This window comes from Notamacropus eugenii, chromosome 1 (assembly GCF_028372415.1).
Source record: "Notamacropus eugenii isolate mMacEug1 chromosome 1, mMacEug1.pri_v2, whole genome shotgun sequence".
Classification (NCBI taxonomy): Eukaryota; Metazoa; Chordata; class Mammalia; order Diprotodontia; family Macropodidae; genus Notamacropus; species Notamacropus eugenii.
The window spans coordinates 406,641,243-406,785,421 of record NC_092872.1 but is presented as its reverse complement, the minus strand read 5'-3'; the positions used below and the strand labels follow the sequence as shown (position 1 = coordinate 406,785,421).

Sequence of the window (144,179 nt, the reverse complement as noted above, 5' to 3'; positions counted from 1 at the left end):
TCAACTACCAATGACCAGATCCTTAATAATAACGTTGTGAGACGTTATATTTGATTCTCTTTAGTAGTTACAGAAACTTTGGGTCACCATGAAATCTCAAGTATTTTTATTTCAAAAACCATTGATTTTAACCTGAGATAAGTTTAAGTATTCTTAAATTTAATGAAAATCCTGTTTTTAAATGCATACTATATTATATAGACACAATCTTCCTCTTCATATTGATAATATACAGTTACATGTAATAGTGCAAGACCTACTAATGCATATTTAGCAATGACTGATCAAATTAAAGGAGTATTTAGTTAAGGATGACAAAGGGTCAAATGGGAAGGCAGAAATAGCTGTGGGACATGTGGGACACTTCCACGCCAAGTATTTAAAGCTCTTTACCAAAGCTCTGGCCCTAACATGTTTCCAGCACATCACTCCCCTTCACACACCATACTGTCCACTTATTCTGGTCTCCTTTCTGTTACCGACACAAAATTCTTCATTTCCCTTGTCTCCATTCCTGTCCCTTGTTAAAGTGAACTCTACTGTTGAGGGATCAGGAGCTAAAGTGTTAGTAGTTACACTCAACCAAAAGGGAGCCAGAGCCAGCTTAAACATCTCTGGGAACTGTGTTAAATTTTCAGCATGAGTATTTTACATGTCAGAAATTGACATAAGCTCCAAATTGGGATTTGATTTGTTTTGTTGATTTTCTAGACATAAGAAAGTAATGGAGAAAATGTTGACAGATTAAAATGAAAAGTGGGTGGTGTATATGTGTGAACAGATTTTTTTTCAGAGAGCCAGTTGTTAAATATTTACCAGCACACCTCTGTACAAAGCTTAGCTCTAGAATCATGAAAATAGTAGTCCTAGCAGCCCACTTGCCAGAGTGAAGGCACATTAAGGGTCAATGTACTTGGGGTGCAAGGAGACCAGATCCATATTCTATATATATGTACTATAATGGAGAGAATAAGAGGGAAGAAGTCTATTAGATTACTACAATCATAAGTACAATGGAAACTCATGGAGAGTAGGAATCATTTCACTTTTGTCCCTGAATTCTCAAGGCACAGTACCTGGCACCCAGTATAGATATTTAATCAATGCTTGTTAAAATGAAATGTAAAAGATAATGAGGGCTTCTATAAGGGTGGTGTCATTGGGAACAGAGAGAATGAAGGCAGATGAAAAAGATAATACAAAGTAAGAATTTATGGTACTTAGCAACTGATTGGTTATGGCATTCTGAACCTGGGTTACTGTTTATTACAGCCTTAGTCATTATGGTATTTCTATCACATCACTTTATGATGGGGCATATGGTTGTGTTAGTAAATGCCATAAAATAAAATCAAACCTCTTGACTGTGAAATCCTTGCCTTGCAAGGGAATGGGAATTACATTGCATCACTTACTACATAACTTGGTCACAGGCAAGAAAACAATCAGGAGAGTGATGAGGATTGTGAAGAATCAGAATACTGCCATTCAGATTATAGGAACCATTCACAAAAGCTAGAAAGGAATGGCAGGAGAAATCTTGCACTTGTCAATTCCTTCTCTGTGTTCTACCAGCCATCAAGGCAATTCATCCTAATTATTCAAATCTGAGCAGTGGGTTTTGAACAATTGAAACTTAATGTGAGGAATAATGGACATAAATGAATTCTGAAATATAGAGAGTCTTCAGGATTAAACATGCTGGCAGCATCAGCTAGCAACTGTCTTTATGAGTTACCAAGATATCATAATTTCTTCGATTAAAGCAGTGGAGTAACCTGGGTTTAGATTCTGTTTCTTCTACTTACTACTAGGGCAAATTATATCACTTTCCCGAGTTTCAGTGTTCGTATCTGTAAAATGAGCATATTGAGTCCTAGAACCTCAAGAATCCCTTCCAACCCTGATTTTCTATTATCATTGTTCTTTGATTCCTTCAGGAGGCAGCTAGGTGACTCAATGAATAGAGTGTTCTGCCTGAAGTCAGAAAGACCTGAGTCCAAATTTAGCCTCAGACATTTACTGGCTGTGTTGCCCTAGGAAAGGCACTTAACCTCGGAGAAGGAAATGGCAAAGCGTTCCAGTATATTTGCCATGACAGCTCTTTGGTCAATATTGTTGTGCTATGGTCCATGGGATCATGAAGAGCCATATATGACTGAACAACAATAAATGGTCCTTTCAAGCTTTCATGTTCTAAGGGGTCCCTTCTCTCTCTAAATTCTCTAAGTCACTTCCCCAAGGGAGCAAGCATCTGCTTAAGCAATCCACGGTGACTATGGAAGGAGAGGCACTATTCAGTCCCTCACATGACTTTGAGAGAGTGGGACCAGGGACAGGAAGGTGCCCAGGAACAAACAATCTGGCTCTTCAGTGCCCAGGGAACTATATTATTCAATCAATGGATATTGTTTTCCTTTTTTAAGCAACAGTACAGTGTTGTAAGGATTTTAAAGGTAGAAGGAACCTTGGAGATCATCCAGTACAATGCCAGGGAGTTGTGGGATTTGGAGCTAAAAAGGACTTCAAAGAAAAAGTTAACTCGTAGCATCTATCTTATGGAAAAGAAAACTTAAGTCAGAGAAATGAAATGAATTACCCAGGATCACAAGGATAGGACTTGAGAGAGATGAGGTTTGAACTCAGGGTCTCTAACTGCAGATATGGTATGTATGTAATTAATAATAATAATAAAAGATGTTACAATAAAATATATAATTACTGTCACTATCCTTTATCACTATACCTCTTTAAGGCTTACAAAGTTCTGCATGTTATTTCATTTGATCCTTACAACTTTGGGAGATAAATTCTATTATTATCCCTATTTTGACTTGAGAAAACATTCCATTGAGTATCCCATTCCAGTATGTTTTCCATTGCAACACAGTGCTTGTAGGACTATCATTCATCACTGTGGGAGTTGAGACAACAAGAAAAACACAGATTTTTTTTTTTTCTCAACAAAATATTTTGTTCATTTTCAGGCTTATTCTACATCACTCCTCCCAGTACTCTACCTTCTCATAAAACTGGCCTATTTGCTGTTCCCTGAACTCAGTGATCCATTATTTCCTCTGTACCTTTGTCCAGACCTTCTCACCTTCATGTCCAAGAACACCAAATCTTAGCACATTTTGTACCACATAGTAAGGTCATAGTAAATGCTTACTGGATTGAATTGAATGTCTGTCTTCTAACTGCCTTCATGGTAATGTTATTGAGGATTTGAGGACACACATCTATAAATGTAGAACTCCTCAGAGAGAGGAACAATACGGATTCATTGGGTTCACATCTGGAAGGAAATTTTAAAATCATCCAGCTTGTCCTTTTCATTTTACAGAAAAAAAAACTGAAAATCGAAGGATAGGTGACTTGCACAAAATCACAGGATTTAGTACAAATGCAAAAACAAAGCCTCTCAGAACTAGAAGGGATCTTAGAGACTATCCAGTTGAAATAACTAAGCTTAAAGAGAGAGTAAACGGGCCCAGCTGGTATAAGTGATGTACCCAACATCATCCCAGCATTGTGTGGTACCAAAGAGAGTCAGTGTCTAAACCAGATGTTCTGCCTCTAAATGCAACATTCTTCTCACTACAGCATGCTGGGATTCCTCAAGTTGATCATTATTTCCATAGTATGGCAGTATGCCTAACACAGGATCATAACAGAGAGAAAGCTGAATGTTCAGTCCTAGGGATTTGCAAATATGAACCACCACAAGCTATTTGGATGTGCATGAGGTCATGCCCCTCATTGGACAGATGCAAGGTTCGCAATATTCCCTGTCTAAACCTGTTCCCTGCTAACAATGTACAAATAGGCAGTCACGAGCTATTCCCTGATCTCCTATAGGGAGCCCCAAGCTGACTAGTTATGAGGGTGAAATGAAAAGACAGGGCTCTTTCATCTGGGAAAATGAAGTCTGAACAAAAATGATTAGTTGATAAATAATATCGCTCAGGGCATGGAGAGGTTGAATTTGAACTCGCTCACTAAATCCTGGTGCATAAGAGGTAGGAGATTCTTCTTTGAAACTCAAAAGAGGTCAATTTATGATGAATAAATGTGGAAAGAATAAGAGAGGGCTTGGATTCAAATGCCAGCTTTGTTATTTATTTGTTCCCTCTATGATCATTGGCAAATCACTCCCCCCCCTCCTCAAAAATGAGAGGATAATATTAAATGATCCCAAAGGTCCCTGACTGCTCTGAATTCTATGTTCTTATGAAGAGGAAGCCTTCCACTATATAGTAGGTGGAAGGTTTGTGGCATTCCTATTCCTCTGGGCTGCCACAGGCTTAAATAATTCCCCCTCACCTCTTCTATAATGTAGCCAAGTTAACCTGCTTGAAGTTCCCCAGTCAGGGTTCACTGCCATGCCTTTGTATAGGCCAGAATGTTCTTTATTTCTACCTAAGAAATTCTGGATCCCTTCAAAGATCCCTCCTATAAGAAGCCAGTCCTGATTCACTTCATTTTTAATGTCTCCCACCTCCCCAAACTGCTTTGAATTATATATGAAGTATATGTATATTTTTATATCCACATATATATATTGTATTTACATATGTCTATTTGTAAATTACCTCAGACATTAATTGTGTGATTCTGAACAATTCATTTAACTTCTCTCAGTCTCAATTTCACCATTTGTAAAATGGAGATTTTAATGGCACCCACCTCACTGAGTTATGGAGAGGAACAAATTACGTATGTAAAATACTTTGTGAATCTTAAAACATTACACAAATAATATTGTTGTAGTAACACAGTGCCTAGCACAGAGTCAATGCTTAATAAATTTGCATTGATTGTATGATTGATTGGTTGAATGTTCTCCTTACTCTCTTCCCTTAAAAAGTAAGCTCCTTGAGGGCACTGACTATTTCACTTCTCTTCATTTCCCCGGCATATAACATTCTGTTTAATAAATGCTTTTTAAAATTGAATTAGAGAATCATGGAGCTGCTGTTGATCATCTATATCAATTCCCTCATTTGAACAGGTCCAAGAAATATCTTAATAAATTCTTAAGTGACATTGGTGCAGCCTGTCGGTGCACTTGGTGAGTAGTTCATGAGATACTTCAGATGCTAGAGTCACAGCAGCAACCTAAAATATTCTCCTGTCTATTTTCCTTAATCCTGCAGAAAGATAGAATGCTATTTTAAAATTAATTAACCCTAAGAGAAGGGTGTTATATATAATTCCTTCTAGGACCACCACTCTGCGTCTTGACAATATCCTCTGACAGTTTCATCCTTTATATTTATATGTCACAGGCAATTAACTCTCTATAACTGTACAGAATTTTAAATATAGGAAATCTGGCAAATATAAAAATAGCAAATATTGCAAAATGAAAAAGAAATTGGTAAGTGCTCCTTCCATGGTCGTGGCTTTCACCAACCATCTTCCGAAACCTCCTACCAGTGTTTCCTCTCTGAGTACCAGACATATAATTTCAAAGCACTTAAATTCCCTACCCATCTCTACCTCCATAGGAAAGATCAAAGGAATAGATTACATGTCTGGGATCCACCTAGGGCTGACTATACAAGCAAAGAACAAACAAGGGAGGGGAAAGGAGAGTCATCCTTTTTCCCTTTTTGTCCCTTCCAAGTGCTACTTGCCCCAGTCTCATTAGTACTGACATCTTTAGCCTCAGGGTCAAACCAATGCTTGTCTCAAGTAATTTCTATTCTCCAACATACAACCTCTTGTGGGCCATGGCTACAGTAGAGTAAATGACCACTCTCCTCATGGCTTCTGTGTTATTCTCAGGCCTAAGGACAAAATAGAAAAAAGCCAGCAGCATACATTCTGTCTATCGCTGTGGTAGGCCATGCTTAACTCAGGTCAGTCTGAAAGTTTAGGCTGCACATCAGGATAAAATGAGAAATGTGGAGTTATTGAAAGAAGGGGAGCTTACTTAGCCATTAAAAAAGACTATTCTTAATAGAGAAAGGATAATTATCAAAGATATAACTTTGATTCATTCACATGTAGCTTAGTCAACCTGGAGCTGACTGTGGCTCAGATCACAAGCTTCCTATGCAAAATTCAGAGTTAAATGAAGAAAGTAGAGAAAATCATCAGACCACATAGATATGACCTAAATGACATAACTTGTGAACATAAAGTGGAGATGATGAATAGATTTAAGGGATTAGATGTGGCATATAGAATGCTTGAAAAACCATGGACAGAGGTTCACAACATTGTACAGAAGGCAGCAGCAACAACAGCAAAAATTCCAAAGAAAAAGAAGAACAAGAAAACAAAATGAGTGTCTGATGAGTCTTTACAAATAACTGGAGAATAAAGAAAAGGGAAAGAGGAAGGGAAAGACATACTCAGTTTAACATAGAATTCCAGAGAATAGCAAGGAGAGAAAAGAAGGTTTTCTTACACAACTATTGCAAAGAAATAGAAGAAAATGAAATGAGAAAGACGAGATCTCTTCAAGAAAATTAGGTATATCAAAGGAACATTTCATGCAAAAACAGGCATGATAAAAGACAAAAGTGGTAGGGACTAAATAGAAGCAAAAGAGATTAAGAAGAGGTGGCAAAAATACATAAAAAATCTGTACTAGAAAGATTTTAACATCATCAATAACCATGATGGTTTAGAGTCTGTAGAATTAAGTCAAGCAGGATTTAGGAAGCACTGCTAACAATAAGGCTAGTGGAGATGATGGGAGCTATTTAAAATCCCAAAAATGATGTTGGTAAAGTGCTACCTACATTCAATATGCCAACAAATTCAGAAAACTCAACAATGGCTACTCGATTAGAAAAGATTAATTTACATCCCAATCCTAAAGAAGGGCAATGCCAAGGAATGTTTAAATTACCGAACAATTGCACTCATTTCACATGCTAGCAAGGTTATGTTTAAGAGTCCGTAAGATAGTGTAATGGCAATTTAAATGAGAAGATCTTTCCCATTTATTAATAGGCCCATGTGACCTGCTTAAATCACATGGAAGCCTAGGTCACATATTGTGGGAGGAATTTGCTGAACAGACAGAACAGGATGGGTGGAGCAGAACTGGGAAGAAGTTAGTGAGAGCAGTTATGGTGGAGGAAGGAGAGGACACAGGCACACACAACTTGGCTCTGAATGCCTGTGGGAAGGGGTGTGGTGGAGGCTTGGGAATGGATTTGCCCCCTGCAGTGATAATATGTATTGACTTCTTGGTTACTATTATGGATTTGGCTTTCTGGTGTTGGGATTTGGCTTTCTGGTATCTGAATAAGTGTTTTTCTTCTGCCTTCTGTATGGAGAGTCTGTTATATTTCATGATTCAGAACTATGCCAGCATATTCATAGTCTCGCTTGGTGTTGTGAATATTGCCTTGGCAATACAGATAGGCTTCAGCAATATGTGAACTGAGAAGTGCCAGAAGAGCATACTGGTTTTCAAAGAGGCAAAGGAACTAGAGACCAAATTGCCAATATTCTCTGGATTATGGGTAAAGCAAGGGAGTTCCAGAAAAATATCTGCTTTATTGACTACACTAAAGCCTTTGGCTCTATGAATCACAACAAAATGTGGCAAATTCTCAAAGAAGTAGGAGAACTAGATTATTTTACTTGTTTCCTGAGGAACCTGAATATGGGCCAAGAAGCAATAGTTAGAACCAAACATGTAATTATTGAATTTTTTATTACTGGAAAAGAAATATGATAAGGCTGTATAGTGTCACCTTATTTAACTTACATGCAGAGTACATCATGAGAAATGCCAGGCTGGATGAATTAAAAGTCAGAATTAAGGTTACTGTAAGTCATATCAACAATGTTAGATATGCAGACTCTGAGGGCAGAAAGTGAAAGAGAATTAAGAAGTCTTTTGATGAGGGTGAAAGAGGAGATTATGAAAGCTGGCTTGAAGCTTAAAATCAAAAAATAAATGAATAAACTAAGATCATAGGAACTGGTCCCATCACTTTCTGGCAAATAAAGAAAGAGGAAATGGAAATACCATCAGATTCCATGTTCTTGAGCTCAAAGATCACTGTACACAGCAACTGTAGCCATGAAATTAAAAGATGCTTGTTTCTTGGAAGGGAAGCTATAGCAAATCTGGACAACATACTAAAAAGTAGAGATATCATCTTGCCAACAAAGGTCCATATAATCAAAATTATGGTTTTTCCAGTAGCCATGTATGGCTGTGAAAATTGAATGATAAGGAAAGCTGAGCACCACAGAATCCACACCTTCAAGATGTGGTGCTAAAGAAGACTTTTGAAGGTTCATTGGACAGCAAAGAGATCAAATCAGTCAATATTTAAAGAAATTAATTCAGGCTGTTCACGGGAAGGTCAAATACTGAAGCTAAAGCTTTAATACTTCACCCACATAATGAAAAGATGGGATCACTGGGAAAGACCCTGATGTTAGGAAAGATTGAAGGCAAAAGGAAAAGGGGATGGCAGAGGATTAACTGGATAGGCAGTGTCATGGAAACAATGAAAATAAGCTTGGACAGACTTCAAGAGATAGTGAGAATAACCCGGAATGTTATGATTTGTGGAGGCACTAAGAGTCAGACTCGATTGAACATCAATAACAGCAAAGATTCCTCCACTCTGTCTTATCCATGAAAGTCTGAGAGAAAAATGGCATTTGTCTCCTGGGGGACCTGTCTTTGTACTTAGCCCGCCAGGTAGCTATATCAACATCCAAAGCTTTAGTTCCCTCAGCCAATTGTCTTGAGGACAATTTCAACAGCTTTTAAGAAAAAATGAGCCAAGTCTGTGTAAGTGGACTTTATAAGTATGCTATTGCTACTACAATTCCCAAGGGCAAAAAAGGGAAACAAAATAAAAATAAAAAAACAGAGTCCTAGATACCAAATTTAGATCTTATTTCTATTCCCTTCTACTAGCAAGCTTTGCCCAAGGGTGAGTACTCACTCTGCCTTTCTTTATGAAGAAAAGGGGAAATCACAGTAATTATTGTCAGGGCTCTCTGACAAGTCACATTCTCTCTACCTCAAGTTTTCATTACTCAAGCCCCAAGGTAAAATATTAATTCAGAATAGATGAGGAAAGTAAAGCATGGGTACTGGTTACACACAGATGCTAAATCTAAAATTTGTTATTAGGTAGTTAGGAGGTTAGGTTTAGGTCAGGATCTAAGTATGTGAATAACTCTAAACTCTGATATTATTAGCCTCAATTCTAATTGGTAAATTCACAAAGCAACCAATGCATTTTATAGCTGGTCTACAGGAAGATTCGTTGAATCCAGTATTGAGAACTAAAAGGGATATTTGAAAGCATTTAGTCCAACTCCTTCTTTTCACCAGTGAAGGAAAAGTGAAGTACAAATAGGGCAAGTAACTTATCCAAGATCACATCAGATAGTAAGTAAGAAAATCAAGATTAGGGAGGGCAAACAAGAACTGGTTGTTAAATTTTCAGTGTGAACATTTTAAACTCAGAAATCAGCAAATACTACAAAACAGGGCTTGATTTATTGTTTTGTTTATTTTCTCTACTTAAGAGAGTGATGAAGAAAACCTTAGTAATGCAGATTACACTTAAAAGTGTGCTGCAGTTACATTATTTCCCAGAGAAATGGTTGTTAAACATTTGCCAACACATTTTTGACAAAAACTAGATTTTTCTCACTACAAACCAGCAGTCTACTCTCTTGTACTATCCAAATCAGGCATTTCCCCAGGACAGAGGGTGAGATTGGGATCTTTGTTGCTTAGTATAAATTAGTGGCAAAGTGAAGGTGCATTTATTCCAACAGAAATGTTTAGATTAGGACAAGGCTTGGATGTCCCTGGAAGAGACTGATCTCTGACTTCCATTTTGAATTCCTGCTCTGTGACCATGTTTTTCTGAATACTTCTGCTCAGCCTGGACAAGCAATGGCTCATGTTGTTTAGGAGATGGTTAGCAGTATTCTAGAAAGATCAAGAAAATAGCAAAGCTATAGAGCAGGATGTAAGGGGGCTGAGTACAGAGGAAAAGGACTTTAAAAGAAATTGGCAATCATGCTATCCTGGGCAATCAGCCATTCTAATGAAAATGTGTTGTGTTGGGTCTCATGTTTTGTTGCTTCTCCTTCAGTTGCTAGGTGTTATTTTTTTTAAATTAAGCAGTTAATTTCCTAGGATGCCTATAGCATTAGATGTCTTACTAAAGTGTACTTCTAAGAAGAAATTGAGGGAGGTAGGCATCACATAATCGTACTATAAAATTGAACCAGGCTAAGGAAGGTCATCTCTCTATGTATATGTCTACACATACACACATATACACACATGTATATACACATATATGTATATGTGCTTAAAATAAATATTTCCCCTTTAAATAAAGATTTATTTTAAACAGATATATGTATATGTGTATATATGTGTGTGCATAGAAATCAGTAGAATTTAAGCCCTTTAAGGGGGAAGACTGTTGTCTTGATTTTTCTACCTCCACATTCAGTATATGTAGTAAGCCCTTAATAAATACTTGTTGAGAAGAATTAAATTGGATCCCTTTAATGAACATATGAATCACTACTTGAAAAAAGTCAGAGATGTATGATTGATCTGAGTTTAAAAACTCTTACTATTCTGCAGAAATCTTGGGTGCCTAGGAAAGACTAGGGAGAGACATTGATTGCCAGGCTATCCCCCAGATAGAATTGCCCCAACTGTGGATTATGGGATCATAGATTATGGGATCAGAGATAAAATAGATCTTAGGGATCATCAAGTCTAACCACCCCCTAATCTTGTTAGAATTGGGTAGGTCTTAGTCTATACTCTGTCAGTTCAGTTTCAATACTGGGACGAAATGAAAAACTCAAAAGTCATTGGAGACTTAAAAAGAGATCTACTCTGACCTACCATAGCAAAGGTATGCAACAGTGGCTCTTAGCTTCTCTGGGAATAGTCCCTCTTGTCTCCACTCGGCATTTGGTCATCGGGGAAGGATACGATGAAGGTTACAGTAACTCTTGTGGTAATCAGGAATCCAAAATCAGAGAGACAACAATTGTACATAGTGGGGATTTTTTGTTACCACAAGAAAGCAGGGGCCAATCATGTCCCAAGACAGCTTGACTACATTATAGGGAAAGCTAATTCTGTTGCAGGAAATAGGAAATCTTGATTCAACAACAGCCCTCATTTTATAGATGAAAAAATGGAGGGTCCAAAAGGTTAAGTGATTTATCCACAGATGTATTCCTGAAGACATCAACTTTCAGATAGTCATCTTTCATAAAGTGAATCCTATTTTAAAGGCACAAGAAGTTGCTACTTGAATGAATGCTCTGGGACTTAGGGCTTAGAAGGGACCATTAGAGATCATTTAGTCTGCTCTCTCCTTTTGCACATGAGGAAGCTAAGGTTTGGAGAGATGGAAATTATCTGTCCTAGAGTCCAAGGCTAGTAAATCATAATCAAGATTCAAAACAAGGTCCTCCTCTTTCCCCAAAGTTCAAAATCAAGCACTTTCCCCATCATACCATTAGAGATCTTTGTAAGGAAAAATAAATATGACTTCCTGTACCTCAGGGTACTTAACTTAGTGGGGTCCCAGACCAGTCTGTGGATAAATTTCAGCAAGTCTATGAAGCTGAATGGGAAAAGAAATTACATCTTTATTTTCACTAACTTCTAACTGAAATTTAGCATTTGCTTCAATAACTTAAAAACATGATTCCAAGAAGAGGTCCACTTGCTTCACAAGACTGCCAGAGGGATTCATGGCACACAAAAAAGATTAAGAACTCTTGCTTTAGTTTGCTATTATTATTGGGTAAGAATAAAAATTGTCACCTATATTTTTTTTCTTTTGTAAACATAGATTCACATATATTGGCTTCATTTTAAGTAGAACATAACAGCCATATAACTGACCCCTACTATAGCTGCCTCTCTGACACTTTGCTGAGGAAGACTGTCCACAGCTGGTCACTTTGTGGCTGCTGGAGAAAAATACTGCTACTCCTAGCCTGGTTTTCACCTCATTTCCCTACTTTTGCCTTCTTATTTTCCTCTAGACTTTACTTACTCATAGAAGTACCCACAATGGGCCAGGCACTGTGCTAAATGTTGAGGATACCAAAAAAATAAAATTGAAGGCAAAGGACAGCCCCTGCTCTCAAGGAGCACACAGTCTAAGGAAAGAGACAACAAAAAAACAATCGTGTACAAACAAGATATGTAGAGAATAAATTGGAGATGACCAGTAGAGGGAAGGTACTAGCATTAAGGGGATTGGGAAAGGATTCTGATGAAAGGTGGCATTTTAGCTCAGACTTGAAAGAAACTAGGGAGGCCAGGAGACAGAGTTTAGCAGGGAGAGCCTTTGAGACTTAGGGGATGGATAATGAAAATGCCCAGAGTCTGAAGATGAATTATCTTGTACAACAAACAATAAGTGTCACTGGATTGTAGAGTATGCAGTGGAGTGTCAGTTACAAGGAGACTAGAAAGACAGAGATATCTAGGTTATGAAAGATTTTGAACACCAGAGAATTGTTTATTTGATCCTGGCAGTGATAAGGAGCTACTGGAGTTTATTGAAAAGCAGAGTTACATGTTCAGCCTTGTGCTTTAGGAAAATCACCTTGAGAGCTGATTGGAGGATTGAATAGACTGGAGAAAGGGGGTGGGAATAGGGTTGGGGCTTCAGGCAGCAAAGCTAATCAGCAGGTCACTACAACAATCCAGATGAGAGTCTGCACCTGGATTGGGAAAGTGTCAGCAGAGAGAAATATTAAAGCTGCTACATATGGTAGAATTGATAGAACTTAGCAATAGATTGGTATGGGGAGGGGGTTGTGAGAGTAAGAAGTCTAAGATGGCACCTAGATTTCAAGCCTGTGTAACTGGGAAGATAGTGGTGCCCTCAACAGAAATAGAAAGGGAAAAGCTTGAAGGGGAGATGGGGGTGGAGGATAATGATTTTGAGCTAAAAGCAACCTTAGAGGTCATCTATTAGCCTTCCTCCTTTTTTTCCCACACTCAATTAACATAAATTAAACACTCCAAGTCTAATCCTGTGTTAGATGCTGAGAGGGTGGGTCGAGTAGGCAAAGAATATATAAAATAGTGTTTGCCTGTACAGAGCTTGCAAGTTGGGAAGAGTAACACACATGAAAGATTTTCCAGCTGTCAGAGCTGGGAGAAACCTTAGTAGCCATTTCCAATTTCTTCATTTTACAGAGGAAAATCCTAAAGCCCAGAAGGCTTCACAAAAGTGAATTGTTTAAGTGATTACACAAGTAATAGGTAGCAGAGCTGGAGTCAATCCTAGGTTCATTGGCTTATTCCAAAGTTCTTTCCTTCACGTTGCTGTATGAAGACTGAAATAATCTTCATGAAATAGAGACTAGCAAATAAATCATAGGAGCATAGAATTCGATATGAAGGGCATCTGGTATTGTGACCTCCGTTTACATACGCAGAAACAGAGGCCCAGGAGGTCCTGTGCTTTCCCAAGGTCACACAGGTAGTTAGTGTCAGAAGGAGGTCATTGGTCTCTAGGGTCAGGGCTCTTTCCCCACACCATACAAAGATGATTGCAGAAAAAACTCAAATCCCCCAATGGGATCAAGTAGCCATGGGAAATCTTCTATTTGTTCTGATTGGGGAACCATGAAACATTTCAGGCTTCTAATAATTTTAAATCTAGGCACTACCACCATGAAACTTTCTAAAACCTGAGTCTAAACTCTGTTTCCCAGTTGAAGGAAAATCACAGAAGTTGTCAAAGACAAGTTGCATCCACAATTATGTGCCTTCCCTCAGAAAAAAAGCACTTCCTGATTCTGGCCTGCTCTCTCAAATGTAAAATAACAGCAAATATTTATAGAGCACCTGCTATGTGCCAGGAGCTATGCTTAGCACTGGGAATGTAACAAAAGAAAAGAAAAGGAAGTCCCTGCCCTGAAAGAGCTTACAATCTAATGGGAGAACACAAGACACAAGAGGCAGCTGGTAGGAGACAGGAACTCTCAGAGGTATCTTATTCCATAGAACTGAGACTAAATAGAGCTACCCATGGAAAGTAGACTCCAGATCCACTCCACTCAGTGTCTGCTGCTCTATCTTCAGCTCCATGGAACAAATTGCCCTGTCTAAACTCACCACCAAGCTGCTAATTCAAGTCTTGATTGACATCCCTCTCTCACCTCCTTTCCCCTCGAACTGGAGGGCAGACTGGCAAACTGTTCCCAGTGTCTTCCTTTATAAAGAGTAAAACCTGGACTTTTTGCCTCACTCCATTTTGCATCTGTTGCCCTACCTAGTCTCAACTCCACAGAACAAGATACCCCTACACTAGGTAACCTCTCATCTCCCCCAAACACACTTTCCTGCCTCCTATCGTGTGCGATGTCTTCCTTTAGATTGCACTTTATGCTCCCTGAGGGCATGGTCTGTTGTCTTTTTACTAATTGCATCCCCAGATCTTAACACAGTGTCTGGCACATAGTAGACATTTAATACATTTTTTTACTGGATTGGATTGAATTGGTCCCCTAAAAAAGAAAGCTTTGGGTGGAGTTTAGTGCTCCACTCTCCAATCCTCCAATCAGAGGAGAGAAGAAGCTAAGGGAGTTGGGAAAGAATTGAGTATGAATTAAACAGCATGACAGGGAGATTTCCAATAAGCAGCTCAATCTGGGAGTTTTTTGTTCTATGGAGTTGAGACCAAGTGGACTCAAGTGACAGATGCAAAGTCATTCGTAGGTTTTTTTTTAATTTTTAACTAATTTTATTTATTTTCAGTGTTCTGCAATCACTACCATATAACTTAGATTTTTTCCCTTCCCTCCCTCCTACATCCCCCTACCCTTTCTGAGGCAGCATACAATTTTATATAGGTTCTATACATACATTCCTATTAAATACATTTTCACTATAGTCATGTTGTGTAGAAGAATTAAAATGAAAGGGAGAAATCATACAACAAACCAAAATGTAATACACACACACAAAAAAATGATCTGCTACACGCTGCAATTGAATTCCACAGTTTTTTCTCTGGATGTGGAAGGCATTTTGCCTTAAAAGACCATTGGGAATTTTTTTAAGTCCTTGCATTGCAATGAAGTTCAAGTCTATCAGAAAAAACTCTCACACACTGTGGTCATTGCTTTGCACAAAGTTCTCCTGGTTCTGCTCCTTTCACTCAGCATCAAATCATATAAGTCATTCCAGACCTCTCTGAAATCTTCCTGTTCATCATTTCTTATAGCACAATAGTATTCCATTACATTCATATATCATAATTTATTCAGCCATTCCCCAATTGATGGGCATCTCCTTGATTTCCAGTTTTTGGCCACCACAAAGAGTGCTTCTATAAATATTTTTGTACATATGAGACTCTTTCCCATTTTCATGATCTCTTGAGTATACAGTCCTAGAAGCAATATTGTTGGGTCAAAGGGTATGCATAATTTTGCAGTGCTTTGGCCATAGTTCCAAATTGCTCTTCAGAATGTTTGTATCAGCTCACAGTTCCACCAACAATGAATTAGTGTTCCAACTCTCCCACATCCTCTCCAACATTTATCATCTTCCTGTTCTGTCATGTTTGCTAAACTGATAGGTGTGATATGGTACCTCAGAGTTGTTTTGATTTCCATCTCTCTAATCAATAGTGATTTAGAGCATTTTTTCATATGATTATAGATATCTTAAATTTCTTCCTCTGAAAACTGCCTGTTCATATCCTTTGACCATTTATCAATTGGGGAATAACTTGTATTTTTGTACATTTGACTCAGTTCTCTATATATTCTAGAAATGAGGCCTTTATCACAGACACTATCCGCAAAAATTCTTTCCCAGTTTGCTGTATCCCTATGAATCTTGGTTGCATTGGGTTTGGTTGTGCAAAATCTTTTCAGTTTAATGTAATCAAAATTATCCATCTTGCTCTTCATAATGCTCTCTATCTCTTCTTTAGTCAAAAATTCTTCCCTTCTCCATAAATCTGATAAATACACTATTTTTGTTCCACTAATTTGTCCATAGTATCAATCTTTATACCTAGATTGTGTATCCATTTGGACTTTATACTTGTGTACAGTGCCAGGCATTGGTCTATGTCTAGTTTCTGCCACACTGTTATCCAGTTTTCCCAGCAATTTTTATCAAACAGTGAGTTCTTATCCCAGAAGTTTGGGTCCTTGGGTTTATCAAACAGTAGATTGCTATATTCATTTCCTACTGTGTCTTGAGTACCTAGCCTATTCCACTTGGCCACCTTTCTGTTTCTTAGCCAGTATCAAGTGGTTTTGATAATTACTGATTTAAACACAATTTGAAATCTGGTAGCACTAGGCCACCTTTTCTAGCATTTCTTGTCATTAGTCCCCTTCATATTCTGGACCTTTTGTCCTTCCAGATGAATTTTGATATTATTTTATCCAGCTCTAAAAAATAGTTATCTAATAGTTTAACTGGTATGGCACTAAACAAGTAAGTTAATTTAGATAAAATTGTCATTTTTATTATATTGACTCAGTCTACCCACGAGCAACTGATGTTTTTCCACTTATTTAGATCTGACTTTATTTGTGTGAAAAGTGTCATGTAATTGTGTTCATATAGTACCTGGGTTTGTTTTGGCAGGTAAACTTCCAAATATTTTGTAGTGTCTATTCTGGTTTTAAATGGGATTTCTCTTTCTATCTCTTGCTGTTGGGCTTTGTTACTAATATATAGAAATGTAGAAGATTTGTGCAGGTTTATTTTGTAACCTGCAACTTTGCCAAAGTTTTTATTATTTCAAGCAGTTTTTTACTTGAATCTCTGGGATTCTCTAAATATGTATCATCATATCATCTGCAAAGAGTGATAACTTAGTTTCTTCTTTTCCTATTCTAATTCCTTCAATTTCTTTATCTTGTCTAATTGCTACAGCTAACACTTCTAGTATGATATTGAATAATAGTGGTGATAATTGACATCTTTGTTTCACCTCTGATATTATTGCAAATGCATCTAGCTTATCTCCATTGTATATAATGCTGATTGAAGGTTTTAAATAGATACTGCTTATTGTTTTATGAAAAGTTCTCTTTATTTCTATGCTCTCCAGTGTTTTTAATAGGGATAGGTATTGTATTTTGTCAAAAGCTTTTTCTACATCTATTGAAATAATCATGTCTCTTCCTGGTTTAGGTATCAAAACCATATTTGTATCATAAATGAATTTGGGAGGACTTCTTCTTCCCCGACTTTCCCAAATAGTCTATGTAGTATTGAAATTAACTTTTTTTTAAATGTTTGATAGAATTCACTTGTAAATCCATCCAGCCCTGGAGATTTTTTTCTAGGGAGTTCATTGATGACTTGTTCAATTTCTTTTTCTGATATGGGATTATTTAAGTATTCAGCTTCTTCTTCTGTTAATCTGGGCAATTTATATTTTTTTAAAATACTCATCCATCTCATTTAGATTGTGGAGTTTATGGGCATAATGTTGGGCAAAGTAATTTCTAATTGTTTTAATTTCTTCCTCATTGGAGGTGAGTTCACTCTTTTCATTTTTGATATTGGTAATTTGGTTTTCTTTTTTCTTTTTTTAATCAAATAGACCAAAGGTTTATCAATTTTATTAGTTTTTTTCATAAAACCAACTATTAGTTTTATTTATTAGTTTAACAGTTTTCTTAATTTCAATTTTATTAATCTCTCCTTTTATTTTCAGTATTTCTAATTGGATATTTACTTAGGGATTTTCAATTTGTTCTTTTTCTAGCTTTTTCAACTGCATGCCCAAGTCATTGATCTCTTCTTTCTCTATTTTATTCAAGTAGGCATTCAAAGATATAAAACTTCCCCTAAGAACTGCTTTTGCGGTATCCCATAAGATTTGGTAGGTTGTCTCATTATTGTCATTCTCTTGAATGAAGTTGTTGATCGTTTCTATGATCTGTTGTTTAAACCACTCCTTCTTTAGGATTAGTTTTCAATTAATTTTTGGTTTATCTTTCTCTGGTCTTTTATTACATATAACTTTTATTGCATTATGATCTGAGAAGAATGCATTGATTATCTCTGCCTTTCTGCACTGTATTGTGAGGATTTTATGCCCTAGAACATGGACAATTTTTGTATATGTGTGATGTACTGTGGAGAAAAAGGTATATTCCTTTCTATTTCAATTCAATTTTCTCCAGAGATCTATCATGTTTACCTTATCCAGAGTTTTATTTATCTCAATTTCTTTCTTGTTTATTTTGTGGTTAGATTTATCAAGTTCAGAGAGGGGGAGGTTGAGGTCTCCCATAGTTTTGCTGTCTATTTCTTCCTGCAACTCCCCTAACCTCTCCTCTACCATGTTTAGTAATGATATTGCTTCATTGTCTATGGTGTCTTTTAGCAGGATGTAGTTTTCTTCCTTATCTCTTTTGATTAGATCTATTTCTTCTTTTGCTTTGTCTGAGACTAGGATTGCTACCCCTGCTTTTCTTACATCAACTGAAGCACAGTATATTCTGCTTCGACCTTTTAACTTCACCCTGTATGTATCCCCCCATTTCAAATATGTTTCTTGTAAACAACATATTGTTGGATTATGGCTTTTAATCCATTGTGCTGTCTGTCTCCATTTTATGGGAGAGTTCATTCCATTCACATTCACAGTTAGGATTACAATCTGTGTGTTTCCTTCCATCCTCTTTCTCACTATTTGTGCTTTAAGTTCTCCTGTCTCCCTTCTCCTCCTCAAAAGAGTTTTCACTTTTGACCACCACCTCCCACAGTCTTCCCTTCCTTCTTTCAGCCCCTTTCCCTTTTACTCCCCTTCACCCTTACTACTTCTTCCCTCCCTTTTAACTTCCCTTTCCCTTTGTTCCCCCCCTTCCCCTCCTACTGCCTGTAGAGCTAGTTAGATTTATATACTTAATTAAGTTTGTTGTTCCTTCCTTGAACCAAATCAGATGAGAGTACCTCTCAAACAATGCTCATCTTCCTCCTCTCTTTTCCTCTACTATAATTTTGCACTTCTTCCTATGATGTAATTTACCATTTTCTGCTTCCTCCTTTTCACATCTCCTGTTACAATCCCTTTGCATCCTTACATCACATTTTTATCATCATATCATTTACTTTATACCAGTTCCCTCTACCTATGTATATCCCTTTTATATTTCATAATAGATGTACAATTCTCAAGATTAACAAGTATCATCTTCCCTTATAGAGAGGTAAGCCATTTGCCCAAATTGAGTAACAAGCTTTTCTTTTCCCACCTTTACATTTTTATGCTTCTCTTGAGACCTACATCAGAAGATCAAATTTTCTATTGAGTTCTGGCCTTTTTGTCAGGAAGTTCTGGAAATCCCTTATTTCATTGAATGTCCATCTCCTTGCCTGAAATGTTATGCTGAACTTTGCTGATCCTTGGTTATAGTCCCAACTCCTTTGCCTCACAGAATATCATATTCCTGCTCCTCCAATCTTTTAATGTAGAAGCTTCAAGGTCCTGTGTGATACTGATTGTAGCTCCTCTATATTTGAATGGCTTCTTTCTGACTGCCTGTAGTATTTTCTCCTTCATTTGATAGTTCAGGAATTTGGTAACTATATTTCTTGGTGTTTTTAGTTTGGGATCCCTTTCAGGAAGTGAACAGTGGATTCTTTCAATGACTATTTTGCCCTCTGGATCTAGCACTTCTGGGCAGTTTTCCTTGATGATTTCCTAGAAGATATTGTCAAGACTCTTTTTTTCATCATGGCTTTCTAGCAGGCCAATAATACTTAAATTTTTTTCCTGGATCTATTTTCCAGGTCAGTTGTTTTTCCAATTAGATATTTTACATTTTCTTCTATCTTTACATTCTTTAGATTTTATTTGACTGATTCTTGATGTCTCATGGAGTCATTAGTTTCTACTTGCCCAATTCGAATTTTTATCAAATTGTTTTCTTCAGTTATCTTTTGCATCTCCTTTTCCACCTGTCCAATTATTCCTTCTAAGGAATTATTTTCTCCGGTTAGTTTTTGTACTTCCTTTTCCATTTGTCTAATTTTCCCAGTTAGGTTTTATGCTTCCTTTTCCATCTGTCCAATTTTCCCCATTAGGTTTTGTGCTTCATGTTCCATTTGTTCAATTTTCCTTTTTAAAGAGATATTCTCATCAGTGAATTCTTTTTTCAAACTTTTAAAATCATTGGCCAGTTTCTCTTCTATTTCCTTCTTCAGCTGTTCCAGGAGAGTTGTTTGTGCACGTGAGCAGTTCATAGTCCCTTCTGAAGCTTCAGATGGGAGTACAATAGCAATACTGACTGCTTTGGTATTCCTGTTTTGGTCCTTGTTCCCATAGAAAGATTCTATGATCTTTTCCTAATTGCTTTTCTTCTTCTTGCTCATGATGATGAGGCTTTGCATGTTGTGGCCTCTGGTTCTTTCAGTTAGAAGCTGGAGAACCTGGTGTTGAGATGACTGGTGTGAAAAAGCTAAGGGCAGGTGCCTTTTTTTCTTTTTGTTTTGTGTTTCTCCAGATCAGCCCTGGGGCTAGCTTGTTAAGTGTGGGGGAGGGATGGTCTGGTCACAAGAGATCTCCTCAGCTGAGCTAGAGCAAAGGCAATCTCAGTGCTTGGTGATTCTGGCTGCTCTATTGTTTTTCCATTTCCCCTGGATCCCTGAGGCAAGCCTGGGTCCTAGTGTGAGTTTCCACTCCCCAGGGCTCCTCTCCTTCCTGTTCACCTCTGCCACAGTAAGAGGAATCCCCCTTAGCTATTTTCCTAGCCTCAGGTGCTATGAGACTATTTGCCCCTTCTACTGATCCCACTGATCCAGGATTTTTCTGTGAAAATATTTTATGGCTCTTTCAAAGTCAACAAGGGGAGGTGGAGAGAACATTTACCTATCACTCCACCATTTTGGCTCCCAGAAGTTCAAGCAGGTAACTTACAGACATTTAATCTGAGGGCTGATAGTGTCAGGAGCTGCCATGACTGATACCTGGTGCTCAGCGACTGTCACTCACTCAGCTCCACTGGTCTCCAGCCCTGGGCTGCCATTCTACTGGTCCACCATGCTGCCTCAGGTCACCCTGGGTGTTTCCTGCTTGGCCATGCTAGATGCACTGCGTGATGTGCTATGGGCTCACCCCCATGGAACAGATCCTTCCCATCCATCTTCCTCTCTGTCCTGGTCTGTGAATCTGCCACAGTCTGTCTCCTATTGGATTCTGCAGCTCCAAAATTTGGTCAGATTCTCTTTTTAGAGATATCTGAAGGAGTTTGTCTAAGAGCTTAGGTGAGTAGTTGCTCTCACTCCAGCATCTTGGCTCCCTGTAAGTTTCTATAAAATAGATACTGACACTCAATTCATTTCTGACATTCAGTGAGACTAGGCTGTATAATGTCAAAGTTGAATCAGTTTGATGGTTGTTCAGACTGATCATTTCTTTCTGAGGCATCATTATTCACCCAGGCTCCCAATTGTAGCATTGAGGTTATCTTTGGCTGTTCCCTTTGCCTCACCTGCTTAATTCAAATTCCTCCTTATTAGCTGTGTGATTCTGGGCAAGTGGCTTTACTATACTTCTATCAACCTCAGTTCCCTTGTTTGTAAAATCAGGATAATAATATCAACTATCTCACAGGATTGTGTGAAAAGCAAGTGAGATAACATATAGAGAGAGTGCTTTAATTCAATTCATTGAGTATGTTTAAAGTGCATAGCATTTATAAAGAACTGTATTGACAGTGAGGATACAAAGACATAGACCTTTACAAGAAAGAGATGGAAAAGAATACTTAGAAATCATCTGGTCTATTTTTTGTTGTTGTTCAGTCATGTCCAACTCTCTATGACCCCATTTGGGGTTCTCTTGGCAAAGATTCTTGAGTGCTTTGCCAATTCTTTTTCCAGTTCATTTTACAGATGGGGAACTGAGGTAAACAGGGGCAAGTGACTTGCCAAGACTCACACGGATAGTAAGTGTCTGAGGTCAGATTTGAACTCAGGAAGATGAGTCTTTCTTACTTCAGGCCCAGAGCTCTATCCACTGAGCCACCCTAGCTGCCTTCATCTAGTCCAATATTTAACATGGCTCCATAAAGGCTTCTTCATAGAGAAAATAATACTTGTGTTTTCTACCAAAATGGGAAATAATCCAGTTGTTATAACAATATAATTATAGCTATAGATAGATGGATAGATAGATTGATTGATTGATTGATTGATTGATAAAGAATTAGAATCAAATAACATTCTAGATTCACATCTATGGTCCTAGGAACATATGGAGGAACAATATGGAATGAGTGTAATAAAATAAAGGAATTTTATGTGTGTAGTAAATGAGACCCAGAGAGATTAAGTGATTTGGCCATAGTCACAGAGAGCAGAAGTAATAAAGCCAGGATTCAAATCCAGCTGCTTTAAAAGGAAAAACAGTGTTCTTTCTATTCCACTATGAGAAGCTTACATCCAAATAGGAAGAATTAGGTAGATAATTCCTCATGATATAAAGTGGAGTAAAACAAATACAGAGAAGACCTAGCAGAGGACATTGAGAAGGTAAAGGTGGAAGAGATCGTTTTATGTAAGAGGAGTACATGGAAAGTTGGGAGAAGATGATATGGTGAAAGGTCTGATCTTGGCCATGAAGAAAGGAAAGGATATCAACAAGCAGAAATGGATGGGGAAGGCACTACTGAAGCCATTTCAGAAAGTAAAAACAAAGATGTAGATGTAAAAGTGGGTAGGCTGAGGGGCCAAAAGGAAGAGGAATCTAATTGAAGAGAATATAGAGAGGAGTATAAGGTTTTAAAACCCAAACTGGCTCCAACCATCCTTCCCCAGTTGTTTCCATCAATGTTTCCAGGTGCTTGCTCCTGCCCACCTTCAAGGAAAGTTTTTTTGCTTGCTTGTTTTTACTTATTTTTATTTTGCTACCCATAAGTTAGCTTCTCCCTCCACCATATATAGCACTTTCCTAGGTCCCAAATGGGACTACTGTTGGATGAGATATTCATAAGTTCTTGATCAAACAAGGGAATAGTTGAGAGAACCTTGGATTTTGAGTTAAAATATGAGTTTGAATCTAAATTCTGCTACTAACTTCTTGAATTACCTTAAATAAATAACATTCCTTCTCTAGGCTTTATGTTCTTCAGCTATAAAATGATGAGGTTGAGCAGAATGAAAGACATCCCTGCCTTCAAGGAGCTTATAGTCTAATACAGGGAGATAACACATGAACAGTGGCAGGGAACACATGAAACATTCGGAGGGGAGAAGGAAGATGCCAAGCCAGAGCATGGTGTCAAAGCCTGGAGAGTTAGAAGCACAGATGGGAAAGGCAAGAAACATAACCAACCAAGGCCCATTCCCAAAATAGAGGACACTGAAAGAAATTCACCAGTGGGAGAAAGATGGAGGAGCTGAGGTAAGTTCCAAGGTGAGAAGAGAGCTAAGTCATAGCTTGAAGTCTGGAGACTTTGGAATCTAGGAAGAGAATGAAACATGTTCCGCCTGAACCTAAATAGAGGGAAATTTGATAAGACAATTAATATTGAGAGATCAAGAGAGAGGAAGTCTGGGTGAGGTCAGGGGTGGGGAGCCTGTGGCCTCAAGGCCACATGTGTCCCTGTTGGTCCTCAAGTGTTGCCCTTTGACTGAATCCAAACTTCACAGAGCTGCACATAAGGACCTAGAGGACCACATGTGACCTCAAGACTGAACCCCTAGGCTCAATGATCTCTAAGGATCACAAGATCATGGATTTATTATAGAACTAGAAGGGGCTTCAATGACCATGTAGTCTGACCCCCTAATATTGAGTAAACTGAGGACCAAAGAGGTTAAGTGAATTTCTGAAAGTCACTCACAGTAAGCCTCAGCTCAAGGATTGAAACTCAAGTCCTGTGATTGCCAGCAGAGTAAGATTCCCTCTAAATCTCTGACTCTAAATCTGTGCTCCGAGGATGAGTGAGGGCTTGTATTTACAATAGTACTTGATCTGGAAAGAATATACCCCTGAGAGAAAAGAAATATCCCCACCGTACACAGTGGGAGAGAGATATATATGATTGTGGGACCAACTGGCAAGGCCATAATGTGGAGCTGTTTCTTATCTTTCCTGTGTTGCCAGCAGATATACCAGGGGCTGCTGTCATGTCCCCATGGGGGTGATTTCCTGAGTCAAGGTGGGCAGATAAAATATATTGAATGAGCTAGTCTCCATGACAGGCAGATGGTGGTGATTGTTTTTATCCTTCAAGCCCCATTACTGATATCTACGCTGCAGCTGTGCAAGGCGGAAGCGGGGGGGGGGGGGGGGGGGGGGGGAGGATGCATCTGCACAGAAGAAATTCTATTATCCAGAAAGAAAGGGGGGCAAGGAACAACAATAGTCTCCATTAGCAAAGATTAATTGATTTCTTTTCTAAAGTTCTCTTTGAGACCCCAATTAGAAATAATAGGACCAAGACGGGGAAAAAAAAAGAACTTCAGGCTATTTGATTTCACTCTGAAGTAGGGAAGAGGAATAATTTTTTTTCTTCTTAATTCATGACTAAATGGTAGTGTTTAAAGCAGGGAATCTGTGGCCAGAGATATTCCAGTATTAATTAGACAGAAGAATCTAAGGAATTTGTCACCCAAGAGAAGCCTTCCAGTTTGGAATGTCCTTGTTATGTCTGGGCCTGACCCTCAATACACCTTTCCCTTGAGTGGACTGCCAAGCAGGCAGCCGACACCCCTTAGAGATGACAGGGTCACCAATAAATTAACAATTGATCACTATGCTGATTAAAAATAAAATTTAATTGATGCTAAAATAGTTTGATTATATTATATAGATATGCAATAGAAAGCACACTGGATTTGTTGTCAGGATACCTGGGTTCTCTTCCTGACTGTTCCTGTGTTACATAGTTCTGTGAGCCTCAGTTTCCTCATCTGAAAACTGGGAATTATATTTGTACCCTCATTTGTGAATTCACATATAGGATATTTTTATTTCTATAAAGGCAGTTTGGTGGATAGAAGATAGTGGATGGAGTACCAGGTTAAGAGTCAGGAAAGCCTGAATTCAAATCCAGGCTCGCTTATTATCTGTGTGACCCTGGGCAAATCACTTAACCTGTTTGCCTCAATTTCTTCATCTGTAAAATGGAGATGTTAACAGCAACAACTGCACAGAGTTGTTGTGAGGATCAAATGAGATAAAATTTGTAAGGCACTTAGCACAATTCTTGGTGTGTAGTAGGTGCCATATAAAAGGCTTATTCCCTTCCTTTGTACCTAGATTCTTCTTCATGTGAAAAAACAACTTGAATTACCTGCTGATCTGGTTTACTGTGAGGGAAGTACTTTATAAAACATAAAGTGCTACAGAAATGTATGTTATTAATAACAAATGTTATTATTTCCAGAGTACTTTAAAGCATGCAAAACACTTTACATACATTATCTCATTTGATCCTCACAACAAGCATTTTATTGGGCCTATTATGTGCCAAACACTGTGATAAACACTAAGGATGCAAAGAAGAGAAGGCAGTCCCTGCTCTCAGGGAGATCACATTTCATGAGGGAAACCAAGAAACTGAGGCTGGGAGGGGGAGCTAAATGACTTGGCCAGAGTGACTCAAAGAGTAGGAGATTGAGGCAAAATTCAAACTCAGGTCTTCCAGACTCTGAGTCCGATATTCTATGCAATGAACTATGTACTTACTTATTAGATGATCTCTCGGAATCCTTTCAACTTGAATGTGTGATTTTATCATGAAGATGGTTGGGAAAGAGTACATGAAGGAAAAGAAAGACAAGATTTCATTAGTGGTTGGGGAAAGTGGGCTGATCCTAGAGAAAATACAGGGGATGTACAGGTCCAATACTGCACTGGATTCATCATTAATCAAGGTGAAAGGCTTCATTATGATGGACCAGTCCTCACTGGATTATTTTTAGGAAGAGAAGGACAAGAATGGAACAGACTAAGAGGAGTTACAATCTGTAGCAGTGGAGAGAGTGTCCTCCTCAATGAGATGCAAATGCATTGAAATATTGAAATTCATTGGGAGTCCATGGACTTGGGTTATAATCCCAGCATGGCCAAACTCTCTTGCTGTATGACCTTGGCCAAACTATTTCCCCTCTGTGTGGACTTTGATTCCCTTCTTTTTTTTTTTTTGAAGTTTTATTGATAGTTTTAGGGTTTTTTAATGATATTATGGTTTCTCAAATTATTTCTCCACCATCTTCTCCTTAGAAACCATCTCATATAACAAACGGTATTTTTAAAGACAGAAAACGAAGAAAAATCAGCAGTGATCAAGAAATCAGAAAAAAGTCTGAAAATATGTGTAGCATGGTACGCTTAAGGTCCTCCCACCTCTGCAAAGAGATGGAGTCAGAATGTCTTCTCATATCTTGTCTTTCAAGATAAACTTGTCCTTCATAATTTGCAACATTCCTGTTGGGATTTTTTACGACTATCATTTCCATTTATATCCTTGTAGTCATTGTATATGTTGTTTTCTTGACTCAGTTCCTTCTATGTGTGAAATTGGGAGGTTAAACTGCATCATTCACATCCCTTCCACATCTAAAATCCTGTGATTTTTGTAATCTCAGGTTTGGTCACAGAAGGTATTGCTACCATCTGAGCATAAAGTCATTACAGTGAGACTAGGGTAATGAACCATAGAGTAAAGTGCAAAACACAGAAATGCTTTGAAGGAAGAAAAGTTAGGACTTGGAAACAGATTGAATATGTCAAACAAATGGAGAGTTGAAATCAACACCAAGGTCTTTGACACCAGTGCTTGTTCAGTCAGAACATTGACCAAACAGGAGTTGCACCAGTCACAAAAATACAATAGTTGGCAGGAAGGTAAGGTGGTTCAACTTTATCAGCTTCACTGATTTTGAGGCAAATGGGCTGTTCCAGCTTGTGATTTAGTCATTACAATAATCAGGAGGAGGAGGGGAAATCACATATAGGTTCTTAGGAGATACAGCTGAAAAAGTCTTTTACCTTCCCCATTTTCCTTTTCTCTGAGCCCTTGTCACAAACAAAATTGGCATAACCAATGTATAAACAAGAATGAATTGTGTGCATGTGGATACAGGTATTTTTATTTGTTCTGTTTCTGTTTCTTTTATGGACCAGAACCACCCATACTCCTAACAGGTCCCACAGTCTTGCTACAGGAATTTTCATAATCATAGATTTAGGGCTGGAAGAAATCTGAGGAGTCACTGTGCTCTCTTCCTTTTACAGATGAGAAAACTGAGACCCAGAGAGGTTAACTAAGTTAATCAATTTAAACTGATTTTCATAAACTTATTAAAATAATTTACTATTCAAATTAAAAATTAAAGTCACAAACATAGTAAGTAAATATACTTAAATTAAAATCACAAACATTGTAAGTGTCTGGGATGGCATTCAAACTCAGGTCTTCCTGACTTTAGGTCAAGCATTCAGTCTACTGCACTATGCTGCCTGCACAGAAGATATTCAATTTTTTCTAGATTCCTCTTTTTGAAAAGCGTGGAAGTCCAAGTACATGGGATGAAGACTGGAAAACCTGTTCTAAATTAAAAACTGTGCTTTCTTGAACAAGGGTCCATAAAATGTCAAAACACTTTGGAAATGTATCTTCCTAAAAGAGAAAAACAAACTCCATTAATAGACGATGTTGATGCTTGCTCCTTCTTCCACTGCCTGAGAAAGATGCGTTGCTTCCTGTTCCATCACACAGCAGATCACAGCTGCTCTCCTCTAATTCCTCAGGGAGGGGATAGATTAAACACCTACTATGCGCGAGGAGATAATCTAAGATGGCATAGTCCTTGCTTCCAGTGAAGATGACATTATAGGAAAAGGACACCATTGAAGCAGAAATAACTACACTGTATTTATTGTATGGTAAGGGCATTAGAGAGGTTTAAATACTGTTATGTGATGTTCAAGGGAGAGGACAGCTAAAGTCAGGGGATGGGAAGGACTGAGGAAAACTTTAGGGAGGAGATAACCCTTGCTTTGGGTAAGAAAGGATTAAGAGAAATTTAACTAAAAAAAGAGGAAGGAAAATATCCCAGGCAAATAGAAAAACCATGAGCTGAGAAACTCAGGCCACCAAGCTCATCATTTTGCCCTCAGACCTATTCTAATTATCTTGCAAATCTAATTATTTTAGAGTCCCTTTACGCAAGCATGAAATAAACTAAGCAAAATAAAATCCTTTCTCAAGTGCCTCAAGAACTAACAAATAAGAAAAGAAGCAGAAGTAAGCATTCTGTATACTTTATGGGGTTATACAAAGCCAGTTACCATTTTTCAATATTTTCATATCAACCTGTAGGACCCACTAACATTACCAATGCTACTTGAAAGGAAAAACATTAAAATAGATAACTTTCTTTGGCCAACAAAAGGCAACTGAACTATTCTTTGAGATCACTTATATTATTTCAGGATTCTAACAACAGAGAGCACAAGGGGTTAAGTTTTTTAATCATCCTTTTAAGGCGGAGCTAGGAATGATGGATAAAAGCTGCAGAGATGATTTAGATTTGCTAAGGAAGAAGAAAATCTTAATAATTAAGATTTTTCCCAAAGTGAACTAGGATGCTTCTTATTCATTCATTCATTCATTCATTCATTCATTTATTCATTTATTTATTCATCCATTTATTTATTTACCTATTTATCTATCCATTTATTTATTTATTTATCTATCTATCTGTCTGTATCTGTTTGTTTGCTTAACATTCTTTTTTAAAAACTTAATTATTTTATTTGTTTTCAGTGTTCTATAATCACTTCCCTCCCTCCCCTTCTTCCCCCCTCCCTCCCCACTCCCTCCCTGAGACAGCATACAATGGGTTATTTCTTAAGGTAATGAATTCATCAAGACTGGAGGTAAGGGATGCTGTGGAAGGGATTCTTGTTTAGAAATGGGGTTGACTAGAGCAACCCTGATATTCAATGATTCTGTAATTTCAACCCAGCTCTGCCAGTCCCTAGCTATATGACCACAGGCAGGCAACACAGATGATCTAAAAGTTACAGAAGAGGAAGGCAGATGGCCAGGTAGGTGATCATGACTCCACACTAGATTTGCAACATATATCTTCAATTTACATCCTCCCATTCCAATTTTGCTTCTATTTCTCTCTCTCCACTGATCTTCACCCAAATCCCATTTTAGACCTCCCTAAGGTTTCTGGGTTTTCTCACACTGATATATCTTACTACACAGTGCTACTCTACTGCTCTTTTTAATCTTATCTTTCTTTTGAATAACATACTTCTTTCCAAATTCATATTCAAAGCATAAATCTCATACCGTTTCAAGGATTCCTACATGATCAAATTTGGTTCCTTGCATCTAGTTTACTCCACTTATTAGCCATACTTTATACTCTTATAGATAAACATCTGGAGTCATGGATTTTAATGTTCACTCTTTCTTTGAATATTGCCTCCTGTCAATTACTGTTCTTCTCTACCACCATTCTTTTTTCTGTGCTTCACATACCACTCTCCATGGTATGTTACTTGGCAGACATAAATGGGTAGGTTGTTACTCTTTCCTCTCCCTGTTTTCAGTTTAAATTCCCTTAATCAGATTCTCAAACTTCCAGGCAATATCTAATAAAGAGTTGCTTAAAAATATTATGGCATCTAGGCATAATGGAATATTATTGCACTATAATAATAATAATAGCAAACATTTACATAACATTTTCTGTTTGCAAAGTTCTTTGAAAATCTATCATTTGATTCTCATGAAAACCCTGAGGGGTAGGTACAATTATTATCCACATTTTACAGATAAAGAAACAAAGTCAGACAGTTTGAGTGATTTGCCCAAGATCACACAGCTTATAACTGTCTGAGGCCAGATTTGAATTCAGGCCTTTCTGACTCCAGATCCAATGCTCTGTCCATGGTGTCACCTAGCTACCTGTCACATGATGAATGTGAGGAATTCAGAGAAACATGGAAAGACTTGGATGAGGTCAAACATATTGAAGGCATGTGAACAATACTCAACTTATATTCAAAATATAAATAGTAACAACACTAACAAACAAATACTGTCAAATTGTAATGGACATTCTTGATTTTAGAGTATTGACAATAATACCTCCCTCTATTTTGTCAGTAGATAGGTAAGAGGACTACACTGTTACATTAGGTCACTGTGTGAGTAACCTTTGCTTAATTTTTTTTCTTTCCCACTAGAAAAATAACTGGGGGAGGGGGCAGCAGGGAATGACTGGAGTGTTCAAATAGAAGATAAAAACAAATTTCCAAAAAGTGAAGAGGGAAAGTTTCAGAAAAGCATTTTTCCTTGGTTCTTGTTAGGTATACCCTCTCCCCAGACAAGGACCCAGCATCTCTATATTTTAAGCCATAGTCACCAAATACAAATTTTATTCTCAACTATTGTCTTCTCATTTCCTCAATCTATGTTAGAGGATGAAAGATCATTTATGTCACTGCTGTACCTCAGAGTAGAGATCATCACTTCTTCCTCTTAACATTACTAAATGACCTTTCTCCTGTTGGTGTCCATATATGCCAATTAGAACACTAGCTCTGACTGGGCTTACCAAGATATAAAGCCTTTGAGTATGGTTCCAGTGACCAGCCTAGATGAATTCGGAGACATCCTCACTAGTTTGACTAGAGGCCAATAGGGTTTTTAGCCACTGATAGTCATGATTGCCATTTACAAAGGGGAAAGATTGCAAGCTGCTTCAGTGAAAGGAGTACTAAGACCAAGGGATTCACACGTTCTTAAAATATTGAAATAATTCTTATAATTATAATTTGTCTTGTTCTCTTCCTCCTTTACCTTCCTCCCTCTACTTTTCTTATCAGCATCATCTTTCTACCATTTGTTTCCAAAGGTATAAGTTTAATGGGACTAATTTCTTCCTCCTCCCACCCCATTATATTTCCTGAACCTACATCTATTAATATTAAGGTACAAGTACTTCTGTCACTTTGCAAACCCCTAGTGTCAGTCATTGGGTATATATGTTACTGACATCTCTACCCCTAGTAAACCAGGGGCTCTGTCTGGTTATTTACACAAAGGAAGAACACAAAACTACAAATCCATGGGTTAGAGAAGAAATGTCAGCATCAACACTTGTAGCAACTGAATCTCACCAAAGATGCTGAGGACAACTCATGAAGATAAGGCTCTTTCATTCTCTGTGCTAGCATCATGTACAATAGTAAAAGCAGAAATAGAAGTCATTTGAGTTCCAATATTGATGCTATAAATGGATATTTCTTTTTCTTAGGCTATTTTGGAATCAGATTCTTTGAAAACACATTTTATGACTTGATGAAACAGCAGGGGAGCTTTCTTTCACCCATTAAACACTGAAATAGCACTTTCCTTTGGTTCAGGTGAGGCTGTAGATGAAAACTTCCCTAAATGGTTAAATTATTTTGTCTTTGCTGTTGCAGTTTGGTTAAAGAACTCAAATTCCCATTCAGGGCAGCTACAAATTCCACCCAGAATTTAAGGAAAATATTTGAGGCCCTCTCTGGCTGTTGGGGTGATAGAAATCTACATTAATAATGTTGTAATTTGTCACAGCTCCACAAACTCAGCTACCCAATAACAACCACACCTTTGTAAGGGCTCACTTCAGGCCCCTAAGCAATTTTCCAAATGTTTTGGATGTATCTGTTTCAAGGTTATTGAACCCAAGCTTTCTTCCTCCTTAGTTCTCAAACATATTTATTTTTTTATGTTTTTAAATTATTCACAAGGCAATGATAATCCAGAAGCTACATATTCACTCAACTCCTTCATTACCCAAAAGTCTCTGTTAAGGCAAACCTAAGATTAAGTGACCAGGGAGAATCCTTCCAAATGCACTTTGCCTGTGGTTGTGGACTGCAAAAAACACCAGAGACCCTGTCCAGGAGACCCTGTTCTTTGTCACAACCATGTCATTAGGCAGCCGTGTGATTTGGGGTGAATTAGCTATTGTGGTGAGGAAAGAGACTCATGCCTTTTTTATTTCTTTTCCTTGAGTGGGTTAAGATTTCTCAGAATTCCAGGATAGCAAAGACCCTGAGTGGTCACATTGGTCAAGTTAGATCTAAGCCTCTATAACAGCCCTGTCAAGAGGTCATCCAGCTGTTTCTAGAAGACCTCCAGCAATAGGGAACCCAACACTTTGGAGAGCTCTAATTGATCCAAGATTTTCCTGCTTGGATTAAAAATCTACCTCTTTATACCTCCTAGCTCTCCTAGTTCTTCCTTCTGGGACAAAGTACAACTGCTTAAAAATTATTACTTTCATCATTTGTGTAGTGCTTTAGTTAACAAAGTGCTTTAGAAATAGCAAACCACTCCAACATCTTTGCCAAAAAAAACCCCAAATGAGGTCACAAAGACACTAAATTAAGACATGACTTAAAAAAACACCTGAACATCAATATCCTTCTTCCATGTAAATGATATTCAAATACTGGATCAGGATCACAGTGATCATGAACACACCCCAGGTGCTGGTCATCGTGTCTTCCACAATGTTTGCTTATTGATTGATTTTCTTATCCAAATTAAGCCTCCCTGGTTTCTTCAACTGACTTTCTTAGGATGTGCTCCCCAGTACTCTTAACATTCTGGTCACTTTCCTCTGGAGGTAGTTCATCAATGGACTTCTTTAAATGTGGCCCCCAAAACAGAACATACAGATATAGTCTGGCCAGAGTAAAGGATAACTAGCCTATCATCATCCTATATTGGAACTTACAGTTCTTTTTGATAGCAATTTGTATCAGCTTATACTTTTGTTTGTTTTGTCCCATTGTTTTTTTTAATTGCCAAATTTTGATTTGATATAATAGTCATTTCCCAATAAACAATCTCTCTTATAGTATGTTCCCATAAGAATATTTAGGCAAAATCATCTAATATGATGGTTGCTACTGAAGGCATTACATAAATTTCCAACATTATCATTTGTTTTCAGAAAGAAAAGACATTTACTTTAACCTTAATATTTGGAATTAATGTTCTTTATATTTGATGAGAAATATGGTTTTTAATATAATTTTAATATATCTCAGTATAGTCATTGCATATATTGTCCTTTTGAATTGATTTTCTGCTTTCTGTATCCATTGGTAAACATCATCTCATATAATGTCACACGATGGACCTTTAGTAAATTTTCAGTCCACTGAGAACTAGAGATATTTTTTTCAAAGCCCTTCCTGATATTTTCTTCTTTAGTAAGTAGTATTTTTTTCAATTACCTGTAAAGATAGTTTTTAACATTCATTTTTATACGACTTTGAGTTTCAAATTTTTCTCCCTCCATCCCTCCATCTCCTAGACAGCAAGCAAACTGATATAGGCTATACATGTATGATCATGTTGGACATATTGCACCACTTGTTATGTGGTGAAAGAAGAATCAGAACAAAAGGAAAAACTCACAAAAAAACCAAAAAATAAATAAAATAGTATATTTTGATCTGCATTGAGACTTCATAGTTCTTTCTCTGGATATGGAAGCATTTTTCACATGAGTCTTTTGGAATTTAAGACCCAGAGATTTTTTTTTACCCAAACTGTTGATTTGTCATTTCTCCCTCATTCCTTGCTTGTGTAGCTTATTCTTTCTGCCAGAGTTTAGGATTTATGCTTATAAATGTTTCCTTATCTAGAAAATGGGGCTACTGATACTTGCCACATATACCTTATTAGGTTACTTTAAAGATATGATATAAAAATCACTGTTCATGTATTTTGAAAAGTTTAAAGAGCATACAAATACCAGACTTGTTGTTCAGTCATTTCAATTGTGTTCAAGTCTTTATCACCCTATTTGGGGTTTTCTTGACAAAGATACTAGAGTGGTTTGTCACTTTCTTCTCCAGTTCATTTTATAAAGAAATGAACCAAATAGAATTAAGTGACTTGCCCAGGGTCACACAGCTAGTAAGGGTCTGAGGCCAAATTTGAAACCAGGAAGATGCATCTTTCTGACTTCAGACCTGGTTCTATTCACTGTGCCACCTCGTTATCCTAATACCAGACAATATTATAAAAGAAGGAAGAACATTGGGGTTTGTTGCATGATTTTATGTCAGTGGTATGAGAGTCTATCCTCTGGGAAATATGAGCATCTTTGACTGGCACTAAGAGAATCCCATTCTAGACCCTGGAAGGGGAGGGGAGAAGGGAACATGGTTTGCTTACAATCAGACTAAAGAACAAATGGAAAGAACGTATCCCACAGAGGCTTGGCCAGTTCTTCAGTCTGGGGACTCATGATTATTTGATCCCTGTGTCTGTTTGCTAATATGAAAAAAGCTATTGTCACTCGAGGGAGATGTTTGTGCATTTCTCAGGGACATCATGGTATAATTCTCATATCACAGCAACTCAGCTACAGATGGGGATTCACTGAGGGATAAAGGGGATTGGCCCACTGCCCATAGAGTAAGAAGAGCTCTTCCTGTCTCTTTGGCATTTGGCCATTGTAGCAAGCAAAACCATTGACACTATAGAACCCAGGCCTTCAGCAGCTGCCCCAGATTAGGTCTTCTCCAACTCTAACAGGTCTAAACCTCCTAGAGGATATATTTTTTGCACAGTCATGGGAGCTACTGTACTCATCTGACTATCAAACTAAGCTCACAAGTCATCCAGTCATCTACTCACAACATTGTACCCAACTTATTTTTACCTGTTTGACTCAGTACTCTTCACGTGGGATTGCCAGAATTTGGGCCCCCAAGGTTGGGAAGGTTAATCCATTCAGTTTTGGAATGCCTGTGCTGGAGCTGAGACATTTTAACTGGTGATTGAGAGAATTCAACCTTACCTTGGCCATACATTTTTGCTAGGCAGCTGTATACAGCACCAGCTCATGCTTCCCACTGTATCCACCCCCAAACACTCAGATCATCATGCCACCTTCTCTGATACACCACACTTACTAAATCCAAACCCTTTTCTGTCTTTCTCAGGGAAAAGTAACCAAATTAATGCTATATTTAGTTCTAGAAAGGGTACATAGCATTTCACTGCCCTAACGATCAATCCATTCTCCCTGTGACTTCCTGGACCAAAACTCCCTTCTCTGCAACTGCAGCATGATATATATCATCTTCTCCTATAGAAATATAAATTCCAGGATGGCAGGGACTGTGTCCCATTTTACTGTTATAACACAGTGCCTGACACATGATAAACACTTAACAATTGCTTTTAGATTCATTCATTCGCTGTTGATCACTGCTGAGATAATATTTTGTAAAGTATTTAGCATAATGCCTGGCACATAGTCAGTGCTTAATAAATTGTGTTCCTTCCTCCAATCAATTAATCAACAAGCAAGTATTAGGCATCTATACAGGTAGGGGCCATGGATGTGGAAAGAAATATATGTCATAGGAGACAGTAATGGTGTAGTTACTGCCTCTGCACTAGGCAATGGAGATGCACATAGAGAGAATTAAACAAACCTCAGTCTCAAAGAGCATTACTGGCCAGTTAGCCAACAGAGACATCTGTATAAAGTCAAAGAAGGCTAGGCCAAAAGGAAGTGAGAGGTGAGGAGTACTTAGATTTATATAGTCTCCAATATGTCTTCCAGCTCTAGATCCCTTGATTCTCTTATGCCAAATGGCTTCTCTGAGTTTCAATTTCCTCATTCAGAAAATGGAAGTGATGATGCTTGTACTGCCTACCTCACAAGGCTGTTGGGAGGAGAAAGTGCCTTGTAAACCTCAGAGGGTTATTGTACTACTACCACAGAGATTAGCCCTTTGAGCACCACTCCTCAAAAGAAAGGAAAACAGCATGTCCAGAAATGATTCTCCATCTCCTCCTTTGAATCTGCCCCTTGTCTTTTCTTTCCTATTTCTATTAATGGCCCCCTTACTGATGGCATTCTCAGTAGAATGCAAAGGCCCTAATATTCATAGACATCTTTGAAACTTCTGTTCCCTGTCTCCAGTCAGTTATCAAACCCTCCCTTCTATCTCTCCATCCCTTACCACTTTCATTGCTGCAATTCTCATTTCGGGCTCATCTCTCTCCTGGACTTAGAGTGTTGTTCCTCTGTCATTCTCATAGAGGACCAATGACATCAGGAGGGTGATGTCTTGACTTGCAAGTGAATTAGATTTAAGTGAGACAGGGCTGTGCAAAGTCACCAGCCTCATTCTCTCTCTGTCATTAGTTCCAGTGGCAAGACATAGATCAGAATGACTGGTGACCTGGACTACTGTAAGAGTCAACTAACTGATTTTCCTGTATCTCCTCTCTGTCTCTTCAGTCTATTCTTCACATACCTGTCTAAGTAATTTTCCTAAAGTACAGAAATGTTCATGTCATTCTCCTAGTCAAAAGCCTTAAGTGGCTCCCTATTGCCTCTAATATATGAACTCTTTAGTTCAGAATTTAAGTTCCTTTTCAGGTAATTTGTGCAGTGGATAGAGTGGTAGACCTGAAGTCAGAATGATCTGAGTTCAAATCCAGCCTCAGATACTTTACCGTATTACCTCTGTCTACATTAGTTTCTTCAACTATAAAATGAGGATCATACAGTAGGGATCACCTACCTATCAGGGTTTTTGTGAGATCAAATGAGATAATATCTGTAAACTACTTAGTGCAGTATCTTTCAAAGTAGTTGCTTAATAAATGTTTATTCCCATCCCGTATGAAATCTCTGCATTTTACATTTCCAACATCATCTTACACTTACCCTCTTTATGTATTCTTCATGTACCCAATGCTTAAACCAAAATATGAATTCCCCATTTTATCTTGCTTTCTCCCACATCTATGACCATCCATAAGCTGCTGAGTGGAGCACTCATTCCACAGCTCAGGCTGTTGAAATCTTTCTTCAAGCCTTGGTGGCATGACTTCTATGAGGTTTTGCCTATCCCTCAAATGAAAGCAATTGCCTCCTCCTTAGATTTCTGTGCCTTTATTACTTTCTCCCTTATGTCATATTTGAGATTATAAGGTCATAGGAACCTGAGGTCACATAGGCCAACTCTCATTTCACAGATGAGGGAACTAAGGAGCAGTACTAGTCCACATAGGGAGTGAGTGGCAGGCAGAGCTTAGATTAGAGCCCAAGTCCCCTGATTCCAAATCCAGCGCTCTTTCCACTGTACTGTAGCCCCTCCCTTGTGCTCATTATGCTCCCCCTCCTCCAGTAATTTGGCCATAGACTCCATGACAGCAGGAACTGCGGCATTTTTCATCATACTGTTGCCATTATCACGTTCAAGTCAGTCTCTACATGCAGTGTTCATTAAGTATCTGCTGAATTGTAAAGTGTTGGTCTCAGTGAATTGCCTTAATGGGCAAGCAGTATAGTATTCAGGCAAGCTAGCTGGATGAGAAGTCAAGAAATCTAGGTTTTAGTCCTACTTGGTATGTGAGCATGAACTTTGCTTTAGTTTGTAGGCAGCTAGATGATGGAGTAGATAAAGGCTGGAGTCAGGAAGACCTAAGTTAAATCCAGCCTCAGGCACTTAATTGTAGTGTGAGACAGGATAAATCACTGAACCTCTCTTTGTCTCAGTTTCCCCAATTATAAAATGGGGATAATACTCATAATCATAAATACCTACCTATCTTACAAGGCTGTTGTCAGGATCAAATGAGAAACTCTTTGTGAAATGCTTGTCATAGTGTCTGGTATGTAGTAGGCATCATATAAATGCTCATTTCCTTCTCCACCTGTCAAATGAGGCTGTCAAAGGAGAACATCTCTGCATGGTCACTTTCAGTTCAAAAACCCCCATGCTCCTCCTCTGAGAAACACCAAAACACTGACCTCCATCCCCTGCTTCACAAAAGGTTGCCTTTGGGATTTCTAATTCAGACGGGTCAAGCTGCCCTTGCTTGACCCTCAAACACACGGATCAGCCTGTTTGATTGATCCTCGATTCCGCTGCTCTGAAGCAATTTTGGAAAGTCAACTGGGGGCCCAATTTCTTTATGATTCCATGTTAGTTCTTCCTTTCTCCCTCCCTTTCTTCCTCCATGGAACTGAAGAAATGTGGCATCATGTTTGCCTGGTTGCACAGGAAGCACAGATATGGGGACTGAGAGGCAGAGAGAGGGAAACTGTAATTACATTGGACTTCCCTGTATTTAAAAGAAATGTGCGTGCGAAAACACACACACACACACACACACACACACACACACACACACACACACACACACACACACACACACACACACACACACACCCCTCAGGAAGTTTGATTTCAATTCCCCTGAACCTCCAAGACAAAAGATAGCCTACACTGTAATTAGGTTTCGGGTCTGGTTTTGATTTCCACATTGATCTCCAGCAGCAGCAGGAATTTGTGGCTGGACAGCTGGCATATCCTGGAGGAATTTGTGCTTGTCAGGGGGAAAAGCACACCTCTGTCATGCACAAGGAAGGGCAATGGGGACTGAGTTTGGAGTGATTGCTAAAAGAACTCAATAGATAAAAGAAAAATTCTCCCTTGGCACAGACTAACCAGAAAACAGGAGTTACATATTCCATACCAACTCTGCCACTTTGATGCAAAGATTCAAGGGGATGCATCTGGTGTAATGCATGGCATTGTGATATAGTGGAAAAAGAGCTAGCCTGCACCTCAGGAAGACCTGGGTTCAAGTCTTACCTCTGACAAGTTCTGTTTCTATGAGCCAGGGCAAATTCTTAAATTTTCAGAGCTGTAGGCAACTTTCTAAGATGATGGGGGGGGGGGGGAGGGGGCAGTGGCCTCACTTGGGAGTTTCTATTCCAGTGAAAATTAGATCCAGTGCATGTCTCCACAAACTCCACTACTGCCAAAATCTTCACTTTTATTGCCACAAAGAAGGTTAGTTATTTACATCCAAATTTGGATTCCCATTGCCTCATGAAGATTATCTCATACTGCTCTATCAGTAAGCAGGGCATGACAAAGGAGCCCTAAATCTGAAGTATCTACTTTAAAATCCTGAACTTTGGCACCTACTTTATGACCTTGAGCAAGTCTGAGTATCAGTGCTCTGATATGTAAAATGAAGGGCTTGGAGAAATCATTGAGTTTGTCTCTAGAGATCCTCAGTTTTAATCCCATCTGGATTTGAGTCTAGAAAAGTCATTTAATGTCTGTGGACTTCAGTGCCCTCGTTTGTAAAATATGAGGCTTGAACTTTCCAGCTCTCGCTCCTTTGAGCCTATAACTTCTACAGTACCTTCTACTATTATTCTAAATCCTATAAACTTATAATTACTAAATACAGAGGCCTTAGGAATCCTGCCCTTGTAAATGGGGAAAACATAGAATTAATCCCACACATACTAAGAATAGCTTTCCAGAAAAAAAGTTTGAAAAAAGACCCATGTATTTATATCATCCATTCAAGATAAATTTTGAATATTACTAACATCATACTGTTCCTCCATTACTGTAGTTTCATGCTACAGAATGTTCTTTCCTCCCTCTTTCTCTCCCCATGCCAGTTGCTCATGCCCCTTTCTATAATGGTCTTTGGCCCCAATCCTTAACTGTGCAGCTTTCCAGGGTCCTGCCTACCTATACATCACATGTTTCTTGGAAGAAGGAGGCACGTAACCAACGAAGACCCTGAGGAAACAAGGGAGAATGTGGAGAATAAGGTCATATTGGACCAAAGTAGAACAGGAAAGATATAGGAGATGAAGGGTAGGGGTTGGACTGGGGGATGTCTAAGGTCCTTTCCAGTGATAAATTTATGATCAGTTGGTAAATTTTCTCAACTTCAATATGGAATCATTTTTTTCCCATTACCTTCTCTACAGTGCCTCAGACATCAACCATACCCTCTCTGTCTGAACTATCATCAGAGCCTCTTAATTCACCTTCCTGATTCTGCTCCCACTCTTCTCTGGGCTGTCTTCCACATAGCTACCAAAATAAGATTCCTATGGCATGGGTTCTATCATGTCAACCTCCCATTCAAAATATTCTTTGCAATTAACTCCTGACTCTGTGTCTTACAAGTCATATGACCTGAGGCAAGACCTTTCCTTCTCTGGGCTTTCTCTTCTCTATAAAATGAGAAGATTTACATGCCATAAGAAGATTTAAAAGAAACAACCTAAATACAAAAAGTCACATAATAATATAAAGATTGTCCATCTTTTTTACTATTATTAGAGCTATTTCTATAAGTGCTATTAATAGTAACAAAATGAGGGGAGGAAGCATGCATTTATTAAGAACCTACTATGTGCCAGGCACTATGCTAAGCACTTCGCAAATATTATCTCATTTGATCCTCAAAACAGCCCTAGGAGATAAATGCTATTGTTAGTTGCACATTTCAGTTGAGGAAACTGAGGAAGACAGAGGTTTAGTAACTTACACAGGGTCACACAGATAATAAGTTCCTGAAAATGAATTTGAACTCGTGCCTTCCTGACGCCAAACGAAGGACATTCTATTCACTATGCCTTCTACCTGCCTCAAACTTATAGATACAAAAAAGGGCAAAAAGGAAACTATATTTATTTGTAGATGACATACATGTTGTTTTTCTTAGAAAACCAAACTCAACAATTGAATGAAGATAGTTTTGCTAATAGAAAGGACAGGATCAAGGACAGATGTAAGAGAAACATTGAAAACAGCATCCCATCAGGGGGGAAAATAATACATTTACTCTGAGTAAAGATGGACCAAATGACCTGATTCTCAGAATGTAATTTGCATATAAATGGCATGAAGATTTTAAAGTTAATATTTGGGCAATTCTGTTCTATAGAACTGTTTGGTGACTGAGTATGGTAAAAATAACAAAACTAGACATTTTACTTATTCTCCATGAGATAGAAATGAATCATCTCACTTAAAAGACACTGTTTGGTACCAATATGGTAGATTTGCTTATAAATCAGAGAAGAACTTTGAATAGAGAGTTGATCTCAGGAAAGACCTCTGGTTGAGTGTGGGAAGAGAGCTTGAAACTTGTACCGCCAGTGGTTGAAGAACTGATTTAGGAAGAAATCTCTGTCTCCTTCTGTCTAAGAGATGGAAATCCCCTCAGAACTCAGCCAAGGGAGCAGTCACAGAAAAGCTCTGTGGAACCCAGTTGTAGGACTTCTGCTTTTACTGAGAGAATATAATCTCATCTCAAGAGAATAGTCAAGGGAGCAAACTTGGAAAATTTCTGAAGATTTTCAGCTAAGGGTTTCTGCTTTTGCTGAAATAGTGAAACATTAACTTAGAAACCCAAAAGAGAAGAAATAATAGTAGAACAGTCAGTAAAGAACCATTCCTATTTATTAGAGGCACAGATTTGAATCTCTCTCTTTCTGCCTCTTAATCTCTTTCCCTTTCTCCCTCCCTTCTTCCTTCCCTCCATCTGAAGTACTTAAAATCATTAAATTGTTCTGCTATTTCTGAGTAAAAGAGAGGATATTAAGGTCAACAATACATAGTTGTGGATTGACCCTGGCACATGGGTTCCCTAACATGTGCTTCTTTGCTGTGCTTATGTAAGTTTAGGTCTCAAAGAATATATACACTGCTAGGAGGGTATATTTCCAGTTTATAAGTGAAATGTTACATTACAGTTATTGTTGTTATTGGTAAACATTTCTGATTGAATTAATGGAATCCATTTTGGCCAATTTATTAAGTAAGAAGTGCACTAGTGATCTCTGAAGAGTTAAAGAGTCTGGTAGTAAGACAGTAGCCACCCAAACAGGATTGTCCCCTGGACTATGAGAAACTGAGGCACAGCTGTGACTACCGTCTTTGGAAATTCCCAACCTTTTTCTGGTGAGAATTCAGGTTGGGTAAATCAGCCAATCAGAGAGAGAGAAAGAGAGGTACAGTTATGGATGTTTCTGTAAAGGTTTTAATTCTTCTCTCCTTGTGATAAAGGCAAAGCTTTTTGAGAGCATTGTTCATTTTTATTTAGTTACTGCTAATCTTCCTTAGTTTCCTCTGCCCCAAACAGTTCAGACTTAAAAAGAAATGACTCAGGAGATTTACCCTGACAATCCGAGAATACTAACCTTTGTATGTCAATCAAATTCATTTCAATACTTCATAGAGACTTTTCCTACTTCTAGAATTCATTGTCTTTCTGTTGTTGTATCAGAAGAACCAAATTTCTCCAAAATCATAGGAGACAGTTGGTAAGGTCATCAAAGTCTTTTAAGCATAAAGCAAGCAATGTCAGAGCTAGAGGGAACTTTGAGATCCTTTAGACCAGCACTTCCATTTTACACTAAGCAAACTAATGCCCAGAAAAGTTGAATGACTAAAGGACAAAGCCAGAGCTTGAACCCAAGTCTCCTGAATCCTATACTTATACGTATTTTGGTCCGTGATAGCTTGCCCACCAGTCAGAAGTGACTTTTGTTATTTTCTGAAATTGTTTAGAAAAGGCAATTATATTATATTTGTCCATTCTCCACAATTTCTTCTTTCTCTCTTCCTTTGTTTTCTTATTCCTCTCCTCCTCCTCTTTCTTCTTTTCCTCCTCCTTCTTCTTTCTTCTCCCTCTTCTTCTTCTCCTCCCTCTCTTTCTTCTTCTTGTAACACATTTAAATACTACTTATTAAAACTGGGAAAATATCTAAAATTTCATATACAGAGGTAGAAAGAATGATCCACTGGGAGACAGATGACCTGGATTTGACCACCAGGTTTTCAATTAATTAGATTGTGACCTTTTCTGGGCCTCAGTTTCCACTTATAAAACCATCTAGGGTCCTTGGCTCTGTCCTTAAGCTCTTAACACCATCAATTATTAAGTATTTCTATATCACAGTAAGTTTTATAAAGCACTTGCCTTACAACTACCCTATAAAATTGATCATATGAAGGATCTAACTTTACAAGTAAGGAAACTGAGCTTCAGAGAGGTGAAATGACTTGTCCAACCAAGCTTACACAGCTAGTATCAGAGCTAGGATCCTAACTTTGATCTATAATTATTTTGTGTCTAATCATTTTGCAGATCTGATAGGTATCTATGTTGCCTCCTTAAATAGCATAGTTCATTTTTTTTGTCTCCAAATCCCAGTGCTTGGCAGAGTTCTTGATACATAGTAAGTACTGAATGAATGCTTCTTTATTGATTGGTTGATGCCAGGGTCAGAACTCCTTCTACTAGGCCATGTTGCCTCTTATCCTAACCAATATTTTCTTCTTTCCCTTCCATCATCATCAAAGCCAATCCTATAATTTCTTGCAGCTAAATTTCCATCCTCATTTTTCAGAATGAAAAATACTGCATAAGTATTTCAAGGACGTTTTTTCTTTCATGAATTTCTACAACCTGGTGATATACAGATTCTTCCAAGAGCTAGTTCCAAATAGGAAATTTAACTGGTTTTGCCCCACTTGCCTGTCTCCTAGTCAATTTAGTAAGTGACCAACTTTTTTAATTTGCAAAACTATAAATTTGGTGTTTGGATATCCATTATGGTCCCTTCCAGTACCCAATCCATGAATCTTAGAATCCTAAGATTTTATAATTTCTGTCTTAGACTCATTCAAAGGTTCCATTGACCTGAGTAATGAAGCTGTCAATAAGAACCACAGTGACACCTGATACAGATAGGGCACTTGTACCTTTAAATCCAAGCTACTTGTCAAAGAAAGATTTGAGAGAACATCGAAAACACTAAATAAAAGTACCACTAAAAGAAGGAATCTAGTCAGAACAAGAAATTGGGGAGATAATGTAATAGAATGACTTCTGATTGTCTTTCAGACTGCCATTCTTAGGTTTCTGGGTTCCTAGAACTGCAGGATGATAGAATCTCAGAATTGGAAGGGACCTAATTAAATCCATACCCGTGTAGGAACTTTCTCAACAACATCCCTTATGAGTGGTCTTTGAAACCATATTTGAAACTCTCTAATAGTGGGAAACTCACTACCAGCCTGAGTTCCATCACCACCACACTTCTCTAATTTGGAAGTTTTCCTTTACCTTGACCATAAATGCACCTCTGGGGACTTCTGGCCCCTCAGCCAGTTCTGCCCTTTGGAGTCAAGCAGAACAAATGTAATCCTTCTTTCATATTACATCTAGTGACTGATGTCAGATTTTAACTCAGGTCTTCCTGACTTTAGACCCAGTGCTCTATCCCCTGAGCCATCTAGCTGCTTCTAAATATGAACCTATGTTCCGCTGAAATGCCAGTTATTTTTAGTATGTTCTGTTGCCTACCCACATCTCCCTTATCACCTCTTCTCTTAATGATTACAATAGCCTTCTAATTGATCTCCCTATCTCAAGTCTCTCTTCTCTCCAAATAAATTTAAGCATGGTTTTCCAAGTAGGAAGAAAAGCACAGCTTTGACCATCTCACTCTTCTCTTCCAGTAGCTTCCTATTGCCTCTAGACAATTCAATGCCTGAGCTCTTCACAGCCTGGCTCCTGCCTATCATTCTGAGCTTAATGCATGCTTCAGGTCAGATCATCTGAAGCCTTGCTTTTCTCCATCCCACACACACTTTATCTATAGAGATGTCCCTCCCCCCATGCTGGAATTCTTTTTCCCCTTCACCTCCTAAAATACCTAGTTTCCTTCCTTCAAGCTCAAGACCTACCTTCTACATGAAGCTTTTTATGATGTCCCCAACCACTACTTATATCCCTCTCATTCCTTTACAGTTTTTTTGTATATATATCTTGCATATACTCTTATATGTATTTGTTGATTCCTCTCTATAGAGGGGAATGTATAGAATGACTTGAGAACAAGGACTTCTGCGTTTGTATTCCCTGTACCTTGCAGAGCTCCTGCAACTTTAAAGACATTTAATAAATATGTGTTGAGTAACTGATATCATATGCATGTCTTTCCCTTGGATCTCTTCACATTGATATTGCTGCTCCTTCATAGAAAGAGACCAATTTCTTCCTGTGTCATTGACGTAGTTGATTTTCCAATAAAGGACTCTGTCTTTACTAAATATGCTGTTTTTTCTTGCTTGATTTAGCAGCACTGGGAGAGATTACTCCTTTTTCCAAGCTTCTGAAAAATCTTTGCCCAAGATCATTTTCTTGGTTGACCTTCAATTCACCTCCTGTACCACAGCATGGCTCTTCCTTCAGGGAGAATTATATATATTAATGTACAAATATGGAAACAGGTATGCTGGAGCTAGCTTGTGAGCCAATTATTAAATTTTCAGTGGTAGCATTTACATGTCATAAACTGGTGAACACTACAAATAAGGTCTCGATTTACTGTGTTGTTGATTGTCTAGATTTAAGAAAGTGATGGAGAAAATGTTAATAATGCAGATTTAATGTCTCTCATATGTACATTTTCCCTCATAAACTCAATTGTTAAACATTTACCAGCATACCTCTAACTGCAGGGATCAGACATTGGTATCCATGAATGATTTCCAGTGACTAGCTCAAACACACCACTGATATTAAATTCCTTCAGTATTTCGATTTTCCCCAGAGTACAAATACATTTCCTGATTATCTCTTTCATATTCAATTCATCAAAAATAATTAAGCATCACCAGTGGTACAAAAAAATATAAGATATTGCTCTTAAATTCAAGATACTTATAATATAATAGGGAAGAGAAGGGGAAGCAGATGAAATATAGAAAGATAAGTAACAATCAAGACCATGTAATATTAAAAGTTGAGACAATTATTATCATTGGAATCAAAGAATACTGGAGAAGAAAAAAGGCTCAGAGCATAGAATATAGAATGTTAGAATTAGAAGGAAACTTACCCAATCACCAATCATTTACTTTGTCTCCTACCTGCTAGGTACTGGAGATGTAAAGATAAAGGTGAGATGGCCCCTGCTCATGTCCTACTGGTAGACAACATGACTTTGGTTTGGCCCCCAAATCTGCCTCTTGCTACCCAGGTGGCTTGAGGCAAGATAAAAAAAAAACAACAACAACTTCTTTGGACCTTAGTTTTTTCATTTTTAAAAGGAAATTAGATTAACTGGACAACAAGATCTCTTTCAACTCTAAATGTATAGTCACAGATGAGTAAATGCAAGAAAATTATAACATATTAAGGGAGTAGAGGACACTAAAAATTGAAAGATTCCAGAGAGGCCTCTTGAAGGAAGTGATATTTGAACTAATTCTTGCTTGAAGATATATCTAAGGGAAGAGAGAGGCCTGGAATAGCCTGTAGAAAGGCAAGGAGATAAGAAATTCAACGTGATGTATGAAAAACCGCACAAAGGTCAGTTTGGTTGGAACATAGAATACATATGTGCATATGGGGGAGGAAGGAAAAAAGTCATTAACCGATAAAAAGAGGCTGCAGCTGTATTGTTTTAAGTTCTTACTTCTGAATGGAGGATTCTCTGTTTTAGCAAAAAGGTAATAGGAAGCTAACTTATAGGCAGCTTGGTGGCACAGTGGACCTGGAATGAGGAAGACCTGAGTTCAAATTGAACCTCAGACACTCACTAAATGCGTGACCTTAGGCACGTCACAACTTCAGTTTTCTCTTCTATAAAATGAGGATGATAATGCACTTATCTCCCAGGGTTGTTCTGAGGATCAAACAAGATAATAATTATGAAGCAATTAGCATAGTGACTACATAGTAAATGCTATATAAATAATGTCTATTATTATTAACTATTTTTCTTGAATAGTGAGTAGCATGTTTAAATTTGTGCTTTAAGAATAACCTTTTGTAACCAGTATGAAGAATGACAGAGGCAGAAAAGTCTTTAGACTGTCATCTGTCAGAGAACAAAGGGAAATTAAGGATCACTTACTCCAATTCCCTCATTTTACAGTAGGAAAAACTGAAACTCAGAGAGAGAAATAGAATTCAAAAGAATTTGAGGTCAATGTGTACTGGCCTCATAAAGAAAGATTTCAGAAAGGTGGAACTTGACCTGGACCTGGAGTAATGGGTAGGATTTTTATAAGCAGAGAGAAGGTAGGAAAAAAATATTTTAGCCTGGGAAAACATTGTAAGAAATGATAAATAAAGGTGTGCCTGGTCTGGTGGAACACACTGACTTCTCAAAAGCTAATAACAAACAGAAGTAACAATGAGGCAAACTGGGATTTTCAGATGCTTGCATAACCCACAGAATAACTCAGTAGAATTGTCTTTATATTAAAAAATGTTGATACATGATCACTTTTGTGTCCCCATTGAGATTTGGGAAAGAGCTGTCATTATTATTGTTATGATGCACAGGAAAGAATGCTGAATTTAGAATCAGTGGGTTTCCTACTGGATTACATTCTCAGTTCTGCTACTTATTATTTATGTAATTCTGGGAAAGCCACTTAACCACTGTATGCCTCAAATCATCTGGAAGATGAGGAAGTTGGGTTAAATGAGATATAAAGATTTCTTACAGCCCTGATGTCCTATATTCTGTGTCCTGAACCAACTCATATGTTCTTTGTGCTGGATTTTAATATCTCTTGCAGCTATAACATTGTTTAATGTTCTAAGATTCCTTCAAGGTTCAAAGTTTTGTGTTCTAAGGTCCCTTTCAATGCCAATATTCTGTCTTATGTTCTAAAGTCTTATGTTTAGAGTGTGAGTTCCTTATATGCCCAGCACCTAGTGCAGTGCTTGGCACTCTGTAAGTGATTTTCATTCATTTATCCATTCTAAAGTTCCTCGTAGCTCAGACAGTCTATATTTTATGATCCTCTCCAACTCCACCATTCTATTCTCTAAGGCCTCTTCCAATTCTAATATTCTGTGCTTTATGTTCTAATATCACTACCTATTTCAATTGCACATAGCCTCCATCTTACTGTCTTTGGACCTTATGTTTAGTCAAGTATCAACCAAGCTCTGATGTTGATTGGAAGAGGTACAGGAAAATAGTGACACACGGCAACTAGGTACCACAGGGGTTTCTAGAACAAAGGCAAGAAAGAAATCTGATTATCAGTAAGGAAAAAGTTTTATTCCACCTCTATGCCATAAGGTAAATAGCAATTGGGAACTGTTTTTATTGTATGAATCCCTTTGTTCAGCCCCAGGAAGAAGACTAAAGCAATGAAAAGTCATCTTTTCCATGGGTTTGGATCATATCTATGTACTAATTAAAGATAGTCCTGGTCTAGGAGATGCTGTGGGCATGCAGTGGTAGAGTAGATGCTCTATTATGTCTTCACTTTTCCTTTCATTGATTTTAGATTGAGTAAAAACATGGTACTCTGTAACGTTGCAAATTTTTTGTTTGGTTGGATAGCTAAGTGTATCATGTCAGGGTCAGAAAGCTAAGGCAAGGTGAAATATCAGAAAAGTAAAGAAAATTTGATTGTCCAGTCGGTAAGAGCTCCATACCTTACTCATGTTGGGTAAATCAACACTAACCATGCCCTTTCACCTAACCACACAAGTACAGCTATCCAGAGAGCATGGGAACTAGGGGATGGAAGGTGCTCTGATTACCATCTAGCAGAAGAAGCTAGGTGACAAAGTAGTGGAAATAGTCAGCCAACCAAAGAGAGCTTGACACTTCCTGGAATTCCTTCTAGAGAGGGGTTCAGATTGTACATGCTAGGGGGAGCATGAGATTTCCCAAGACTGAATGATTTTGGTCAAGAGGATCAGGTAAGTACCTACTAATGCCCCCTTGTGATTAAATGATCATTATTACCACTGGGAGAGTAGCATGGAAATTAGTAATGAAAAATCATGCATTTTGTATGTGTATTGATATAATTTTTAATATACCTAAAATAAAACTCATTTTTTTCTATTGCATAAAATTGGGGCGCTTGTACAATGACATATCTTGCAGATGGATATGAAATCTTAAAAATTCCACGAAATTAAACTATTCATTATGCATCTCTTCGCACTTGTCTAATGAGGGTTGTTTTGAAGATAAAATGAGATAATATATTTAAAGTGTTTTATAATCATTAAAAGCACTAGTGCATGTTAGCTTTGTTGTTGTTTTCGTCATCTACTTTATGGAAAACTCTATGCTTGACTGAGACAGAGTAAGATACAGATTGTAGGAAAGATATTCCCTGCCCTCAACAAGGATCTGGATTCAACCGTTGGCATTCATGATCTGTATGATGATGACTAAACCACTTAACTTTTCTGAGTTTCAGTTTTTCTCATCTGAACAGTGGGAATTTTTTTTCAAAAGAGGGTACCTGCTTCACAAAGTTGTTTAGAGATTCAGAGGAAATGATGTATATAAGATGTATATAATGCCCTTTGGAAAATTAAAAGTATTATATACACACACACACACATATATATATATATATATATGTATATATATATATATATATATATATATATATATATATGTATATATATATATATATATATATATATATATATATATATATATATATACATACACATATGTGTGTGTGAATTGTTAGATACCAACGCATGTAACTACAACACTAAATCTTACACAAGTGGGTAAGAGAGTTGGAAAACAGCGTTATGTCTGTATTAAGTACCATTCATTAAATTAGGTACTAGAATCTGGTCTTATTATTTTTTGAACAATTAAATGGGCTTGGTTAATTTTACTTGAATTTTAATCTTGCTATGTAATCTGAACATGCCCTTGCAACTTAAAAATAAAACAAAGCAAAACTGTTGTAACTGACCAATGAACCCACAGATCCTAAACCAACATGACTTCGAGAGAGAGACTGAAATACTCATTAAGGGAAGACAACATTGGATTTAGAGCTACACAGATCTTAGAAATAATATAGTCTGACTCCCTCCCCTTACATGTGAGTATACTGAGGCACAGAGGGGAAAAGGCACTTACATAAAAAGCCACATGTAGTTAACTAGAAGAGCCAGGACCCAATCCAAGATTCTCTACCCTCTTACCCAATGCTTTCCTATTTTTAATTCATCAATAGGTGAGGAGAGAACAGGTTATTTAAGGCTTTGTCTGGGTCTAAACAATGGAATGAACTGTAACTTTAAGTAATTATCTGGTAGATTAGAGCTGTGAGGGGGAAAAGGACGGTCTGATTAATTCAGTTGAAAAATAATCCATTTTGGCATTTTTTAGTTTGTACAGGGTGTACAGGATATAGTGGCTTAGAGTTAGTCCTTAAACAACTCTATTTCCCACCAATCTTTCCCAGCACTATACTGCTGTGTTATTCTAAGTAGAAATAAAAGCTGTTGCTATGGACAACTCCTTTAGCCAAGTACAGAATGGGAAAAAAAAAATGACATTCTTTTAGAAATGTTCAGTCTTTGTCTACACATGCATTTCTAGAATAAAAAGCCCTCTTTTGGTGCTTTTCTGCTTTGAGGAGTTATATGTTATGCCATCTTTCATATTTACTCCTTGGGTTATTCTTACAAATAGGCAGAACTGACAGCTGAATGTCATGATTTGAAAGGGTGTTGGTTATATGGCGTATTAGCCTCAAATATCAATTTGCCTATCACTATATCATTATGCCCTCATTCATAAAATCACAGAATTTAAAGAAATCAGAGGCCTTGGAGATCTTTGGACCTTAAAAATCTTTTAGCATACTCTCTTGGCAATGTAAATACCCCTGGAATATATGAAGCTTTGTTTACTAACACCTTAGAAAGATATTATGGGGAATAGGGTTAGGATAGGACCTGGGATGGAGCAGGGGGTCCTAGTTGGAAGAAAAGGGTAGAAAGTCAAGAAGAAGAAGAAGGGATTGCTGATGGGGGAGAAACAAAGGCATAAAAGATCAAAGGCAGCATAAGAGTCTGGAAATAACAGTAACTAGAATTTACATAGAAGTTTAAGGTTTTTAAAGCACTTCACACTGAAATTCCTTTGATCCTCACAACTCCGAGGTACTATTATTATCCCCATTGTATAGATGGTGCAAAGACATTGAATGACTTGCCCAGGTCCACAGAGCTAGGAAGTCCCTGTGGAAGGATTCCCACTCAGGTTTTTTCCTAGCTCCAGGTCCTACACTCTATCCATTGTCCATCTAGCCATCTATGGGTATCATTAGATTATAATTACAGATCATAGATTGGAAATCTGGCCCTGCTTTGTTCCATCCCTACCTCAGTATGGACCTCAAATTGCCCATTTGTAAAAGGAGAACATTGAACTAAATCAGCAGTTCTCAAAATTTTTAGTCTCAGGGTTTCTTTACATTCTTAAAAATTATTGAGAACCTCAATGCTTTTGTCTGTGTGGGTTTTACACACAGACACACATACACGTGTGTGTATATGCATATGTATGTGTGTATACATAAATATATACCATATAAGAAATTAAAATGCCATAAAACCATTATGAAAAATGTTTTGATCTATAGACCTAACTTTGAGAAGTATTGAACTAAATCATCTCCAAGGTCCTTTCTAGTTATGTCTTTTGATTTATGATGGTTATCTTTTTCAATATCCTGACAGAAAATGAGTCCCAGACTTCAAAATAAAAATAAAACAGCACTGAGTTAGCCCCACTATTATTATTACAGAAATAGGTTTATCTCATCTTATTTGATTGGATTTAGGTAGAAATCATCGGGGGACAAGTCACTATACTACTATTTTTTTTTTATTTAATGATTTCTGGACTTTTGAGCAGAGAGATTAAAAACACTGATTTTCATAATTATTTAAGAATATTGAGAAGCAAGCTCATCTTCTGTAAGCTTAGTAAAGACATCTTTGGGACAGCTCCAGGAGCAGACAGAATGACAAAGAGAATATATACCTGTTCCAATAAGGTTTCAATTTTTCTTCAAGGTTTCTATATTTTGAAAACTTTTCATGCCATATATTTGGAAGAAGCTGAGTATTCAATATGGGTGAGATCTATTAAAAACATTGTTTTTAAACTGTTATGGATCAATATTATGTCAGGGCTAATGTGGGCAATATTTCTGTCTGTAATGATGTTCTGGTTCTAAAACAATTTACTAAATCATCAAGGGTGTTTTGGGGTTTGTATTTGTAGTGCAAGGATATGTTATCTCTTAAATTTTAGGTTCATAGTGCTAAAGATTTAAAGTTAGAGCAGATCTTACATGTTAAGTCCAACTCCTTCGTTTTACAGATGAGCAAACTGAGACATAGAGAAGTTGAGTGACTTATCCAGCATCACAAGTCAGTAGATATCTGAACCAGGATTTAAATTCAGGTCTTTCTGGCTCTAAATTTAGTTCCTTCTCTACTATATAATGCTGCTTCCCATAAAGAAACTGAGGCTCAGAGAGGTTCATGAAAATTAGCTTTACTAAATTAGTATCTGAGAGAGAATTTGAACTTATACCTTCTTGTCTCAAGTTCAGAGTTTGATACTCTAAATACTGCTACTAAAGGTTAGTGAGGTCTGGCATATCATTCTAGTAGAAAGAGTATTATATTGGAACCAGAAACTTAGGTCACAGCCCCAACTTTGAGACTCACCAACGCTTTTTTTTGGTATCCAGTACATGTTAAGTTTTTCAACCTGCATGATATATTGCATAATTTCCATCACTTTATTGTATAATCTGTATTGGTCAATAAGTCTAGGCTCCCTAAGAATAAACATTCTATAATTTTTTTGATAAATTAAATCCCTGTAATTAACTCCATTTGTTTCTATAAACCAATCCTCATGACTTTGCCATTTGTTCAGTAGTCCTCTGTCAATATATTGTTTGGATTCATATAGATGTTGAGTTCACTCTTAGATCTTAGCTGCTTTGTGGATTCTGTTCAGAGAGAGACCACCTTTGGTAACATTTGACAAATGTAGTGGACATTCCCACTTTCAGCTTTTACTATGGCTACTGTGAGGTCTGTTTAGTCCAAAACTAGTTCTGTACATTTTTAACCTATTCATTGTATACTCTGAGGACATCAATTAGTCTTCTTCATATCCTTTCACTAAGAAGTATTTATTCATCTCTCTATAGCCATCTTGGAGTGATGAATCCTGTGTTTCACTGACATTCTATTAGTTTTTATTTGAACACCTTCTAGATCTTTTATCATCCATTTTATCTTGCCAAAAGTCAGTCAGGCAATAAGCATTTATTAAATGCTTACTGTATACCACGCACTATATTAAGGGCTAGGGATGCAGAAAGAGGGAAAAGACAGTCCCTGTCCTCAGAGAACTCACAATCAAATGAAGGAGCCAACAGACAAACAAATACATCTAACAAATACAAATAAGCTATCTACAAGGTAAATAGAAATAATTGACAGAGAGAAAGCACTAGAATTAAGAGGGCTTGGAAAAGGCTTTCTGTAGAAGGTAAGATTTCAGTTGGGACATAAAGAAAGTCAGAGAACCCAGGAGTTGTAGATAAGGAGGGAAAATATGCCAAATATGGGGGACAGTCAGAGAAAATGCCTGGAAACACAAGATAGAATTTCTTGTTCGTAGAACAGCAAGGTGGCCAGTGGCTTTGTATCAAAAAGTTTGTGGTAGGGAGTGAAGTATAAAAAGACTGGAAAGGTGAGTGGGGATAGGAGGGAGTATCTTTAGAGCCAGCGAAATTTAATGAGTGAAGTCAGGGATGGCATTGTTGTTCCTTCACTTTAGGAAAATCACCTTGGCAGCTTAATGGAGAATGGGCTGGAGTGGGGAAACACTTGTGACAGGCAAGCCTCCTAGCGGGCTATTATTGTATTAGTCCAAGCAGAAAGTGATGTGTTTCTACTTCAGAGTGGTGGCACTATTAGAAAAAAGAAAGGGGCATAGTGAAAAGGGAAATTGATAGACCACGGCAACAGATTGGATATAGGAGGTAAGCGTTGGTAAGTCAAAGGTGATACCTAGTTTGCCAGCCCAGGTAACTGGGAGAATAGTGGTGCTTTAAACAGTAATAGGGATGTTTGGAAGAGGAGAGATTATGGAGGAAAGAAAACTAGTTCAGATTTGGAAATCCATTTGAGTTTAAGATATCTAATTCAAAATGACTTAAAGGCATTTGGAGTTGTGAGAGTTGGAGATCAGTGAAGAGGCTAGGACAGGATAAGTATATTTGAGAATGATCAGCATAGAGATGATATCATCTCATATTGCCGTGATCTTCTCATAATAGAGATGACAATTCAACTGATGAGAACTGATAATATTGCCAGGTGAAGTAATATAGAGGGAGAAGAGAAGAGGGTGCAGGATAGAGCCACCTATTGGACACCTATGATTTTTGGTCATAATGTGAATAAGGATCCAGCAAGGGAGACTAAGATGGAGCAGTCTGGCAGGTAAAAGGAAAACCAGGAGAGAAGTTCTGTCCCAGTCAGTTCAGATAAGGAAATACATGTCATGGGTAAAGGGATTAGGGGGGAAAGATTGCTATTAGGGAAGTTTATTAAAAATTACTTAAACTCACCTGAAGATTAGAGGTAGATATAAATGTAGAATAGAATAGATCGAGTACTACCAGACCAGTGAAATTGCAGAGTTGAGGGTATCAGTCAGTTCTTAAAAATCTAGACCATCTTGACCGATTGGAAATTTGCTAGAAATTCAATCTGGGATGTTAGGGAATTCCAGTCTTTGCCCAATAAGAGTTAAAGAGCATGAAATCCAAAGAGTGTATGTAAAACACTAATTTTGTAGAAGGGTAGACTTAATCTCAGTCAGAATAAAGGCTTGCATGTAGACATAAAAATGAGGGAGGGTATAACTTTCATTAATGGTATTTGGAAAGAACACTGCACTCAGAACCAGAAAATTTGAATTCAAGCCCTAGCTTTGAGATGTACTAGTTGTATGATACCTAGACAAATTCTTATCATGTGATTGTCATCACATTTGCAAAGCATTATTGTGAGAACAAAAAAGCCTTAAAATGCTACAGAATTGTGGTTTTTTATTATTTAAGATGTAGAACAATCAGCCTTTTAAAAATTCACTCCTAAGGACTCCAGGTCTGGTTTTAAAACACTACCTTTCAGATTCTGAGGATAGGATGGCTCCAGAGTTACAATATAATATTATATCTCTCCCTTTTCCTCCATCTTGCCTATTATGCTCTCATATAGGTTGTCCCTTGGGTCTAGGGTGCATTCCTTCCTTATTTATGCTCATAAGAACCACTACCTTCCTTTAAGATTCACCTACCATTCTTTAAGAGCCACATTCTCATTAAAGTCTTCCCTGATCTCCCCCTACTTCTGCCTCAACTTGCTAGTAATGTCTCCCTCCTCAATTTATCTCCTGTTTACTTATTGCATTCCCAGTACAATGTAAGCTTCTGGATGACAAAGACTATCTATTTGTTTTGTTTTGTCTTAGTTTTCCCAGGATCCATTGTTCCTGTTGTTTAGTCATTTCAGCGGTGTCCAACTCTTCATGATCACATTTGGGGTTTTCTTGGCAAAGATACTGGAGTGGTTTGCCATTTCCTTCTTCAACTCATTTTACAGATAAAGAAGCTGAGGCAAACAGCATTAAGTGAGTTGCCTAAGGTCATGCAGTTAATAAGTGTCAGAGGCCAGATTTGAGCTTAGGAAAATTAGTCTACCTGACTCCAAGTAGATCGCTCCTTCCCAGGGCTTAGAGTGCCTTAAATGTAGTAGATGCTTAACAAAATTTGTTAAAATGATTTGCATGCCCCTGCCAGACTTTAAGGGAAGAAACCCTGTCTCATCTAAACTTTATAATCACAAACACTTGCCTAACTCAGTCTTTGCACTCACTAGGTGTTCGATAAATATTTCATGATGAATGAATGAATCTCACAGCAGTCCCTAAAGATATGACACATAGACAACTGCCAGACCCAGCTCTCACAAAGTACATCCTTGGACATTGGAACTGCCAGATTGCAGCAACAGAACAAGCTTCCTTCCCCCCATTCTGTCTGTCCCCAGCTCCTGCTGCCTGTTCCTCACCTGGGTCTCTCCACAGTGGCTCATTTTAGATATGATTAAGCCAGACAGAGTCTGGGCTTTTTCACATGGAGGGATTGGAAGGAGACCCTTATGAATACAACTTCTCCAATGTGGCCCCAGCTTCACAGTAGTGCCCCAACACACTCCACCCACACCTCTTCACCAAAGAGCAAGCCAGGGAGACAAAAATGCTCATTTCACCTTAGAACATAAGGTTCTGCTCATATAAGCACCATGAATAAATCCGCAGGCATCTAGGTCTGGAACTCTTGCCAGAGCTCAGTTGCTATGGTAACCAGAAGCCAACATAGGAAGCAGGCTTTCACCATCCTCAGGAATTTTATTAGCAGGCTATGAAAAACTGAACAAACAAAGGGAAGATTTGTCAGGTTGCAGCAGGCAGCAATTTCTTTTAAGGGAACATCATTTGTTTTCCCCTTTCTGCTTGTTTCTGTTGGAGCTTTAAAAAAATAAAATTCAAGTCGTTACATAAAGCTACTAAAGGTTTTTCTTGGGGGTGGATCAGGAAGGGATACTAATAAAAAATAAACCCTGCCTCAATGGAGAATTTGAGAAAGAAGTAAAGGGACTCAGGAGATGAAAATTGTGTTTCTTCCTGTTCAACACTCAAAGCAGCCTTTTCAGCAAGAAGGATTAATCACATAGTGGGGAAGGGGACTTTGTGTGGGTAAGGGGTGTGCAAGAGTGAGGTGGGATTGGGGGGCGGTCTGTTCAGGGCTGCAAACAGTTTCACGAAGGAGAAATGAAGCAGAATGTTTTTTCGCTCTCACCACCTGCTCTGTAGTTCTGATACAGTACCTGAAGCCAGAAATGTGAATAGGTTATAGACTCATAGAATACTAGAGATGATAGGACTTTTAGAATAGGAACATAGACCATCAGCATTAAAAGAAACATTAGCCAGCATTTATTCCCTCATTTCCACTGAAGAGAAGTCCAGAGAGTGCAGAAAGTGTTGCAAATGATTCACAGAGCACAGGATTTGAATTACAGGACTCTAGTTTCCAATTCTGCCTGTGCTCTTTACTATTTATGATTTAGACAACAGATTTCACCTCTGTGGGTCCCAGCTTCCTCACTGACAAAATATAGGAATTCAGCTTAGGTGATTACTATGGTCCCTTCCAGCTCCAAATCCTATGAACTTGCCCAAGTCTCTATGTCACACCTCAGATTCAAAGAGCTATGTCACTTTTTTTGATTGGACTGAATTTTATTTTACTGTATTGTTTCGATGAAGTCAGCCATTAACTGGAGTTTGGAAGTCATAGAATCACAGAGTCACTGGTCATATAGTCCAGTTCCTACCTGAGCAGGATTTCTTCTTCAACATTACTGCCAGATGGTCATCCAGGTCTGTTTGAAGTTCTGTCTTCTGGGGACAAGCATAAATAGTCTGATTCATCTTCAATATGTCAACCCTTCAGATATCTGTGGGCAGCTACTATTCCACCATCTTCATCCATACCATGCATGTCTTTTCTTTCCCTGGCTAAATTTCCCCAGCTGATTCCACTCATTCTAAGCAACATGTTCTACAACTTGCTTACCATCTCTGAACGTCCCCTACCTACTTTTCAATGTCATTCCTAACAATGTTCATCCCTAACTAAATTCTACTTCAGATGAAACCTGACCCTGTCAGAGATCAATAGGACTAGCCCCTCCCTCATTCTTGAATATTGTTACAAATGTCCCTCAATTTCTCGTGAATATTTCTAGCTGCCATGGTACTGCTGACTCATAGTCTTCTTCCAGTATAATACAGCCACCTATCCACCCCCAGGATTTTTGCATAATAGAATATAAGCTTTTTGAGGATGAACTGTTTTATGTTGCATCCTCAGTACCTAGCACTGTGCCTTACATATAGTGAGTAATTAATAAATGCCAAATACATGAGATTGGATTGGACTTGAGGTGTTGCCCTCCAGTATAGTGTTATTGATATTTTTTCTTCGATATACAAAGTTTTATATTATTTCTTTCTGATTAGGAGATTGCAGTTCTTAGCAGCTGTGTGTGCTGAGAGGGGGGCTTCACCTTCAAATGATGTTTAGAAATCCCTGTCCTAGAATTGTCAGACTCCTAGATGAGTAACTGTCTAAACTATTTATTTCATCCATTCATTTCAACTAATCAACCATTCATCAATAACAACAATAAGCTTTACAGTGTTTTCCGTTATTGGTCTTGGGAATTTGTGAGGCAAATGTCACAAGTATGACTACTCCCAATTTGACAAAAGAAGCAATTGAAATTCAGAGATATCAAATGACTTGCCAAGGTTCTGCATCTAAGGGTTAGAAGAGCCAGGATTTGAATCCAAGTCTTTTAACTCTCAATATAACACTACCAGAGAGAATCTAGATTACGCTCCCTACGTGTCTCTTTCTCTCTAGTGTCTACCAGACAACTTTTCATATGGTAAGCAAAAATTAGAAATTATTAAAATACATATTTGCTGACTTAAATCACATAACTATTAATAGCAGTCAAATACTTTAAGAAATTTGTATTGGTGTCCATTTTGATACTACGCTCATTTCCTAATATATCCTACCCTCACTAACCCCATCTCTTATGATAGAAGGAAATGGTTAATCAAATCAATGGATACAGTAATCTCTTCTGAAAGTATACATAGTTTTTTGTACCTTAAGTGCCTTGTCTTTCTACCAAGATTGTCTATCCTTTGGAACCAATATTGTTCCCAATAAACATTTTTAAAATATCATTTGGGAGCCCCATATAACAGTTTATTTAATCACATTTCTTAATCAAAGTAAGCCACTGGCATTAGATATACATCTAATTTGAATCTCCAAGCAAGTTTGTGGAATAAATTTCCCTTTCCGGTCTTTGGATATTAATTCTCCAAGAAGAAAGATTTTCTCTATTTTCTCACAATCAAATTCAAGGTGAATTTCTAATTCAGGATGTGACTTTGATCCAAAATGTTTCATTTCTGGCCCTTCACTTCTCCCAAAATATCGATTTCTTGAGAAAAAAAGGTAAAAATCAATGCAGCCATTCCTAAGGGCTAAGTGCACCTTAATAAGAGAGAGCTCTGACTAAATCAGCCTCGATTATGACTCAGTGAGATAAGCAGGAAGGAGTTTGGCTAAAAGCCCGTCAAGAATCTTCAATGCCTGAAGAATGTTAAGTATTGAACACCCAAAAACCAGTTCCCTTCACTTATCACCCTTCACACACACACACACACACACACACACACACACACACACACACACAGTTGAAAACATTTACTGGATAATGCTTCATGGGATTGCATTTTTCTTACACCATCTGTCATCGTCATTGTGATTTCTTTAAATCCATGGTCCTAGTAGATTCCCAGCCCAGTGGAAACAAGAGCAAGAAGATTTCTGGAGTTTTAACATGGGTTGGAGTCCTCATTCAAGCATTTAATAGCTGCATGACCTTCAACATATCTTGCCTCTTTGAGTCTCATTACCCTGTTTTTCAAAAGGGGATAACAATCTTTGTACTGACCACCTCCCAAGGTGGTTATGAAGACAGGGACATTGTAAAATCTCAGCTACTATTAAAAGGAAGCCCTCATGAATCCAGCTTCCCCAGTGGTGGTCCCAGCTTTCTAGCAATACCTTTTCACCAAAGGGCAAGATGTGAGGAAAGTAGCTCTATAAAATATGCTACTTATCAATATGAATATTCCATTATTTATGTTAATAATTATCTGCACACATTTCTTTCCACTTTTTAATTTTATTAAGAACTAGACAAACATGAATATTTCAATATATAAAGAAGAGAAAAAGAGGATTTCATATAAAACTGAACTTTAAAAAAAGTTGGTAGTAAATTTTGTATGATATACCAACATGGTTCTTGTCTGCATCCCTTTCTAAAATTTTGCTCTTTCTGTGTATTTTTATAAAATCATTGGCATTAATTTTCCTATTTTTCTGCCTTATTGTCACTCCTCCTTCCAAACAGAAGCTGTCCTTTGTAACAAATTAGTCAAAAGGGAAAAATTCACACACTGACCATGTCTGAAAATACACTTCATTAAGCATCTCTACTCCAACTCCTCTCTGCCAAGTGGTGGAAGTATGTTTCATCATCAGCATCCTGAAGTCACTGCATTGATCAGAGGTCTTAAGCTTTTCAAAGTTGTTTGCATTTACCTTATTATAGACATTGAGTAAATTGTTCTCCTGGAATCTTAGGAATTTTATTGATGCCCATTTTGATACCATACTGACTTCTAATATGCCCTGTGCCCACCAGCACTATCCCTAATGACAGAAAGAAATGGATAATTATTTAATAAATCATTTAATGGTTAATCATTTAATCATCAAATTCACCTCATGCTACACCTGTTAATATAGGTCTTTCTAAGTTTCTCTGAATCTATTCTTTTTGCAATTTCTTACAGTGCAATAATATTTAGTATTTATGTACCATAATTTATTCATCTATTCCAAACTGATAGGCACCTACATTGTTTCCAGTTCTTTGCTATAACAAAAAATTTTGCTCAACATTTTAAGGTAACAAATAAATATGGTGTCTCCACCTCCACAATAGTGCCTTATACCTCTCACACACTCCAATCTGCCCTCACAAAAAGATCACAATAACACAGTTACCCTCAAATATCTTAGGGTTCTAAGTGCATTCCTTTTGGGAGGGAATGCATTTCCTGTATTCAATACTTTAGCTCTTAAGACATAACTGGAGTGCTTCTATTTACACAAAACCAGACACTTGATGATGACACATTTAGACCTTAAATATAACCATTTACTTAAGAATAAGAAAGAAGAAATAATAGGATCACAAGTACTCATCTATAAGAATTATATGCTCAACCAGACTAATGGCAGCAATAATAAGCACATCAAAGTGCACAATAAACCAGGGCCATACTCTCCTAACATGTACTCAGAATATATGAAAGACTCACCTGCAGAAAAAACCTGGAGAGCAGCACACAAAGAGAGGAAATGTACTCAGGCTAACTTGCATCCCCAAAACTGTAAATTTTGGTGTTCTCTTTCTGTTTTAGGAACTGTCCATAAAAGGTCCTTGAACATAACTTCATTATTGAATAGATGCTTCCACTGCTAAGCTGAGCTATTCCACTGAAACTCTGTAACTGTAAACTTTAGGGTTTCCTTTGGTCTCAGGAACTATCCATAAAAACTCATTGATGAATTTAGCTTCTGTGTCAAACAAATGGTCCTACTACTTGACTAACACCTCACTGACTACAGTGTCCTTTTTCAGCTCAACTAGTCAATCTTCTGGTTAGTGTATCTGATTCTTCACTTCCAAGCTATTATTCAACTCAGCAGAACCTATTCTTTAACAACAGCTGTATTAACCATAACTTCTAGCTTCAAGCTTACTTGACATAATTCTGAAATCTATTCTTTCAAATGTGTTCATGTGTCTCTCGCATCCCCAACATCACCATCACCATCACCATCACCACCATCATCATCTTCTCTCTGGATTTAGACTCTTATTTCTCTGTGTGAAAGACCCCCCCCCCCTTAAGTTTATGATTAGCAGTCAAATGCTTATCTCCTGTCTACAGTCAGATATGCCCCATCTCATAAAATACTTATGGTGTTCATGAAGTTCCACTATAATATATAGCTTGTCATATTCAAAATGAACTAGAAATGTCTTAGAACTCTGTCAGACTAGCTTTTTCTTCAATATCTGAGCAGATCTATGCTTCAAATAGATGAACTACTGAGCCAGACTTAAATCAACAACTGCTCTTCTCAGAAGCAGACTTATGACCCATACAAAAGAACTACAAAGAGTAAATTATATTTACATATGCATGTTTTCTTTCTGTTTTTGACAACTTTAAGGAATATATTCAGTAGTGGCATCACTGGATTAGAGAATATGCATGGCATATTGATTTTTGAGAGAGAGTTCTAAAATGATCTCCAAAATACTTGTACTAATTCACAGCTCTCCTAACAGTATGTTGATATTTCTATTCTCCCACAGACTCTCCAGCAATTGCCATTTTCCTTTTTTGTCCTTTTGGTCAATCTGGGTATGAGGTAGAACCTTAGAGTTGTTTTAATTTGCATTCCTCTTATTATTTGTGATTTTTAGCATTTTATATGATTCTTTATAACTTGCATTACTTCTTTTGAACACTGCCTATTCATCTATCTGTTGGCAAGTGTATTTGTTCTTAAAGGTGTGGATCTCTTTTAATTATGTCCACAGATATGAGTTGGCCAAACAATAGTAATTGAGCACTGTGCTAGATACTGTGAAATAAATAGACAGGAAAAATGATTCCTGGTTCTCAAGGATTATGGGTTAGAATCAAAAGGAACCTCAGAGATCGCTCAGTCCAACTTATCGACCTATCATTCATGCTCATTTTACAGGTAATGAAACAAAGGACCAAAGTGGTAAATTGACTTGCACAAGGTCATACATGTTCTAAAACCACAATTACAGTTCAGCCTATCTAACTCAAATTTAGCATTCTTTCTATTAACCACGTTCCTAACACTAAATGCAAAAGAGCAGAAAAAGCTGGCAGCAAAAGAAGCAAAATCCCCTCCTTTTCTTTTTGAGTTCCCATTCTTGATTACGAATTATAATTCTAAAATAATGCTTTATGTTTCTCTCTATTTCTGAAGCTTGCCTTTGTATTAGCTTAATTCCCCGGACTAAAAGAAATTGGACTTTGAGAAGGAAGAGATCTGTGTGGTCTAGAGTTCTAGAACAAAGAAGGGGAAAAGAGAAGGGAATGTGCATTCATATAACACCTTCTATATGATAGACACTGTGCTAAGCAGTTTTTACAGATAATATTTCATATGATCCTTACAACAACCCTTTTTTATTATGTAATTTATTTTCAGTTTTCAACATTCACTTCCACGAGAATTTGAATTTCAAATTTTTTACCCATCTCTCCTTGAGCCCTGACCCCAGGGAAGTGTGCACTCCAACTACCCCTTTCCCTAATCTACCCTCTCTTCTGTCACCTCCCCCATTCCTTCTATTTTCCTGTAGAGCAAGATAAATTTCTATACCCCATGGTCTGTACAACCTATTTCCCAGTTGCACGCAAAAACAATTTTTAACATTCATTTTTAAGGCTTTCATTTCCACATTCTGTCCCTTCCTTCCTCCCCACCCACCCTCATTGAGAAAGCAAGCAAATCAATATAGGTCATACATGGGTAGCCATGCAAAAAACTTCCATAACAGTCATGTTGCAACAGACTAACCACATTTCCTTCTGTCCTGTCTTGCCCTCCATTTATTTCATTCTCTCCCTTGACCTGTACCCCCACAATAGTGTTAGTTTCTGATTACCCCTTCCCCCAATCTGCTATCCTTTCTATTATCCTCCCTCTCCTATCCCCTCCCTCCTGTCTTCCTGTAACGTAAGATAGATTTCCATACCCAGTTGACTGCATGTTATTCCCTCCTTAAGCCAAGTCCAATGGGAGTAAGGCTCACTTATTCCTTCTCACCTTCCTTGTCTTTCCCTCCATTGTAAAAGGTATTTCTTGCCTCTTTTATGTGTGATGCTTTACTACATTCTACCTCTCTCTTTCTCTTTCTCCCAGTACGTTGGTCTCAACATTTAATTTTATTTTTAGGTATCCTCCCTTCGTATTCAGTTCACCCTGTAACCTCTGTATACATACATACATGTGTGTGTATAGACACATATATACATACACACATACACATATGTACATATACATATAACTACACATATATAATATGCATGCACACTTATACAGATATATACACACAGATATATACGTGTACATACAGACACAATCATATGTGTGTATATATATATATGCACACATATGTGTGTATATATGTGTATATATATTCCCTCTAAGTATTATTCTATCCTAATACTGAGAAAGGTCTTATGAGTTACAAATATCATCTTTCCATGAAGGAATGTAAACAGTTTAACTTTAATAAGTCCCTTATGATTTCCTGTTTACCTTATCATGCTTCTCTTGATTCTTATATTTGAAAGTCAAACTTTCTATTCAGCTCTGGTCTTTTTAACCAGAATGCTTGAAAGTCCTCTATTTCGTTGAAATTCCATTTTTTCCTCTAAAGTATTATACTCAGTTTTGCTGGGTAGTTGGTTCTTGATTCTAGTCCTTCCTCATTTGACCTCTGGAACATCATATTCCAAGCCCTCCAATCCCTTAGTGTAGAAGCTGCTAAATCCAGTGTTATCCTGATTGGGTTTCCACAATACATGAATTGTTTCCTTCTGACTGTTTGTAATAGTTTATCCTTGACCTGAGACCTCTGGAATTTGACTCTAATATTCTTAGGAGTTTGCCTTTAAGGATCTCTTTCAGGAGGTGATTGGTGGATTCTTTCCATTTAAATTTTATGCTCTGATTCTAGAATATCAGCACAGTTTTCCTTGATAATTTCTTGAAAGGTGGTGTCTAGACTTTTTTTTTTAATTATGATTTTCAGGCAGTCCAATAATTTTAAAATTATCTCTCTGGATCTATCTTCCCATTCAGTTGTATTTCCAATGAGATATTTCACATTATCTTCTATTTTTTCATTCTTTTGGTTTTGTTTTATAATTTCTTGATTTCTCAGAAAGCCATTAACTTCCATTTGCTCCATTTTAATTTTGAAGGACTTATTTTCTTCAGCGAGATTTTGGACCTCCTTTTCCATTTGACCAATTCTGCTTTTTAAGGCATTCTTCTCCTCATTGGAGTTTTGGACTTCTTTTGCCATTTGGGTTAGTCTACGTTTAAAGGTGTTATTTTCTTCAGCATTTTTTGGGGAGTCTCCTTTAACAAGTTGTTGACTCATTTTTCATTATTTTCGTGAATTTCTCTCATTTCTCTTCTAATTTTTTCTCTACTTCTCTTACTTGATTTTCAAAATCCTTTTTGAGCTCTTCCATGGCCATGAGACCATTTCATATTTTTCTTGGAGGCTTTGGTTATAGGAACCTTGACCTTTCTGTCTTATTCCAGTTGTATGCTTTGATCTTCCTCTTCATAAGAAAATATATTTTCACCAAGAAAGTAACCTTCTATAGTTTTATTTTTCCCCCTTTTGGTCATTTTACTTGACCTCTGAGGTTCTTGTTAAGTGAAGGGTGCACTACCCCAAATTTCAGGGACTTATGTAACTACTTTCAGAGATATTTCCAGGGACCTATAAATTCTCAGTTTCTCCAAAGATGTATGATCAAAGGAAAGGTATTTATTACTCCCGTCCTGGCCTCTGCACTCTGGTCTGTGAGTAATCACAAGCACTCTTTTCTGCCATGAATCCACAAGTAGGATTGTCTATCCACCAGCTCCATCATGCTAGTGCTCCTCCTTGCCCCAGGATCACTGCCCAGGACTGTGATCCAGATTGGTGAGCCTCTCGATTTTCCCAACATCTGTAGGCCAAGAGCTCCAGAGGCAGCTGGTTGCTACAGCAGTGGTTACCACCACCCTGGAACTAGGGTCAGATCATGTTCCTCTCTCACCCATGGTGAGAGAGCTTTGCCATTGATCTTTTGAAGCTGTTTTTGGCATTTGTGGGTTGAGAAGTTTGGAAACTGCAGTGAAGTGATTCAGTGCCCTAAGGTCTTCTCCAGTCCCACACTGGGATGTGCTCCACTCTGAGCCCAGTGCAATGGACCCCTCCTGTCTGCCTTCCAGATTATCTTGGACTGGAAATCTGGTTCATTCTGTCATTTGGCTTCTGCTGCTCTAGAATTTGTTCAGAGTAATTTTTTACATATATTTTGAGGGGTTGGGGTGGAGAGCTCAGGCAGGTCTCTGCTTCTACTCCACCATCTTGGCTCCACTCCTCTCATAACTCCTTTCATAGGTAGGTACTATTATTATCTTCATTTTATAGGTGATGAATTTGAGGAAAAGATTAAATGACTTGCACAAGATCACACAGGAACCATCTGAAGGCAGATTTGAACTCAGGTCTTCCTCATTTCCCCACTGTTCACAATGTCTACTGTACCACCAGATGGCTCTGAAGGTTTTATAGAAACAGTGAAACTTCAATAGGTTCATGATGAATAGGTGTTACCATTCAATCATTTCAGTTATATCCAATTCTCTGTTATCACTTTTGGGTTTTTTTTGGCAGAGATACTGGAGTGGTTTGCCATTTACTTCTTCAGCTCATTTTATAGATGAGGAAGCTGAGGCAAATGGGGTTAAATGACTTGACCAGGATCACACAGCTAATAAGCATCTGAGGCTGGATTTGAACTCAGAGAGATTCCAGGCCTGGTGCCCTAACCACTGTGCCACCTAGCTGCCCCAATGGGGTAAGAAACTGGGAGTATGTGAAGAAACTCCCTCTACCCATTACAAATCAGGGGTTGCTTTGCAACTAAAGTATTAGAGAGCTGCCTGAGGAACTGAAAAGATAATTTGTTTTGGGTCATACAGCTAATTTTAAAATATATTTTTATTTATTTTATTACAGATTTCTCAATTACATGTAAAAAAATTTAACATTTTTCTTTAAATTTTGAGTTCCATATTCTCTTCCTCCCTTTTCACTCACTCCTGTCCCTCTACAACGTGAGAAGGCAAGCAACTTGATATCAGTTATACATATGAAGTCACAAAACAAAAATTTATTTCCATGTTATCCATGCTGCAAAAGAAAACATTAAAAAACAAGAAAAATAAAGAAAATTTTAAAGTTATGTGTCAGTGTGTATTCAGAGTTCATCAGTTCTCTTTCTGGAGGTAGAGTGCCTTTTTCATCATGAGTCCCTTGGAATTTTCTTCTATCATTGCATCAATCAAAGTAATTTCACAGTTGATCATCCTTACAATCAATCTTGTTGTTACTATGTATAACGTTCTCCTGGTTCTGCTCACTTCACTTTGCAAATCTTCTTAGGTTTTTTTTTAAATCATCCTACTTATCATTTATTAGTATTCCACTACAATGATGTACTAAAATTTGTTCAGTCATTCCCCAATCAATGGCATCCCTAGATTTCTAGAAAAAGAACTTTTCTAAATATGTTTGTACCAATAGGTCCTTCTCCCTCAGCCAGCGTATTTCAGAGAATGAATCTGAGACTAGTTCTACTTGACTCTGAGGTTGTTGTTGTTGTTGTGTGTGTACGTGTGTTTTAATCTGCATTGCCATGCTACTTCTCAGTGAATGGATAGAACATAATGCTACTACTATTACTACCACCACCAACAACAACAACACTCATAATAATAATAATTCATTTCAAAGAATTGTAATGGGAGTGTAGAAGAATAGTCATTCCCTCCACACATGTCCTAGACCTTCTATAGCTTAGTGGATGGTTTGCAGAGTTGATGTGGCTGAAAAATGAATCACAATATAGTCAACATCATGATAACTTGTATATACTTCATCACTAGAACATATACAAAATCTTTCCAGATTTTAGGATCTATAAGAAATGACACTTACTTGGCTTAGTCTTCAATACTTTGGAGTCATCTCCATGTCCAAGAAATCTGAAAGGCAATTTGGAACTATTTCTCAAAAGTAACTAAAATGCGGATATCCTGTGACTCAGCGGTATTACTTTAGGTCACATACTCCAAAGAGATCAAGACAATAGGAAAAGGAAACACACACATACACACACACATCCATCCATACATAAACTCTATTTGTAGCAGCAGAAAAACAATAAACTAACACAGTGTCTATCAATTGTAGAAAAGGCTGAACAAGATATAGCACATCAATGTAATGGAATGCTACTGCACCACAAGAAAAAATGAAAGATATTTTAGAGAAACCTAGGAAGAGTTGTATGAACTGATACAGAGTAAAGTGAAGCAAACCAGATGAACAATTTATAAAATAACAACATTGTAAAGACAAACAACTTTGGAAAAAGTTAAGAAGTCTGATGGATGAAATGACCAAATATGTCTTTAGAGGGCCTATGATGTGTCATGTTACCCATCTCTTAACAGAGAAGGATGTACTCAAGCTACAAAATGAAACATACATTTTTGAACATGGCCATTTTGTAGGTTTATTTTGCTTTCCTTGACCATGTTTATGTGTTACAAAGGTTTTGTTTTTACTATTTTTTTCCAAATATGGGATAGGAAGGAGAGAAAATAAATGTATATTAATAAATGTATATAAATGTATGAAGAAAATCAATTGAATTTTCAGAAAAGAAATAATTGCTAGAGGGATAATAATACCATATTTCTATTATACTATTCAATTTGCAAAGTACTTTCAACAATCCTGTTAGTGCAAACATATTAATAAGGTAACGTATATTAATACATGTAGATACATCTACCTAGGGTATGGGGTACAACTGAAAATTCTATTTCATTGAGAGTTTCCAAGGAGGAAACTTCCTCTACCAACGAAAACAGATACTGCCCAACTTCAGTCTTAGAGTTGCTTGGGACCTTGAGGGCTAAGGAACTTATTTGGGGTCACACACATAATACTATCATAGACAGTACTTGCACCTACATCTTCCAGGAAAAAAAGTATGATTAATCCCATTTTGCAAGTGAGAAAATGAGTCTCAGAGAAGTTTAGTGTCCATGGACACAAAACTAGCAAGTGTTGAAGCAAATGTCAGTCTCTGAAAGGTCACTATGAAAAAAGACATTTAGTGTTCGTGAAATCACAAGACAGCTTCTGTACTTATCAAGAGGTACTCTAGTTATCCCACATGGAAACATGGTGGAGATCCATTGAAGCAGAGGAGGCAAGGCTTAAGACACGAGGAATATAGTCAAATACCAGGCTGGTCCATTAACCCCCAACCCCTCCAGAGACTGCAAGTACTGATATCCAACACTGAAATCAGCTTGAGATCTAATACTTTGTCCAGACTCCACTTGCTTTCTGGAAATTTAGGTCCTTTTCTTCTGGAAGTCTATATGTTCTTGCCCTGACTGACAGTGGTGCCCTGGATGGTTCTGGAAAGATTTTGCCACTACTCTCCCCCACCCCAGTCAAGACTAAAGTTACACCATTTACCTTTAAGAATAACTCCTTTTCACCATTTCTTCCAACCTCTCTTCTTGATTTTTTTCCTAGCAGCTTTTGGTTCCTAAAACCTTTGGATTTGTTTTAATGGGTGGATAAAAAGATGCTAGCAGCAGAGATAACAGTGGGGATATCTGACCTCATTCATGGTCTGGTGTTCTGAGCTTCCTTAGAATCTTGGTATATTGAGGTATGTGATGGGAACAGAGCACTGTGTGTGCAGAAAACACCTCTTGTCAGTTAATAAATATTGATATAATTGATCTATTTTTAATTCACTGTAGGGACTTCTATGTGGCACAATGAATAGTGTCAGTCAGGAGGATAATTCAAATCTGGCCACAGACATTTACTACTTATGTGACCCTGGGCAAGTCACTTAACCCTGTTTGCCTCAGTTTCCTCATTTATAAAAATTAAGTGGGGAAGAAAATAGCAAACTGCTTTAGTATCTTTGCCAAGAAAACCCCAAATGTGGTCACAAAGAATTAGATGTGACTGAAACTACTGAACAAAAGCAACAAATTCATTTTAAACTTTTTTATTTATTATTATTTTGTTTTCAGTGTTCTACATTCATCTTAAATTTTGAAAAATGCTTTATATTCCAAGTTCCAAGACAACTTTGTGAGGTAGGAATTACAGGTGTAATTTTCCATCATACAAATGAGGAAACTGAGCTTCTGAGAGTTTGACTAGTCTGGGTACAGATAAACCATTTATAAGTGTTAGAGGCAGGATTTGATTTTCCATGACTTCCTCACCTCTATTCAGATGTTTGCAAGATGATATCTCTAGTCATTACTCTGTCCTGACCTTCTAGTATACAACTGGCTGTTAGATATCTTCACCTGTGGGCTCTGGAGGATGCCTTAAATATAAAATAATTAAGCCTAACCTCACCATCTTGCCCCTAAACCTACTTCTGCCTGTAATTTCTCTGTTTCTGTCAAGGATATCATTCTCCCTTGGTTTCATCTTGGATCTTCTCTCTTCTTCATCCCATATGTCTAACTAGCAACTAGGACTGTTGCCAAGGCTTGTAATTTGTTCTGGACCTTCAGTTCTACCACAACTATAACCACAGTTCGTGAAGTTCTTTTCTCAGCTCCCTGAAACTATTTTAATAGCCTTGTTACTAATCGTCCTACCTTCGATCTATCCTATTCAGAGTGATGGACTTGGAGTTAGTGAAAACCTGAGCTCAAATCTCACTACAGTCATTTAACTACCTGCAGGACCCTGGACAAGATCCTCTCTGATCCTCAGTTTTCCAGTGCACGCAATGAGGATAATAATAGCATTTGCTTCATAGGTTGTTGTAAATGGCAGATGAGATAATAATATATGTTAAAGTATTTTGTAAAATTTAAAATGATATATAAATGTGATTTATTATACTATTATTTGAGTAGTCTAACTGTGCTGCCATGTTCTAGGCATTCCTCTATTATTACAAAAGTAAACTAAACTAAACATTCATTGCCTACCAGATTAAGCATAAGCTCCTAATCTGAAATTCAAGACTCCAAACAATATGGCAATATCTTTCACCTTCATGCAGTCAGCATTCTAGACAACCTGGGTGAAGAATGGTCTTCCGAGTTCATCCTCCCTCTTCTATCCCCATGCCTTGACAAATGCCTTCCCCTTTGTGGAATGGACTTTTCCTCCTCTTTCTCTTCCTCCTTCTCCATCTAATGAAGGCCTTCCCTTCCTTAAAGACCCAACTCACATACTGCCTCCTCCTTGAAGCCTTCCCTGAATCCTCCATGTGTAAGCAAGTAATTTCTTGCTCCTCAAATTTCCCATGGCACTTTGCCTTGTCGGTTCTTGTCCTGTCTCTCTTTCTGCTTTATATTGTAGATACATGGATTTATCTTTTTTTAACTCTATAGTTCCTCATCCATATAAAATCAAGGCACTGGCCCTCAAGTAGAGTAATTTTTCCAGGGCATGGAAAGTGCCCTGGATTTAGATCAGGAAGACGTGGGCTTATAGATAAGCTCTACCAATTAGGTGATAGTTCCAAACAGGCAAACCCTTTATTGTCTCTGGGTCTCAGTTCCATTACTGGTTAAAAAGAAAAATAATAGATTTTGCATTAAATTTCCTGTGGTCCTTTCTAGCATTAAAATGTTGTTTGACCTTAAGCATCACTCAAATACAATCAATATACAATTGCCACTGGATAGAGGCACAATTTATCATAGCTCCGCAAGAAGCTATAAAAGCTTCTGATAGTAGCTTCTAAAGATTCTCATTGGTTATTTTGTATCTTCCCTCAATTCAGTAAAATTTGTCTTTCCCCTGCTCATTTCCATGAATTTGTAAAGTACAATCCCTAGACTTGACAAACTTCTATTTTGCTATCTGTAGGAAAGCAGAGCATATAATTACGAGAACCTAATTATCAGTTCTTTCCAAAGAAATGGGCTGGTTTATCCGTGTTTACAATGTTTGACAGAATACCATTGAAAACTATCCTTGTTCATTCCTGTAATTATTGTTATCAATCTCCTTTCCTTGTAACACCAAATAGTTATTTTTTTCAAATATGAAAACAAAATTAACTCTTTCCAAAGACAAAAATGAAATGAATGCATTTTATTCATTACAGAGATAAGAGCTTCAAACCTCGGAAAGAAAACATTGTCTAACACAGAAAACCTGCTCCTCACCCCAACTTTTCTGAGAATGTAGAATCACAAATCTTAGACTGAAAGAAATCATTAGAGATCATCTGGTCCAGCTTTTAGGCTTTAGGCAAGTAAGGTGCCATTTTCCACATGAGGAAACTGAGGTCCAGAGAAGTTAATTGGCCCAAGATTATATAGCTAATAAATGGGAGACAACAGACTAGAACTAAGCCTAATTGACTCCAAGTCTTGAACACTTTCTACTATGATATATTATACTGTTTCTCACACTTTTCATTTTTGCTTATGTTCTTTGTTGCAAACCAGTGATTTTGTTAATTTTTCTGTATTTCCCATGGCTGTTATCATAGCGGGAAGCCAGGTAGTACAGTGGATAGAGTTCTGGGCCTGGAGTCAGGAAGACTCATCTTTCTCAGTTCAAATCTGACCTCAGACACTTACTAGCTATGTGACCCAGGGCATGTCATTTAATCCTGTTTGCCTCGGTTTCCTCATCTGCAAAATTAACTGGAGAAGAAAATAGCAAAACACTCCAGCAACGTTGCCAAGAAAGTACCAAATGTGGTCACAAAGCATTGGAGCAACGGAAAAATGACCGTACAACAACCATCACAGTGCAAATTACATAGCTGGTATGTTAACTATTTTTTTTCTTTCTTCCGGTTGAATCTTTAATATTTATTTCTAATTACATCTCCAAGCAATTTCTAGCATTTGGTTTTTTTTTTAAATTTTCAATTCATATTGTTTTTCTTTCCTCTTACCCCTTTCCTCTCCCTAAGATTGTAAGCAATTTGACATAGGTTACATTTGTGCAGTCATGCAAAAGTCATGTTGTGAAAGAAAGCAACAGAAAAATCTCACAAAAATAAAGTAAAAGGAGCAGGCTTCAGTCTGCACCCAGAATTCAGCAGTTCTTTCTCTGGAGCTGGGTAGCATTTTTCAAAAGAAGTTCTTCAGAGTTGTCTTGGATCATTGCTTTGTTGAACACAGTTGGTCATGGTTCAGTATTGCTGTTACTGTGTACAATGGTCTTCTGGTTCTGTTCACTTCATTTTGCATCAGTTTGTTTAAGTCTTTCCAGGATTTCCTTAAAGTGTCCTGCTTGTTACTTCTTAAAGTACAATAATATTTCACCAAAAGCATACAACGTAATTTGTTCAACCATTCCCCAAGTGATGGGCATCCCCTCAATTTCCAATTCTTTGCCGCTACAAAAAGAGCTGCTATTAATATTTCTGTGCATATACGTCTTTTTCAGTTTTTTGTGTTTTAGAGGGCTATAGAAGTAGTTGTACAGTATTGCTGGGCCAAAGGGTATACGTACATGCATACACACACACACATATACACACACATACACACACGATGTCTAGATCAGTTTACAACTCCACCGACAACGTATTAGTGTTCTAATTTCCCCACATCGCCCTCAAACATTCGTCATTTTCCGTTTTTGTCTTATTAGTCAATCTGATAGGTATACCTTGGAGCTGTTTTAATTTGCATTTCTTAAATCAATGATTTAGAGCATTTTTTCGTAGATTCATAGACAGCCTTGATTTCTTTTTCTGAACACTGCCTTTTAATATCCCAATTCATGGGGAATGACTCATAGTCTTGTAAGTTTGACTCAGTTCTCTATATGTTTGAGAAATAGGGCCTTCACCAGAGAAACCTGCTGAAATTTTTTTTTCCTGTTTTCTGTTTTCCTTCTAGTTTTGGTTGTATTGCTTTTATTTGTACAAAACCTTTTTAATCTAATTTAATCAAAATTGTCCATTTTATATCCTGTAATTCTCTCTGTCTCTTGTTAGGTTGTAAAGTCCTCCCTTATCCATAGATCTGATAGGCAAACTATTCCATGCTCCCCTTTTTTGTTTGTGGTATCACCCTTTATGTCTAAATCATATCCTCATTTTGACTTTATCTTGGTATATGGTATGAGATGTTGGTCTATACCTAGCTTCTACCAAACTGCTTTCCAGTTTTCTCAGACATGTTTGTCAAATAGTGAATTTTCATTCCCAAAGCTGAGATCTTTACATTTATCAAACCCTAGATTACAATGGTCATACAGCCTGATGCTGGCTCATCTGATTGCTGTTGGCTTTCAAGGCATGGCTTGCTATAGATGGCCTGTACTGGACTGCACTCCACTCTCATCTCAGCAAGACAGACCTCTTCTGTCTTGGAATGGAGAATTGTTTGACCCCATCATTTTCTTAAGTTCTGCCACTCCACAATTCATTTTGAGGCATTATTTTATAGTTGTTTGAAGTGGAATTTGGTAGGGTTCAGGCCAGTCCCTGCCTTATTCTGCCATCTTGACACCACACCTCCATAAATGAATGAGATCTTGTGATATTAGTGTAAGAACACTCCATTGAAAATCATAAAAGCTAAGTTCAGATCTTGGTTTTGTCACTTACTATGTACATGATCTTTAACAAAGCATTAAACCTTTCTTTGCTCCAGTCTCTACTTATATAAAATGAGGAGGATGTACTTCATGGTTATTATGCTCTTATTTGAGTAATCCAACTGTGCTCCCATGTTCCTAACATTCCTCTACCTTCAAAACACATTCAGTAGCTCTTCATTGCCTACCAAGTAAAGCACAAGCTCCTAATCTAGAAATTCAAGACCCTGCACAATATAGAGATAACCACCAAAGGTCAGTGTCTAGTGAAATTCTGGTGAATAAATGGATCAAAGCAAGCTGAAGAAGTCCAACCTCTCCATTTTACAAGTGAGAAAAGTAAATTCCAGAAAGATGAAGCGATTTGACTTGCCCACATAGTAATGAGTAATGGAGCCAGGATTCAACTTGGGTCTCCCAGCTCCAAACTCATTTCTTTCTACTATACCACTTCATTTTGGTATTTTACCATTACTTCACGCTTCCCTGTTCTTTATTTTTGTCATGAATTTTCCTCCCTATCCAGTGGTGGTGTTCAGCAAAGTAGCTGATTTGATTCATCCATCTCCCTGCTATGGTTATGAAAGGTAGATGGGAGATTTGAAATGAAGCTTTTATAGTTGCTGAAGGACAAATCATTGCTAATCATTGCTTGGAGAGGGCATGGAGCCCCCTGAGAACAATGGGGAGGATAGTAGCTGGGCACATTTCCATGTACCCAGTGCTGAGTAAACTTGTAGCACAAATGTAAAACCAAGAGTATGATTGTTTGTTTACCACTATATTAGAACTAGATTTGTAGACAACGTCTAATGGAGTTTGTGCTGAGAATGTCCAGATCTAACATGGAAATACCCTGAGGGGTCTTTAGAAAGAGGGGCTCAGCTCTCCTAAGGTGGAATCACTAGGTATCCCCTATCATCTGGGTGGTATAGCAGAGTACCTCCATATCAGAAGATCTATGCTTGCCCCAAGACGAGTCTTGTTACAAAAGGATCTCTGGAAGGATTCCTTGTCTCTATGTATAATTTTCATTTGAGGAGTGACCTAAGATCCTGCCAACTGAATGCTATGCAAGAAGATGATGGGGGAGTGAAACGTGGAAGAATAATGATGAAAAGCTACAATAGCAGCAACAGCTCCATCATGTCCTGGGAGTTACAAAGAACTACAAGGAGAGTAATGGGCTACACTGAAAAGATGGCCAGAGTAACCATGGGAAAGAATCTTAACAGAGAGTCTTGGAATTACAGAATCTGAGAGATGGAAAGGACCTCAGTAGCCAACCCATATATGAGAAGAATATTCACTCTAACATATAACTGGTGACCACCCAGCCTCTGACTGGAAACCTTAAAGGAAGATGAACCCCCTACGTCTCCAAACAGCCCCATTCCATTTTTGTATGCATCCAATTGTTAAGAAGATTTTGTTTTCTGTTTGTTAGTTTTTATGATAGCAAGCCCAAGTTGACCTCTTTGCACTCATTGCTCCTGATTCTGCTTTCTGGGGCCAAAGAGAAAAACTCTAATCCTTTCTCTGTATGATAGTCCTTCAAATACAGCTATGATACATTTTGCACCACCACATCCCACCCTGCACCAATTCCAGTTTTTACTTTGCCAGGCAAAAAAATATTCAGTTCCTTCAAACAAGCCTCATGTGGCAAGGACTCAGTGCCCTTTACCATCTTGGTTGCCTCCTACAGACTTTCTCCATTATATCAATATCTTTATTAAAAGGAGTCTAGAACTAAAAGCAACACTATCAGTCCATCAAAAAACAATTATTAAGTTCCCACTATGTGTCAGAAGCCAGGATATGTTCTGGGAATATGAAGAAAGACAAAAATGGTCCCTGCTCTCAAGGGATTCCCTAGAGGAGGGATGGCTTGCAAATGACTACATACAATCAAGATGTATAGAGGCTAACTTAATGAAAGCAGAAAGTAGGCACTAGCTTTAGAGAGGACCAGGAAACTCAGATGAGTTCTGACAAGGACAGAGTACAGAGGGATTAATACTATGCTATTCCTAGAAGCTCTGCCCCTCTTAATGAAGCGCAAAATCACACTTTTTTTCACGGACACATCATGGTACTGACCCACCTTCAGCTTGTAGTCCACTACAACCTCCAGATATTCAGAACAACTTTTATGCAACCATACCTCCTTATATAGTGACTAAAAGAGCTTCTGTAGGAAAAATGCACTAAAGAACCATATTAGAACATCACATTTAAGAGTTTTACTCCACACATTCTTCTAAGCAACTGAGGCTACAAAATACACTGAGGAGTGGATGTTCACTGGGCAGGTGTTATTATTTCTGTAGACTCATCTATATTCAATGAGAATAAATATACCTTTTCTTATGTAAGATTTGTGACCCTTGTGTTTGTCAGGAAAGTTGGTGAAAACACCCTGGGTGATGTCAGATAGTGGTTTCCCAATGGTCTGAGTTGGGGCAATGAGCCATAAAAGTGAAGTTTTCAAAGTCAGCCTGGAATTTTGGTATTATGTGATAGCTGTTAACATAAGGAATTGAGCTACTGTCACATGTGTGCCCTGCTTCTCCAATGAGATTATAAATTCTTCCAGGTGGGGCAAGGATTGTGTCTTTTATGTTTTTAATAGTCACTGATCCATTACCTCACCCTACCCCAAATCAAGAAATGAGAGAGGAAAATACGGTCCAGAGGGCTTATGCTCTAGGTATCCTTTAGGACCTCTGAGGCTCCTTCCATTTCTAGGACTCTACAAATTCTGAATAGCGAGTCCTGTTAGAAGAGACTCAAAGTACCATAAACTCCTGTTCTTTAAGGCATGGATAATTTTGACACCACGAACAGCATCTAGACATTCTCCTCACCCCCCACTCCCCAACAGGTCTGCCGCTGATTTCAATCTGTACAAAATAGCCCTAAGTCCTCACTACAAGCTCTCTTACCTGGCTACAAGTAGGAGTAGGCCTGGAATTAGGCCCAATCTGCAGTCAGAAGGAAGAAAGGAGAAGAGATAGTCATCACTTCATGGCTTTTAAATAATTTAATTTAGAGCCAGTGTTTCCATGAAACCTGTTTACAAGTGTTCCATATTACAAACCAATGACAGAGTTCTCAGAAAATAAGCCTCCTGCTTTGCTCTCTAAAATGCCAAACCAATTTTATCCCACTCTTCTTTTCTTTTTTACCCTTACTCCCAACCTCTCTGCTTTACTATTAGCTTCCCTCCTTTTCCTTCTTCCTCCCTTGCTCTCCCCTCCTTCTATCTCTCTCTGTCTCCATCTCTTTCCCATCCTCCTGCCTACTTCTTGCTCTCCTTGTCCTCCTCTCTCTCTCAAAATTTTTCTCTCCCTTTTTAATGGTTTCACTACCCACACAGTCAGCCTTGACATTTTCAGCAGAAGTTAATAACCAAGGTGTCATAGCGTTAAGCAACATGTAGCAAAGGGGGGAAATCTCCTTACAAAACAGCAGAAACAACAAAAAAATTTTCAATCCAGAAGAAAGAAATAACATTAAGAGAAAATGAGCAAGAAATTGACTATGGGTCATTGTGCCTGAGCATTGCAGCAACTAGTATCCTTTTGCCCTGATACGTGGTTGGGTCACAAAAACACTGACCTAGTATTGGCCATGTCTGGAACCAGGGGCCTTTTCTGTCCTACCTCTCTTTGGGGAATTTCACCAAGTCCTACCAATTCTACGTCTCCATCATGTCTCCCATCTGCCACGTCCTTTCACCTCAGACAGCCAGTGTCACCTGCCTGAAAATAGAATGGATCTGAAAATCCCATCTACACTAAAGTCTAAATAACAGGTGAGATTTTTTGCATTTTAAAATGAAACTACTTCTTTAGCCAAAAGATCCCTTATGATGGCATTTTCAGCAGCAAAAAGAAGCTTAAATATACCCTCCAAGCCCTCTCAACCAGAGACAGACAAAGGCTGGATGATTCCAGATCAACAAATAATAGTATCTTTAAGATTTGTTCTTCCTGCCTGAACAATACTTAGTACCAGGGAGAAGATGAAAGGCTGTTTCAGAAATTGCATTGACTCATTCTCTACATCTTTTTTTTTTTCTCTTCTCCTTGTTCATTTACAGAAGAGGGGAAAGATGCCAGCTTTTGACCTGCAATTGGTTGATAGGCAAGGTTATCAGCAACATTCAAAAAGCCAACTAGAAAGAAACAGTTGCAGTGATAGATTAAAAGGGGTTAAAAAAAATCTTCTACCCTGCCCAACCACATTATTAAGTATTTGCTTCCAAATAAATCCTAACGGTTTAAAAAAATCCTTCCTATTTCATCAGTTGATAGTTCCATAAATAAAACACTAGATTTCTTTTTTTAGTGAGTCTTGGCAATTTATTTCATTTTCCCGTAATAGAGATAGCTGTCCATAAAATAGAGATGCTAAGTGGTACAGAGAAAAAACAATGTAGGACCTCAAGTCAGAGAGATTTGGATTCAAATATACACTCAGACACATGCTGTGTAGCCATGGACAAATCATAATCTCCCTGGGTCTCAGTTTTGGTTTTGTTTTCTTGCTGTTATTGGGCTTTTTTTGTAAATAGTATTTTTTCTAATTACATGTAAAGATAGTTTTCAAATTTCATTTTTATGAAATTTTGAGCTCCAAATTTTTCTCCCTCCCTTCCCCATCCCCCAGATGGCAACAAACTGATAAAGGTTTTATACTGTACAATCATGGAAACATGTTTCCACATTAGTCATATTGCGAAAGAAGAAACACAACGAAAGGGAAAAAGCACAAAAAGGGAAATTAATATTCTTCAATCAGCATTCAGATTCCATAGTTCTTTCTCTGGATGTGGATAACATTTTCTCATGAGTCTTTTGGAATCATCTTGGATCACTGAATTGCTAAAGAAGAACTAAGTCAGTCATAGCTGATCATCATACAGTTTTACTGTTACTGTGTACAGTGTTCTCTTGGTTCCTCTCACTTCACTCAGCATCAATTCATGCAAGTCTTTCCATGTTCTTTCTGAAATATACCTGTTTATCATTTCCTATAGCACAACAGCATTCCATTACATTCATATACCACATCTTGTTCAGTCATTTGCCCATTGATGAGCATTCCCTCAATTTCCAATGCTTTGTCACCAAAAAAAAAGAGCTGCTATAAATATTTTTTGTACATTTAGATCTTTTTCCCTTTTATATTATCTCTTTCAGATACAGACATAGTAGTGGTATCACTGGTCAAAGTATATGCACAGTTTGATTGCCCTTTGGTCATAGTTCCAAATTAGAATGGTTGGATCAATTCACAAGTCCACTAACAATGCATTAGTGTCCCAATTTCCCCACATCTTCTCCAACATTTCTTATTTTCCTCTTCTGTCATATTATTGAACCTGATATATGTTGAGGTGGTACCTGAGAATTCTTTTAATTTACATTTCTCTAATCGAATGATTTAGAGCATTTTTATATGACTGTAGATACTTTTAATTTCTTTATCTGAAAACTACTTGTTGATATTCTCCGACCATTTATCATTTGGGAAATTCTTATAAATTTGAATCAGTTCTCTATATATTTGAGAAATGAGTCCTTTATCAGAGACAATATAAAAATTTTTTCTCATCCTTCTGTTTTGCTTTTAATGGTAGTTGTGTTGGTTTTGTTTACACAAAATCTTTTTTAATTTGCTGTAATCAAAATTATCCATTCTGCATTTTATAATGTTCTTTACCATTCTTTTCTTCACAAATTCTTCCTTTCTCCATAGATCTGACGGAAAAAATATTCCTTGATCTCCTAATTTGCTTATGTTATCATCCTTTAGGTACACATCATGTACCAATTTTTTACTCTGTCTTGTTATATGGTGTGAGATATTGATCTATGCCTAGTTTCTGCCATACCATTTTCTAGTTTTCCCAGTAGTTTTCATCAAATAGTGAGTTCTGATCCCAGAAGCTGGAGTCTTTTGGTTCATTAAATGGTAGATTACTAGAGTCATTTTCTATTGTGTCTTATGTAGCTAATCTATTGCAGTGATCCACCACTATTTCTTAGCCAGTACCAAATAGTTTTGATAATTACAACTTTATAATATAGTTTTAAATCTGATACAGCTAGATCACCTTCTTTTTCATTTTTTCATTAATTCTCTTAGTGTTCTTGACCTTTTGTTCTTCCAGATGAATTTTGTTATTGTTGTTTCTAGCTCTATAAAATAATTTTTGGTAATTTGAGTGGTATGACACTGAATAAGTAAATTAATTTAGATAGAATTGTCATTTTTGATGTATTAGCTCAGCCTATCCATGAGCAATTGATATATTTTTCAGTAGTTTAGATCTGACTTGTTTTGTGTGAAAAGTGTTTTGTAATTGTGTTCATACAGTTCCTGGGTTTGTCTTGGCAGGTAGATTCCCAAATATTTTATATTGTCTGCAGTTATTTTAAATGAAATTTCTTTTTCTTTCTGCTGAGGTTTTTATGGTAATGCATAGAAATACTGATGATTTATGAAGGTTTGTTTTATATCCTGTCATTTTGCTAAAGTTAATTATTTCAAGAAGTTTTTTACTTGATTCTCCAGCATACTCTAAGTACAGCATCATATAATCTGCGAAGAGTGATAGTTTTGTCTCCTCATTGCCTATTTTAATTCCTTCAATTTCTTTTTCTTCTCTTATTGCTAAAGCTAATATTTCTAGTACAATATTGAATAATAGTGATTATAATGGGCATCTTTGTTTCACCCCTAATCACATTGAAAAGGCTTCTAGCTTATCTCCATTGCAGATAATACTTGCTGATAGTTTTAGATAGATACTAATTATTATATAAAAGAAAGTTCCATTGCATGAATATTCATTAGGGAAATCGGTCTATAATTTTTTTCCTCTGTTTTGGCTTTTCCTGGTTTAGGTATCAGCACCATTTTGTATCATAAAAGGAATTTAGTAGAACTCTTTTTATTTTCTATTTTACATAGTATTGGCATTAATTGTTATTTAAAAATTTGGTAGAATTCACTTGTAAATCCATCTGCCTTGGAGACTTTTTCTTAGGGAGTTCAGTGATGGCTTTTTCAATTTCTTTTTCTGAAATGGGGTTATTTAAGTATTCGATTTCCTCTTGTGTTAATCTGAGCATTTTATATTTTATAAATATCCACCCAATTCACTTAGATTGTCAGATTTATTGGCATACAGTTGGGCAAAATAGTTCCTAATTATTGCTTTAATTTTCCTCTTCAATCATAGGAATTCAAACTTTTCATTTTTGTTATTGCTAATTTGGTATCCTTTTTTTCATGAAATTAACCTAAGGTTTACCTATTTTATCATTTTTTCATAAAACCAGCTTTTGGTTTTATTTATTAGCTTTATAGTTTTCTTATTTTCCATTTTATTAATCTCTCCTTTCAGTTTCAGAATTTCTAATTTGGTGCTTAATTGGAGGTTTTTAATTTGTTTCTTTTCTAGCTTTTTTAAATAGTATGCCCAATTAATTGATCTACTCTTTCTCTATTTTATTCACATAAGCATTTAGAAGATACAAAATTTTCCCTAAGTTCAGCTTTAACTGCATCCCATAAATTTTGGCATGTCTTCTCATTATTGTCATTTTCTTTGATGAAACTGTTGATTGCTTCTATGATTTGTTGCTTGACCCACTCATTCTTTAGGATTAGATTATTTAGTTTTCAATTAATTTTTGGTCTGTCTTTCCATAGTCCTTTATTACATGTAATTTTTATTGTTTCATGATCTGGAAAGGATGCATTTAATATGTCTGCCTTTTTGCAATGTACTGTGAGGTTTTTCTGCCCTAGGATATGGTCATTTTTGTGTAGGTGCTATGTACCACACTCATTCAATTTTCTCCAGAGGTCTACCATATCTAACCTTTCTGAAATTCTATTCACCTCCTTAACTACTTTGTGTTTATTTTGTAGTTAAATTTATCTTGCTCAGAGAAGGAGGTTGAGGCCCCCCACTAATAATTTTGCAATCTAATTCCTCCTGTAACCCACTTAACTTCTCCAAGAATCTTGTTACTATACCACTAGGTGCATGTATGTTTAGTATTGATATTGCTTCATTTTCTATGGTACATTTTAGGAAGATGTAGTTTCTTTTCTTATTTCTTTTGATTAGATCTATTTTTGATTTACAAATGCTACCCCTGCTTTTTTTTTTTAATTTCAGGTGAAATATAATAGATTCTGCTCTAATCTTTTAGCTTTACTCTGTGTGTGCCTCTGTTTCAAATGTATTTCTTGTGAACATATTGTAAGAGTCTAGTTTTAAATCCACTCTTCTACCTTTTTTTGCTTTATGGGAAAGTTCATCCCATTCACATTCACATTCACAGTTGTGATTACTAACTCTATATTTCCCTCCATCCCATTTGCCCCCATTTATACTTTTCTCTCTCTTTTCTTTTGCTTTGTCCCTCCTCACCAATGTTTTGTTTCTGACCACTTCCTCCTTCAATCTGCCCTCCCTTCTATTTTCCCTCTCATTTTTCTTTTCCCTTTTGTAACAGCAAGTACCCTGGCATACACAAGAGGGCCTACTACACAGGTTCTTAGATCTGCTTTTCCAAAAGGAAAGCAACTTTAAGAGGGGGGGATAAACAATCTTACTTGAATTACATATACCAACTGAGAAAACACAAGCAGGACCAACAGAAAAGACTTCCAACTGTCTGACCACAGACAATACATACATCGTTATGAGATGATGAGAGAGAGAGAAGCACCAATATCTGAGTTTTCAAAGCCAGGTGGCTTCTTAAAATGCCTGCCCAGAGTCTCATCTGGCACATGAACCTTCTTCCAAAAACTAAGCCCCAAAGGAAAACCTCACCTCAGAGGATATATACTTTTTTTCAGAGCCAGAAGGCATGACCTCTGTGACCCAGTGCATCACTAGCAATTGACAAAAGGTGTGAGCCTTCATACAAAATAAGCCTCCCCAATCAAGTTTTCCTCAGTAGCCCCACTTGAGGTCTATCAATGGACTGGGAAGATTTTTAACTCTCATTACACTCTTCCCCTGCTACTTCTCTCTAGGGTAAGACAGATTTCTTTTCCAAACTAAGTGTGAATGTTATTCTCTCTTTGAGTCAATTGAGAGTAAGGTTTGAACAATACTCACCCCCTTCCTTCTTTCCCTCTACTGTAATAGATCTTTTGTGCCTCTTCATGTAATATAATTTATCCCATTCTGCTTCCCCTTTTTGTCTTCTCCTGATATAATCCTTTTTTTCACCTCTAATTATTTTTATCATCACATCAAAGAGAACTTATACCCACATCCTCTGTCTAAGTATACTCCTTCTTACTGCCTTAATTGAGATATCATTCTTAAAAGTTACAAGTAACATCTTTCCCATGTTGGAATGTAAACAGTTTAACCTTTCTGAATACCACAGCTTGTTTTTTCTTTCTTGTTCACTTTTTTATGCTTATCTTGAGAATTTTATTTGAAGATCAAATTTACTGTTCAGTTCTTGTCTTGTCATCAGGAAATTTTGAAAGTCTCTTATTTCATTGAATATCCATCTTTTTCTCTAAAGTGTTATGCTCAGTTTTGCTGGATAGTTGATTCTTGGTTGTAATCCAAGTCCCCTCACCTTCTGGAATATCATATTCCAAGTCTTCCTGTTCTTTAATGTAGAAGCTTCTAAGTCCTGTATAATCCTGACTGCTTGATATTTGAATTGTTTCATTCTGGCTGCTTGCAGTATTTTCATCTTTATTTGATAATTCTGGAATTTGGCTACAATATTCCTTGGAATTGTCTTTTTGGGGTCTCTTTCAGAAGGTGATTGGTGGTTTCTTTCAATGACTATTTTACCCTCTGGTTCTAGGATATCAAAGTAGTTTTCCTTGATAATTTCTTGAAAGATGCTATTCAGGCTTTTTTTTTCAGTCATGGCTTTCTTGCAGTTCAATAATTTTAAAATTATTTCTCCTGGATCTATTTTCCAGGTCATTTTTTTTTCCAGTGAGGTATTTTACACTTTTTTCTATTTCTTCATGCTTTTAATTTTGTTTGACTTATTCTTGATGTCTCAGTCATTAGCTTCCACTTCTCCAATCCTAATTTTTAAGGACTTATTTTCTTCAGTTAGCTTTTGTATCTCCTTTTCCATTTCACCAATTTTGTTTTTAAAGAAGTTGTTTTCTTTAGTGGGCTTTTTCCAACTTTGCCAATTCTATTTTTTAAAGAGTTGTTTTGTTCAGTAAGTTTTTTTGTTTCCTTTTCCAAGCTGTTGACTCTTTTTTCATAATTCTCCTTCATAACTCACATTTCTTTTCCCAATTTTTCTTTTATGTCTCTTACTTGATTTTTAAATTCTTTTTAAGCTCTTCCAAGAAGATCTTTTTGAGGCTGGGACCAATTTACATTCTCCTTTAAAGCCTTACACATAGGCATTTTGACATTACTGTACTCTTTTGAATTTATGTTTTGATCTTCTTTGTCACCATAGTGGCTTTCTATAGTCAGGATTCTCTTTTTTTATTTTTGCTCATTTTTTAAAGTTGAGTTTTACTCTTGTGATACAGGGACCACTGTCTCAAGCTTCTTACACTTGGGTCCAGGGCTCTGGTCACTGGTTTTCTGAACCAGGGTCTCTGGGGCTGGAAGTTTGCCCACTAGATAGGGTTGCCCTGCCTAGTCATGCCTATTGTGCCTTGGATTCTGAGGCTGGCAGTTTACCTGCTGCACTGGGACTGGAAGCCTCACAGGTAAGCCACTGTGCCATTGACCTACTGAGCCCAGACCTCAGAGCCTAGTTTGCTGATCTGTGCTGTGGCTAAAAGGCTTCTGCTGGCTTACCTGGATCCCCCCTGCACTGAGCTATACTTCTCTTTCACCCAAATGAGACAAATCTTAACTGAAGTCTTTCTAAGTTATCTTGAGCAGGAAAATTGTTTCATTCCATCTTTTCATGGAATTCTAGCACTCCAGAATTCTTTTAGAGGCTTGATTTCAGGGGAAGCTGGGGAGACCTCAGGCAACTTCCTGGTTTCTTTCTGCCATCTTCTGAGCCTCAGCTTTGTTATTATAAAATATGAATAAAAGCTTAGAGTACCTACCTCAGAGGGCTGATATCCAGTTCAAGGGACAGGGAAGTTATTAATAACTATAATGAGTAGCATTAACATATTGATTTAAGATTTTGAAAACACTTTTTTCTCATTTTATTCTCAAATCAGCCCCAATATGTAGGTACTGTTATTATCCCCATTTTGCAGATGAAAAACTGAGGTAGATAGCAATTATCTGCCCAAAGTAATAAATCTAGTAAGCATCAAGGCAGAATTTGAACTCTTTTCTTTCTGATTCCAAGTTAAGTTCTCCATCCAGTAGGCCAGCTAGTTTCCTACCAACTTCTTAATTGCTTGTACAATTATTAACATGATAGGAATTGAAGCAGTACGTTGGAAATCATATTGCCCAGTAGTTCCAAAACTTTAAAATATTAGTAGTTTCCTTTAATACCATATGGTAGGAGCTATAATATCTCTTAATGTATGTGTTATTATATGTTACTATATATTATAAACAATATTATATATGATATTAACCTACTTTAAAATAACAAAAATGGAGGAATATATAGGTCTAGACCTGTGATTTCATCTATGCATTAAATTTCAAATGTACAAAATATTTCATAAATGTGTATCAGTAAAACCTTTTTAATTTATAATCTTGGAGACCTGTCAGGAGCACACAAAAAGTAAGTGACTTTTTTTTATTAATTAATTTTATTTATTTTCAGTGTTCTACAAAAACTACCATATAACTTAGATTATTATTTTCTCCTCCCTCTCCCCTACCTCTCTTCTCCCTCCCTGAGATGACACACAATTTTGAATAGATTCTACACATATGTTCCTATTAAATACATTTTCACTATAGTCATGCTGTGTTGAAGAATTAAAATGAGTGGGAGAAATCATCTAACAAACCAAAATACAATACACACACACACACACACACACACACACACACGCATACAAATGATCTGCTACAATCTATAATTGAATTCCATAGTTCTTTCTCTGGATGTGGAAGGCATTTTCCCTTAGAAGATCATTGGGAATTTTTTTTAAGTCCTTGCATTGCAATGAAGTTCCAAGTCTACCAGAAAAAACTCTAACACACTGTGGTCATTGTTGTGCACAAAGTTCTCCTGGTTCTGCTCCTTTTGCTCAGCATCAGATCATATAAGTCTTGCCAGACTTCTCTGAAGTCTTCCTGTTGATCATTTTTTATAGCACAATAGTGTTCCATTACATTCATATACCATAATTTATTCAGCCATTCCCCAGTTGATGGGCATCCCCTTGATTTCCAGTTTTTGGCCACCACAAAGAGTACTGCTGTAAATATTTTTGTACATGTGGGACCCTTTCCCATTTTTATGATTTCTTGGGTATACAGCCCTAGAAGTGCTATTGTTGGGTAAGCAAGTGACTTCTTCAATACTTCACTCCTAATATGGGTCAGAGGTAAGACTTAAACTTGGGTCTTCCTAACTTCAAGACTGACCCTCTGTCTCTTGCCAGACCACCTCATAAAATTCATAATGCTTTTAAATTCAATGATGCTTTTAAGTGAATTTATATTTTTTTTTATCACACAGCATCTATATATACATTTGAAATGTGGGAATCCAGATATGTATGAAGCATTTTCCAGTCTAAAGAATATTTACTTATTTATGAATTTACATATGAGTTTGAAGCCAAATATTAGAATTCATTGATTTAATCCAAATATAGTAGAGGGAACAGAGGTCCATAGAAGAGAATGATTTCTCTAAGTTCATGAGGTAAATAAAAGAACCGTGATTCAGTTTGATTTTAAATTTTAGATCCTTTGATTCCAAATTAATTATTTCTCAGTACATTTTAGATGCTTATGTTTGTTGAATGAATGAATCAATGTAAGAATAAATAAATTTGGCATTTCTTGATTATTTCTAAAAAAAAAAAAAAAAAGTACTTTTTACCAAGGGCAGAATTCATCAGAGAAGGAACATGGCATACTGGATGAAAGCTGGCCTCAGAGACAGAAAGATCTAGATTTAATAACCTTCCCTGATAGCTCCTGGTCTAGAGACCTTAAGCAAGTCATTGAACCCTTCATTCTTCCTCTCTTCCCATTCCCAGCTAATTTTTAAAGATTATCATTTGCTAGGAAAGTGATGATCTGAACTGGTTGAGGGAGCTTTTCAGTGGGAGCACCCTCTATCAATAAAAATAACAGGTCTTGTCCAAAGGGGGAAAAAAATCAACATGACAGACAATCTATCTAATTTTCTTCTTTTTTCCAGTGACACAGGATGGGAAGATTTTGTGCTAAGAAATTTAAGATTGTTTAACCCATCTCCCTCATTTTAAAAATGATCAGACTGAGGTTCAGAGCATTGAAGAGACTTGCCCAACACCATGCAGGAAGGTAGTAGAACTGGTATTTAATCTCCTGCTTTCAAACCCAATATCATTTACACTCCACCACATTGCAACTGATTGTCCAGCACTGTGAGCTACCTTAAAATGAACTGTGGTGATTTTAGCTGTGTGCATCCTGCAGAGTTCTGCCTGTAAATATGCACATATTATAAGAACTGATATTTTGGCCATTAGGTCTGCACAAAAAGGAGGAAGGGCTGGGAGTGGGGGGCACAGAATTGGCCAGCTATTTATTTATTTAAATAATAATTACTGGCATTCAATTTATTGTGCCATCTGGCTCGGGATAAATTTAAATATGTGTAATGGAAAGCTGCAGGGAATTTTAAAGAGGCAAGAAAGAGATAATTTCTTCTCCAAGTGTCCCCACTGCTGAAAATAATGCACTCCTACCCCCAATCATTTTGTGGCCACCTGGACAACAGTGAATGGCTCTGTCCTTAAAGGGGATTTTTCTTGTAGAACTAGTAGAATAGAGAGCCACTAAGGGATTTTTGTCCATAATCCATTGGTTTCATTGAATTTGGAGATTACAAGGGAGAATTTCATAGAATTTATAGGGTGTCCAATCCAACCCTCTCATTTCATAGAGAAAAAAACTGGGTTCCAGAGAAGTTAAGAAACTTATCCAAGATCTTACCACCATCAGGTGACAGAGTCAGGAATTTGAATTCAGATCTTCAAACAGGGAATCCAATGAATTCTCTTTCTACCATACAGTCAATTCAATAGTTACTTTTTATAAACTTTTCCTCTTCATTGGAAGAAAACAAAATGTGTAGTTGGGATGCTCAAATAATGCTATTTTTCTCTATGTGCATTTCCCTGATTCTTCTCCTCTCCTGAATTCACTAGAAAATATCAGTGTTCACCAAGAGCCAGCTCTAGTCTCTCAGGCTACACAGCAAGGTCCAAATGAGAAGGTATATATTTTATCTTAACAGGCCTATTTCTTATCCCTTTGTTTCTTCTTATCCATAACAGATCCTTCCTATATCATCTTGTGTTTATTGTTCATTGTTCAAAATGAAGTTAATGGCAAGATGGAGTATGCTTGGGGGAAGGGGAGGCATATGCAGATATAAAGCCAGAGTCAGCCTGTTCTGTCTTAGTTCTCATATATGTTTCCAATTTGATCAGGTTTGGTGTGTTAGTAAAGAAGCCACAGATGTCTCAAGAAATTCTTATATTAGGGAATTACTTAATACCCAAAGGCTAACACCCTTCCTCAATCCCCACTCAATAGAGAAGAACTAAGTATATAGCCACTGCTCACAGAATAATAAAGGGGAGGGGAAATACAGATATGACTAACTTTCCAGAGGCCAGAATCCTGGGGAATGCATAGAAGAAATACCAGCATCAGAAAATACTCACAGGAATTACAAATAATGAAGGCATGTATTTACTACACCTTAGAGCCCTGTCTATGTCCGAGTCACTCTCTGCAGGTAACTAAGATTCCACATTAATGGTCAATCTAATCTAATAATTATCAACAATCCAGTCTTCTACCTACACAAATTTCCCCAGTATAAATCAAACCATTCACCCCATACTGATAGCATAATGATATTCACTAACAAGTGACTCAGGATAGAACTGACCTAACTCACTACATTCAGCTTTTGGTGCTGAAGCAACTTAAAATAGATGGAATAGGTATTCACTCAATAGTGTAATTTGAAGGATACTGGTAAAGTACTCCTGTGCCAAATGATTTCCATGTGCCTAAAATTCCACCATTAATACCTGATTTATTATCCCAATTTGTGACTCTTTTAAAAATTAAAAATCTCCTAAAGAGACTGTGATCAAGTGAAAAAAGACGACTTAGACTCCTAAGACCTGGGTTCAAATTCTAGTTCTGCTATTTAATAGCTTTGTGGCATTTGACAAGCCAGTTCTCTCTTGTGTATGTCATCTTCCTCATCATTAAAATAAAAAGTTTGCACTAAATTAGTTCTAAGATCCTTTCCAGTTATCAAATTCTATATGGTTCTGTGAGGAAATGTCACTAATGTCTTAGTAACAAGATGAATGTTTCCATCTCAATATATTTCCTCTATAAGAGAGGAATTAGAGCATTTTAAGAGCATCATTGAGGATCTTTGGAAGAGACTTAAGGGCACAGTTAGAAAACTCATTGGGCTGATCTGTGTAAAGAAGGCACTACAACTCAGCCTAATGAGTTCTTCCCCTATTTATACTCTCACTGATTTATATATATATATATATATATACACATACACATATATACATATGCATAAACAAATATATACGTATATATGTCTTTATGAATGTGATGAAAGATATACACTTATTCCCTTGAGGGAATTGAGGTACATAAAAGTATTTGGAAACTTTGCACCCATTTAAATAATTCCCATCACTTTTCAGATGAGAAAACTGAAGGTCTAGAATGAAAAGTAACTTAATGTTCCATTCTTATATGATTCCAAAGACTAAGATTAATCTGTAGGGGCAAAATATAAGCTATTTCCATAGGGAAAGAGCTATGCATGCATGTGGTATTTGCAAAGAAAAACATACACACCAAGGAGTTGGCCTAAAATGTAGATGTTGAAGCAGTGGGCATACTTTGTACACCTAGAGTGAGTAACAGATCAAATGGAAAGAAATGATTGTAGAGTGTTGCATCAGTGCAACATCCTGAAGGGGAAAATGGAATCTCAAACGTTAAAGAGAGAGAGAGAGAGAATCAGAACAAGGAATAGATTGGCAGACCTCTAACGTAATAAGAGACTAATACAGCAGAGGATTACATGCCCTGAGCAGTAGTGAAACATAGAACTACATTATGAAGGAGTAAATAGGAACTCTGATCTTCGTTAGTGCTATGAGTCACGAGGATTTGAGCGATATGAGGTAGGGGATCGGGAGAACTGGATTTTTAGAGAAAGTACTTTTTTTAAAAAAGAGGAGGGAGAAGGCTGATTGGTTCATTAAGAATCTCAAAATATACAGGGTAATGCTTTGGATTAAAAATGCTATGAAGATTCCTTTTTGAAGAGAAGAGTTCTCTTTAATATCTCTGGGTTCCACTTTTGTCATGTAAAATAAAATACATTCTATATCTGATATTGTAATTGTCCAATTGCTTTCAAAGTAGAAGAGAACCCTTTCAATTTGATCTGCACAACAACCCTGGGAGATAGATGCTATTGTCCCCTCTTTACAGTTGAGGAAACTGAAGTGAACAGAAGTTAAGTGACCTGCCCAGGTTCACACAGATAGTAAGCATCTGAAGCTGGATTTTAACTCATGTCTTGGTGACTAGATCTGATACTCTCAGCACTGTGCCCACTTAGAAACCCCTGTAAGAATAATGTCAAGAACATGAAAGCTCAGCATGAGCAAGGGCTGATAAGGAATGCTAAGGATGACAAAAAATGACTGCTGTTGTTGCTCCTTCTACAGATGTTGCTATTGTTGCTACTATTAAAGACAGTAAAGATAATGTCTTAAAGATACATTGGAGAAAAGAGGAAAATCAAAGAAGAATCACATCACTGATCAGAAAAGAATGATACCAGATGACAGAGAGAAGGTAGAATTATTTCTTTTGCTACTCTTTTACATTCCAACAAAAATAATTTTTGGATTGAAACAACAAAACAAAAATGGTTAGTAGAGAATTTTAAAACTTCCAAAACGTAGAGAACTAGGGAGTCCTATCTTGATTATATGTCACCAAAGAAATAAAATTATACATTAGGATTGAAAAAGAAAATCAGTATAAATTAAACAACTACTATACGCCAGGCACTGTGATAAGTGCTTTATAAATAATATCTCCTTTGATCCTCACAACAACCCTGGAAGATAAGTATTATTATAAATCTCATTTTACAATTAAGAAAAATGAGTCAGAAAGAGGTTTACTGATATTTGCCCAGAGTCACACAGATAGCATGTGTATGAGGCGTTATTTGAACTTAGGTCTTCCTAAATCTCCCTATTCTATCCACTTTGCCATCTAAGTACCTGAATAGTGAAAACAACAGACAGGTATTATTTCTGGGTCATTGACGAGTGATAAATGAAAGAAAGTAGAAATAGAAAAGGTGCTACAGGACTGAAGGAGGGTAAATTTCTTGATTTTTTAAAAAGGGAATAGAATGGAGTCTGCAAACTGTGAGTCAAGAAGGTGGACTTTTATTCGTAGATATATTTCAAAATATGTTATTAAAGAGATGATGAATATCTGGAAAAGGAAAGAGTGAACCAAACAACCATCATGACTTTATCAAAAATAAGCATGTCAGACTAATCTCATTTTCTTGACAGATTATTACATCAGAGGAATGGTATAGAGACCATTTATACAGATGTTAGCATAGCAATTAGCAAAGACTTTCTTGTTATTTTTATGGAGAAGGTGGCAAGACGTATATACTAAGTGATGGTACAATTACGTGCATTCAGAACTGGTCAAATGCCCAGAACCAAGGAAGTCATTTTTGGATCATAAGTTCATACATATTGAGCTGCTAGGGATCTAGAAGCCATATGAGGAAAGAGCCACAGAGAAGTTAAGTGACTTTCTTAGGGGACAAGTGACTTCCTAAGGATGCAATGACAACTTGAAAGGAGATACAAAAGGAAGTGCACCAGAGATGTAAGTTTGGCTCTGTGCTGTTTAACTTTTTCTTGATTAGCGATTTAAATAAAGCCATAGATAGCACACTTAAGATTTGGAGACAAAATGAAGTTGGGAGGGATAGTTAAATCATTATGGCAGTCAAAATTATTTTAAAAGATCTTAATGACTAGAACTTTGGAATAACACTAATGAAATAAAGTTTTATTATATGTGTTAGAAATCAGCTTCACAAAAAGAAGGAGGCAAGTGTGGATAGCAGTTCATCTGGAAAAGATCTGGAACTTCTGGTACTCAAAACAAATCAATTGTAATATAATATAATCGTCTCAAAACTTAATGCATCTAATTTTGTTTTCATTATATTTTGTTGATGGTGTTTTTCCTATTCGTAGTCATAGTCATAGTTATTTTCCACCCTCCCCGGGTTGAACTCTCCCTTGTTACAAAGAACAGATATTAAGCAAAGATGTCTGATGCAGATTCTCTGTCTGATGGTGTATACAATATTCATTTGTAAGACTCCCTCCAACATTTCTCCATCTCTTTTCCAGGATCTAAATGGGTTTTTCCATTGTGCAGAATTCATCTTCCTCCTTTTATGTGGTTGTCCTCATTCTATATATGGTTCTCTTGATTACGTTTACTTGATTCTTCGTTAGTTCACACAAATCATCTGATGTTTCCTTTTAATTCCTCATATTAATCATTTCATATTATACCTTCATGTACCATAATTTTAAGGCATTCCCTAATTTAGGCACACCCATTTCATTTTTATATAATGTATAGAGTATAACTATGAATATTTTGGTACGTATTGGATCTTTCTGCACTTGACTTCTCTACATCATATGGGGGATTTCTGGGTCAACAGTTTGCTTTCAATTTTCTTGGATAATCTCAAATTAAGATGCAAAAAGATTGAATCATTTCACAACTCTCTCAGTGTGCCTATCTTCCCCAAACCCCTCCAGCATTTATTATCCCTTTTTTTGTCATATTTGCCAATTTTCATAGTACAGAGTCCAAATTAAAAATTGTTTGAATTTGCATTTTAGTGATTTTGGTCATATTTTCATGTAATCTCTTGTAGTTTGCAATTCTTTTGAAAAAATGGTTCTTCAAATTCTTTGACCATTTGCCTATTAGTGAATGACTCTGGGTGTTATATATTTATGTTGAGTAGCTATATATTTTACATATCACTCTTTATCAGTGATGTTTTATATTTTTGTTTAAGCTGAAAGTTTTTAAATTTTATATAGTATAAATTCTGTTTTATCTTTTATGACCTTTTCAATCCCTTGTTTAGTTAAGTATTCTAACCCTAGCAAGGGTATGAATGGAAATTGATTTCATTCTTTTCTGCTTTTTTCTCAATAGTGCCTTTGCTTTAATTCAGTTTGCATATCCATTTAGACCTTATTATGCTGTGTGGTATAAATTGCTGGTCTAAACCAGTTTTCTGCCAAATTGTTTTCCAATTTTCTCAGCAATTTTCTTTTTTGCTTTTGCTTTTATTTTGTGAAGAAAGGGAGTCCTTCCCCTAGCAGTTTCTGTTTTGGGGATTATTATAGATTAAACTACTCCATTATTTCTGTTCTTGATAATATAGTCAGTTCATTTGGTCTACTTTTCTATTTTGTAATCAGTATAAAATAGTTTGGATGATTAATGTTTTGTAGTATAGTTTAAGCTCAGTTGATGCTGCATCCCCTCAATATTTCAACTTTTTCAGAAAGCTTCTCTTGAAAATATAGATTTTTTTTTTTACTTTTCCAAAAGAATTCTAACATTTCTTCTTATCTTATAAAGTATCCCTTTATGGAATGCTTTTTAAAGAACTTAATATTTAAATTATTTTAGATATTATTATGATATTTCTTATATTATCATAGTCCAACCATAAGCAGTAATATATTCCTAATCATTTAAATCTACTTTTATTTATGTGAAGAGGTTTTGTCCTTGTACTTACATTAGTTCTGTGTGGGTTTTAGTAGATTAATTCACAGATATTTTCAGTATAGTATAGTTATTTTGGATGAAATTTCTCTTATCATTTCTTTTTTTAAGCATTATAAACATGGAAGACTTTGGCGTATTTCTTTTAGATCTTCTTATGTTGCTAAAGCTATGCCATCCTATCTGTACTTACCTTTCATGTACTATGCAGAGTATCCAAAAGTTTTAGTGCAGTTTTATGCTTTAATACACTGTAGCTACACTAAGATTTTGGGGAAACCGTGTATATTTATCCTGCATGTTCTGATTTATGTATATTATCTTTCTTACTAATATGTAAACTCCCTGTGGACAGTGACTTTATTTTTTTGGATTTGTATTTTGGTTTTTCTTGGAATCCTCATCATTTTGCACATTTCCTTGTCCAAAGTAGTGTTTAATACATGCTTGCTCATTGGTATATTGATCGAAGATTATAATCTCAATTACTTTCTTTATTGTCTTTTTTTCTAAGGATGCTATCATATCATTTACAAATAATAGTTTTTTGTCACCTTTTTACTGATGTTAATACCCTTGATTTTGTTCTCTTTGTTATTAAAAGCTAATATTTCTAAATCAAGTTTAAATAATAGTCTTGATAAGTAGGTGACATTTGTTCTACCCACTTTTGGAGTCAGAAAGACCTGAGCTTAAATCCTACCTTACATATTTAACAACTGTTTAATTCTAGGCAAGTTCTTTTACCTCTCAGACTGAGTTATTCATTTGTACATTAGGAATAGTAATAGTACTTAGCTCACAAGGTTGTTGGGAGGATCAAATGAGCTAACATCTGTGAAACACTTTGCAAAATTTAAGATATTATAAAATATTAACTGTAAGCTATTTGTGACTCATTCTGGTAATTATTTCTTTAATGTTGGAATATCTTTGTATCCTTGATATAAACTCAACCTGAGGATAGTGAATTCCTTTCTGGATATATGACTATAATATCCTCTCTAGTATCATATTTAATATTATAGCATCTATATTTCTTTTTGAGTTCTCATTCTTAGCCCTGTCTCTCCCTTGTTTGGGTACTCCTAATGGGAATTTAGTAGAGGAACTTTTGCCCCAACAGAGACTTTTGTCTCTATTTTCTTAGAAGAGATTTTTGTTGCAAAGGTCGCTCTTTAAAGGTTTCATACAATTCACTTGTAAATCCAAATAGTCCAAAACTTTTTTTTTCTTCTGACAATTGATTTATGGTTTTGTAAATTTATTTTTCCGAGATTGGCTTTTGGAATATCTCTATTCCTGGTTTTTTTTTTTTAGTGAGTATTTAAATTTCTGTAGAGAACTCAAAAATTTCCTTTGGATTTTCAGTTTTGATGTTATATGGTGATGTATATGGGGTACTGACTTAGATTTTCCATCCCCTCCCATTAAGATTTCATCATGTTAACTTTTTGTTTTGGTAATTTGATTTTCTTCTCTAATTTTGTTAACTGGGTTAATTGATGGTTTCTGGATTTTGTTGTTCCCATTTTTATCAGTTTGTGGTGTTTTTATTCCTTTTGCACTTGATTTTAGGTGCTAATTCAATTAATTTTGAGCTCATTTTATTATATTTTCAGGTTTTTTAATTTAATTTATCTATATTGTTAATATAAGTTTTCAGAGATATATTTTTTCTGAGAACTTATTTAGATGAATCCCCAAAATTTAGATATGTTGTTTCATTATTGTCATTATGCTTGACATAATTGCTGGTTGTATGATTTGTTCTTTAATTCACTTATTAAAGATGTCTTTGCTTAGACTTCAGTTATGCTTGTTTATCTTGTTTATATTTAATATCAATACATTGTATTATGGTCTATTAAAGATGCATTTATTGCATCTGCCTTTCTACATTTTAAAAAATTCCTTTTGGCATAGTACATGAACAGTTTTTGTGAGGGTACCACCGAAGGCTTAGAAATATGCATATTCTTTAACATTATCATTCATAAATAGTCATAGATCAATCAAATTTAGTTCATGAAACAATTCATTAGATTCTTTTTCTACTTCTTTATTTTTCAGCCTCACTTACCCAACTTTAAGAATTGGGTATTAGAATCCCCTACTCTTATTGTGTAATGATCAACTTCCTCTTACAATTTACTTAGCTTTTCTTTTAGGAACTTAGCCACTATGCTATTTAGAACAAAAGTATTTAACAGTATTTACCACTATCTCTGGTACCTTTATGCATGCTGAAGTTTTCTTATATATCTTTCAGATTGCACCAATACTTATCATTGCCTCATCCAAGGTTTTGATTGCAACTTCTACTATTTTTAGAATCACTTGAAACATAATAGATTTCAGTTAATGCATTTTAAATTTAGTTTACAAAGTCATTATCCAGTAATTCAGAAATGAAAGGCCTGCAGCATTTTGCCCAAGTCAGACATGTTGATTAATGTATTCAGTTCTTAATGCCACATTTTGGAAAAGACACTGATAAGGTGGAGAAGGTCCAGAGGAGCTAAAGGCCCTAGGGATTGTGCTACTTGAGATGGGTAGATGAAGGATGGATGAATGGTTGAAGGAACTGACAGTGTTTATCCTGGAGAAAAGGAAATGTCTAGGTAGCTTTCTCCAAACATTTAAAGGGTTGTCATGTGGATGAAGAATTAGAATTTCTCTGTTTGATCTCACAGGGCAAAACCAAAGCAATGGGTTGATGTTATATAGATGCAAAAAAATCTTCCTAATAATTAGTTTTCTACAAATAGAATTTGCTGTCTCAGCAAATCATGAACTTGCCTTCCATGAAAGTACTCAAAAAGATGCTGGATATTACTTGTTGGGGTTATAGTCAAAGGGTTCTTTTTTACATATGGCATAGATGAGTTGACTTCTGAGATCCCCTTTTTCTCTTAAACTCTGCTGTTCTATGACCAGCTTCAACTACATGCTCTCTAATTTCTTTTCCAGCTCTAAGTCTCACTGAACATCAAAAGTATCTCTAGACAACTTGAAAAAAAATTTCCTTCAATTTGATCAATTCAGCAAACATGTATGACTTTACTGAGTGTGAATGATGCAAAACTCTATAGGACACAGATCCTATTCTCAAGGAGCTTACAATCTAAATAGGGTTAAGGCAAACTAGTAGTAAAAACAATGCTGTTGATAATGTATTCTTTGTCCAGAATATGAAGAAATAAGCTTCTGTCTGATTAAGATATTTGGTGGTTAAAATATGAACTATGATCAGACCCTAAGGAAATCGTAGTCTATGCTATGTACAGATGATCATTCAAAGGCTCCTTACCAGATGAAATCAGTTGTTCCTCCCTGGTCAGATCAATTATCTTGGTAGTGTATATGATGGAAAAATTATTGGTCCTGGAGTCAGAGGATCTTGATTTAAATCATGCTTCCACATGACTTCAGGAAAATCATCTATCTTCCTGGGCCTCAGTTTCCTCATCTGTAAAATGAGAGCCTCTAAGATCTCTTCAGACATGAATATATGATACATACATATAACACATAGTTTATACTTTATTTGGTAGACAGTATGAATCCACTGAAAATTTATGAGTAAAGAAATAATGGAACCATTGTGGTGAGTTAGGAATATTATCCAGGAAGGCTACGAAGGATGGGTTGGAAAAAGATTTGAATTGGAGGCAGGACCAAGGCCAGAAGAGATGAAGGCCAGAATGAACAAATTCACTATAGCGTGAATGGAGAAGAAGGCCTGGATATGAGAGATATTGTAGGGGTAGAAATAATGGGAATAAACAACTAAGGAACATTAAGCATGACTACGTCAAGATTTTGAGACTAAGTATTAGAGAGGATCATGAAACTACATAGTATGTATGCGTATATATGTAATATACATATATATAATCTGTTACATTTATAATAAAGTATATGTATGTAGATTTAAGTCTAGACCTGTGATTTCATTGTAATAAGGGACTCCCAATTCAATTCAATTGAATAGAAATTTATTAAGTACCTACTATGTGCCAGGCACTGTGCTAAGTGCCTGTGATACAAATTAGAAAAAAAAGTTATTCCCTGCCCTCAAGTAGTCTACAAGCTAATAAGAAAAGACAGCACACAACAGGAAAGTGATAAGTCTGGGAGCGGAGGTGAGGTTAATGAAAGTATATATGATATTCCATGAAGTTGAAACCAAGTGGAACTGTTGATGGGAAAATGGGGAGTTACCTGCAAAGTTCTGATCTAAGCCATCTATAAATGGAGACTTTCAGATGACCTTATTGCTCTATCCTCCAACCTTCTAATCAGAGAGAAAAGGAAACTGGGGATATTAAAAAGGTATTGAGTATCAAAAACTCAGTCAATCAACATGGTGATGAGATTTCAGGTGATCAGCTTCTCCTGAGTGAGGATGTTCCCAGAGTCCAAACCAAACAAAGCAGCTGATAGAAAGCAGAAACATCTCCCAGGTGAGGAAAAATCCTCTGCTACTACAGATCAATACCTACTCTAAAAATTTATAGTTTCAGTAATTCACTTAAGGGGACACTTGTGAAATGAAAAGTTAAATAATTTACTTAGGGTCATATTCAATAGGTATCAGAGAAAGAACCTGTAACTAGGTCCACCTGACTCCAAGACTAGTGCACTATACACTATACTATGCTACCTCCATATTAATAACAATTATCACACATTAAGATAATGAATAGGTAGCATGAATGTTATCCTCATTTTACAGATAATAAAATTGATACCCAGAGAAGATAAATGACTTGCCAATGGACACACAATTAATAAGTAATTGCCCTAAGATTCCAATTTGGGTTTTGTACCATCAAATTCAGTATTTTTTTCCAATCATACTGCATCACTACACACACATACACACACACACACACACGTAAGTGATCCTCAAATGCAGCAGGAACACAATGACAGGTTGGCATTCTCCAGAGGGAGAAGAAGTTGGAACAAATTGTCTTTGAATGTCTAGGGAAAAGAAATCCCTTCAAAAGCTTCTACTTCTCTACAGCTTGAGCTATAAATCAGTGCAATCCACTTGCTTAGCCCATTATTCTCTTCCTGTTTCCCCTCATTAGTCTACATATTGCTCATAGCATTAATTCATTAGACGCCTTCTTGTTTATTTCTCTGGAAACAGCTGCTGAGAATAGAAATCAATGATCACATCCAATATTGTTACCGGCTACAAATGAGATGTCCCTTGTTGTCATAGATGCCAGATACAACCTGTATGCCCAATTCCATGACATCATCTGCACAGAATAATGAAGGAGTGCAGATGGCATGGGGATAGGGGCACTTTAGGCATGTCCTTATATACATTTATTTTACCAGTATTAGTGTCTCTCAGCCTTAAGAGTGAAAAGCCCATAATCTTACTGGTGTGGTAAGGCCACCATTTGTATACCCTTTATATACCATTACTGACAGAGTATGTAAAGACAGGGCATGGCCTATCCAATCCAACACAATCCCACATTGCCAGGTCAGCTCACCATGGAAGTATGGAATGCACAAAGCTGTCATAAAAGGACTGAAGTGTGTGTGTGTGTGTGTGTGTGTGTGTGTGTGTGTGTGTGTGCATGTGTGTATGTGTGTGAAATCCCAGTCAGCTCCCTAACACTCAGTACTTGTTGTCCCTTCATTTGCTACATGTCATTCCCCAACTTAAATCTCCACTCTACTACCCTATTTGCTGCTTCCATCTCAACACTTTGGATTTTAGAAGTCCTCAACAACCATTATATTGACTCAGCCTAGCCTTTTTGGATGAATTCCACTCAGATCCTAATTTGGACCCCATTCTTATTATCCTGAAGAGGTCATCCCTTCCCATCCTCTAGAAACCTCTTTTTTAGCAACAAATGTTACCTCATGTGTGGATAAGATTAGTCTAACAATGTTTCATACATTATACATGGTGTTTAATAAATACCTGTTCATTGAATTCGCTTGAGCAAGATCTGATGAGAACTGTTCCTAATGATGTCACTGCATTGAGGAAAACTGCAGTGGCCTGATCTCCAAGCCCTATTCTAAAAAGTATAGAGGAATTCAGATATGTGTGTGTTAAAATTAAGCAATTTGTAGGATAATAGGAAGGGATTTTAAAGATTATCTCTTCCAACTCCCTAATTTGGCAGTGAGGAAACTGAAGCCCAAGAGAGGAATTGGTTGCCCAAAATCATACATATCTGCTACAAAGAAACAGAGCAGTGATTGAATCTGGCCCTAAATCAAGGGCTTTTCCCAGTATTCCATTTGTCTTTTCCTTCCCTTCCCCCTATACTTTTGGCACATCTCCATCCTCCCCCTCTATACCCCAAGTTGGCCTTTTCCTTCCTTGATTTGTTTGGTCTTAACATCATCAGAATAAAGGGAGTGTCTGTGCCATGTGCAGATGTGTAAATGTCAAAGCTCCTTCCGCTCTCCCATAAATTCATTTTAAATGTTCAGGAAGGTTTGTAGCATGGGTATGGGAGGGGAGGAGGCAGGAGGTGGAAGCTGTTTCTGTCTTTCCTGAATGTAAATAGACCATAAGACTGACAGAAGGCTTCAAGAACCATAATGAAAAGATTCAGACATTCCTTGTTCAAATATATATTATATCAGTCAATTAAACACACACACACTCACACACACACACCCACACACACACACACACACACACACACACACACACACACACACACACACCATTCCCCTTTTTTTACCTCCAATTAAAAATAGTGCACTGAGCTGAAATGTAAAGTGAGTTTAAGGGAAGTCACATGGACCTTCCCTAGCTCAGTTTGGTTACTTAGCAACAGGAAAGAGCTATTTTGAATTGGGCATTGGTCAAAACAAAAGGAAAAGGAATGAGTCATGCTGCTTTCCTTCAGTGGGAGTGGGTGGTGAGAAGGGGCCTGCCTTTTGAAAAGAACAGGTAACAACACCAGGTTTGACTGAGATTGGCAAAGATTCAGCATCTCTTTTTCTCATTCCTTTTCAGCACACGAGGCAGAGACCAAAGAGCCGTGGTGTGATTCAAGATCATTTAGACATGCTATAATCAGTACCATAGAGAGGCAGCTTGATATAGTAGGAAAAAACCTGAAATGAGATTCAGGAGACCTGGCATCCAGTCACAGGATCATAGAATTAGAACTAGATGTTACTGGAGGCAATGTTGAATCTAATCCCTCATTTTGCAGATGAGGAAACTGAGGAACAGTAAAATTAGACCATCCCTAGTTAGTGTCTAGGAAGAAATTCCATGGCTCAGTGGCTAGAATGCTGGGCCAAGAGTCAGGAAGAAGACCTAACCTCAGACACTTACAAGCTACACGACCCTGGGCAAGTCACAACTTCTGTTTGCTTTAATCCACTGGAAAGGAAATAGCAAACTACTCTAGTATCTTTGCCAAGAAAACCTCATGGACAGTATGACCTATGAGGTCATGAAGAGTCAGACATGACTAAACAAGAACAATTAGTATCTAAGACAAGGATAAAACGCAGGCTTTCTTGACTCCAAGGTCACCCCTCTATCCACTCCACAAAAACTGTCAAACAGATTGAGGGCTAACTCAGATTAAAATATTTAACAAAATAAAAATATAATGCAACATAAGTAATTTTAATATGTGGCTTTTTAAGTCAATATCACCCCACTCCCCCACCCCACCCCCAGACTCCATTTAGTGGCCACTATTTCTATTTGAGTTTGGTGCCACTGCCTGACACCCCCAAGACACTCCATAGTAAGCACTTGGTGGAGATACTCCACCACTGTGAGCCTTAGTTTTCTCATCTGTAAGTGAAGGAAAGGATATAGACTAGAGGAATTTCTCAGTCTCTTCCAGCTCTAACCTTCAGTGGTCTAGATTATCTTCCATTTATAACATCCTATATTTTGAGCTTCAAAGTTTCTTCCAACTCTAGCATTCCTGTGTTCTCTGTATGAAAATCCCTTCTAAGTGTTCACAATCTATGTTCTGCCTTCTAACGCTCTATATTTTGTGCTTTCATGATGTAGCCAGTAGTCATTTATCAGAATCAAAGAACTTCATAGAAGGAAGGAAATCATGTCAGCAGGACTGTGTCAGTAATGACAAAAGGGCCCCAGAGGGTAGGTTTGTAGCTGTCAGTTCTGCCCCCTTCACCTCATAAACAGGAACATGAGACTCTTACAAGACTCTATAAGACCCTACACAGACAGTTACACAACACACCCCACATTTCCACTTAACTCTGGATCCATCATTATTGGTAGGCAGGGATTACACAAAAATCTAGCAAGGAAGAAAAACAGAATAGGAGAAAAGAGATTTGTTTACAGTCAGCCAGTACCAGTCTTTCTGTTTTTACGTTAGTGAAAACAAGGGTCCATATGTTGGTGGGAGTAGGCTATAGATGAGTTGAATATATGCATCTGAGCCTCAAGTTATTGTTGGCACCAACACAAGGAGCTCCAACCACTTTGTCCAAAGTCTTCTACAGCATTCCTGGTTTACTATACCCTAGGAATGGCTTCACTGATAACATTTTGTCCAAAATCTAAGAGGACTAATTTGCCTGTAAAGTACAAACAAACAAACCATTGTCTTATTGGTGAGGCATCTGTTGGTTAAACTGTGGAATCTGGTTAATAATAGGACCACAGATTCAAAGCTAAAAGGAATCTTAGGGTAATGGAGTCCTGTCTCCTCATTTTAAAGATGAAAAAGCTGAGATTAAGTGATTTGCTCATGGTCACACAGCTATAAATGTCTGAGGCAGGTTTTGAACCTAATTTTATCCTGACTCTGAGTCCAGTTCTATCCACTACACTAGCCTGCTTAATTCAGTTTTGCATTATGTGCAGGTGATCGTATGGAGTTACCTCACCAGGGAAATTTGGTTATACCTGAACAAAAAAATAGAGTTGTGCTCTGGAACAGATGAGTCCTTTTCCTAGGGCAAGCCACCAGCTTCCTAAGGTTCTTGGAAGTAGGCAAGTTCTTATCTTTCCTGAATGGGTGAATATCTCAACTTCTCTCTATCCTATGAGATCCTTGCTCCTATCTTTTCATAAATACTCTGTGGAAGATCAACTCAACAGCCTTATGATCTTCCTCTAGTTCTTCGGTGTTGTAAGATTATTAGTGCAGCACTCAGGTTAACAATTTGTTGGATCTTATTCTTGCTATGTGACCCACCCACCTCTTTTTCCTTATCATATTTCATTCAATTTCTCTTTACAAACACATTTTCAGTGCCTGCTATGTGCAAGGTCCTGTGCTGTGTTGTGCTAGGCACTGACAAGAGAAAGACAAATCCAAATAGTCTCTCCCCTTAGGAAGTTTCCATTTGTGTGTATGTGTGAGTGTGTGTGTGTGTATTTTATGCATTTTATACTATTTCTTACACTCAAGTCAGCTCTACTAATACACAACAACCTAATTATATTCACAATGTCTCTCCACTTGATTCTCCTGAAAATCTGAGCATTCTGCGAGTATGGTATTCCATGACTTATTCACATAGATCACTTATGAAGATATCAACATTAAAAAGATGGGCTTTACTGTAATTCATAGCTGGTGGGTCTGTGAACTGGTTCAAATGTTCTGGGAAATAATTTGGAGTTTTATAAGAAAAGTTACTGAATTAGGACAAAATAAATATTGAAAGAATCTACCGATCACCTCCTGAAAGAGATCTGAAAAGAGAAACTCTGAGGAATATTGTAGCCAAATTCCAGAGTTCCCAGGTCAAGGAGAAAATATTGCAAGCAGCTAAAAAGAAGCAATTCGAGTACTGTGGAAATACAATCAGGATAACACAAGATCTAGCAGCTTCTACATTAAAGAATAGAAGGGCTTGGAATATGATATTCCAGAAGTCAAAGGAACAAGGATTAAAACTGAGTATAATACTTCAGGGGAAAAAATGGTCATTCAATGAAATAGAGGACTTTCAAACATTCTTGATGAAAAGACCAGAGTTGAATAGAAAATATGGCCTTCAAACACAAGAATCAAGAGAAGCATGAAAAGGTAAACAAGAAAGAGAAATCATAAGGGACTTTCTAAAGTTGAACTGTTTACATTCCTACATGGAAAAATAATATTTGTAACTCTTGAGACTTTTCTCAATATTTGGGTAGTTGGAGGGATTACACACACACACACACACACACACACACACACACACACACATATAGACAGAGAGTACACAGTGAGTTGAATAAGAAGGGATGATATCTAAAAAAAATAAAATTAAGGGGTGAAAGAGGAATATATTGGGAGGAGAAAGGGAGAAATGGAATGTAACAAATTATCTCTCATAAAACAGGCAAGAAAAAGCTTTTTCAATGGAGGAGAAAAGGGATGAGAAGGAAAAAGTGAAGCTTATTCTCTTCACACGTGGCTTAAGGATGGAATAACATGCTCATTCAACTTGAAAATCTATCTTACACTACAGGAAAGTAGGGGAGAAGGGGACAAGTGGGGTGGGGGGGATGATGGAAGGGAAGGCAAATGGGAGGAGGGAGTAATTAGAAGTAAACATTTTTGGGGAGGGACAAGGTCAAGAGAGACCTTGGAGGCAGGATAGGATGGGGAGAAATATAGTTAGTTTTACACAATGTGATTATTATGAAAGTCTTTTGCAAAACTACACATGTATAGCCTATATTGATTTGCTTGCCTTCTCAATGGAGATGGGTGGAGAGGGAGGAAGGGAGATAAGTTGGAACTCAAAGTTTTTGGAAAGAATGTTGAGAATTGTTTTGCACACAACTGGGAAATAAGAAATACAGGTAATGGAGTACAGAAAACAATCTTGCCATACAAGAAAAGAGAGAAGATGGGGATAAGAGAAAGGAGGAGTGTGATAGAAGGGAGGGTATATTGAGGGAAGGGGTAATCAGAATGCAAGGTGTTATGGGATGGGGAAGGGGAGAGATGGGGAGAAAATTTGAAACTCAAAATTTTGTGGAAATGAATGTTGAAAACTAAAAATAAATAAATAAACATTAAAAAAAAGAAAAGTTACTGAATTGTTCATGTTTTTTGACCCATAGATTCTACTCCTTGAACATATTGACAGTATAAATTTATTGACTAGAAAATAACCATATATATAGACACATATATATATAGATATACACATATATATAGATATACACACATATTTATTCATAGGCAGTATTATCTGTGACAAAATGAAATTATATATAGAAGATATGTTCAATAATTGGTAAAAGTCAGAAGAGATTATGGCAAATGAATATTATAGAACATTACTCATTGTGGTACAGTGGAAAGAGTGATGATTACAATACACAAAAGGCCTGGGATCAAATTGCAAATTGACCCTACATGTGTGATCTTGAAAAACCACTTGTTTGATTTATACTTTCTGTACCTCAGTTTCCTTGTCTGTGACTTGAAAGGATTGAATAAGATAACCTCTAAAATCTCAGTTCTAGAGCTATTCATTCTACTCCATTATAAGGAATGATACATTAAAGGTTCTCTGAAAAGTCTTTTACGTTTTTTGGGACATGTGGTATAAAGAATTTAGAGAAACGTGAAGACCACTATGAAGTTATGCAGAATAAAGGACACAAAGCTAAAAGAAAATGGAGCACAATAATTACAATATGATATAGTGAAACAAAATGTTCACTGTCAATATCATAGAGTCAAAGTTAAAGGGCATGTCCCTCTTTTCTTTTAAAAACTGATAAAATTTTACTAAGAATGTATATTGTAAAGAAGTTTGAATATTTGTTGGGAAATGTCTGTGGAGTCAAAACAAAATGTGCCAGTAAATTCCTTTTTAAATTGAATATAAGTTCTTGTGACAGGGAGCATATTCTTTTGTTTTTGAGTCTTTCCAGGCAAGCCCTACTCTCTGTGGCCCCATTTGGGGTTTTCTTGCACTGCTCGTTCTTGTTCCTTCCGTTTCTAAATTGATAATATTTAGCAGTTATATAGTCTGACTCCATCAGGGTATATGGGGTGTTCAAGAAGGACTAACATCTCTGGTATGAGGACTTGCTGAGTCTTTTACAGGGCTTCTTATCCACCTGTGCTGTCCAACTGGCACTCAACTCTTAACTTGTGGCTCTAAAAAGCTATAGTGTGAGCAGCAGCCATAGCCCCATCAGCCATCTTGGCAGATGGACTTAAGCAGATTGAAGTCAATTGATGGGTCACAAACCTGTTGGTAAGTTAGGGGGATATCTATCCCAAGCCGTGTGAAGACTTCTTCTGATGGAATGGGCAGATAAGAAAAAAGTTATTCCAATGGCCATGAAGATGAATGAAGCTGGCAGTTTGGAATACCTAGAGCTTGGTCAAGCATTGAAGATGCATCCAGTCCATCTCAGGACATCATCAGTCATCCTGACTTTTGTCCTGTCACTGGACTTCGATGACTCAGAAAAAGGGAGTGAGGCTGATGATTTTGTTCAGCTCTGTCTCACTTAAATTCAATTCATGCATAAGTCAACTTTGTGATGTCATTGTGATGGGGTTCAGACTCTGGGAACTTCCTTGAGCTCCCTGGAATCTCCTCACTTAACCTGACCTTTCATACTCAAATCTGTGACCATTGCCTTTTATCTCTTGATTGCCCCACCTGCTTCCCACCCAAACCCTCCATTGTCTGATATCTCCTGATAGCCTCCAGCTGTTTTCAGCCTTTGACCCTCCTTGGATTCCCTCCTTGGACTTCTCCTCAAGACCCTTCCTAAAGCCCTCCTCCCATCACCCTGGACTACCAGACCACCACCCAGATCCCTCCTATACTCTTTTCTGTATTTAAGTTCCATCTTGCCTCCATGACTCTGTCTAGCTGGGATTCTATCTGGCCCACTTGTGAATACAAGCATTACAAATGCTTAGGCTCCTTAAGGGGCAACCCAATTTGGCAAATCCTTAATAAACTTTGTTTTCTTTGGCTTTAAGAAGGCTTGAGTCAAATTCATTCGAGCACAACCCGGATGGTCGGTATTTTGGGGTCCCTATCACCCCTCAACCTCTTCAATTGGTCCTTCTCAAAAAAAAAGGACAAGCAACAACAACAATAGTCTGAAGTCATCATTTTATGGAATGAGGAATCTCAGACCAGTTGGATCTCTGCATTCAGGACCATCTCTAGGCATCCTGATCTATATCTTCCTACTGGACCCAGATGGCTCTGGAGGAAAAAGTGAGTCTGGTGACTTTGTACAGCCCTCCCTCACTTAAACCCAATTCACCTGTATATCTTGACATCACCTCCTTGATGTCATGGTCCTCTTTGAGAATGAAGGACAAACAACAACCTCTGTGAGTAGTAGGAAGATTTGTTGTCTCACTGGAGACCCAACTGGTACTGGCCAGTTGGGCAACACAACTCTTTCATTTCCTTGTTCTTTCTTTCTTCCTTTTTCTTTCCTCCTTTCTTTCTTCCTTCCTTTCTTCCTTCCTTTCTCTCTTTCTTTCTTTATTCCTCTCTTTCTTTTTTTCTTCCTTTCTTCCTTCCTTCCTTCTCTTTCTCCCTCTCTCTTTTTCTTTCTTTATAGGGCATCCTACCCTTACTTGCAGGTGCTCTGCCCGAAGGAATGAAAATTTTGATCACTGAAAATTCGCAAGATATCTTAGGCTAGATTCTGGCTCTCATTGATTGGCCCACAATAGGTCCTAGGTAAATCCACTTGGACATTGAACTCAGGTACTCTGACTTTAAATCCAGAGTTCTTTGTGCTTTCGTTTTCCTTTGCTGCCTTTGGACAAATTTCTTCCCATCTCTGGACCTCAAATTCCTCACCTTAAAATGAGGGGAATGAATTTGATAAATAATACCCCTCTTTTTCCATTTTCTCCCAAATTCAGCAACTCCCAAGTGCAAAGATCATTGGATTTAGAACAATAAAAGGACCGTCTTCAAATCTCCACCACTGAAGAGCTATTTGACCCCTAGGCAAGCTACTTCATCTTCTAACTTTCAGTTTCCATGTTTTTACAATAGAGAGTGATACCTGACCCAAATTCCTTAAAGACTGTTATGAGGATAATACTTTATAAACCTTAAATCCCCGTATCCAGAAAGGCAACTGGATAGTGGACAGGGAGCTGGCCTCCAAGTCAGGATGGTAGATTTAAGTCCCACATCTTACATAGCTAGGTGGCACAAGTGGACAGAATACTTGGCCTGGATTCAGAAAGACCCGAATTGAAATCTGGTCTCAAACATTTATTAGTTTTGTGAATCTGGGCATCACCTCGCCTCTTTCTGACTCAGTTTCCTCAACTGTGAAACAGATATTAATAACACCTATGTCTCAAGATAGTTGTGAGGATCAAATGAGATATCTGTAAATGAGATATTTGCTTAATATAGTGCTTGTAATATAATAGTTGCTTAATAGCTGCTTTCCTTCCTCTTTCTTTCCTTCATTCTTTCCTTCCTTCCCTCATCCCTTCCTTCCTGAAATATACTGGTTGTTTGGCCCTGAGAAACTCAATAGCCCTCTGAGGGGCCCCAGACAACTCTCTAAAACTATGAATTTCAGAGAAGATGTTAATCTTTGTCAGTGGAGAGAATCCCTTCACCAGAAGTTCTCTTCATGGATGAAATCACAGACCTGATTCACACTCCACTCTACCACACCCCCCCCCCCCACCACCACCACCACCCCCGCCAAAATGTGAGTCTTTATGTGAATTGTTAGCTCACATTAAAGACTGCAAATTGTCTGATCCTCAGCAGGGGCAACCCCATTGTTATTGTGAATTTTCAGCAATATCCAGAGAATTCATCCTGTAAAATCAAAATGATTCAGAATGATGGGACTCCTAGCCTCTGAAAGGTTCATGAAAAGACAAAGTCCATCCATTAATTGCCATCCTTTGAAATAGAGATTGCAAAGAACCCATAGGGTGATACCTTTTCTTTTCCCTCTATCCATTCTTAGTAACCCTCTTTCAACTTATTTAAATGCACATCCATTATCATTAAACAGTCTCAGAAATTTAAATATGGGAAGAATAAAACAGTTCTCAGAATATTTGCAGAGAGTGATAAAATCTCCAAACTTAAAGGTCATTTAGCCTAACTTTTGTCTTAAAAGGTAATCCCCTCTGCAACTTTCTCAGTAAGTGGGCACTGGACTTTTACTTGAAGGTCTGCAGTTTGGAGGGACTCACCACTATCTTGATCAACCCATTTCACCTGGAACAGGTCTAATTATAAGAAGTTTTTCTTTGAAGAGAAGAAAAATTTACCTCCATGCTACTCTCTATCCTGCCCCTTACTTTGAGTTCACTCAGTTGACAGGCATTTATCAAGTACCCACTATGTCCCTGGTTCCTTCAAATAGTCCCCATATGGCAGAGCTTTTAGCTGACTTACTTTCCTGGCAATCCTCTAGACACAGTGTAACTTGTTAATGTTCTTCCTAAAATGTGCTTCCCATAAATGAATACTCCAGAAGTGGTTTAAGACAAAGGACCATGGAATTCTTCTCTTCCTTTTTGGGGGTTTTTTGTTTATATTAATGCAATTTAAGATGAATTTAACTTTTTTTCCTTGCCACATCACATTGTTGACAAATATTGCTTTTGCAGTCCACTAAGACCCTGAGATCCTTTTCTCGTACAGACTGCTATCTAACCCCATATATAAACTTGTGTCATTAAATTTTTTGAAAATTCATTCCTTGATGCCAAAGTTGTACTTTTATTACTCAGTTTTACAATTTGCAAAGCATCCGTAGTAATTATCAACTACTTTATTTTAAAAGGTTTATAAATACTCACATACATTTTCCCTTTGTAACATATATTGAATGTTATTATAATGCTAAGCAACCCCCTAAAAATAGGCTATATTTAAGTCACATCTTGAAGTTTGCAAATTACTTTCCACAGATGATTTTGTTTTACCTTCCCAACAACCTTGGGACATGAAGTAGATATTAAAAATTGACTTAAAGTCAGTAAGTCAAGGATCCATGGTTTCCTCTATTTGGGAACTCCCTCAAAGGAAGCAGATCAAGTGTATGACTGAGGGGAAGAGACAAGTCCTTTTTGTAAATAAGTTTTTATCAATATATTCTGTTTCTTACATTAATATAATTGTCCTAAGTATCTCTTCCCCTCCCAGGATCCATCCCATATGACAAATAGCATTTTTTAGAGAGGAGAAAAAATAGCACAATTTATCAATAGACTGAAAAAGTCCAAAACCATGTGCATTGATTTTGAAATATATTTACTTTATTTCCATCATGAGTCTACCAAGAAAGGAGTCAAAATAACAGTGAATACATACTTAGACTCTGAATCACTAAGACCTCTAACACATGCTAGCTAGACTTCAATAGAGTGATTAGACAAGTCGTTCTTTTAACTGCTTCTTGTTCCAGGGAACTCTCCAAAGCTGTAAATTGAAGAGAAAGTGAAAACCTGCATTGGTAAAGGAAATTCCTTACTAGAAATTCCCTACATCAATCAAGTCACAGGTCCAATCCAAACATTTCTTTCTCCCAAATTCTCATATTAGCCATTCAACTCAACAAACATTTCAGTTCAATGAACTATTTGAAGTATCCCGAAATGAAATGGGCTGCCTCTCCAGCTGGTGAGCATTCCATCTCTGGCAGCCTTAAAGCAAAAGCTGTATGACTATTTGTATGGTTTGTGGTAAAGATGATTCTTCTGGATCATGGATTCTGAATCTTTGCTAGGTCATGGACTCTTTTGGCTATCTAGATAAGGCTGTGGAACCCCTCTTTGGAATAATGTGTTTAAATAACTCAAGGAAACGCTAGACTTCAGTTAGAGGTTAGTGAAAAAAATATATATACATATATGCATGCACATGTATATATGTGTATGTATATATGTATAAACATGCACACATATATGTATATGTACATGCACACACATATAATTTTAATTTCCCTATCTTAGTTTGCAGACCTCTCAAAAATCTATCTATGGACCCCAGATTAAGAATCCTGCTCCTGATGAATAATACTTCCTCTCTGTCCTAAGACGTTCATAGAATAGTGGCAGAGGGAGAGGAGTGGGTTGGAAATAGATAAGCATGTTTACAAATTGAAGACATAAATGATCAAGAAAGGAGGCAGACTTGAGACATAGTGAGATTGAGGGAGAGTGTGGGTGCTGCCCTCATACCTGAAAGAAGTTAAAAGACCCAGAATGAGCCATCTACTGGATTTTTGTCCCTAGATAAAGTTGCTTGCCTTTGATGAGGAAATGGTCCTACGCTAAAGCTCTCTTCCAATGCTTGGTTGGATATCAGGACCACCTGGATTTTGCATGCTATTCTTGCAGAACACAAGGTCTGGTCCATTCAACTATCCTGTATGGGCATAAAGTATAGTCTCAGAACCAGCCCAGTTAAGTTCAGAAAGCCTTATGGTTTGAAAACCGGATATAAGGATAATGTTTTCTTTTTGTTGGTTATGATCCACAGGGAAGTACATATAAAAGGTTCCACATGGCTGAAATTTTTACAGTCAAAATGTCAACAATGAATTGTTAGAGCCAATTCAAGATACTTTCAAATTCACTTTAAATAAACATTTGTTAAGTATTTACTGTGTGAGGTTCACTTGATTAGCATGTGAAGAAGAGAAAACATTTGGAAGGATGAGATTGCAACTTCATAAACCTTAGTCTCTTAAGGAGATAGAATACAAACACATTACTATGCCCAGTATTATATTATAGTACATTTGAATGCTATAAAATGAATTGCTAAATCTAAAAGATAAAATCTGGTCATATCACACACACCCCATCTTATTCAACAAACCCCAGTGGCTACCTATCACCTCCAGTATCAAATACAAAATCCTCTATTTGGCATTTATAAAGTAGCCCCCTCTTACCTTTCTACTCTTCTTGAACCTTACTCCCTTGCATCCAGTGATACTGATCTCCTTGCTCTTCCAAGGACAAGATACTCCATCTCTTGATTCCAGATATTTTCTCTGGCTGCTACGCATATCTGGGATGCTCTCCTTCCTTGTCTCTATGTCCCTGGCTCCCTTCAAGTTCCAGTTAAAATGCCATAAGCTTTTCCCAATCCCTCTTTGGTACCTTTCCCTCTTCTCATTATTTCCTACTTATCCTATATATAGCTTATTTGAGTATATTTGCTTGCTTGTTGTCTCTCTTATTATACTGAGAGCTTTCTGAGGATAAGAATTGTCTTCTGCCTCTTTTTGCACTTAGCACTGTGCCTGGAACAGAGTAGATAATTAATAAACAATTATTGACTGACTGATTAAAGTCATTAGACAGCAAGAGGATCAGGGAGAACTTCCTGGAAGAAAAGGACTTTAAAGGAAAGAGAGGAATTCAATAATGAGGGAAAGGGAAGATATTCCAGGAATAAAGACAACAATCAAAGACAAAGAGGCAGGAGAGCACAAGCCAAGGGAAGGAAAAATCTAGTTTGACAAGAATGCAGAGTGAATGTGGAAGAGAGAAGTGGGAAACAAGACTGAAGAAGTAGGATAGTATTAGATTATGATAAGTTTTGAACAGTAGTCAGAGGAGCTAGAATTTTACAGACGCAGTAGGCACTAGGGAGCCATGTGTAGTGGAAGAGCAGAGTGACTCTAGCTCTGCATTAAGAATAGTATTCTGGAATCAGTAGACAGATTGGATTGAAAAAGCCGGTGAGTGGGAATAGGAAAACTTATTGGACAGCTGTTTACAGAAGTTGAATTGGATGGTAATGATGTCAAGTACTAGGCGGTGGCAAGCGGTCCATGCCTCTCCCTGCTCCTACTTTTTAATCTCTTGCTATTGCTCTGAGAACAACAGTTAAAGCAGTAGTACCATAGCGACTAGAAAGTGCATGTTAAACACATGCCATGCAGCAGCATTGACCTGTAACACTCCCAGCTGTAGCCCAAAACAGAATAAAAGGTCACTTGAAAATGTTTAACAAAATAAGTAAAAATATAATACAACATAGATAATTTTAATACTGGTTTTCTCTATAAATACATGGCTTGAAGGGATCCATGTATCTGGTAAGGTAACATCCTCCCCCCTCCCATTTCTTGGACACTATAGGTCTAATGCCCTCTGGTTCTGTTCATAATCCCCGTGACTGATAAGGCCAAAACTCTCTGGAGTGAGAAGCAAGTGGCAGTGATTCTTCTGTGTATGTATGCGTGTAAGTGTGTGTGTATAAATATGGATGTATGTATATAGGCGTATATGCACACATATATGTGTATATGTGTATGCATATGCGTATATGTATGTATCTACATACACACATGTTTTAACAAAAGCTTACTTAACAATAGCATGGAATGAATAGTCAGCAAAGACATGAATTCACCTAAGTGCAGCTTCCCTTTGATATCCCCCACTTTCCTGTGTCATGATGGCACCATACTCAGTCATAAGGGCATGTTACTTCCCACAGTAGTTCATCAAGCTTGAGGAACCCTTACTCCTGTGCTGGGGTGTTATGTGTTAAGTAACTGAGAAGCTGCGTCATTTGACCTAGTTTAGACCAATTCAGTATTAAGGACTATTTCATTACCTTTTAGGGGGAAAAAAATCCTACCTACATGGCAGGGATCTTCCAGTTTTTGTAGCTGTTGCTACTAATTGTTCAAATTAATGCTGTTGAAGATTTCTTTTAACTTTCCTGCATTGTTTTTAGCATACTACTCCCTTGTACCTATCTTGTATCCCACTATGGAATATAAGTTCCTTAAAGGCAAAGTTTCTTGTATTTGTGTTCACAGTGTCTAGCGTAGTCATTTCTTCATAGAAGGAACTTAATTAATTCTTGTTGATTGCTTGATTGATTTGATGCAAAGTGGAACAGATAAGATGATGTCTGCTTTCCCCTTACCCTGACCACTCAAATTTGAGCTCACTGTATTACTCCTTCTTTATCCCTAAGAGTCTGGGCACTTACACTTCACAAGGTGAAATAATCTGCAGTCAAGGTTAAATAATATACCAACCTGAATTATAGTTAAATCTGAGTGAAATAGATATAATGGAAAGTACTGGAATGAATCAAGTGACTCAACTTTAAGTCTCAGCTCTGACACTTATTAGCTACAGATAAGTCATTTATACTCATAGCTTTGGCATTCATATCAGCAAAATAGAGATACTGATGATTGTACTATCCACCTTACAGGACTGTCTTAAAGAAAGCACTTTATGAAGCCTCTAAGTGTTAATGAATCAATATTGCTTCTGCTCCGGACCCTACTACTAACAATGTGACAGTTCAGACAAACTCCTTTCCTTCTCTTGGCCTCAGTTTCCACACCTGTAAAATCAAAGAAACTGGACTAAATAATATGAAATGTTACTTGCAGCTCTGGAATTCTATAAGGGAATTATTAACAAGCAATCTTTTCTTCCTCTAGAGTGGAGTCACTGACTCTCCACATGAAAAAGTTTTTGTTCTTTTGTGGCATTTTCTCTCAACTCCCACATCTTCTCGAAATGTGCCCTGAATGCAATTATCTGGAGCAATTTGTCTTCGTTTACTGAAGAAACGAATAAATGCTAATAAATGGGGAAAAACAACCAGATAGTTGAAGGAATTTTTTTTAAGAAAAAATTCCTCCTCATTTTCCAGACTGATAGTTCAGGTGCTGAGTTTTGTTCTGTTTTGTTTTCAAATGAACTTAAATAAGTCTGCTCATAATGTGGAGCACCCAATTTAATATGAGATTAATTGATATCTAGTTATATCTCAACTCCTTTTATGATAGGGAAAGAATCAGTTTTATTGTTGTTTGTTCATTTTTGCCAAGCCAGAAAATTTGGGAACTACAGAATTACCACCTGCTATTTCCCCTCCCCCTTAGTCTGAGGTTTAATTTAGCTTTTACCTGCCAATTACCCTATGGATTCATCATCAGTGTGAGAATTCCTTCCTCTGGTACCTTGCCATCCTACCCGCTCATCCTATGTAATTACTCGTTAGGTATTTCAAAAAATTCTCTGTAGAGGAGTTGTTTAATTAGATCTTTTAACTTTATTTTGTAAGTACCAAACCAAGTACCACAGGTCTATGAATTTCTACCAGTAGAATTGATCCTTGAAGAATCAAGCCCTTGTGTGTATCACTTATCATAGATGGAAACTGCAAGTCTAACTGCTGATATTGAGAGACTTCTTTTCCTAAGCAAAAGAAACATTTATATGAGATATGATTTATTGGAATCACTTTTACTTTCATGTTAAGAGCTGTTAGTTTTCTTTGAAATGCAACAAATTTAATCTCACAACGTTCATGTTTCATTTCCACAGGTTCTTTTTTTTCCTTTGCAACGTTTGCAAGAAGCTTTACTGAGTTTCCACCTGCCTCCTCCTACCCCTTTTTAAGAAAATAATAGTTTTTCAAAGGTCTACTCAAGATAACTTTTAGTATCTGAACTGGGAGAGCTGCCTGCCCTTTCTAAAACAACAGCCAACTTCCAACATCATTGACATTATGAGAAAATGTCCATGATAGGCCTCTCTCCCAGAGAATAGCCATGTATTTCTGTAGCAACTAAAGATGTTGAATGTGTGCCATCGTTGGGCTATCCAAATATCTAATCATGAGTTAGAAAAGGGTATCCCTATGCTCAGTCAAGTAGAACCTCAACAATCAGTACTCATAAATCTTTAAGATCAATCATGAAGTAAGATTTTTATAATGTATGACATAAGAAGTGGAGACTTTTTTCATACATACATAAATATGTGCATACATACATATACATATATATGTATGTGTGTATACATATGTAGATAGATAGATAGATATAGATATAGATATATATACATATAAAAGAGCAATCCAACTTCAAATTATATTTCTGCCAGAGATTCATCCTGTGGACTACATTTGACTGCTGATACTTTAATAAGTATGTCAACAGTGTAATACTCATTTCATAAACAAAGTAACAAATGCTTATTGATTGACTGACAGAGAAACTGGAAATCTATAGGCACAAAATAACATGTTCCAACCCAGATGGACCCAAGGAGGTCCTGGAAGTTTTTATTTTTCCTATATTCACTATCTATCTGAGATTCAGTGATCAGTAGCATATCTACATTCATGTTTTACTTTGATTTCTTAATGGCAAAGAGGATGCTGTTGTTCAATCATTTCAAATGTATCAATACTTTGTGACCCCATTTGGGGTTTCTTGGCAAAGACACTGGAGTGGTTTGGCATTTCTTTCTCCAGCTCATCTTACAGATGAGAAAAGTGAGGTAAACAGGGTGAAGTGATTTTGCCCAGGGTCACACAGCTAGTAAGAGTCTGAGACGGAATTTGAATTCAGGAAGATTACTCTTTCTGATTTCAGGCCCAGAACTCTATCCATAGTTGCCTGGTGGCAAGAAAGTGATACATATCAAATCAAAGAACATTTATTCTTAAATGTTGGGAAATGGATAGGAGAGTCTGACCACCTCTCCAAACTAGGACACCACATCATTCCATTTTCTAGTCATACATATATATATGGGGAGAGAGAGAGAGAGAGAGAGAGAGAGAGAGAGAGAGAGAGAGAGAGAGAGAGTTTGATAATTCACTGAATTTGGTATTCCTTCCATCGGTATAGATCACACTCTCTCCTTGCCTTTTCAATCTGTCCAAATCTTTTCCATGTTTTTCCACTGATCCTCCACAGAGATCTAGCTAATGTCAAACAAAACAAATCTACACAGTGGCCCTGTCCAAAAATGTGTCTCTTTCTGCCTTGTTGCTTTACTATGTTTGTTATAGTTTTCTCTCTCTCTTTTTTTTAAGTCAGAATGGGAATTGGGCAAAGAAGAGGTGTTAGAAATATTGATTTCTAAAAAGAGGATTATTCAAACACTTCGAAAATGTACAAAAAAGAATTGAAAAAAATCAGAAGGAAACACAGTTCTAAAAGTAATGTTCTACTTTTTTGGTCTTTAAGCTCAAAATAAAAATGAAATTTTTAAAGCTTTTTTTTAAAAAGACCTAACCAAGGTGCTGGAGTCCTTTCTCAAAGTGGTTTTCAAATGCTATGTGGCAAGTAAAGTACTTGGGCTGTCCATTTGACATTCTCTCTCCATAACCAGACCACTTCCTTTTCTGATCATGTATTTCCTTGATGATTTTGCTTAATGTACTTTTGCATGTCCTCCTTGTAAATATACATCCTTGATCATTTCTTTTATGCCATTTTTCCCTCATGATATCATTGGTAATGTGTTTCAGTATGCTTAGGGTCCACCAGGTATCTTTCCAATGTCCTTTAGGTCTTGATTCTTCTGAGATCATGGCATTCCATTATCAATCATGTGGCGTCACCAGAAGAATGCCTACTGCCTTTCACAAGGCAACATCAATCCTGAGGAACTTTTCTATGACCTTCCTTTTCCAATTAATTCATGCCCTTTTCTTTCTTTTATAGTCAATCCTTTCCCCAAATCTGACTAGTCTTAACTTCCAGATTCTAATTGGCATTATTGTTAATAGTACAGTCCTGGGAATAGGGTTTGTTAACTGAAATACAGTATGACAGCTGTGTTTTAGGAGCTGAATCAGAATAGAGGAGAGCTCCATTAAAAATAAAGCCAAATGTCACTAGCTATGCCTGAGAAAAGGACTCACCTTTTTAAAAGTTTAGAATCAATTGGAGTTTCTTTTTAAGAGTCAATTAAGTATTAATCTGAGAAAGCAAGGTTTTTATTTTTAGGATGAATATACTTAATCATAAGGTCACTGAATGATAGAACTGAAAGGTGCCTCAGAGACCAAATCTAGCCATCTAGCTACGCTGAGGAAGAAACAGACCCCAAATAGGAAAATGAATTGTAATTTGTGGCAGAGGAACAATTCTAGAAGCCAGATATTCTTACTCTAGGAAAAGCACTGGACTTGGAATCAAAAGACTTGATTTGGATTCCCTGCTATATGATGTTAGTCAAGTTCATTTCCCATTTGGAGTTTCACTTTTCTCAGCTGTAAACCAAGATAATTGGGATCAATTACCTGTAAGATTACTTCTACCTCTGAAGGCTTGTAGTTCTAGTTCTCCCCTCTATACCAACTGGTTTAGTCAACAAACACTCACTCATACTAGTTACTGTATGCAAAATATGCTTTGGACCAAGAGCTAGCCTCCCAGGCTTTGAGAAGAAAAAGGAGGGGCTCAATCAAGGCCTCAAAGGATGTATAGAACTGGGCCAATTTGGTCAAACCAAATAATGATCTTTTCTCATCAAGACTAACAGATATTAAACAACTAGACAATAATGCAAAATCACATAAAATTAAGTGCCAGGTTGGTGGCAAATACTACAAGTATTATAGTATATCATGAAAGAGGAAAAAGGAAGGCTCTCAGAAAATTTCTGATATTCAAGGTCCTTGGGAATCTGATGCCACCCTATTTTTCTGAACTAATATCCTTCTATTCTTTGCTATGTACTACAATGTAGCCAGTGAGGATAGGTCTCTCATAAATATACCATCCTGTCTTCTATCCCTAACACTCTGTTTAACTGTTCCTTCTGCCTAGAAAGTTTTCTCTATCCCTTTTAAATTCATACCAGTCCTTTAAATTTCTTTGGGGTAAATGGACTTGAACTAAGTCCTTTAAAAAGATGATTGAGTTTGGAGTTTAAGTACCTTGAGTAAAGCCCAACCTCATTGTGCCTCAATATCCTAGTCTGGTGAAATAAGAAGGATTTTTTCTGTTCAATTTTTTTCTACTTTTTTCCAATAAGAGAAGGGATGTAGGAAAGGAAAAAAAAAGTGCATTAATTGAAAATAGTGTAATTTTTAAAGAAGAAAAATTAGGATCATAATATTTAGAGGAAAAAATATCTTGAGTGATCATCCAATCCAGAGGCTCCCAAACTTATTTTACCTACTGCACCCTTTTAAAAGCAATTACTCAACGTTCTCCTGGAAATCCACTTTCTTTAAACCTTTATTTTTTTTAATTTGCATCATTTCAAAAATATAAAGTATTTTTAAATAATGCATCTTAATTTTAATAACTTCTTATAAATTTGTAGGTTTTTCCTGCATTGAAATTTTGATGATGCAATATTGTGCCATATAACCATATAGTATTGTATTGCAAACAAGTCATTATATGCGTATATTTCTGCTGATACATGATGAGTTTCCCAATATGGCACAACATACTTGCCTGCCAACACTTGCTTATTAAGACCTGTTGGTGGACTTAACCACTGATTGGTTATAACTTGCATTTTGTGTGTTTATTTGGAAAATAATGTAATCACTACAGCTTTAACCCCGTTAAACAACAGATGAAACATGTATGAAGCTTTTCAAAATTTTTTTCTCTTCCTTCTTTCATTATGCTTTGACTACCCTTTTATTTTTATTCAATATCTTGCAGTTGCACCTAAGGTTACTACTGACCCCCTGGATTGTTCCAGTTCCTCCTGGGGGTGGTAGCATGCTCTTTGGGAACCTAATCCAACCATTTCATTTTACAGGTGAGAGCATTGAGACTCATAGAGAAGTATCTTGCCCAATATCAAACAGATGGTAAGGAGAAGAGCTAGTACTTAAACCCAGGTTTTCTGATGCCAAACCCATGCTAGTTACGTTACATCACAGCTGCCTGCTTGCTTGCTTTGGTTTCTCCACCATCTTATTCTTAGTAAGTTTCCTGCATCTCACCTTCCTTCTCCTTCAGTGTCCCTAGAGCCTTGTTCGGGAGCTAGCAACAAAGAAAATGAATTTCTCAACCAAGTGGTTCAGTGGATAGAACATCAGGCCTGGATTCAGGAAAACCTGAATTCAAGAAAACCTGAATTCAAATCTGGTCTCAGGCACTTACTAGCCATATGCTGCTGGGAAAGTCACTTAATCCTGTTTGCCTCAGTGTCCTTATCTGTAAAATGATCTAAAGAAGGAAATGACAAATTACTCCAATTCTTTAAAAAGAAAACCACAAATGAGGTTATGAGGAATTGAACATGATAGAAAAACATAGTAGAGTTGAGAGTAGACAAGAATCATATAGGAGATGAGATGGATGGGTACCAGAAACAGCCTGGACAAGTGGAAAGATCATTGGGTAAGGAGTCAGAGCACTTTGAATTCTAATTCTGCTCCTTGCTAAGTTTGGTTAAGTCACTCTCAGAACCTCATCTTGCTCATCTTAAAATGAGAAGTCTATCATCTGTGATTGCTAGGGCCTCTTCCAGATCTATATCCCATGATTGAGATTAATTCTAGTAGAGGATGTATCTACTCAAAAAAGGTGACAGAAATCCTCATGCATAGTTAGAACAACATGAGGTTGGTCAATGGAAGGGTATTCATGTTTATCTCTAGGCAATGTAGTTCCTTTTACTATTCCTACTATTGTCAAGAACATCTCAGGTAGGTTAAGGTGGCTAGCATAAGAATTTCTTCTGCAGACATTAGTGGGGCCAATGGAATAGGGAAGTTGCTAGTGTGAGCAACTGAGTAGACAGAAAGTTGGGACTCTTAAGAGACAACAAGAAATAGAAAGGCTGATGGTAAAAGTGGTTAGGTAAATAGAAAGACCAACATTCATGAGAAGATGGCCTTAGGTGAGAGTCTACAGTCATGGTAAAAATTAGACTAACATTTACTGAAAAGGCTGGGGTGGGGTGAGAGGGGGCTAAAAGTTCCTGGAGACTGAAGGGTGATAGCTCCTCTGTTGTTTAGTGCTGGGTCTCCTTCCATTTTGTCATCATGGTGACAGATGTTGGGCACTCAAGGTCATTTTTTTCATAGGATTTAGAACTGGAAGGCACTTTAGATCATCTGGTATAGTGGTTCTTAACTATTTTTTGTGTCATTTATCTTTTCAGTAGTCTGATACTTAGGTATCTTTCTTAGACTTATGTCTTTAAATGAATAAAATAAAATATATAGGATTACAAAGAAATCCAATTATATTGAAATAGAAAAATTTTAATTTAGAAAAAAGTTTATAGGCCCCAGGTTGAGAACAATTTGGTCTAAGCTGCCCACCTCATTTCACTGATGAGGGCAATGAGATTCCTAAAGGTTAAATGATTTGCCCATCAAGAAAGAGCAAAGTTATGATCCAGACTCAGGTCCTCTGACTCCAAATTCAGTGTTCTGTGCTTGTTTCAGTCCAAGTTCATGACTTCTGCTGCTCCCTTAACCTCATGCCCAGTATATTGCAGACAAACAATAGCCTTAGATCTAATCTAGTACATCCTGTCTTACTGGCACCAACTGGATTTGTTCCCAATTCACATCCCAGAAAAAGGATGCTCAGGGACATTGGTGACATGAACCCTCCTGGGGCTACTTCTATGAATGTATGATATCAACAATGCAACATCTGAGCAAAGAACATCAGAGGCCAGAAGCAGAACAGGAGCTTTTTATTCCTTTCAAAACTGAAAACAAGTGAGTTAATCCCAGAGCTGAGTTTCTCTTTCCTTCTTGATGTATCTGTCAAAGGAAATCCAGATCCTTTCAGCAGAGAACATGCCTGTAATCACTTACAGAAAGATAAAAACAACAGCCTAATTACTCACATCAAGTACATTTTGCAGCATATTAATGAGTGTTTTGCTAAGTGAAGAGAGAAAAGAAACTCTAAACTGTGATAGAGAGAATATTCACACCTCAAATCTCACCTAAACTTCACAGCCCCAAAATGATGGCATTTAAGAAAAGGAAATTTCAATAAAACCCTGAACTCAACACCTATTGAATTAAAATTTGGCCTTCTAAATGTTTACAAACAGACTGCTATATATGGATCCATAAGACCTGGGTCCAAGTCCTAACTGCTATTTATGAGATCATAAATCTAGAACTGGAAAACTCTCTTATCCAACTTTCTCCTTTTAAAGCAGGAGGTGAAATCTGAGAATTTACCAAAGATCGCACAATTAGGAAAGGACTGAGATGACATTTGAACCTAGGTCATCTAACTCTAAGTCCAGAATTTGTTCCACTATGACATGCTGCCTCAAAGAACCTCAGAGTGATGAGATGTCTGGTAAGTAATTACCCTTTCTGAGCCTGTTTCTGTAAAATGGGGTTGACAATATTTGTGTATGGTTGTTGCTATTGCTATTGTCATGTTTGCTGTTGTTTCAGTAAAGCCCATTGCAACTCTTAAAACATCAAAAAATATGAATTATCATTAAGGCATCCAGGTAACTAGGTAACAATGGGCAGAGAGCTGAACCTAGATTCAGGAGTTAGGAAGATCTGAGTTCAAATTTGGCCTAATACACTTAACATGTGGTCCTGAGAGAATCATTTAATCTCTGGCTGCCTCAGTTTCTTCATCTACAAAATGAAGAAAATAAACATACCTACCTCACAGAGTTGTTGTGAGGATTAAATGAAGTAAGATTTGCAAAGCACTTTATTAACCTTAAAATACTATATATAGTAGCAATTATTATTTCACATTATTAATTATTATTCATACTTCAAATCCATCCCAGACTTAGGACCAGGAAATCTGAGTTCTAAGTTCAGCTCTTTCACCAAATTAATGTGTGACCTTGGACAAGTCATTTTCCCTCTTTGAGTTTCAGTTTAGGCGTTCATAGAACTAGAGAGTTAAGCTCCACAATATCTGAACTTCATACTAATTCTAAATCCTATGATGCAAAACATCCCTTCTCAGGATGGGCTAGGATTATCATGAAATTGATAGAAGATTATCATTCTCTTTATGATCATTCACTGGTTCCACACACTAGATCTAGTTGGCTCCCTTAAAAAGTGAGTTTTGGAAAGGTTTATAAGGAAACAATGAATGAGTAAAGTACGGCCTATTAGAGAGAATCAAAATGCCTCTTAGAGCATGGTGGAAACTAAGAAATGAGTGCCATCTCAAAGGAAGGGACAGAGTGTAAGCAGCATGTGACTTGGACTAGCTGCAGAAGGTTCACTCCTACTTTTCAGGCCCCAAGGACATGAGTCACAGGAAGGTCCCATTCCCTCAAAATCCCACTGTTATCCCACTCTCCCTAAAATGCCAATGTCCACATGTCACTAATCTACTCCTTGAAGGTCAAATATACACACATACACACATATACCTATATCTCACTGGAGGAATATATGTGTATCTGTGTATATATACACACACATACACACACACACACACACACACACACACACACACACACACACACACATATATATATATAAAGAGACAGAGAAATTATTGTTTTCTATTATATTAACAACCAATTATTAAATTAGGATTAAGGCTTTTTCACTGTATTTCACCATTCAGGAACCAGCGCCTGTAGGTCAGTCGGATAGGTGAGATTGCCCAGTTCTTCTGGGAACATGTTTCTCAATTTGGGCAGGACCCTACCAAACTAAAAACCTTACTTCTGTTTAGAAAATCTAATCTAGTTGAACTCTAGCCCTACAGCATTAAGCACATGCTCTTGCACTCCTGTACTGGAGTCTAGGGTAACCAAGCTTATGAAGCAGAAAACCAACAATAGTGGTATGGGTAGAGATGGATTCCTCTGTCCAGACTGCTGGAGGCAACTAAGTTTCATGATCAAGACATGTTCTCACCAGGAGGAGCTGAAGACTTTTAACTCACCTCCTCATTTATATTCCAGTCCCTTCATTAATTGTCCACCAATCAGGGTTGATTTTCACCTATCAGGAGCACCCTCTTTTCTGAAGGTATTTAAGCATTCAGTGATCTCCATGGTTTTGTCTTTGGTTACCAAGAGAAACCACTGATCATCAATTTATTGTTTATCAACTAGTGTAATTAATAAATTGATTATTAATTTCCCAGAAACTCTGCCTTTTAGATTTCTCAGATAGTTCGATAGATAGATAGATAGATAGATAGATAGATAGATAGATAGATAGATAGATAGATAGATAGATAGATAGATAGACAGATGGATGGATAGATGGGTAGATAAATAGGTAGATAGGTAGGTAGATAGACAGACAGACAGACGGATGGACGGACAGACAGACAGACAGACAGACAGACAGACAGACAGACAGGTAGGTAGGTAGGTAGGTAGGTAGGTAGGTAGGTAGGTAGGTAGGTAGGTAGGTAGGTAGATTGGAGTTATTTACCATATTTTTCTCCAGTTCATTTTTACAAAAAAGGAACTGAGGCAAAAAGGATCAAGTGACTTGACCAGGATTACACAGCTACTAAGTGTCAGAGGCTGGATTTGAACTCAGGTACTCCTGATTCCAGGGCCACTTCTCTATCCATTGCAGCCCCAGAATGAATTCTGATCTCCTGATAGACAGAAATCTGCAATGTCTTCCATATATACCATGCCCATTACTACTGCTTTACCTTTTCCTGAACCCTTCACTTGAATTTATTCTATCCTCTGGAATAAGTTTGACTCTCTGCCATATCTAGTAAGTAAATCCTACCATTCTCTAAAGTCCAGCTCCAACCCAGCACTACAAAGCCTTGTATATGAGTATTTCAAACCTACCCTGAAGCTAATGAAAGTGGAGTATCAGAAAGGTTTTATAATAGAGATGCCCTGGGCTATCTGAGGAAGGCCCATAAATTCACTTAATACCAAAATGCTAAAAGGGAGTTACTACCATTTTGTAGCATACAAAAACAACCATAGGAGGGAAAACCCAGTTCCTCATATAGCTCCCCTTTTAACAATTTAGAGAGGCACCAAGAAAGAAATCCATATTGGAAAAGCTCCCAGGAATACTATCAATGTAACCGTACCCTTCCCCGATCCTAAAAGCTCCTGTAAAAGTGGCAAAAACCTACCACAAGGTACCTATTATCATACCCTCACTAAGGTTCAAGTTCCTCTCCTTCAAATCCCCACTAGATGCCACATGGTGCAGTAGAAAGAATGGTGATTTTGGAATCAGAGATCCTTGGTTTAAACCCTGATTCTGCCACTTACTTTCCATGTGAATATGAACAGGCACGCAGCCTCTCTGGGTGTTAGCTTCTTCATATTTAAACTGAAAGGACTGGGTAGATATCTTCAAAGGCCCCTTCCAGCTCTAAATATAAGATGCTCTGCTATCATATGGCTACATAATGCAGCTAAGTGGCAGGGGGCTTACTTCTATCCTGAATCCCAATGCTAACAAGTCAATTCTCAGCTTCACTGCTATCTCTAGCCAAGGTGCTGGCCCACTAAATAGTCTAGCAGAATATCTCCCTTCTCCCAGTACTCTTACAATCAGTACCACATAATTATTGCTTAATTAAATCACTATGTATTTCGCATGTGTTAGATTTTTTTTCATCAGCTAAAGCATAAGTTCCTTGTAGGCAATGCTACGTCATTTTATTTCCATATTTCCCATGTCACTTTGTGAAATGTGAGGCATGTAATGGTGCCAGTAGGTATTTATATGATGAATCCACTGATGTTTCTAACTGTTAGCTGTGCTTCTGAGTGAAGCCATCCACCTAAGCCTACAGGGGGCCAAGGAGCTATGTGGGGGAAAAAAATCTCATTGCTTGAATACCTGCCTTAGTTTGTTATAATGACTTTCGTTTATTACTTGCAGAATTCTGCTGGGGGATATAAAATTTCAATTTGAATTTTCACTCATGGATAGTTTGAACACCATTTGGTTCTACTTTCTCCAGAAAGAGCATTGTAATTGAAAAGAAATGGACCTGTTACATATGTATAGGCTATGGATCACATGCAGAAACTCGTCCTGCAGCTTTAGGCATGCCTTCCTAGGAATATGCATGTAGAGCATGCCTGAGTTTAAATAATCCTTTAAGGTAATTCCATATCCTTAGATCTATAGCTGTGCCTCAAAATGAGTAATTCAATTTAACAAACATTTACTAAATACCTACTATGTGCAGAGTTCAACTGTCTATTACTTTGAACTAGGAGTCAGAAACCTGAGGACAAATCTGACTGACCCTGGGCAATAGGGTGTTACCTGGGGAAAGTAACTTAACCTTTATCTGCCTCAGTATCCTCATAAAATGGAGATAATAATACCTATCTCCTACGGTTGTTGTCAGGATAAAATGAGCTAACATTAATAAAGTGCTTTGCAAACCTTAATGTGCTATATAGATGCTGAATATTGGTATTAATGATAAGTCTTTAATTTAGTGTTGTATCATTTCCCCAATTCCACATGAAAATAATTGCAACATTCTTTTAAAAAAATTGAGCTCCAAATTCTCTCCCTCCACCCTTTCCTTCCCACTTCATTGACAAGGAAAGCAAACCAATATAGTTTTTACATATATATATATACACACACACATATACATATATATATATATATATGCAAAAATGCATATCCATGATTAACTATTAGTCTTATTGCTTCTCTTACTCATTTGAAGTTATTAACAGTAGTGAAATAGAAAAGGTCTTTGATTTAGGATAAGAAGAGTTAAATCTGAACCTCACATCTTTGATTTACCACTTGTGTGAATCTAGGCAAATTCCCCTTTGTTCTGTTAGCATAGGTTTCTGCCTATGAGTCTGGTCAGGGAGAAAGGAGAAAAGGGTTGGGATTGCATGGCCTCAAAGGTCCAGCTCTTGGCTCTGTGACTTCATGCTTCTCTAAGTTCTCTATCTCTAGAGTACTTTTGAGTAGATTGATTGCTTGTGCTAATTTGGCTTAGCTCAAGTGAAGTAAACATATTTTCATGGCTAAAAGCAAGTCTTCTCCCTCAATGTGTATTTTGGATAGACTTACGTTGTTTTCCACACTTGGGCAAAATCTTTGACCATTTAAAAAACAGTACTATCATAGTTATGTATAATCCTTTCTCTTCAGCTGCAACTATTTTCACCCAGCTCCGTCTGAAAGCAAAATCTAAGATTTAATAGAGTATACTAATTTACAAATTGTAAAAGACAGAACTACTGATAGTTATTGCCACCTTGAACACCCCAAAATACAGAAAAGGAAAATCTTGAGGATGCTTGAAAATTCCACAGTACTTTGATAATAAGAAGAGACTCTTGACCTCAGTTGAATGAGTAGGAGAAAAAAGACAAAACACTTCTCTACAAAATTTTTCCTTTACTTCCTATATTGAGGCAAGGTACTATGTATCTACAATGTGAGTTTCTGACTCTATGCAATTAGGGGACTAAGATACTATTATGATATATGGGCATTTGACCTTTTACCTCTTCAAGTTTCAAGTCCTTCATCTGTAACACAATGATCATATCACCAATTTATTGTGAAAACCAAATACGTAAATGCTTTGAAAACTTTTGTAAATCTGAAAGTGCTCTAAATTATGTGAATGTCACTTATTAGTACTAGAAATAGTACTTCTACTACTATTATATGTCTACAAGAAGAAAAGACATATACACGTTCAACAAATGGGTACTAAGCTGCTAAATCTGTATAACTTAAGAGATGGAAAGAAAAAGATTTATTGAGCTAAAATATCTGCAAGTGTCATGACAAATGTCCTGTACAGAGTTCAAGCAGAAGAAGGAGGACTTATTGATGGCAAGTTTTTTTTTTTCTGAATACTCCTATTTTGCAGGTGCCATCAGATTAATGCTCGAGGATGCTATGAAGATTCTCCAGTGAAATTCCCCATCATTAGGGTAAAAAAAAAAATTGGTATATGAATGCATTGGAATATTATTGTAATAATAATTACTGTAATAAATATTGTAATTAATTGTAAATTATTGTAAATAATTTGTAATTATTGTAAATAAATATTGTGATGATATTTATTGTAATTGTATATTTATTGTGATAATAATTATTGTAATAATAATTATTATTCCAATTATTGTGATAAGAAATAATAATAATGTATAATAATATATAATGCATAATCATACAGAGAAATAATGGGAAGACTCAGATGAACTGTTGCAAAATGAAATAAATAGAACCAGTAAAATATATACAACAACAAGGTAAATGGAATGGACAACAAAAGTTAAAATGAGTGTCATGAAATTTTAATGACAAAGGTTGACCCAAAGAAGAGATGAAAGAATGCTCACCTTTGGAGAGGTGAGAGAATATGGATATGGAGCATGGCATATAATGGCAGATTTTATTGATGTTTTGGTTCATTTGTCTGAATTTTTAAACTCAAAGATTCTTTGTCATAAAGAATGGCTTTCTGGAAGAAATGGGGGTAGATTGGGAAGTGCCAATAATGGGAAAATGGAAGATAAAAAATTATTGAATGAAGTGGCTAAATAATGCACAATACTCAAATTGCAATATACATCGAAAAAGGCAACCTTGGAATGAACTTCAGATAGAAATGAATTACATTTCTTATTTTTTTATATTTAAAGTTTTTGGGTGGAGGAGGGCTTACTGCACAGATGATCAGAACTACTTTTTGTAATTGAATAGAAGTGCTGAGAGGTAAGCTCATCTTCTGAAAGCACTTTGAATACAATTCCTTTAATAGATGGGATAAGGAAGAGGATATGTACTTCCGCCTTTGCTCACATAGTTTTGACTTAACCTCTAGATCTCTATATTTTGAAAATAAATTGTTCCACATAGTTTAGAAATGATGATGATGATGATGATGAATATAGAAAATCATCCTCTTATTTTATAGAGTTTAGATAGAAACTAACCTAGAATAAATTGCTGTCCTGCTACTATTGTTTTATAGTTAGTGCTCTGGATAATAGTAAATAGGTGGACAAAATAATCACTTGGTATAGATAAAGATTTTAGGATATAAGCTAATCTGCTAATTCACTGAAAGTTTCACTGGAACACCTCTAGGAAACATATAGGATTATGAGAACTATATGTAATTCATCCAGTTCTACAATTATTTTAATATCTTCTATTAGGTCTCTAGGTTTAGAAAGCTTTTTTAATTCCATGCATTCTAACCACCAGATCCTCTTGCTAGGTATTCATTAAACACTTACATTCTTGAAGCCTAAAATGAACAGTTTCTATCTTTCCTTGCATATATTCATTTACTTATTAAGTCCTATCTCTTTAAGAATAACCCTTCTGTAATTTCTGGTGGTGAAGATCTGGTCTTGCATTTCCATCTCATCTTTTATTTCTATAAATCTGTGTAACTACACCAGTTATTTGACACTTCTCTGTCAACATGTTGTTGGTTGAGTTCATGTGTGTGTCTCCCATAAAGTCAGTCAACAAGCATTTGTTAAGTGCCTCTTATGTTCCAGAAACCATACTAAGTGTTGAAGATACAAAGAGAGGGAAAAAGTAGTCCCTAACCTCAAGGAGCTTATATTATAATGAGGGAGACATGTAAATAGCTAGTTATATAGATGATATATACAGAGTAGACGGAAGGAATCTGAGAGGGGAAGGCACTAGTAGTTGGGGAGAGGGGAAAAGGGAGTAGAAAAGGCCTCCTACCAGAGATGGGATTTAGTCTAAGTCTTGAAAAAAGCTAAGGAAACTAAAAAGTGAAGGTCATGGATCAAACATTTCAGATATGAAGGCTAGCAAGTGCAAAAGCAGGTCAGTGGGAGATGGAGTGTTGTGTTGGAGAAACAGCAAATAGGCTAATGTAGTTGAATTATAAAGAGTGTGGAAGAAATTGTAAAAATACTACAAAGGTAGAAAGGAACCATATTATGAAGTTAAATGTCAAACAATGGACTTTGGATTTGATCATGGAGGTAATAGGAAGTCAATGGATCTGGAATGGGGTTGGGGGCAAGGGGCAGGGCAGACTGTTCTTGGTCAATCATTTATCAATCAGAAAGTATATATACTGCACAGAATCAGATTATGTACTAAGCACTAGGGGTGCAAGTATAAGAATATAACAATTCCTACTCACAATGAGCTCACATTCTAATGGTAAAAGTAGGTACTATAAAATGCCTCCATCATAAATATAAAATTAATAAATATGCATATACTTCATATAATACAAGTAGTTAAATACAAGGTAGTTTTAAAAAGAAGACAGCAACATTTGGTGATGCTGGAAGTGATAATGGGAAATCAGGAAAGGGTTCATGAAGAAGAGAGTCCTGAACAGCATCTTAGAGGTAGAGGTAAGGAAAGAGTACACTCCAGATATAGGGGATGGCCAGGACAAAGGCATAGACAGAAGACAGGGTGTTATGAGAGAAGCAGGAAGTTAGGGAAAGGGGAGGGTTTGGAGTGAAAAATAATGAGTTCTGTTTTAGGGCAGGTCACATTTGAAATGCTCCTGGGACATCTAATTTGAGATCTACAAAAGGTAAATAATGATGCATGATGTGGGTCAGAATAGAGATCACAGCTGATCTAAAGACCTGGGAATTATCTGCACAGAGATGATAATTAAACCAGTGGGAGCTAATGAGAAGAGAGTATAGAGTAAAAGGAGAAGATGGTCCAGAACAGAGCCCTAGGAGACACCCAGAGTTAGTAGTCATGGCATGGATGAATAACTAGCAAAGAAGACTGGGAAATATTCATAGGAAACAAAGAATTTAGAGAGAGCATTGTCAGAAAAACCTAGAAAGAAGAGAATGTCCAGGAGTAGAAAGTGAATAGAATGGAATGGAATGGAATGGAATAGAATGGAATAGAAGTCAAATGCTGCAGAGAATTAAAGAATGTCGAAGATTGAAAAAACAACATCAGATTTGGTAATTATGAGATCATTAGTAACTTTGAAGAAGACAGTTTCAGTTGATAATGAGGTTAGAGGACATTTTGCAGAGAGCCTTTTGATATCACTCTAGAATCTTAGATCAGAGATTCCCACACTTTCTCAGTTAATGGTGACCTTAGTGTCTTAGCAACTTTTTTTTCATAATGACCCTAGGATGAAAAAAATAATAAAGAGTTGAATTTATAAAGGAGTTAGATCCAAACAACTTTTAAAAATTTAATCTTTATGTCTTAACTTAGTAGTAATTTGAAAAACTAATACACATCAAATGAATGAAAAATATTTTATTCCTTTCTTAAAAAACCCCAGTTACTTATAAAGTGATGTATGCACCTGTTGAATACTGTATAGCTTTGTAAATCTTGGAATTGGATTAGCCACTGCCACCCACATTTTCTATTCTACATTGATTTTCATCCATTTTTTTATTTTTATCACAGCAAATGCTGAACACTCAGCTTTTCAAAGATATGACTTCACATATGAGAAGTTACTTGTGTAGTTCAAAGTACAAGGAAATAAACATATCTCAAACATTCCAGAACATCATCAAAAAAGCCCATAGCATCTAATTTTGAAACTGTGAATTACTTTGAGCTTCTAATTTGTGCCTGATAGATATCAAGTACTATTTCATTTTCCTCAAAAATTTGAAATATCATATAGTGCCCTTGTTAGTTCACTATGCAATCCTTGACATCATGATGCATAGTTTAAGAACTCCAGTCATAGGTATTTCAGAGGCACAAGCTAGAGGTAAGCCACCTTGGCCTACATTTGATAGATCTAATGATATATACCTATTATTGTCCTTTAAAATCTTTGGTGAAGTGATGTCTACTTGTTTCAAAAACAATTCTCTTAATGATTTTGACTTGTTTATAAAAATGTCTTTAAAATATCTATCAATCTTTTCTGGTTTTGTTGCTGGTGGTGTTGCTTTTAAATTTTGATTTTGGTTTTTATGGTGATGGCTAAGTAGGGGAGGAAAGGAGAGTGGTGAGGTTAATATTCCTAAAACTGCCTTGGGTTGATAGACTCACTGTTTCATCAGTGCTGTACAGGTATTTTTTTTTGTTAAGGTGTGTTACACTGTTTTAAAATTCTACATGAAGAAAACAAAGCTAAGCAGGAAGCCCTGGGCAGTCTGAAGGAGCAGTAGCACCACAGATTCTCAAACATATTAGCCCAGGATGGGAGTCCAGTGGAACCGAATGAGACAGAAGCAGAGAACCCTAGATAACAGCAGCAGCACTCCTGAGACTATCAGTCAGGAGATTTAATGTCTGTAAGTGACCTACTTGAATTTCTGGGAACCAGGATGGCAGAGTTATCAATAAATGCTCTACCTCTCCCTTTGTTGACCTTGAAAAAGTCCAGGAAAAATCCATGGAACAGTGGAAACAGCTCCTTGCTGAAAGAACCAGAGGCCACAATACACAAAGCCTCAAGTTCTAAGCACAATAACCATTGGACAGAGTCCCCTCTGCCCCAAAAGCAGAGATCCACTCTAAAAGTGAGGGAAAGGGAGAACATCATGAGCAAGAAGCAAAACACAAAAGAAAGGACCATAGAAGCTTAGTATGGGACAAGGACTGAAACACAAATACCAAAAAGATTAGCATTGAGACATTACTCTCATCCGAAACCTCAGAAGGGAATATGAACTAGTCTCAAGTCCAAAGAGCATTCTTGTAAGAACTCAATAAGGTTTTTATTTCTTTCATTCCATATATTAACCCATTTGTTGATGAAATATGGGCTATAGATATTTGATAAGATTTTACTGGTCTTTCAATTCCTTCAGTCTTCTGATGGCAGATTTGACTGTGACTGCAGGGTGGTATTGTAGATCCATGCTTCACCAGCTACTGTTTTCATACAGGATCCACATTGCCAAATACCCACTACCTGTCTCTTCATTTTGGTCTTGCCACAGAAGGAGCAGGTATACTTGACGTACTGGCTAATTTCAATTTTCTTCACCATTTTTCTGAGGGATGCACCATAATGTGTTCCATATTTACCAACAATTTCGACCTTCTTGGTATGTTTAGCCATGTTGCCAATTATGGGGCTGGAACTCAGAGAGGAAAGAAGGGAGTGTGCATGCCAAGAGGGATTTTGAAAGCCAAATTAGAGAGGTCAAAGAAAAATTGGTTGATGATTTTAAAAATATGAAAAAAGAATTCACAGAAATTAAAAAGAAAATTGGAAAAAGGGATAAAGAGATACAACACCTAACTGGAACAACTGGACAAATGGAAAATGAGATGCAAAAGTTAGCTGAAGAAAGCAATCTACTAAAAATCAGAATAGGGCAAGTAAAAGCTAATGTCTCTATGAGACATCAAGAGTCAGTCAAACATAGTATAAAGAATGAAAAAAGAGAAGAAAATGCAACATATCTCATTGGAAAAACAACTGACCTGGAAAACAGATCCAGGAGAGAAAATCTAAGAAGTACTGGTCTACCAGAAAGTCATGGTAAATGAAAGAGCCTGGACAATATCTTCCAAGAAATCATCAAGGAAAACTGCCCTGAGGTCCTAGATCCAGAGGACAAAATAGTCATCCAAAGAATCCAGCAATCACCTGCCCAAACTGAAAACAACAAGGAAAATTGTTGCCAAATTCCAAAACTATCAAGTAAAGGAGAAAATACTGCAAGCAGCCTGAAAGAAAAAATTCTAAAATCAAGGAACTACAGTCAGGATGATACAGGACATTGCAGTATCTACATTAAAAGATCAGAGGGACTGGAATATGATATTTTGTAAGGCAAAGGACCTTGGACTACAACAAAGGATCAATTACCCAGCAAAATTGAGTGTAATATTTCAGGCAAGGAGAAGGATATTCAGTGAAATAAGGGATTGGCAGACAATACTGATGAAAAGGCCAGAGCTCAATAGAAAATTAGATCTTCAAATACAAGTCTCAAGAGAAGCATAAAAAGGTAAACAGGGGTAAAAAAAAAAAAAACTTGTTAATCAATATAGGCAAATTGTTTATATGCCTATAAGGGAAGATGATATTTGTTAATCTTGAAAATTGTATAGTTATCATGCTATATAAAAGATAAATAGAGGGAGTGGGCATAAGTTAAATGATGCGATGATAAAAAACCATGACTTTAGGGTGTGAAGAGATTGAAAGGGGAGATGTGAGAAAGAGAAAGCAGAAAAAGATAAATTACATCACAGGAAGAGGCTCAAAAACATGTTACAGTAGAGGGAAAGAGAAATGGGAGATGAGCACTGTTTGAGATTTACTCTCATCTGATCTGGTTCTAGGATGGAACAACAAAAACAGTTAAGAGAAATCTAACTAGCCCAATAGGCAGTAGGAGGGACAAGAGGAAAGAAAAAGGAGGAGAAGCAAAAAGGGAGGGAAGAAGTAGTAAGGGAATAGGGGAAATGAAGGGAGGGGGCTGAAAGAAGGGAGGGCATGATCAAAAATTAAAACTCTATTTTGGAAGGGAAGGGAAAAGGGAAAACTAAAAGCTTAAATGGGGAGAAAGAGGATGGAGGAAAAGACACAGATAGTAATCATGACTGTGAATTTGAAAGGGATGAACTCTCCCATAAAATAAAGATGGATAGCAGAATGGATTAAAAACTATAATCCAACAATATGTTGTTTACAAGAAATACATTGGAAGCGGGGAATACAGACAGGGTAAAGGTAAAAGGTTGGAGCAGAATATAGTGTGCTTCAGTTGATGTAAAAAAAAAAAAAAAAAGCAGAGATAGCAATCCTAATCTCAGACAACGCAAAAGCAGAAACAGAACTAATCGGAAGAGATAAGGAAGGAAACTACATCCTGCTAAAAGGCACCATAAACAATGAAGCAGTATCGCTACTTAACGTATATGAATCAACTGGTATAGCACCCAGATTCTTAGAGGAGAAGTTAAGGGAATTGCAGGAAGAAATAGACAGTAAAGCTACGTTAGTGCAGGATCTCAATGCCCCCCTCTCTGAACTTGATAAATCTCATCTCAAAAGAAACAAGAAGTGAAAAGAAAAGGAAAGAAAAGAAAAGAAAAAAGAAGTGAAGTAGGTGAAAGATCTCTGAATAAAATGGACATGATAGATCTCTGGAGAAAAGTGAATGGGGAAAGAAAGGAATCTCAGTAGTACATGACACATATACAAAAACTGACCACGTACTAGGCCACAAAAACCTCACAATCCAGTGCAGAAAGGCAGAGATATTCAATGTATCCTTCTCAGATCATAATGCAATAAAAATTATATATAATAAAAGGCCATGGAAAGATAGACCAACACTTAATTGGAAATTAAATAATCTAATTCTAAAGAATAAGTGGGTTAAACAACAAATCATAGAAACAATCAATAACTTCATTCAAGAGAATGGCAATAATGAGACAATCTAACAGAACTTATGGGATGCTGCAAAATCTGTTCTTAGGGGAAGTTTTATATAATTGAACATCTACGTGAATAAAATAGATGAAGACGGGAGCAATGAATTGGGCATGTAGCTGAAAAAGCTAGAAAAAGAAAAAATGAAAACCCCCAAGTAAATACCAACTTAGAAATACTGAAAATCGAGGGAGGGATTAATAAAATTGAAATTAAGAAAACTATTGAATTAATAAATAAAATTGAGTTGGTTTTATGAAAAAACCAATAAAATCTATAAACCTTTGGTCAATTTGATTAAAAAAAAAAAGAAAGAAAACCAAATCATCAACATAAAAAATGAAAAAAGTGAACTCACCTCTGATGAGGAGGAAATCAAAACAATAATTAGAAATTACTTTACCCAATTGTATGCCCACAAATATAACAACTTAAGTGAAATGGATGAATATTTAAAAATATATAAATTGCCCAGATTAACAGAAGAGGAAGTTGAATATTTAAATAACTTCATCTCAGAAAAGGAAATTGAAAAAGCCATCAATGAAATCCCTAGGAAAAAATCTTCAGGGCCTGAAGGATTCACAAGTAAATTCTATCAAACATTTAAAGAACAGGTAATTCCAATACTATATAGACTAATTAAGAAAACTGGTGAAGGAGCTTTTTTTTTTTAGATTTTAAAAATATCTTTAAGAATTTGAATATGTTTAGTAAGAAATGTTTTTTCCATTGCAAAGGTCATCATTAAAGGAAGTAGTATAAGACAGAGGACTGGGAGACAGAAGATCTGGATTTAAACGCCAGCTCAGTTACTTATTCTGTTAGATCTTGAGTATGTTGCACAAATCCAGGCCTCAGTTTCTTTATCTGTAGGGTGAAAACTAATCTCTAAGAATCTTCCAGCTATAGTTCCTATGTGTTTATGAGTAGAGCCACCTGAAGTATTACCTCATTTTCTTGATATGTTAAATGAAGGTGGGATGGCTGGATTGAGTCATCTCTGAAGGCCCATACAAGGATATATCTGAACATACCATAAAATGCAAAATATCTAAAGAGTGGAACAACTGTGTTAAAATTAAGTTTTAAACCAGTTCTTTCACATACTCTTAGCTCAAAAGTTGCCATCAGAATTTGCTATGATTTTTAACCCAAATTGTTTCCCTCCCAAGAGTTATACATGTCTATTGCTTGACATCACTTTTCAGAAGGATATTAATCTTTGTCTTATCAGAGCCATTGTGCTTTGGCTCATGCTCTAAGGCCTCTTATGACTATGGAAAACACCCATTTCTTTGCTTTTTCTTTTTTTTTGGTTATTTTTTATTTGTTTTCAGTGTTCAACAATCACTTCCATATATCTTAGATTTTTTCCCCTCCCTCCGCCTCATTCCCCTCTCTCCCCCGCTACTCCCTTCCCAAGATAGCATGCAGTCTTATATAGGTTCTACACATACACATACACATTTCTGTTGAATACATTTTCACCTTAGTCATGTTGAATAGAAAAATTAAAATGAATGGGAGAAACCATAAAACAAAACAAAACAGAACATAACACAAAAGAAAAGGTCTGCTTCATTCTGCAATCCAATTCCATAGCTCTTTCTCCAGATGTGGAAGGTGTTTTGCCTCAAAAGTACATTGGGAATTTTTTAAGTTCCTTCATTGCTATGAAGGACTAAGTCTACCAGAAAAATTCTTCACACACTGTGGTTTGTGCTGTGTACAAAGTTCTTCTGCTTCTGCTCCTTTCACTCAGCATCAGTTCATATAAGTCTTTCTGAGACTCTCTGAAGTCTTCCTGTTCATCATTTCTTATAGTGCAATAGTATTCCGTTACATTCACATACCGCAACTTGTTCAGCCATTCCCCAATTGATGGGAATCCCTTTGATTTCCAGTTTTTGGCCACCACAAAGAGAGCTGCTGTAAATATTTTTATACATGTGGAACCCTTTCCCATTTTTATGATCTCTTTGGGATACAGTCCTAGAAGTGATATTGCTGGGTCAAAGAGTATGCACTGTATCCCAGCCCCAGCCCAAAGGTGGTAGTATCCACTGCCACAGCAGCAGACACTTCTGAAGCTCTCTGCCTACAGATGGTGAGGGAACTGAGTGGCTGATCTGGGTCTCAATCCTGAGTGGTGGTCCTGGGGTGAGGAGTGGCATGTTGGAACTGGTGGCTGCTGTGGAGAAGGAATCCTATTCACAGTTCCAGGGCAGAAAAGAATGCTTGAGGGCAGGCCAGGAAAGGAGTAAATACCTCTCCCTTGATTATATCACTTTGGAGGAACTGAGAACATACAAGTCCCTAGAGATATCTCAGAAAATAGCTGCACAAAGTCTATGAGGATTCTATGATCTTGGGGTGTTTACAAATGTAATAGAATTTCGATATGGATTGAACTAGATGGTCACTGAGGCTGCTTATAGATCCTTTTATGTAATCCTATGAAATGAACTGGTTTCAAATCTAATTATGAAATCATAAAATCATGAGATCTAATCCAATAATGTACCTTTAATGTTTATAAGGCATAAGCTCTTTCCTCATAATAATCCGGTGAAGCAGGTTGTGTATGTATTATCTTTATTTTACAGATGAGGAAACTGAGTCCCAGAGAAAAAAGTGACTAGCCTGAGATTATGACTAATAAGCTAGTAAATCAGCTTTCCAACTCAGGTCTCCAGACTGCAGACACATCATTTTCTACTTCCTTCATTTGTTCATTCAATCAATAAAAAGCTGTTCAGTGCCTTTGATTGGTCAGGGGAAACAGCTTAGTAAAGAGCATAGGGAGCCAGCTAAATGTAGGAAGACCTGGGGTTAAGTCCTTTCTCTAATACGTATTTAAGAAATAGAACAGATTGAGTCCTCCCTTTATTGACTGCAGGCTTGATTTACAGCAAAAAAAATATGAAGTAGCTGAAATTTGTCTTTTATATTCTTTTCTTGAATCTTCAAACCTTGCTCACCTAATCTCTACCTCACCAAGTATTTGGTGGCCACATTTTCTTTACCTTTAGAAAAAAAAAAACTAAATTATTCTCACAAAATAATTGACTACATCTATTTATAAAGGGGCCCAAATGACATTAAACAGTTTTCTGCCAAGAATGGGTTTCATCTTAAGTGAGACCAAATTATTAAGGCAAAGGAATGAGTCACTACTGGTGGAATTTATGCATTAGTTTCAAGTTGTGGTGGCTTTTTTTTTCTTCTTGTTAGCAACTCTCAAATCACATCTTTTAAACTACCACCTACTTGCGTGTCAGGTTTTCAATGAACCAACATTTGGCCATGCCAGTTTCCTTTAAATAAGATGTCATGTGAGTGACTCAATCTTCCACATGTCCTAGCCCACTCTTGAACACAGAGTGAACACTCAAAAGATATTTACTAATTATTTCAATGGACTTATGATCTTAGCATTTGTGGGTGATGCCTCCAGTAGTTCATATACTAACTCTTCCATACCTCATCCTGGGAGACTCTTATCCACATCTTTCTGCTAATTCTCCATAGAAGACTGACCCAAATTTTCTGAAAGCCAAATGTGTAATTCCTTTTACTATTTTGAGGATATCAGTGAATCATGTGGATGCTCAACTAATGTACCTTGATTTTAATACGTGATTTATTTTCTTTTCCAATCATACACATGCTCAATGATACATTTTATGTGATTTCTTACACATAAGTCATAGTTGTTATTAAAAGCATTGGAATTGGAAAGAATCTTAGAAATCATAGGATTATGGGAGGATCATAGATTTGAGGCTTAAATGAATGAATGGATCAAAAATTATTAAATCATGGTACTAGGTACTAGGCACTGCAGTATCAGGCTGGTGATAAAAATACAAATGTGAGACAGCCACTGGCCTTGAGGAGCTCACAGTCCAATAATACAGACAACATATATAGGGAATGATAACCAGGGAAGGGTGTTCTAATCTATGAAGTTACAAGGATGGTTAGTATTTCAACATGGCAATTGTTTAATGACACTCCCTCTCTAGAAACAATGGTAGCTTTGATCTGATTATAGTTCCCAGAGTAAGAAGTAGAAAGTGGGAGTGGGAGTGGGGAGAGGAATAGTGTACATACATAGTATCAGGAGGGAAAAGTATTGGGTTGAAGAAGTATGACTGAATTTAGTACCTTAGAGGTTAGCTAGTACAACCCCCTTATTTTACAGATAAGGAAAATTAGGTCTCAAGAAGGTGAAACTTATACAATACCACATATATAGTTAATGTCAGAGCTGAGATTTGAACCCAGGCTTTCTGGTTCTAAATTCAGTGTTCTTTTTATTACTTACACCTACCATGCATCTTGAGTTTTCTGACATTCATACTCTTAAAATTATGTTTCTCCACAATTTGTAGCCATAAAATCTCATCAGGAGAACACATGTTAAAAAGATGGGCTTTTGTTGTAGCAAGTAACTTGGGATCATTAAAATTTAATGGACCCAAATGTAAATCTCAAAATTTATTCCAAAATCAAAGACAAATCATTAAAAATTATCCAATAGTCTAGAGAGTCAAGAACTATTTTTGTAGTCAAAAAGCAAGTTTTCTTTGAAATTTTAAAAACAAAATGGTAATGATTGCTGCAGTCTGGCATGAATGAGTGGGGAGAAAAAATAGGTCAAATTTTAGACTTTCACACTATTTCTTTAATTGCACATCAAGGAAAATATAGTGTTGTCATTTGGGAACAACAGAGATCCGGTCACAGGCGTGAATATAATTAGCACAGAAAAAAGTGGTTGACTTTTCCATTTATTGCTGACATTTAGATGAAATAGATTCTGGCAACAGGAAATAAAGTATACTTAGCATTTTTTTTTGGTGGGCTGGCACCCAATTTGCTTCTCCTATATGTCAGGGCTAGAAGGGAATGTATAACAGAATGCAATATGACTTCAGAAAGTTCTCAAAAATATATAATAATCATGGAACTGCCCAAAGGATGTCGATGAGCAGGATAGTGAGTGTCCAGAGGGAGATAGTGAAGGATGCTGAGTCAAATTCATAAGAGGACTGGTTTCACAAACTGGAGATGTTTAGCCTGGTGAAGAAAAGTATCAAAGGGGACATGTGGAAAAGGTATTAGGCGTGTTTTGTTTGGTTACAGAAAGCAGAAAAAGGAACAAAAGGTTCAAATGGCAAAGACAAAAATTCAGACTCAAAATCAGGAAAATATTTCCTGATAATTTGAATCATAGAAAAGTAAAATGTGCTCTCTCAGTAGGTAGTGGGATCCCTTTCTTTGGAGGTTTCCAAACAGAGATTGGATGATTATTTGAAAGTGGGAATTCCTTTTATGTATGGGTTGCACTGGATTGGGACAGAGGTTCCTTCCAAAGTTCAAAACCTATGATTCTGTCTTTTGGGAAAATTATTTTGTCAACTCTATAAGGGATAGTTTGGAGATGGAAAATTCTGGAAACAGGACACTAATGAGTACAAGCACTTCCCTCACAATACAGCGAGGAAAGCTATATACACTTATTTTTCAGAAAGGACTAAAGTTTACAGAAGTTACTTGACTTGTTCAGGGCAATGCAGCTCAGAAACTTCAAAGCCAATATTAGGAAGATAGGTGGATAGAGGGTTGGAGTAGGGATCAGGAAGGACTGAGTTCAAATCCTGTCTTTGACACTCATTAGCTACATGACCTTGGCAAGTTATTTAACCTGTCTCTGCCCATTTCCTCAACTGTAAAATGAGGGAAATGAACTCCTATCTCATTCTGAGGATGAAATGAGATAATAGATATAAAATGTTGAAAACTTTAAAACACTATAAATTCTAGCTTTCACCACCACCACCACCATCATCATCATTGTGTTAATATTTGAGCCTAGGTCACCTGAACTTGTCTAGTTCTATTTCCTTTATATCTTGCTGCTTATCTACTTCCTGTGACTGGGGAGATGTTTTTCTTGTAAGTTTGAAGAAAGCAGTGATTGAGTTTTCTGTGTATCTACTCTAGTATTTAGCATAATGGCAACATATTTAGATACTAGCATCCATGATACAATCTACTGCTGCAGATTGCAATTTGATAAGGGTTGCTGAATAAAGATAAAGATGGAAAACTTCAAGCATGAATCTGGAAGTCAAATTGAACAAATAAATGGAGACACTACTTATAAAAATGTTATTCTCCTCTGAGAATTTTGATTTGAAGAAGAAAGCTTGGGTTGAATATGATAAAGACTGAACTGACATCCCCAAATCAAAGCATAACAGGAAGAATGTTTTAAAAGCAATTATCACCCATGTTAAAGTTGTCTTAATATAAAATTTTTTTTAAGGCTTTACTCAATGTATTCTAGATCAGTATATTATAAGGAAATAAAAATTTTTCTAATTCTTCTTTCCTTACACTTGTTATCCCTATGCAATTTTTAAAAAATTTGTTTTCAGTTCTATAAGTCTTAGATATTCTCCCACTTCCTCCCCAAAATGGCTTACAATCTTGTATGGGTTCTACACTTACATCCTTATTAAATAGTTTTCCACATTAGACATACTACACAGAAAAATTAAAATAAATGGAAGAAACCATGAGAAAAACTCAAACAAAACAAAATGTAACAAGAGAAAATATTCTACTTCATTCTGTTTCCAATTCCATAGTTCTTTCTCTAGATGTGGATGGTATTTGGCCTCAAGAATCCTTTGGGAATGTTTTAGATCCTTGAATTGTTGTGAAGGGCTAAGTCTACAAGAAAAAAAGCATCACATACTGTGGGTGCTCCTGTATACAGCGATCTCCTGGTTCTATGCCTTTCACTCAGCATCAGTTCATATAAGTCCTTCCAGGCCTCTCTGAGGTCTTATTTTTTGTCATTTCACATAGCACAATAATATTCCATTACATTCATATACCACAACTTGGGGCTGGGGCTGGGTTCAGATCATGCTCCCCTCTAACCCAGGTGAGAGAGCATTCTCACTGACCTTTGAAGCTGTCTTTGGTGTTTTGGGGGTTGAGAAATTTGAAAACTGCAACAGCTGTCAGTGCTATGAGGCCTGCTCCAGTGTTGTATTGTTGATATGGCCCACACTGGGCTGCACTCTCTCATAGCCTGGTGCAAGAGACCCCCTGCTGTCTACCTTCCAGGTTGTCTTGGGCTGGAAATCTGTCATTTTGTGTCTTCTGCTGCTCTAGAATTTGTTTAGTTATTTTTATAGGTATTTTTAAGGGTTTGGGGGGAGAGGTCCAGCAGGTCCCTGCTTCTGCTTAGCCATTGTGTCTCTGCTCCCATGGGATCAAATACTCATGAAGCTGGCAATAACTTTTCCCTCTTGTTTTGGCCTGCTTACGTGAAGCATTCTTCTTCCATTTAGCTTAGGTGATGCAGCATTAGCCTAAATATGGTGCTCCTAACTTGTGCTGCTTGGTTTTAGAAAGAAAAAGAAAAGCCTATAAATTATTAATCCATATGGAAGTTGTGAAATGTTTCAAAAATGATTGAAGGATAATGTGTTTTATCCTGACCTAGAATTCATTCACTTCAAGTACCTTCTGAAGAAGGAATATCATGTAACCAAGCCACTACACAGGCAGTTGTTATTCCTCACAAGCAGCCAACCCTGATTTCAGCTTCCTTTTCAGAGAAGTCCCATTAGAGTAAGAAGGCTCCTAGATATGTGGTTAGAAGATCTGCCTTTGAATCCCAGATCTGCCCAGATCTGTACATTTTTATGTTAATCACTCCCTCTTTCTGACCGTCAATTTTGTCATTTGCATGATATGGGCATTAGACTAACTAATCTATTCCTTTAGGCTCCATTCCCAATGATCTTTCAGCCCAAGAATGGTCGTATCCTTATAGACTGTCTTCTCAGTCACTGGTCATGGTATAAATCACTTAATCAGCCACTAAGTAGGGGTAAGTGCCTAGCAATGTGCTAGGTACAAAGAATGAATCAAGCGATCTTTAATCTCAAGGAGCATGTATTACAATAAGAGAAACAAGTGTCTATACAAATGTGTGTGTGTGTGTGTGTGTGTGTGTGTGTGTGTGTGAGAGAGAGAGAGAGAGAGAGAGAGAAAGAGAGAGAGAGAGAGAGAGAGAGATGTAATATCCTATCTAGAGCTATGTAACAACTTCCATTCACATTACTGCATAGCACATCAGAGGGTACTTGGCTACTTCTTGAATCCGTATTATATAGGTAACCCTGAGGGGATGAAAGGTGCTTTGTTTTGTTTTTTTGTTTTTTGTTTGTTTGTTTTCATTAGCACTTATAGCTCATGAGCTCTATTGAGACAGCTAGGTGTCAAAGGGGATATAGCACTGGTCCTGAAATGAGGAAAACCAAGTAAAATTTGACCTCACACTAAATGTGTGATTCTAGGAATGACACTTAATTTCTGTTTGTCTCAGTTTCCTCATCTGCAAAATGAGGAAAATAATAATAGTACCTAAATCCCAAGGTTGTTTGTGAGGATTAAATGAGATGATTTTGATATTCCAGAGGGCAAAAGAACTATAATTACAATCAAGAATTACTTGCCCAGCAGAACTGAATATAATCCTTCCAGGGTGGGAATGGGTATTCAATGAAATAGAGGACTTTCAAGCATTCTTGATGAAAAGACCAGAGCTGAATAGAAAATTTTACTTTCAAATGCAAGACTCAAGAGAAGCATGAAAAGGCAAACACAAAAGAGAAATCATAAGGGATTTGATAAAGGTTAAATTATTTATATCACTACATGGGAAAATGATATTTGCAATTCCTAAAACCTTTCTCATTATTAGGACATTTAGAAGGAGTATACACAGAGAAAAAGCAGAAGTGTGAGTTGAATGTGATGGTATGATTACCTAAAAAAATATAAAATTGAGAGATGCAAAATTAGAATGCACTGGGGAAAGGAGAAAGGGAGAGGTAAAAATGGGATAAATTATCTGACATAAAAGAGGCCTGAAAGACATTTTACATTGGAAGGGAAATGGAGGAAGTGGGAAGGAGGGCACAT

At 37.0% G+C, this 144,179-nt stretch overlaps 1 long non-coding RNA gene and 1 pseudogene across 1 annotated transcript; one reads left to right on the top strand and one right to left on the bottom strand.

Annotated features, from left to right (window-relative positions):
• Positions 1-45,814: 45,814 nt before the first annotated feature.
• On the top strand, positions 45,815-127,743 carry LOC140526218 (uncharacterized). Its single transcript, XR_011974284.1, has 4 exons — positions 45,815-46,239; positions 90,949-91,078; positions 122,005-122,150; positions 127,659-127,743. It is a non-coding gene; the product is annotated as an uncharacterized lncRNA (long non-coding RNA).
• Positions 127,744-132,546: 4,803 nt separating this feature from the next.
• LOC140526213 (large ribosomal subunit protein eL43-like) lies at positions 132,547-132,826 on the bottom strand (annotated as a pseudogene).
• Positions 132,827-144,179: the final 11,353 nt, after the last annotated feature.